We start from the raw sequence: 144,179 nt of genomic DNA, 5'->3' as shown, positions 1-144,179 counted from the left end.
ATTTTATATTAATTAAGCACATACAATGTATTTGAGACTGGGTTAACTGCATATATGGTATTAAACCCTTATATATAGCAGCCTTCTGGGTAAGGAACACTAAAGAGCCCCATTTTAGACCAGGAAACTGAGGCACAGAGAAGTTAACTAACTTGCTCAGTAAAGTGCAGCTTGTCAGTGGGTAGGAAGCCTGACTACAGCGTAACTCCCCAAATGGTGCTTTCACACCAGGCAGGCTGTGGGGTGAGGTTGCTGGATGCTACCAAGCTCTTCTCCATCCCCCACCAGCAAAGGGGCCCAGAACCCTGCCCCATGAGTTCCCTTCCTTAGGATCCCTCTGCTAGGTTAGGACATTATACCTCTGGAAGGCCCTGTGGTAAGCGGCAGACATTACCTACATGAACCCAGTAGCAAGGTTGGCTGGCCCAGGGCTGGCGAGGGGTGGTTTGGGAAAGAAAATGGGGAGAGCAGCCCAGAGCTGCCCTGAGGGAGAAGGTCCTGGTGCAACCGGCAGCCATGCCATTTCCGGGGTCGTGGGCCTCATGGGCTCTGGTGACTGGTGTGGCAACGCTGGGAGGACAGGAGGATTGAAAGGCAGAGTTTGATAAATCCCTCTATAGAGTGTATTTAAGCTGGGTCCTAAGCCATTTCTTTCCACTCCAGCATTTAGAATCGTTTTAGATACAGGATCCCCAGGGCATGTTGGGGATTCGAGGGCACGAGTAAACCCTAAGCTGAGACTGCGGCCCCGTGCCAAGAACCTGGGATTCAGAGCTAGGTGACTTGGGGTTGCGTTTCCAGTGCTGTCTCTTACTTAGTGCTTTTTAGAAACATTTTTTTATTACCAAAGGAATGCAGGCTTGTGGTGAATATGTGAAAACAGGACAAAGAAGAAAATTAGATTGAACCCTAAGAATAAATGTGCTTTTCCAAGAGAAAGAGTGTAATCCAAAAGCAACCCTGGAAGATGCAGGAGAGCTTTATGGGGCCTGGGTGGGGTGGGGAGGAAGCTTTATAACAGAACAGGAGTCCCCCTTCTGAAATGTGCACCTGGGGACACGAAAAGCATCTGGCTACACTGCCAGTCAGTGTCCGACCCACAGCTAGAGGCAGAATCCTTTGGTTCTCTTTTCTTCTCCCAAAACATATATAATTTTCAAAAACCATCAGAGGTATTCTGGTGACCCCAGCACTGTTTCCTTCTAACACCTTCCGCTGTGTTCTTGCCGCCCCTCCCCTCCTTCTCCTCTCCTGAAGTTTCTCCCTCCCCTGCACGTCTACCCAGAGGTCAGACCCCCACGGGCACATACCAGGCCCTTCCCTTGTGTGTGGCCCACTTTCTCAGTCAGGAGAGCCCTACAGGGGACCCCAAGAAGACTTTTACATCTTTTAATACCCAAGACGTATTCTTGGTAGGTTTTAGAGATGGCCAGTGACAACTGCAAAGGTTAATTTACTTTGAGCTTAATAGCTACCAGCTTCAGATAAATAGATATATTGGCCTAGTGTTCTGATTATGTTCTATCTTTGATTTTTTTATTTTTGTAAAGAAACAGAGGTATTTGTTCATCTGTGTTAGCCTCTCTACCCTCGCAATTTAACTTTGTAATTCAGGTATTCAATCTCAGTCAAACAAAGCAAGCAGAGCTAAGTTAACACAGACTCAGCTTTTTAGAAGCCTAGACCAGTATCTGATGGGCACTAAACCTGAATTTTCTTAACTTTTTTGACCATATAATCACTTCTGTTCCCTTTTCTGACTATATAATCCTGGTTTCCCTGCACCTTTCCTCAGCTGCTCCCCCTGAACCCTTCATCAATACCCCTGTTCTACCTGTGTCTCCTAAGGCTGAACCCTTGGCCTTGTTCATTTCTAATGATACACTTTCACTGGGAAGAGACCACCCACTTACAGCACAAGGCCCAAGATTCCCAAGGCTGGGGAATAGCCCAGCCCTCTCCTAAGCAAGAATCCCACCCTTCAAAGGTCTCTGGGCCTCTCTGCCTCACTGTCCAGCAGACACTCCAACTCAGCACCTCCACACCCAGGCCTTTATCTTTCACTCACCTTTTCCCAACTCACCTGGTGGCTTTGACAAGTCATTCAAAGTTAAACACTGTGAAGTCATGAGAACAATTAAATGTCCTACACATGTCATCTTATGGCAAAACCAGGACATAGATATTATTATTCTCAGTTTATAGATGAAGAAACAGACTCAAATTATCCTAAATCATAAAGTAAGTGGTAGATTTTCACTATTTAAAACTGTCCCCCCTCAAAAGGAGGACACAAACAAACTCAAATATCCAACCTAAACAGACAATTTTAACATTCAGTCAAATAGTTATTGAAAAATTAAATACATAATACATTTCCACACAATGGATATTATTCAGCTGTTAAGAAAAATTAATATGAACAACATATAAGGAAGTGTTTAATGTATAAAAAAAGGTCATAATGTATAAAAAAAAGCTTGATACATCTGTGATCCCAGTTTTGCTATATACACGGATATACACACACATTCTCTGTATGTATATTTATTATTACACATGTACATACACATTCTCTGTATGTATATTTATTATTACACATGTACATACACATTCTCTGTATGTATATTTATTATTACACATACAGACACCCCCTACACATACACCCCTTTTTATAGAGAGAAGGGGAGGAAACACCCTCACATTCACACACACAAACATTTAAAACAAATTTTAATGCTGGGACAGAATTAACCACTCTACATGATGAGTTTATAGGTAATTTTAATTTCCTTCTTTGTACTCTGCTCCAGATTTTCCTCAGTAAGTATGTATCACTGTCAGCAGGAAATGTTACTTTGAAAGCAACAACCACGGGAGGCCCAGCGGCCTAGCCCGCTGCTCATCCTTCTGCCTCTGGCAGTTCGGTCCCAGGTCCCTCCATTGTCTTCCTTGAGTCTTGCTCTCCCCTCACTTCGCAGTGACCCTCATCCCCCTCAGACCAGGCCTCTGAGGGCCCCTCTCCTGGCCCCTCCTGAACCCCCTCTTCCTGCTCACCCAGTGCCCTGGCCTTGGCTCTCCCCCCTCTCTGGTGCCTCCACCCCACCACCTTCCCCTCTGAGCCCGCGAGGCCAGGAGGACGAAGTGCAGGCAGTCGGGGTGGGTAATGAGCGGATACATTTGAGGCCTGTGATCAGACCAGCCGGGGGCACCAGAGCCTTCCCAGCCAAACGGACCTGGCGGCCGAGCTTGCTGAGTTCGCCCTTTCGGCTCCTGAACTTGGCCTCGCTGTCGCTTGCTCACCAGCTGTATACGCCACTGGCATCCCGGGCCCTCCCTCCCTCCCTCCCTCCATGACTCTGTCCCTGACCCCTACCTGTTCTTTCAGTTTCCACTTTTTCGTGTGTACATTGATTTTGTGCCTTTATTATTCTTGCAATTAGAAAAAAGGGGAGGGGGCATTTAAAATTCTGTTATTTTAGGATTATTAGCTTTTAGGAGGGATTGGTCTGCCACTACCCACATTGGTCTGCCATTCCAAAAAAATTCATTATTGAGGAGTCATATGATATTTAATATAATGTGTAGCTATTTCTGAAGGAATTAGATATTTAACTGAGGATTTCTTAGGCACCTTGGAGCCGAAAATAAGAGATATCATGGCCCCAGTATTCTTTACTGCCTCCCTATCTGCACTTTATTCTCCTCTAGTCCATCGAGCAGGGGTAGCCCTGTCAAGAAGAAAGTGGGAAAGAGAAGTTCTCACCTTTTAGGTTCACATTGATCAGGGTTTTTAACCTAGTTTTAAATTAGTCCCAACCACCCTTAATGTTGGGTATTCCTTATCAACCAGAATTTTACTTTGTTTTGCTTTACTTTCTTGATTTATATTATGAAAAATGATTATTTTTATCCCTTTTCAGATACAAAAATAGAATATATATTGACTATGCATTTACTCCCTTCTAAAAAGCTTCTCCATTAAAAAAACACTTAAGTGTCAAGTGGAAAGCAGCATCAGTTGCCTTTTAAGCAGCTGTATCTCCTTATTAGTTACAAATGAGTAAACATGACCGCTGTGATCTTTAAAGGAGAGGGCAGAGAATATGAAAGACAGAATGACTGAGATAGGAGAGAAAGCAGACGTTTGGACCACCGGAATGATGGTCGGCACATCCTAAGACCAGCACGTATAGTGAGCACCCAGGCATTATTTCCAGAGAGCTGGTAGCAAACACCCCCTTCCCCGGGCTTTCTCTTCACCTCAGGAGGGAGGTCAGTGATGGGCAGAAGTTTCTGTGCAGGGTGAGGAAGTCTGATTCCAACCATCCTTGGTTGGTTGATTGTTTCATTTGTGTTAAAAAAAACAAACATCTCCACATACAAATAGCTCTGCCAGATTGTCATAATCAACGAGAGGGGCTAAGGTCTGAGCAAAACCTGAAGAGGGTGAAGATTAGTGGTAAACAGGCGCTGAGACTGCCATCCTACCAGCAGGGTGTGGGGCCAGGCCAGGGCTAAGAGCAGCCGGCTAGGCGTGTGGCAGGGAAGCCAAAGGGACAGGGTGCCGCCGGACAGGCGCATTCTCTTGAGAGTCGCTTGCCCTGCAGTGGGTCTGCCAGTCATGGCTGCCCCAGCCTTCTGGGGCCTTTCCATCTGGAGGGCAGCACCTCTTAACTTTAACGTCGACAGAGGCTGGCTCCCGAGTGGGCCTCCTGACCTCTCACTCCCACCCCAAAGCAGGTCCTCCCCCTGACTTCCCTTCCGCCCTGTCTCCCTGGCCCCAGGTCTCTGCCTCATCCATGGTGCTTCCCTTCCCTGCAGCTTCTCCTAGCCAAGGGCTCCTCTCTTTCCTCTGCCTCAAGCCCCCACGTGCCCCAAAAGCCCTCCTGGGCAGCAGAGGGATGAAGGTGGTAGAAACTCTGAGACCTGTGGCTATGACTGGAGACTGGTCATGAAGTGAAGATCATAAAAGCTGCTAGAGAGAAAAACCAGGCCCTTACCAATGTACTGGTTTTCTAAATAGCAACACCGAGAGCTAAACAGTGGCACAATGCCACTGAATTCTTAAGGTGAATGATTTCTGACAGAGTTCTGAACCCAAACTACCAATCAAGTGTGCAGGCAGAATAAAGTCATTGTAAGATGTGTTAGAGCTAAAAACAAGATTACCTTATCATGTTCCCTTCCTTAGGGAGCTGCTAGATGGGGGCCATTCAGCCGAGGCCACCAGGCCATGTCTGGCCTGCCCCCTGTGTTTATATTGCTACCAGCAAAGAACACTTTTACTTCCTTACGGTTACATTTTAAATGGTTATGTGAGTACCTTGACCCATTTGTCTTTTGGCCCGTTATTCTCTGTTCCTTTAAGGTAGTTTGCTGATGTCTGTGCTAGACAAAGTGTTCCATTGAAATGGGGCATAAGTTAAGAAAGAGAGAGCCATGAGATCCAAGGAACAGGAGACGGACACCTGAGAGAGGGGGTGAAGGTTGGGGAGATGACCGGGGTGTCAGCTTGAAACAGGTGTAGAGGGAGATGTGCCCAGATTTGAGCCAGGGTGCAGAGAATGCCCAGAGTCCTCAAGAAATAAAAGTGAAGTGGTGGTTTAATTGATGTGCTTGAGCCTATTGAGAGGAGTTTTATATTCCTCTGGGAACTTTGGGAGGGACTTAGTGCTAGACAGGAAACTAACCAAAAGAAAAAACAAGGCAGTGTTTACCTCCTGGGAAAACAAGATGAATAAGAAAGGAAATGCAGTCATGGAAGTGATAGAACATACCTGACTCAGCTATGAGTGGGTCTAAATCACAGTCACATAATCACTGAAGTTTGATATAACTAAATATTAAAATAGAACCAAATTAGAAAGTGGAAGGATAAATGAATGGAGAAGAGAGCTAAATTCTCACCTTCCTTAATAGGAAATTAAAAGCAAATGAAATCAAGACCTAAACAGTATAAACATGTAATTTAAATATAGAGAGGTAATTATTAGTTGCAACAGCTAAAATATTCAAAGTATTTTGCTTCTAAGGAGCCAGCAATAGAAGTAGGCCGGAGGATGCTGCATTTTGTTAAAAGCCTTTTAGAATGACTTGACTTTTAAAATAATGTAGCTGTATTACTTTGAAAATAGATTTTTAAAGTAACAAAATTAAAAAGAAAAGTGAATGATCATCCCGAGGAGTAACGTCCTGGTGACCATGCCCGGTGGTGGTGGCCTCAGGCCCCTAGGTGGAGGGTCCCAGGGCCACATTAGCTCTGATTGTCATTTATTGTTTCTGACATGAGTGTGAATACATTTCAATAAAATGTCAAGACTGATAGCCATTCGTTCAAGCAATGCACATTCTGTGTTTCATTCCTGGCTGGAGCTGGCCAGATGAATACATCATGATTCCTGCCCTCAAAGACTTCACAGACTGGTGAGATATAAAGTCACTCATTCCAGCTGATAAGAATATACTAGAGGGAAAGGTGATTGCAGAGAAAAGTGCTCAGAGGTCAGAAATCTTTCACTGGAGCCCTGGAGGTTGAATAGGAATTGGGGGAGGTGGGGTAAGGGAGGAGCAGATATCCAAGCACAGGGGAACAGAATATGCAGAGGCACAGAGGGGACCCAGACATGATAAAGCCAGGTACAGGTGACATCTGCATGTGACCTGAAGTGGGAGCTCAAGAGTTTATGTAGAGGATGAAGCTGAAGAGGTGAGCAGAAGACGGAGCACCGCTCAGTGACCCAGCATGCCAGGAGAAAGAGTCTGGACTTTGTCTTCCCTCATGACATCATTTTCTGGGCCAACCAGTCACTATTGAATTTTGAGATCTGTATTTACTATTGAGCTCCTCCCATGTGCCAGGTGTATCATGATGAACACAGTCCAGGTCTCCCCTCTCCTGAAACAAACCAGTGAAGCCAGGTGGAAGGTCCTTGAATAGGCCCCACACGGGGAGTTTGTCCTGGATAAAGGGAGGCTTCAGGGGAGGGGTGGGAGGGAAGGCAGCAGGGGGATTGGATTTGGGGGAAAGATGCACAGAGCAAAATGGGTGAGACTTTCTCTTTGGGCAGAGAGTCGGAATGACAGGGATGGGAGGCCTAGTGGGAAGAACTGGCTCTGGGGCTTTCGACACAACTCCCATACGCAGCTGTGTCAGCACAGGGTGGCCAGCCGGGCTGGCAGTCTGCAGCCTGGTTTGCGGGCACTGAGGCCAGCACCATGAGAGGCCTTAGGTGGAGCCTGCTGACCACCTGCTCTGCAGTGAGCACAGGCTGAGGCTTGAGTCAAGGATCCCAGGATACTGGGGGAGGGGAAGGCATTTTAGAGGGAAGCCAGAGAGCTGGAAGGCTGGAGGCTCCAAGGGCAGTCCCTGGGCTTCTCCGGGGGAGGGAAAAGCAGGCCTTCCACTGCTGAGGCACAGCAGTTGCAGAGCCAGGAGAGGGCTTGGTTTCAGTGTGAAAAGGAAAGCTGATAATCGGTCCCACAGGCATTGGCTCACATCTCATGTACACCCAGTGCTGTTATTGGATTTAAAACCTCATTTCTGATTCTGAAGAAGGTGCTATTAAATTGAGAATGTAAAACAAATGATCACAATCATGGTCCAGGTCCCTCATTTAATAGATGGAGAAGCCAGGAAGGCTTGGGCCCACTGCACACAGCGAGTGCATGGGCGGGGGTGGGGGGGTGTGGACAGCAGGGGCAGGCCGGGGGGCCCTGCTGCAGCTCAGTGGCTATAGGCGGGCCCACAGTCAGCTATCCGATTTTCCATACAGGGTTTTCCCTGTCCTGGGGGAGTGACTCATGGCCATAGCACTAGCATCCTGACCCCACAGGACACCTATTGTCAGCGTCTTGGAGTGACGGAACCCAGTGAGTTGATCTGAAACGGTGAAACCTTCTGGTGGTACTGTCTTATATAACAATGAAGTATAAATAATTTTATTTGGAGGTGCTTATTGCCTTTGAGACAAATTTGAAGAAATTTTAATCTAGAAAGGGAGCCTCAGAGACAGGCACATTTATGAGGGCCTTCCAAGAAGGCACGTGCCCCCTGCTCGCTGGGCTCTCCCTCTTCTGTGGTACGAGTGGGACACCCCCAGCTCAGGGTGGCTCCTGAGAGTCAGGGTCCCAGCAAGCTTAGGAGTCCAACCTCACAGGATCTTGCAAATGAGCGAAAAGCTGCCATCCCACCTCTCATCTGCATACTAAAACACCCAACGCTGTCATTCCCTGGGCCATACAGTGGCCATGGCACCAGTGGATATCCAAAATGTGGTTTGGCTCATGTCTCAGATCTCAAATCCATGAACAAAATAACAATTACTAGAGAATGTACGTAAGGCTGTTTTAAGTATTTATTACATGTGCATCTTTCCTGCTGTTCTACTTTCAAATTGACTGAAATCCAAACACGTTATTATACAAAAGTCATATTTCACAAAAAAAAAAATTAAGTAGAACATTGAGCAAGGCATGGTGCTGTCTGCCAAATCGTCTCCCATCCAGAAGTACCTTCTGGTCTCTTCTCCCTCATGTGTTCCCACCTCTCTAGCTTAGCTAACCCATTATTCTTCTTTTTGTAAAGCTTGCTAAGCTGAGGGTTAACATGTTAGTGTATTAATCCCAGTATAGCACCTTCCAAGAGCTTCAAGCCCTTCAGATTTAAATACCATCTGAGGCCATATTTTGTTTGTTTTTCCCAATACAGACTGCAGTTTGTTCCATTTTATTGCCCGCTTTTTTTTTTTAACGTTTTAGGTTTTACTTCTACACTCCAAAAATTGAAGAATTCCAAAAATTGACATTTATATTACATCAGTCTATTTACTAATCTCACATATTACCAAGTTGGCATCCTCCCACAGCTCTGAGTGCAGTGTCCTACCAGTGCCCTTGTTAGCAGTCTGGTGGCTTGAGCCTGGGTGTTTGAGCACCTGCAGTGGTGAACAGTTTGGGAGCCGCCAGCAGGAAGAGAGGATCACCCAGGGAGGCAGACGTGGCCTGTGCTATTCTGATCTCCAACAGCTCCTGAGTATTAAAATAGCTGGTGAGCGTGAATGGGGAGGCTCTGGGGGTGGCAGGAGGGATGGGTGCTCCTGCATGGAGAGAGGGTTCCTGCTGGAACTGAACGCTGAGGGCGGGGTTGATGCAGCTGGCACCCCTGATGCTGCTTGTAGGGGTGCAAGTAGGCAGCTCTGTGGGAAAGGCAAGGGGTAGACCTTGTGCAGAGTTCAGAAGGCTTTTGAATGCATTTGGTTCAGCCTGCACTTTGTAAATAGGCACTTCATTCCAGTGTGTGTCCTGAACAAGAGCATCTGGGCCTCAAACAATGAGAAATAACACACTAAATCATTCATTCAATCATTCATTTAACTGGCATTTATTGAACAATATCTATATGGTGGGCACTGCCCCTAGTTGTGAGGATACATAGGACCTCTGAACATCAGTCCTGTAAGAACTCAGCACCAACCGCAGTGCAGCATGGGAAAAGGACTGCGCCATAGTTGGGTGTGAGGCCCACCCTTCGTGGAAAGACATGAGGGGTGGCCAGGGGCTTCTGCAGGAGGAGGCCTTCAGCTGGAACAGACAATCTGACACTGTGCCTCTCCCACCTGGGCAAGTCCACTGGATGCAGCTACAGGCACAGAGGGCAAGGGCAGCCGGGGGCAGGGTACCACCTACAGGGAGAGCCAACTTGATTTCTGGTACTTAATTTCTGGTAACCAATTATCCTTCTTTTTTTTAAGCTCGCTAAGCTGAGGGTTAACATGTTAGTGTATTAATCCCAGTACAGCACCTTGCAAGAGCTTCAGCCCTTTAGGCTTAAATACTCACTGTCTCAGACCATATTTTGTTTGTTTTTCTCATCTGCCTCTCTGCAGCCAGCTGGGTGAGGGTGGAGCCATCCTTGTGAAGGGGTGAGCCACCAGTTGGCTTCTGATTTCAGCATGTCCTCTGAATGACAACAGATAAACAGGCCTCTGGGTGGGCAGAGTTGGGGGGCTGTCTGTGGGGCTTCCTCTCATTGTCACCTGCCATCTCCCAGCTTATGAAGAAGCATTAAAAGGCAATCCTGCTATGTACCAATAGGTATCTTTAGACATACTTCCTCCATCATGCAGCCTGGTGCTGGGTTATTGGTTATTTTCTGTAGACCCTTTATAGCAAACACTGGAAACAGTAAAAATCTATCAAGAGAGGACTGTTATAGGAAATGGTGGCACATGCTGTCACCAAAAAATGATTATGTAGTACATTTATTGACATGAAAGATATCCTCAGAGTGTGGATCGAAAATGCATATTAGAAAATAGTGTTCATAGATCCCATGCTTGTCAATATTAAAGTGCATATGTCTGGGAGAATGTTAGGAAGAATGTTAGGAAGATGCACAGTGGGAATGTGGGGGACTCATTTTCTTCCTTTAGCTTATCTGTCTGTTCTGACTTTTCTCAGTGCTCATGTGTCATTTTTTTATTAAAAAATCATTAAAGACAGAACATATTTTGAGAATTAGCTCCTCGGTGTCCCCTCTTACAATAAAACAAGGAGAATAATATTGAAAATTATGCCAGTGGATGGTGTTTATCACTTTATTCCTGAGAGTGATCTACCATTTAGAGTGACTGCCTACTTTGTGGACACTCTAGGAAAAGGAAAGAAAAATCTGGAGAGCTTAAAATAGTTATTAAATAAAAAATTTTAAGTATCTGTTGTTTTAGGGGGTTATTGCTCTTCTACACATGAATAAACATTAAAGAGGTCACTCCTCCCCACACAAGCCACTTTACATGGCTTTACAGGCAAGTTTTGCTAAACATTCAAAAAATAGTTAATCTTTGTCTTATACAGTCTCAGAGAATAGAAAGAAAAAGCTACCCAATCCATTTTATGAGGATAGTTTACTCTGACATTAAAATCAGACAAGAACCTTCCTAGGAAAAAGCTATAGACCAATGTTACCTTTGAGCATATTTGTAAAATGCTAATACAATATTTACTAATAGAATTCTTCAATATATTAAATATGTATGCATTATGAACAGGAAAGGCTTATCCTGGGAAAGCAATAATTTAAATCAAAAAGTCTTAATAATTGGTTAAATTCACATATTAAAAACAGTAAACCATATGATAGTCTCAATACGTACATAGGAAGTGCTTGATAAAATTAGGTACACATAAAATTTCTATCTTCAAACAAACAAAAGCTTAGCAAAATAGTAACAGAAGGAAGATTCCTTAACTTGATTTAAAAAAACCTACAGCAGACAATTTATATGGTAGGGAAATTTTAGAGGCAATTCTGTTAAAGTCTGGAACAAGACAGGGATGCCAAATAACATCCTTATTCTTCAACATTATACTGGAGATTCTCACCAGTGCAATAAGGCAAGAAAAAGAAATAGGAGGTAGAAGAAAACAATCATTTTGTGCAGGCAGTGTAGCTGTCCACATGAAAAAAATCAAAGAGATGTTACATAAAATCTGTTAGAACTAATAACAGAATTCAGCAAAATTTCTCAACTGGAGATGAGTATATAGGAATCAGTTGGGTTCCTATTATCATTAATAATCATTTAGAAACTATGATAGAAAAAGAATTATAGTAGCAACCCAAACTATATGGTACCTAGAAGTAAATCTAATGAAAGATGTAAGAGCTTTATGCAGATGACAATAAAACATTATTGAAGTCACAGAAGAAGATCTGACTAAATGGAGAGATATATCGTGTTAATGGATGGGAAGCCTAATATCATAATAATACCAATTTACCTGAGATTAATATACAGTGTTCATAGCATTTGGCCAAATGATCCTAAAATTCATATGGAAGAGTTAAAGGCAAGAATAGTCAAGACAATTCCTAAGAAGAATAAAATGGGGGGTGGGGGGAACTTCATAACTCATCAATGGGACAGAATAAAAAACTCAGGCCCATGTGCTATGGAAACTTGATAAGAAAAAGGTTGCCTAACAGGTCATTAGCAGAAGGATGAACTATTCAATAAATTGAATAAATTGGGAGGGGAAAAAGATCCTTATACAATATGCACAAATAAATTCCAGATGGATTAAAGATCTAAATGTGAAAAGCAAAACTTTAGAACTTTTGGGAAATATACAAGACTCATTTATCACTTCAAGCAGGAAAGCATTTTTCAACATGAGATACAAAAGCCAATAACCATAAAGGAAAACTTTGATAAATTTGACTATGTTAAAATTTTTAATTGCTGTACAACTAAAGACACCATAATAAAGTTAAAAGTTAATGCTATAGACTGAGAGGAGAAAATTAAAACTTGTTTGATCAGCCGAGGATTAGAATCCATAATATATTAATAGCTCCTACAAATTAGCCAGAAAAAGACATGCAGACCAATGGGACATGGGGGGGTAGATGAGTAAATTATATAAACAAGCAATTCACAGATAAAAAACCTAAATGCTCAATATACACAAAAATATATTGAATCTCACTAGCAATCAGATAAATGTATATTAAAACAAGATGCCATTTTCTACCTATCAGATTGGCAAAAAATTAAAAGGTAGATTATTTAAAGTGGACTATTTGAAGTGTTGATGAGGAAGTGGAACTACAGGAACTCATACACTACTGCTGTGAGTGAAAATTAGTACAATTTCACTGGAAAGCAACTGACAGTCTCTGTAGAGGACTTGGCAATTGAGTTCTAGGTGTAGAACCTGGGAGACTGTTGTGTGTGTGCACAAACAGATACATCTGTGGGCTTTTTTGCTTGCAGAAAGTGGAAAGAATTGTCCTTCAACAGGAAACATAGGTATACAGTATATACATAAAAGCAACTTGAATGACTCAATTAGGTAAATCTTGAAAGCATGATGTTGAATGAAGAGTTGCAGAAGACCGTGTAGTATGGCACCTTTATCTGAAGTTTAAAAAACACTCTAGGCAATACAATGTCTATGCATGCGTACTCATGAGGCAGGAGTATAAAAACAAAGATGAGACAAAAACACATTGACTTCCGAAGTGCGGTTAGAGCTGGAGACATAGAAAGAGGGAGTTGAAAACTTCACCTCACTGTCTCTGAGGACAAAATATTAATATTTGTTCCATCAGCGGGGTGGCCATACAAGTAGAGTTGGTTATATTTTTCTGTGTTGTCTATATACTTGAAATGCATCATGGTTTTTAAAGAATTCTCCTGCTAGCGGGGTGGGGGAAGCCTGTCTAAGCTCCATCCTTAAGTGGGCAGTAATTCAAAAAACATTTGAACTGACACTTGTTACCTCTTGAATGTCAGTTGGGTGTGGCAGATTGAAGCACAGGACTCTGGGGCAGCCTGCGTGGGTCTGAATCCAGCTCTGCCACTTCCTAAATGGTAGCCTCAGACAAGCTGTTTAAGCTCTCTTTGCCGTGGTTTCCTTGAATGTAAAACCTGCTGCTGGTGGTGATGATGATATCAGTGCCTTCTCATAGAGTTATTGCAAGGCGATGATGAGTTACTGCGCACACACCCTACAGAAGTGGATTCTATTATTATTATGCCTGAATGTGATATGCCATTCAGAGAGACGCCAGTTGCTTGTTAGTTGCAAGTGGGGGAGGGGATGAATAAGCTTTGTTGAAATAAATCATGTAAGTAGATGTTTTTAGTGATGGTTGCTCTTCCACTGCAATGAGACAAAAATATCTCTCAGATCTCTAAAATTAACCTGTTGAGTTGGAAATGATTCACCCCCACCCTCCCTGCTGGTTTCACAAGTATCTGCTTCAGTTAGCGCTGGTAAATAAAATTATCTCTCATTCACTTCTCAGAGCTGGCTGTAAAATCACTATGAAAAGCAAAACCAATATATAAAGCTGTTGTAATATATAGCATTTCCTCCAAAAATGAAAGATACATCTACCTTCAAGTTTTGGTGAATGTGTGGTATTTTTATCACTTAATAAGACTGGCTTTTTTTGTATTAAAAAAAATTGATGAAATACAAATCTCTTTGCTGGGTGGGAATTTAAATTGATGTCTATTTAATGTCTCAAATAAATGAAAAATCACAGTCATTAGTGAGCCCAGGACAATTTTCTGAAAGCAGAATGCACAAAGGCAGAGATTGTAGGCCTTGTCTGGAGTTAATCTGAACTTGGGCCCAACTGCAGCTCTGCTATTTACTGGCCTTGGCTTTGAGTGAACTACTTAAATCTGCTGTGTCTCAGTTTCCTCATCTGTAAAATGGTACTGACAGTCCCTCTTTCGCATAACTCTTGTGAGGATCAACTACATGGTATATACTATCTCGGGTACATAATTTGTGCTCAATAATTAACATGATCTCTGACATGGTAATTAACTAATTCCTCAATGCTGATGGGTGGGTGGGGAGGGTCTACAAGATGAGATAACGCACTGGAAGGTCTTACCTGTAGGAGACCCTGCCAATCTCTCTCCACTTCACTTAAAATAACAAGTCATTTCAGGCCCAGGAATTTTTTGGAATGAAAAAAACCTGGTCTTCATTTTAAAGATGTTGAAAGGCTGCTTTTGAAGTGTAATTACTCAATGCAAGGTATTGCAATGATCAGAGTCTGCTTTCCAGTAAGAGGCCTGTTTTGACTATTGCTTGTGTATGACCTTGCACAACACCCTAAAATATCCAATAGAACTAGGAAATTTCGTCATGCTTGGTCCCCCCAAAACACCTGAATCCACATTCCTGACCACTGGAAGAACGAACCTCTAGGACTGAGCACCCACCGAGGGCAAAGCCAAAACTGAGTGCCTACACCCAGGCCTCAGCCAAAGGTACAATCTTGGAGACATCCAAGCACAAGCTGGAGGCAGAACAACTGCCACATGGTAAAGGGGGTGCAGACTACCTAATGCGACACCCCCTCCTCTGCATTTGGTTGTCTCCAGCAACTCAGCCTTTCTTCCTTCTACCCTCTCCCCCAGTCCTACTAGACCCAAGCCTGCCTCTCACTTCCTACCCTCTTTTAATAGGAGGAGCAGTTTGGTGGTGGCCAAAATGGGAGGAAAGAGAATCCCTAGGAGGGATACACTGCGGCTCTGACTGAATTGATTCCCAGCAAGCTGTGAATAGAGACTACACTTTAGCCAGCTAAACAGCTATTTGCATTTTAAAGGAAGAACCTGTTTATCCGAACCAGGATCCCTAAACGACTAATATTTAGGGAAGATGGGACTTTTCACCACCTTTTGCTTGATGGAAAGGGACAGGGTTTGATGGGAAAATGGGAAGCTCAGGGTAGGGCAGGCTGAGTTTGAGATGCCTACTGGACAGGCTCCTGTGGCCTTCTCCACCCAGATGCCCCCAGGGCACCTGGACCTCAGCGAGTCAGGACTGAATCCATCTTCCCCACATGATCCCAGATGCCTGTCAGTTGGTGGTGCGTAATGTCCCCAGCCCCCATCCCTCAAGCTGGGAGAAACCCTCAGCATCTTCTCAACTCATCCTCTCCCCCAGCAGCCATGCAGGTGGTTATTTACTGTCACCCGCAAGACCAGGTAAGATCAAAATCACAGTGCGTTTAACTGTCTTGCTAATTGCCTCAGCTTCCTACTGCCTTGAGGAATATCTCAAGGCATGTAAAAGTGTTTGAAATCCATATTTCAAATTATCTTATTAGAGTTTTTGAAATTTTTATGGCCCATTTCTTGTCAGATCTGATTAGATCATTACTTTGCCATATAATTTGGCTGAGGACAAGTCCTACAACGCGGAGGATAATCGTCTGTCGTGCCGGCATGATTAGTGCATTGCCTTCGGTCCTCGGTGTCATTTCTTGCAGGAATCTTTTGAAAGTGGTCCATTTTGTGAGGGTTAGTTTAGTTAGAACTAAATAATATCATCAGTGAGTCTGTTTAACCAAGCACACATAAACATGTGCTGAAATAAATCAGAACTGCTGAACAGGAAGCAAGTATACACTAAATACCCTTAAACCCCGGGTGAGGGACCTTCTCCTCTTCCCTTAGCATGCCACACACCAGTGGGCCGTGGACTTAACCTGTATGTTAAATATTAGTATTTATCTCATTTAGAAAACAAGGAAACAAATACAGGTTCTAATGTTTTCATTTTGCATGCCCTATAGTGAAGCCTGGCAGAGGCTGCTGTCCTCCAAGTCTTGGTGACCCCACCCACAGGACCCACAAGCTGCTTGCTTTTTATTGCAGGTGGTGGAAATTTGGGGACCTCGGTGCCAGCAGCAGGGGGCTGCCCAGAGGATATATCCTCATGGAGGGTGGCTCTCTTAGAGAGTGGAGGAGAGGCCAGACCCAAGAAGGCCATAGGATGTGCTGGATTAACCTGCAGTCAGAAAAATCCATTTCCTAAGCCTCCCATGTCATCTCAATTTTATTGTGATGCCTTTTAAAGTATCCCAAAATACTTTTCTTAAGTCTCAAAAATGCCATCTCATTAAAGTATGAAAGGAGTTAGACCAACAAAAGGCATTTTTCATGAGCTTCTAAACTTTGATCATTTCTCCCTGTGGGGAGGGATCAAGGTTTCTGTTTGTCCCTAACTCAAAGGCCCACCATCCCTGATGATCTCATTTCACTGGACCTCCTCCAGTGCTGTTTTTTCTTTAATATTACAGCAGTATACAAACCAGTTTTATACAAGGGAAGGAAAATAGTTTCCAGTTTGACTCCCCTGGAGATGCAACAACTCAGTTAGTCTTTCTGGAATCCACAACTAGGTTAGGTTTGCATTTCAAAACACTACTTAAGGTTCCTTAATAGCTTTGTCCCCACAGCTCCACAGGGACAACCAAGAATTGAAGCACAGGCAAAGCCTTCCCTAGGTGTTTTATCATTGTCTTAGATAACCCATCCTGCAGACTACCTCACCCTCTCCAATCAACCCCTTGCTCATCGGTCACCAGGACAGACAAGGAAGAGGGGAGAGGGTGACACCCTCCCCACTGGCTCCTGGCCTTTGTCAGTAGTGAAGGATGGATTGTGAGCGGCAAGACCAGTCCAGTCACATTTTCTGGGTGCTTGTGCAGATGTCAATGATAGGTGCTCATCGAGAAAGTTCAGCGTCTTGCCAATGGGTTTCAGCCCCAGGAAAGTTCACTCTTGATTCGGTAGGACTGAAAAATGACAATGGAACATTCTTGGGGTGAAAAGGTTTATACACAAATCTATTCCCACGATGGGAGGTCAAGTGCTAGAATCCTGTCCACCTCAGAGTGAGTCTGCGTGCAGCAAACCGGTCTCTGCCTCTGGGTTTCTCTGCCCCCACAGCCAACTCAGTCTCTGTCCTCGGCGCTGCCACCACTCCAGCCTCTGCTCTCCTACAGCCATGCAGCTGTGCAACCCAGAGCACTGGGTGGAGCTCTTTATATAGAATAAATAATAACTCGTTGCCCACATGTGTTCAGTGAGCAAGCTGACCAGGGTCGGGTGAGAACCCTGGCCATAGGAACTGTCATTTTCTCTACATTCAAATTCAAAGTAGTTTATGAGACTGCTCCAATCTCAAGGAGGCTTGCTTGAACTTTCTTTCCAACAGTTACGTGTTCAGTGATTGAGTGCGAGAAACCTGGACTGCCACTAATCTCACCCTCTGCCCCTCCCCAGGCCCGGAGAACTCTCCGCCTACCTCCCTTGTGCTCTGGGTCTCTTGCTTTGACAGATGGTGCCTTTTAAGCACCACAGATTGGTTTTCTCTGGGTCCCATCTCCACTTTTAACTTCTGCTGAACACTTTTAGCTAACTCCTCCTTGCCATCATCTTAAGCTAATTACAGAAGTGAAGTGACATTGTGTGTGCACTGGCTATTAAGATAATTTCCAGTTTTGTAATACTGATGCAGCTGTCCATATTCGCATACAAGTTTTCCCGCACTCTCCTAACCAGAAGTGGAGAGATGCAGAGTCCTGCGAGTAAGGAGAGAAGAGCTGGGTCTGTCACTAGTCCCTCTACTGCAGCACATCCTGGGCCGATGCTCAGACCTCCTCTTGGGCTGTAGCTGATGGCTCAGAGCCCATCATTTCTCATAAGCATCATTTATTTTTCCCAAAACTTATTACCTTGTTCTTACCATGCTGGAGCTCATCTGCCTCTTTTCTGCCCACTCACCCAGATTGGTAAGATCTTCCTGCTGTTTATCACCACTAGCTTGGCATTTCACCATCTGGGGGAGCTTAAAGTTTTCTAGAAATATGGAAACATCACTTGTATTATGGCTGAACAATCACTTAGAGAAGCATCAACTCGGACTGACCCCAGCACTGTTCCATGCAGTGAAGGGCCCACTTAAATTGCCTCTTGTTTTCTCTCTCCAAACCAGTTCACAACCACTGTCATGCCATTCTCCCCACATAATTTCAGTACTTTTCCTTTCCCTGTAAATGTCCTAAGAGTGCTTATTCTTAGAGCCCGGACTTCATATTCCTTTCATTTCAGCCCCCCTGTCAATCTTGGTTTAAGGAAGCGATTCTCAGAGGGTAAATTTTGCACCCTCCTCAATCTAGTCTCATTGTGCTGGCCAAGTGTGCTATACAGTAGCAGCGTAATCATGTCCTTGTGTGCACTCTCAGAGATTCTGACTTACTGTGAATGACCCATTACCTTTCATGGCTAGGGAATGGGAACTTCTGTACAAACATGGTTAAGAGAATTACCCCTGGCCGAAAGAGCCTCCCTAAGACTTGTACACAGGAATAAGAGAACAGTTTTTGCCCAGCTCTAACTTACATCTCTTGGTGATTCCCCAAAACAACATGTGCCCACTAGTTGGGCCTGTTTCCCCAAATATCCCAAGTGTGCTCCTGACCTTGGCTCCCAAAGCTCCTCTCTTGCTCTCGGCCTGCAGTGTTCCTCCCTGGCGGGTCACCGTCGTGGCCCTCTACAGAAGGCTGAAGCAGGAGGCTGGATGGGAGGAAGCAAGCCCAAGATTTCCATGTGCAAAAAAGTCTTGAAAAGGACAGCCTCACCGGCTCCCCCTCCGTGCACACACTCCCTTTAATCGTGCATGTGTGTTAGAACAGTGGTGTCTCCCCACCCTCCCCCACTAATCTCGGGAGTTGGAAAAGTTGATCAGAGTGTCTTTATTTCTCTTTGTCCTGTCCCAGCATTTCCCATAATGTATACCACAGAATGTAGTGTTTACACGCACATATATATGCATGTGTTTGTACAAATTATGTAAGGTCCAGGAAGGACCTTTGAGGAGTGGTAGACTAAACAAAACTACACAGGTATCTTTACTGCAGGACTTCTCAATGCCTTTAATAAGCTACCTGGTATGGCAAGTCATCAAGGGCCAGCCATAATAAATAGTCTTCTACAAACGCATTTAAGTGACCACAGAGCCTTCTTTCCTAGAGCATCTGCGGGACCAGTGTTCTACCAGATACACATGGGGGCTGGTCATGATCACTGGGCCCTACATGCAGCATGTCAGAATCACAGAGGGAGCTTGGCTTACTAGCTCAACTCTAGATGATTTTGATGCCAGCTGTCTTGGGAGAGTGTGCAAATCTACTTTGTTGTTCTTTGTTGCTTTTCCCTAAAATTTTCCTGATGATTTTGATGACCCATAGCACTTGGGTTCCTCTGCTCTAGGCTCTTCATCTTCAAGGCTTTAGATATGCTGTATCTGTGATCCTTCTGAGCCCTCACCATAGAAGCTTATACCCCAAATCCCCTTGTAGGTAAACAACATGTTCTTATACAATGGAGATGGCTGAAAACATCAGGAAAACCACCCAAAACCTTGGCGATTTGAGGAAAATTATTGGCCCTTATCTATGACTTTAGAAACCACTTCTGAACATCATAGCCATCCCCATCTATCCACATGCAAGTCCACCCCTGGCTCCCTACAGCTGTTCTCATTCATGCTAATTTGGGCTACTCCAAGTTTCTGTACATTGTTTCATTTGTCTGTATCTCACACCCCTGCAGTGCCATATTCAGAGTGGGACCTAACTGAATACTTTTTGGGAGATTTCCCCTATAGCACTTCATACAGAGCCAAACTAATAGTAAAGGCTCAATAACTGCAAAGAAACCAAGGAACAAAGGGACTTTGGCCTAAAATGGATAAAAAGGGATTAAGGTTGATTCTAGAATTAAAAAGCAAGTCGAGAGGGTTGGCAAACATGGCAAACATGGGTGTACAGCCTACCTGCTGAGATGATAGTGCCTTAAATATTGGGTATATATTATATTCTTCCAGCACCTGAAGTTTTTTGTTATTTCTCTGTGTTCTTCATTTCTTAGGTCAATGATATATGCATTGCTAATGGCTCAGGAAGAGGGTGACCAACTTGTCCCAATTTGCCTGGAACTTTACCAGTTTTAGCAATGAACATCTGCTATATGGGAAACCCCTCAATCCTGGCACACTAGGGTAGCTGGTCACTACTCTGAAGATAAAGAGTTCACTGAACAAATAAATTTGGGAAATGCTACATCACAGTTCTACCCACCTGAATTAGTTTCCTGTTGCTACTGTAACAAATTAAAGGGTTAAAACAGCACAAATTTGTCATCTTACAGCTCTGGAGCTCAGAAATCCTGAATGGGTTTATAGGACTAAAATCAGCATTTCAGTGGGGCTGCATTTTTATCCTGGAGGCTCTCGGGAAGAATCCATTCCCTTGCCTTTTCCAGCTTCTAGAAGTGGCTCACATTTCCTGGCTGGTGGCTCCCTCCTCCATCTTCAAAGCTCACATCATTTGACCATCTGCTTCCCCCCTTGAACCCTCTTCTCTGACTCTCACTCTTGCCTGCTTCCCTCTTTCACTTAAAATGACCCTTGTGATTACACTGTGCTCCCTGAATAAACCAGGATAATCTCTCCATCCAAACTCCTCCATTTAATGACATCCACAAAGTGTTTTTTGCCAGGTAAGGTAACACACAGGTTCCAGGGACTAGTCTATGGACATCTTTGGGTGGCCATTATTCTGCCTACCATCCCTACCCCTCTCTGAGAGTTGATAAAACCCCTTAATATATTAAAGGAGTATTTTTTAAATCTCCCAGGAAAGGAATCTATTTAACATTGCTTAACCCAGCATTTTCTAAGCTTATTTGATCAAGAAAATTTTTATTCTCCCACAAGAAAACACCTCTTGACATCTCATGGAATGCTGCCACTCTTACCAAAGAGGATTCAGACGAGTGTGTACAACACCAAGAGTCCAGGGACTTCCCATGTGTTGTGCAGACAAGGAGAGTTTTGAGGGAATCAATTCATAGATCCAATTCCTCTCACTGCAATACATATACTCTTCTCTAAACTTACCTGCCTGATAAACAACCTGAGGTCAAAGAATGGTTGACCTTCCTTCTTTCCACTGTTTCAGTCATGGAGTTCTCACTAAAGAGGCTTACTGGGACAACCTATTATCCAGGGGTGCAAAACCTCCCTGGTCAAACAAAGGGATGATGTGAAGCTCTGGCAAGGCCTCTTTTAATCAAGGTGATATGACCTTTCATTTAGGGGTGTATTGCCAATAAAACTTTAATTTTTATGTTTACTAAGTATCAAAATTTTAATACTTTACATTGTACTCAAAGTAATTAAAATGTAACTCAGGAAGAAATGGAATCTTCTTGCAATTTAAATCTCAATTTATATGCATCCTTTGGCTGTAGGAAATTACGATGAATTGAGCAAATAAAACATTTTTTAAGCATAAAAACGTACGTTAAAATTCTCTGGGTGTCACAGACTAGAGATACAATTTCAAAGAGAAAAAAGAAAATGTGACGTTTCTAATTTTTAAAGAAGAGCTTGGTCCTGTCATTTTTAAATGAACAATAATGGGTGTTACATCACTGTAGTATTTGTTATATTGGACATATTTAAAAGAATGATTTAATGGGTTAATTCTAAAATATCAATATGTATAATACCTAGAAATTCTACTTACAAATTATAACTAATCTTAAGGTGAAAAATACTTGCTCTCAAAAGAATATGCAAGAAAGTACATAGTTTTTCAAAATGCTTCTGGAAGTATATAAACAAAAGTTTTGATGGTCACTGCTCCAGAGAAAAATGTTTGGGAAAGAGCAGTGTTTAGAACCAGGCCAGCAGGGAAACCCCAGGAAAAATGCCAGCTTCCTTCAGCTATTAGGGTGAAACCATGAAGTACCTGGCACAAAGCCAGCGTGCCCTTCATTCCGCCAACATTGGCCAGGTGCCCCCAGTGCGCTAGGCCCTGGATGTGCAGGAGGGCTTAAACACAAATCCCTGCTCTCACAGAGCTTATGTTCTAGTGGACACATATTTATTGGATCCGTTGCTTCTGTATAAACGCATGTTTGCTGCATTTCTAGAAAGCCTTTTAAAATACCTTATTTTCAGGCAGTTTTTAGGAGCTGTGTCTACAGAGAAATGACTCGTTTTTGTATTCCAAAAGGGACCCATCTAGATTCCCTTGTTCCTGCCAGAAAAAAGTCACCTGAGGAGGCATACACTAATTTCAGTGATAGGGCCACTACTCAAAAGTCTTTAATTCCTCTGGAATTGACTTCAAAGCATACAGCACCATCTTCTGAACATCCTCCATGCTTGTAAATACTTGTGTTTGGAGGACAAACTTTAACGTTTTTGGAACAAATGTTCACACAAAAGTCAAGGGACTACAGTAGGTGGTCAAACTGAGCAAGAATATTATTTGTCACAAACTCTGGAGGGCATTAATCAGGCAGGCAGGCTTTCTCACGGTAGAGTCAAGTCATACCTGCCCGTGTTGGGATCACTTGGCTCTGAAATTGCTTGGAGGTTTGATGGACTCAAACTTTAGGGAGAGAGCTTCCTGGGGTTGGGGAGGCCATAGCGCCCGCTGCTTTAGTACTGCTGATGCTGTCACAGTGACCCCCTTCTAGGGGCCGCAGCTGGGAGAAGTCCAAGAGGAGAAGTAGCTGTCCCGGAAGGACCCAGGGCTGAGGGAACAACACTGGGGCAGTCATGAGGGGGCACGCAGGTGGAGGGAGCACCTGGGCCTGTGTCTAAATTGTGTTAGAGTGTTCACTGAGTCTGTCTGCAAGATTAATCATGCTGTCCACTGAGGATGTGAGTCCAGGATGGACAGAGAGGGTGGGGTACAAGATGGGAAGGGATAGACAAGGATTGCAGAAGCTGGCATGTATGGCCCTCTGCCTATCACCTATCACTTCTGTGTGGCCAGAGCACTGGACAAAAGCTCTCGGGATTCTAGAGGGCCCTCAGTTAACAAAGGAAATTTTTTTTTTTTTTTAGTATAAGTGCACTGTATTTTACTACTTTCTCCTTCTGCAATATTTTTTTGATATTTTACTTTGCAGACACCATTCCACCTGCGTCTAGAACCGAGCTAGGTGCTGTGGGAAACATTGTCTCTGCCCTCAGGCAACTTGAATCTCCTTGGGAAGATTAAAAATAATGTGCATACATACTATAGAGTATTTCACTTCAAATATTAGCAATCAGCTAATTGGTGACTTTATGGAATATTTCATCAACTCTAAGACACCACCAATTGTAAGATGCTGTTTTATGTGCTCTTAAGAAAGAAAGTGCTGCCAATTCAGTTGTGAATGATTGCTTTATTACTTAGAATTTTTTATGTATTGAAAGTTCCTTTTTAGACTTAGACATAATGTTATTTTTTAACATATATTGCTCTCATGCATTCATAAACTGGAAAATAGTAGGGAAATAAACTGACTTTGGTTTTCCTAACTTCTTTACAACTTGGAGTTGTTGATGTCTATGTGTCCAAAGTGCTGTTCTCTAAGCCAATCTAGGGCACTGGTGAGGCAACATATCCTGCAGAGCACTCTTGACTTGCCAAAATCTCTGGCTCCTATTGTGTAAACTGATGCACACACAGGTAATAACAACCACAGCACAACTGTCACCTGGCAACAGTGACTATAAGACATTCCAATTTCCAAGATATCAAGCATGAAAAAAATACGTCTTAGACTCATGAAATATGGAATCTGAGACTCAAAGAGACTACCAGGATCAACTACCCATGTCTGCCCTGGGAATGGGATTGGTATCGGTGCTACATCCTTGTCATTAAGCAATAATTTATTCCTAGATAACTTGCAAAACTGGTTTCCAGTGCAACAGCCATTGTGGGGAGTTCTGTGAACTAATAGAGTCAGGAAGTCTTTATGCATAAGAAAGGTCCAAAAAGGTGAGATTTGGCCGGAACAGAGGAGACCACTTCCAGAGAGGAAAGAGGTCAATAAGGAAAGTTGAAGAGGGCAGACAAGCATGACATGTGGAGAGGACAGTGGAGCAACCCTGGGCTGGGACAGGGTTTAGTTAGGGAGTTGTGGGCTATAAAGGAATGGGTTTTTGCTCTAAGAACAAAAGTTGAAATGAGTGTGTTTCACTTTCAGAAACATAATAAATGGTTCTCATATTTCTCTAACTTTTCTTTCTTTCTTTACCATAGGTCCTGATGTTTTTAGTTCAAAGAGCCTTGCCCTTCAAGCCCAGAAGAAGATTTTGAGCAAAATAGCCAGCAAAACCGTGGCCAACATGTTGATTGATGACACCAGCAGTGAAATCTTTGATGAGCTCTACAAAGTCACCAAAGAGCACACCCACAACAAGAAGGAAGCCCACAAGATCATGAAAGACTTAATCAAGGTGGCGATCAAAATTGGGATCCTGTACCGGAACAACCAGTTCAGCCAGGAGGAGGTTGTCATTGTGGAAAAGTTCAGGAAGAAGCTGAACCAGACCGCCATGACCATCGTCAGTTTCTATGAGGTGGAATACACCTTTGATAGGAACGTGCTCTCCAAGCTCCTACATGAATGCAAGGACCTGGTGCATGAACTGGTGCAGCGACACCTGACGCCCAGGACCCACGGGCGCATCAACCATGTCTTTAACCACTTTGCTGATGTGGAGTTCCTCTCTGCCCTTTATAATCTGGATGGAGACTGTAGGTCCAACCTCAAGAGGATCTGTGAAGGAATCAATAAATTGCTGGATGAGAAAGTCCTCTGAATGCCTTTCCTCCTTCTGGACTTTGCTGCGTTCAAGTTACAGCACCCGAAATGGTCCAGTTGAGAATCAAGAAAACAAAAAGAAACCCTTGTCAAAGACACCCATGTTCTGTCCTAGTCACCTATCTGATGTTGATGCTGAATTAAGTTCAGATGTGTTTATCCCCTGAGTTTGCTGATGAGGCTGTACTTAAAAACACCTTGTTGGCAAGCCCAAAAGACATTTCATCTATTCTAAGCAGCAAGGCTGCCCTGCTCATCAAGGTGGGCTCAGTCCATCTTGTGGAGTGGAAGGTGCTCTGGACCAGGAGTTAGAGGACATGGATTTGGTTCCCAGCTCCAGTAGTTACAACTCCATCTTCTGCATCCAGGAACCATGATGGCTGCCTGCCTGCCTCCTAGGGCTGCTATGAGGATCAGATGAGATGATGTATGTTCATGCTTTTGAAAACTCTAATGTAAGGTCTTACTATTTTCTACTTAGAGTGTGAGAGGGATCAACCTGGATCTAGACTATTAAGCAGCAGAGAAGAACAATAGTATCTAATGGGCTGGGTTTGCAATCTGTCTCTAGGTGTGCTGTTTCATACAAAATAAAAATAAATCCAAAGGTGTGAAAAAGTAGAGCTGCAAATTGGAAAAATGTTTTTGAAAAGCTGTGTTTTTTAGGTCCTCGATGTGCAGGTTTATGATCCTGCAGAGGTAAACTTTCCTGGAGTGGGTGGAAGGAAAGTTCCCCCAAAAACATGGAAACAGAGAACTGTGCTCCCCCTGTAGGACCAGCCTTCCCCCATCTACAGTATCTGTGAGGCATGGGAAGGGTTTACTCTGGCATGCACCGGAGAGTTGGACAGAATGAATCCCTACCTGGCTTTCTTGGCCTTTCATAGTCATTTTGTGGTGTTTTCTCTGGTTCGTTAATAAATTAAACTACCCTTCAAACAACAGGTTTTGGAGTTGTGATTCAAAAATAAAATTCCTTGGAGTTAGATACAGTGTTAAGAATAAAGGGTATGAAAGGAACATAAAATGAAGAGTAAGGGAAAGCTGTACCCCAGGCCCTAAGGGGAAGAAACCCCAGCGGGAGTGCCCACGGGGTGGGGCCTGCATCCCAGGTCACTGGGCAGCCAGCTCCTCGACATGGTGACTGCCTTCTCCGGGTGTCTCTCGGGCTTGCTTTAACACTAGATTCTGACTTCTTTTCATCATAATCTTAACAGACATCAGAACAATATATTTACTGCCTTTCATGTTGTCTAGAGGACACATACCACATTAGACTTGCTCTCCCTACATCACCTCCTGTCCTGCTATGTTTCTCTTGTATTGGGTGACAATGTAAAAATATCACTTTGGTTCATCCCCATGGGTTCATCCCACCCCATGGGATCTCTCTGACAGGGGCATCAAGACATAGATTTGTGGGAGGGTATAAGCAACACGCCCTGAACTGACAGTGGCCATTCAATCTTAACTGGCTCCCATGTCAACCTAAGAGTGAACCAGCTAGTTAAGTTCTTCAGCCACCAGCTCACAAAATTAGTTCATAGGAAGGATGTCCAGTAAGGAATAGGGAATAGTCAGCCTGTTCCCCACATCTGACAAACATGGCCTAGCCCCTCCTCGAAGACCCAAGGACGGGACAGTAATGCCTGTGCACATCTGCACTGGGCAGGTCGTTGGTCATCCAGGCAGTGCTCATGGGAACGGCCTGATAAGCAGCAAGCAGCCCAGCACATTCACATTTTCACATACAGAGTCCTCAGTGCCCACCTTGGTGTACTCCTCTGGTTAAGGACTGCTTTCTAACTTGAGGGATGGTTCTACTAGCAGGTTCTTTTTTCCTTAAGTAGGTGAACCTATCCAGTCAAATCAGACCCAAAAGGAATGGGTGGAACTGTCATCTTTTCATCTGCAACAGGGCAGGGAAGCAGGCAGGATCCCCAGCCAAAAAGGTGGCAGGCTCTCCCCACTCTACAGGCCACAGCACAGCAGTGGCGGCAGAGGCGGGCTAAGCAGGATCTGACAGCTCATGAGTCCCTAAGGAAACTGGGTCCTCCTTGTTCTGACCAGAGAAGACTCAGCACTTCCACCAGCAGGTCTCAGCAAGTGCAACAGCAGAGTGTAGACCAGAACACAGTCTATGGTTTTAAGCTTCCCCCCAAGACAGACAAGGGGCTCGCTGGCTACAGCAGAGCCAGCTGGGTTATCTCAAGCTCATCAGCAGTAGCCAGGGAGAGCTGGGCTACCCACCACACCTCTAAAAATAACCAAACCCAATCCCAGGTGCATACCTTTCAAATATACAGTTGGCAGTAAATTCAAGTTATAACTGCATCTCCTGAACCAGCTGAAAAGCTTGCAAATTTCAAGTGCTTAACATGACAATCTAGAAACCAAAGGAACAATTTCATTCTTGTTTTATCCTGAGGACTCTAACATCATGTAGTGGCCCTGAAAAGCTGTTTAGGGTGAAAAAGATAGGACAGAGGCCAGCAAGTGCTTTCAAAACTAGGACTCCATAGAGTGTGTTTGTGCTCAGAACTACACAAAATTTTCAGTAATGAGAATCCACAAAAGTAAAGTTAGAATATTTTCATTTCCTAGCACCTGAAAGAAAACCGCTTTCAAAAGAAGCAACAGCACTCAACTGATCACGCCCCAGACAACTTCAGAGTAATGCCTGGCTCAGCAAATCAGGGGAAGAGACAGGACTCACACTTTTTAGGAGAGGGGAGCAGAAGCAGCTTGTCTCAGTCATCTGGAAACACCGGTGGATGTTCAGCCACCCCTGAGCACTCAGCCCTGTCCCCACGGGAGGACACGAGGGACTTGTGCTGAAGCTCCTGGCCTCCCCCGGTTCTGAATCCTTCGTGTACCTGAACCCTGCGGAAACACACTGACTGCCGGCTGGTTCTGCCGTGTGTCTGTGTCACTTTTCGTCCCTGTGTTCGCGTCTGTGAGTCTTGACACCCTCAGCAATTACAGGTCTCTGCTCAATGACAAATCAAAATGAAAAGACTTCTCCATCTGTGCTTCTCCTCCAAACTCCCATCTCCCCCATCTGTACATTTTTCAGAAGCAAAAATCAGTACATTCACTGGTTGCTCAATGGACTTCTTGTATCCGTTTATAAAGAAAAGAAAGGATCTCAAATCAGGCTCACATGCCCTCTACCCCATTCGTTTTTTGTTTGTTTTTCAATTCAACGTGGCTCCAGATGTCAAGAGCAAAACCAACCAGTGGAATTCTAGAACAGCCAACTTTGGCTACGAGAGCACTGCATCAGCAGCTGTCTGGTAATGGACTGGGATGCTGACACGAGTCATGAATCATATGGTCTTGAAGAAGAGGCTCCCTCAGGCCCTCCCAATTCAGAATTTTATGACCACTTTCCCTCCTTTAGTCTCAGTGGACTATGGAGCCCACCTCCTGTCCCTCCTAAGAAGGTCTTGCTTATTAGCAGTAAACACTCTTCTACAACCCTCTTCCTCAAAATGGCATCTAGGAATCCCTGAGAGTTTGTGGTGGTGGGAGGGAGAGAAAAGTGGCCATGAGTTCTAAAAGGAGTTTTAGGTTTTTGTTTCATTCTGACTTTAAAAAAAAATTAAAAAGTACCTTCTGAAGCTAGTGACATGACTACAGCCAGGTATATATCTACCTTCAGGGTCTAAGTATCTCTTCGTGTTTACAATGTCATTCATGCTAACTGGTCAACACAAGTGAAAGAATTTAACTGAAAGTATTTCTCCAATTAGGCCTGGCATCCCTTAGGGGTCTGCAGGCATAGCTTAGGGGTCTGTGAATCCTCAATTTTGAGAAAGATTGCTACAACATATGGAAATGTAGGCTTGTATGCAGATAATGTCACTCTGCCCTTGATGGTGACTCATGTGTCAGTCAGGGCTCAAAGATTAATGGGTGAACCAGTGTGTGGGAGACACACAGGCCTGCTGCAGAAAGAGGTGGGCTCCCACATGTCCCGACTGCCCTTTGAAACTGGCCAGCAAAAGTGACTACATATAAATCAAAGAATTGACCAACTGTCTTGGCAATCCTACTAATAAATCTCAAAGGTAGAAGAGAGGCCATTGCTGGACACACCAGCCACTGGTCCTCCCAAGGAAGGGAATAGAGAAGAAATCTTAAAAAGCCTCCTTGCAAAGAAAAGTCACCTGTACCCGCTCACTCTATCCCAGCTCCAGCTTCATCTGCTGTAGTGCGGAGTCCCAGGCATCAAGAGTGTGTGTGGTTCCGGGATCCCAGGCGCTAATTCATTGGCTGAATTTAAGGCATGTGGCACTCAGATCCTGGTGGCATGGAATTCCTCCCAGCTGCGGAAGAGGAATCAGCCAGAGCAAGCACTCTCACCTCCCACCCCCACCCCCACAGTACCATTGCACCAAGTCCTTTCCCTTCCTTTGCTGGGGCTGGGCCAAGGTCTCTGCAGAGGAAGGGTCCTGGCCACCCACCCAGGCAGCCAGGCCCCCCAGGCTGTGACAGAGTTCCTCTTTGCTGACCGCTAAGGCCATTCTGGACCAGTGCCTAGGACAAGGGCGTCTGGTGTTTGGCTCCCAAGGAGGAGCTGGGTCGGAGCCAGAGCTTGGCACAGAGCAAGTGCTGGAGGCTGGTGGGGAAGCAGCAATTCGGTTGTGTTGTAGAGGGGAAGGAGCATTCTTCCAGGTCCTGTCACTTGGGAGGAGGAGCCTGTGGCTGGTCCCCACAGTGACTGGCCTTCTTCCACCTCTCAGAGCAGCAACTTCCCCACCAAAAGGGTCATATTCCCTCAGTAATGGGATGGGCTGCCCCAGCTCTACAAAAAGTTACAACTTGATTTTAGAAATAGATTTTTGGATTTGGTTTTAGGGAGACAAGGGAGATGGATGTACTGCATTTTGTTTTCAGCTTTCATAGGCAGCTCAAAGTGTAGAACATGGAACGAGCCACAAGTCAGAAGGTTTCGTCTTAGTTCCCCTACTACCTGGGAATTTCCTTTCACTTTGCCTCTCCTGGGCCTCAGTTGCCTCGGCTGTAAACAGAGTTGCACCATGTATCTAAGAATCCTTCCAGTTCCATAGGTCTATCTTCTGAACATCTTAGGAGAGAAGCTCTGGGTGTTTCAGTGTCGTAGGTTGCTCAGAAGGGAAGCTATTCATTATTTAAATGAAGCAATAGCTTCCAAATAGACTGAGAAATGACTCCTCAATGATCTCCTTCAGGACTTTGAATCGTGAATCTAAGTTCATGATTTCTGAGAGGAAGAGCTTTAAGCCAGAAAATGCAAGGTAAAACCGGGACTCCATACAGACCAGAGAACTGGACAATGTAGGCCCAAGTAGTCAGTCTCCAGCTTAGCTGGTGCTGGCAGGAATTCAATGTCAGGACCAACCCTCTACTGATACATACATTTCAAATTGAAGTGTGTCAGACTCCATAACGTATCTCTGTAGAGATAAGAGAGTAGTGAGCAAAGTCATTATATAAGTCATTACTGAGTTGTGTCAAATTTCATAAGAAATTATCAAATTGTTTTTAAATATATTAATAAAGCCATCCCACCAACAAACGGGCCATTTTATGGGCTTTTCAGATCTTTTTCTTCTCCCTGTACTGTATGAAACATATTTCATGTTCCTTTACCAAGCGTAAAGGAACCATGCACCCTTATGTGGTGGACACACTGCCACTGCACCACTGAAAGAGCACTATCCTTACCCATATATAAAACGACATTCTTTGGAACATCTTTAACGTGTCTTTAGTGTGTTTCATGCACCCAAGTTATGAAATGACTTTTTAAAAAAACAGCTTTGTTGAGATATAATTCACAAAACACACTATTCACCCATTTAAAGTGTAAAATTTAGTGGATTTTGGTATATTCAGGTATGTGCAACTATAACCACACTCAATTTTAGAACATTTTCAGCACCTCAAAAGAGGCTCAGTACCCTTTAGCTATCACTTCACTCTCCTCAGACCTTATTAGCAAAATAAAAGTTGCTCTTCACCCCCACAAGTATCACAATAGTTTCTCAACATTGGCATTGAGATTCAGAGCAAGCCAATCTCAATGACGTGAATGACTAAGACTCATTGCGATGAACCAGGTTGACCTCATCATGTGTTGTTCCCATGAGAACAGGCCTCATCAGCCTCTTAACAGGGTGGCCTCTGTGGGGAGGTAGATTCAGTGAACGGTGTGGACGACAGGGCTGACCGTGAGATGCCTCAGGTTGGCAACTCCCTCATCAGCCTCCTGCTCTGTCAACGGATGCAGTCAGTGGCTGTGCACTGTAGCAGCTCAGGCATCATGTGAGCAGAGGGCCTCAAAGTATGGACCGTGAACCACCTGTATTGAATTCCAGGATGGTTCCTTTAAAAATATAGACTCCTGGGGTCCACCCCCAGAACTACCTGAGCCAAATCTCTGGAGATGGAGCTTGGGAATATGCAGTTGTGAAAAAGCTCCCTGGTGATTTTTTACATTTGTAAAGTTTGCTGAGCCCAATATAGAGGATATAACTTGAAATCCTTTGCATCTCTATGCTTCTCAAAGGATTAATTCCCTTCTGAATTGTTTGCATTTTCTGCCTGTTCCAGCTTTGAAACTGAGTCCATCTCATTCTCCCTTTGTGTCCATGAGGCACCCCTTGGGTACTTAAGGTTCTTTTCATATATATTCCATTACCCTGGGGCTGTCACAAGCCCTATTCTCCAGTTGCAAGTACCCAAAGGATGGAAATACCAGTGAGAGGCAGGGTTATTACTTTTGGAACCTAGAGGTCAAAGGGGACAGAAAGAATACCTGCCTTTCAGCTAGTGGAGAAATCATCTTAAAGTTGAACCCAGGCTGAGATCAGCCAGCCCGAGGAACCTGGAGCACACACAGGAGAGAGACCCCCAGGCACAGGAAAGCTTGGGTCCACGTGGTTGCAGGTTGATTGAGGCTACCCAAACCCTTCAGGAGTCCCTATCCAAGCTTTCTTTGAGCAAAGGGGAGCTGGTTTTTTGTCAGAATAAAGGGGATTCCACTCAGAAAGGGACCGACCTTACAGCTCATGACGCAGAAAAGGAATGAGGGGGCTCCAGGCCTGCTGTGGGGGATGAGTGCTCACAGGCTTTCCCCAAAAGCCAAGTCCCCCTCTCTGGGACCCCTAGCACAGGGCAGGACTACAGGTGCTGGTGTACCATGCCCTTCCAGTCCCAGGTTGCAGGTCGCATGAGGCCCTACAGAAGTGGGGCTTGCCCCACACCTCCTGCCTCTAATCTGACAATGGCAGCTCTTTTCTGGAGGGACCAACCAGGTGACAGTTCAGGTTATCAGGCCATACCCTGACTATTCACCAAACTCAAGTGTATAGAAATCAATCTCTCCATTCTAAGTAGATGGAGGCCCCTTTTCTCATCACTTATTTGTCAGGGGCAGGGAACTTGGTTTCCCTCTTGCTTCTCCACATGTCAGGTACTTTCACTTTTTCTCCCCCCTATTTTTCTACTGTAGTTTACCTAACATAAAATTTACCATCTTTACTATTTTTAAGTGTACAGTTCAGTGGTATTAAATGCATTCACTTGTGCAAACTTCATGACCATCCATCTTCAGAAATTCTTTTCATGTCATACAACTGAAACTCTGTACCCATTAAACAATAGCTCCCCGTTCCCCTCCCCCTAGCCCTTGGCAACCACCATTCTATTTTCTGTTTCTGATTTTGACTAAGAATCTCATGTATTTATCTTTTTGTGATTTATTTCATTAGCATGATGTCCTCAAGATTCATCCATGTTGTAGCATATATCAGAATTTCCTTCTTTTAAGGCTGTACAATATTCCACTGCACATACATATTTTGTGTATCTATTCATCACGCATTTGGGTTGCTAACACGTTTAGCTATTATGAATGGTACTGCTGTGAACATGGGTGCACAAGTACCTCTTTGAGACCCCGCTTTCAATTGTTTTGGGGATATACCCAGAAGTGGAATTGCTGGATGATATGGTAATTCTATTTTTAATCTTTTGAGAAACCACTATACTGTTTTCCATGGCAGCCGTACCATTTCACATTGTGATCAACAGTGCACAAATGTTCTAATTTCTCCACATCCTCACCAATATTTGTTATTTTCTCTCTTTTTTTTATAGTAGCCATCCTAATGGGTATGAGATAGCATTTCATTGTGGTTTTTGACTTCCATTTCCTTAATAGTGATGTTAAGCATCTTTCATATGTTTATTGGCCATTTGTGTATCTTCTTTGGAGAAACGTCTACTCTTGAATTGCACTGATTTTCTTGTTGAGTTTTAGGAATTCTCTATATATTCTGTATATTCATTCTTATCAGATGTAACATTTGCAAATACTTCCTCCCATTCTATTGGTTGCCTTTTTACTCTGTTGGTAGTGTCTTTTGACACAAAGAATTTTCAGGTTCTCATGAAATCCAACTTCTTCCTGTTGCCTGTGCCTTTGGTGTCATATTGAAGACATCATTTCCAAATCCAATACCATGAAGTTTTTGCCCTGTTTTCTTATAAGAATTTTATAGTTTTAGGTCTTACATTTAGGTCTTCGAGCTAAATCAAAGTTAATTCAAAAGTTCACTTTATTCACACTTTATTGGAGTTCTTATTACACAAGTCTTTCACCTCCTTGGTTAATTCCTATTCTTTTTAATGCTATTGTAAATGGAACTGTTTCCATAATTTCCTTTTCAGATTGTTCATTGTTAGTGTATGGAAATGAAACTGATTTTTGTGTACTGACTTTGTACCATGCTACTTTGCTGAATTCATCTGTTAAGTTGTAACAGGGTTACTGTGTGGAATCTTTAGAGTTTTCTACATGTAAGGTGGTATCATCTGTGAACAGAGATAATTTGACTTCTCCTTTTCCAATCCGGATGCGTTTTCTTTCTTTTTCTTGCCTAACTGCTGTAGTTACAACTTCCAGTACTGTGTTGAATACACGTAGCAAAGGCAGGCATTCTTGCCTTGTTCCTCATCTTAGAGGAAAAGCTTTGACTTTCACCGGGTGTGATGTTACCTGTGTCATATAGGACTTCTGTTATGTTAAGGTAGTTCCCTTCTATTCCTAGCTTGTTGAGTGTTTTTACTTTGAAAGGGTGCAGAATTTTGTCACATGTTTTGTGTCAGCTGAGATAATCATGTGGTTTTCTTCTTCATCCTGTTAATGTTTTATATTACCCTGATTTTCATAGGTTGAACCATGTTTAAATTTCAGGATTTCAGGAATAAATCCCACTTGGTCATGGTATACAATCTCTTTAATAAGCTGATGAATTCTGTTTGCTAGTATTTTGTTGAAGATTTTTACATATTCACAAGGGATATTGATTTTTGTTGTTGTTGTAGTCTTTGGATTTGGTGTCAGGATAATAATGCTGGTCTCATAGAATGAGTTAGAAAGTGTTCCTTTCTCTTCAATTGTTTGGGAGAATTTGAAAAGTATTGGTATTCATTCTTCTTTAAATGTTTGGCAGAATTCACCAGTGGAGCCATGAGGCCTAGAGATTTTCTTTTTCAGATTTTTTTTTTTATGAGGGACTTAATCTCCTTACTATTTATCGGTCTGTTTAGATTTTCTATTTCTTTATTATTAATCTTGGTAGGTTTTGTGTTTCTAAAAAATTGCCCATTTTCATCTGTTATCCAATTTGTTGGTGTACAACTGTTCATAGTACTCTCTTGTATCACACATAGCATGTATCTTACATGTATCATTTTTATTTCTGTAGAATTGGTAGTAATGTCCCCCACTTTCATTTCTGATTTTAGTAATTTGAGTCTTTTTTTCTTAGTACCTCTAACTAGAGACTTGTCAATTCTGTTGATCTTTCAAAGAACCAATTTTTGGTTTCACTTATTTTCTCTATTGTTTGTATATTCTCAATTTTATCTCTGCTCTAATCATCATTTTCATTCTTTCTGCTAGCTTTGGATTTAATTTGTTCTTTCTCTAGTTCTTTACGTTGTAAGCTTAGGTTGTTGATCTGCAATCTTCTTTCTTAATGTAAGCATTTATAGCTATATAGTTTTCTCTTTATCACTGTATCCCCCAAGGTTTGGCTTGTGTTTTTGTTTTCATTCATTTCTAGGTTTGCGAATTTCCCTTACGAGTTCTTTGTGTTCTATTTTTAAAAGCATGTTGTCCATTGTACTATGTTCAAGTTTGTTGATTCTTTATTCTACCTGCTCAAGTCTGTCTCTGAATCCCTATAGTGAATTTTTCATATCAGTTATTGTGTCTTTTTAGCTCTTGGAATTTTTTTTGGGGGGGGTTCACTTTTAGGTTTTCTATATATTGATATTTCTACTTTGCTCCTACATCATTTTCTTGACCTTCTCTGAATCTTCCTTTAGTTCTTTGAGCATCATTAAGACAGTTGTTTCGAACTCATCTAGTAACTCTGCCATCAAGTCTATTTCAGGCACAGTTTTTTTCCTTTGAATGGGACATCCTTTACTATTTCTTTGCATAACTGGTGATTTTTTATTGTTGAAAACCAGACATCTGACAATCTAATAATGTGGTAACTCTGGCAATCAAGATTCTCTCCCTCCCCAGGATTTTCTAGGTTTTTTTTTCTACTGTTCTTATTGTTTTTTTTAATTGTTGTAGATTGTCTCTGTGCCAAGGATCAGCTTGAAGTATAAACATAAGGTCTTCTCATGTTTTTTCTGAGCCTGCACTCTACCCTGGTCATGCACAGTCATTTTCTAATTTTCCCCATATATACAATGGCTTTTTCAATGTCCCACTGTTTAATAGCTGACTCTCAAAAGGGAAAAGAGAGAAATATGAAGAAGGGCATCAGCCCTTTAAATCCCCTACAAGACACTACAGCTGGAGGAGGAGGGGAGAGGCTTGCAACAGTGGTGGAAGGTGCAAAAGCAACGGTCACCTGCCTCTTTGCACCTCTGTGATCAGAAGAGGCAATCATTGATCAGAGCACAGATCCCTGATAGTTGGAGGTCAGGGACTTTCCACCCTGGTTCCTCAAAGCTATGCACAAACTATTACAGGAACATGTGCACAGCTGCCCGCCATGTGGCTAGGGATGAAGGATGGGTAGCTGCTACTCTGCTAAGAGCTGAAGTTCACCAAAATTAACCAGCCAAGCCTCCCTCTAGAAGTTGCAAGCCTTATTGGATAGACTCCAGAGTTCTAAAATAGTTATATCGTATTTTGCCAGTACAATTGTCTAGCTGAGGAGACAGATTTTTGGTGCTTCCTACTCAACCACTGCCCCAGAGTCCTCAATGACATATTCACTCTGGGTTCTCCTGCCTCCTCACCCCATGTGCTATCATGGCTATTTATGTGTGACCTCTAGCTGTCCTGCTCCACCCCATGAATGGGTTAAAAACCTTTGAAAGGCACATTAATTCTGCTCAGCAATGGGCATCAGCCACAGGTCAGGATTCATTAGTCCAGGGGAACAAAGACCAACCTCTATAAATCTAACTCCCCCTCTTCTCCTTTTTGCAATCATATACCCTTTCATATTGTTGCCCAATTTTGCAATAAAAATCCCAAGGAGAGGAATCTTCATGCTATGTGTATATGTACACACATGTGGGGCATAACCACCTTCTTTTCTAATTCCCAAAACTATAGCAAAATTTTTTTCATTTTTTAAAGTCAAATGCAGTTGCCAAGTTTTCCAAAACTCTGAATTAACTAAAACAACAGGACTGCTTGAAAGATTCTTGGCAAACTTAATATATCCAACAACTTTAACAAGGAAAATCAGCTCACAGGCATGCATGCTTGAGGCCTTGGAGCCCGGAGTAGGTCCCCTGACCACCACTGGTGGAGAGCAAAAGTGGTGATGTTTCGATTCCCACCTCTCCCCCTTGCTGCCTGTCACCCTCTGAGTGATGTTGATCTCATTTCTGGACTAATTACTACTGTGCTCATGTGAGAAGAGACTGTAGGCCCCAGCACCCAGGAGAGGGCTGCTGACTGGGCTGCTAAGCCAGGCCTTTGTAGGGAACAGGTTTCCCTGGACTCTCCTCCCCCAACTTGTAAATGCCCAGGAAGAAAAGGCCAACAGGGGAGTGGGTGACCCTCACAGTCCATGGCTGGCCAATTCCTCACTTGCCTGTGAGTTCCCAGAGGAAATGCAAACAAATCAGACCACATTTGGCTGCTGACCAATGAATCTTTGAACTTCTTCAAAAAAAAGTCTTTAAAACTTTGGTTCTGACCCAAATCTTTTGCTCCAGCATAAAAACTGCTGGGCCTCAAGTCCCTCTGTTTAGGGAAACAGTGTGTCTGTGGCATTTGAATAAGAGTGTTAATCTCAGAAATGGTCCCTTGAGTTCCATGAGGTTCTATAGTGAGTTACTGTGCCTCACCTTCAACCTCCAAACCTTCCTGAATAGTGTGTTTCCCTATATGCCTTACAGTGATTATTGGGTATATTTGCTTGTGAATGTTCCTAACTCCACCTTCTTTCTTTGTAAGCCAATTGTTCTTTGTAAGAGAGACCAGAAGTTGCTGAGTTTCCACTGAAACCAGGATGAGGGCAAGAACAAATTCCCCAGCAGGAGGCATTTAAAAGGTATTAACCACTGGTATTCACTAGCCAAAGTGTTCCTTGAGCTACCACCATTACAAAAAAAAAACTTGGAGTTAGCAACACTTGTTAATCCATTTCCGTAACTGCTCCCTTAATTAACACCTTCACAGAGTCAGACCAAACTGTTCATTTTCACCTGAATGATTTCACAATAGATGGGAACCAACTGCATGTCAGAATTGATTTTCTTTTATGGCACACTTTTAGATGTGTCACAGGGCATTGAGTGTAAAAAAATAACATTTTTGTTACTCTTGAAGTGTCAGTATGAATTTATATGTACATAAATGTGCTGGGTCTAGTATTTTAGGACACAACCAAATCATTTATAAAGATGGACATCATAACTTGAGAAAATACAGATGTTCTAAAATGCCTACTCCTTGCATTCCCTATTCAGGTATACTTTCTTTTTAGACTAATGGCAATATACATAAAATCGCCTCCTTCCCACCAAGAAGACTTACTTTAGTCACCCATAAAGCAATTTCATATTCTATTATAATATTTGTGGATTAAATGTGACACTTGACCTCACTTTGTTCTGTTTTTATTTTTTTCTTACCATTCATACATACATTTACATGGAAACTTCTAAAATTGGCCAAAGCTCTGTTGGAACAGACAAATTATGAGAGCAGATGAAGTATTTATGGTGCTGTAACTTTCTAAAGCACTAAGAAGTCAATTCTTCATACAAAGACAATACTGCTGGTGTTCACATTTATAGCAAATCATAAATGAAAGTGTTGAATGCCTATTTTGAGTAATGGCTACTTTTAGGGGAAGAATCCCTCTCCATAAATAACTTTGTTTGACATTACTCCTTCCTCTAAGTAATTTCTGGATGGCTGTTTAAGGGGGGACTGGCCCTGCAGTGAGGCAGCCACGGCTGCATATAAATGAGTGTGCTCATTGTCACCTGCCCAGGTAGAGTGGTTTCTCTTGTTCCTGGGTTGTAAGCATGTCCTATCTCAGGCTGCACTGAACTCTCTTACATTGCTGGTGGGAATGTAATGGTGCAGTCACTGTGGGGAACAGTGTGGCAGTTCCTCAAAAAATTTCACGTAGTTACCATATGACCCAGCAATTCCACTTGTAGGTATATACCCAGGAGAACTGAAAACATACATTTATGTCAAAATGTGTAAATAAATGTTCATATTCTTTGTAATTACTCATAATAGCCAAAAAGTGGAAACAATCCAGACAGCCATCAACTCAAGTGGACAAACAAAATATGGCACATCCATACAATGAAGTACTATCTGGTCATAAAAAGGAATGAAAAATTGTTACATGCTACAACATGGATGAACCTGGAATACAGTAAGCTAAATGAAAGAAGCCAGACTCAAAAGGCTATATATGCTATTATTCCATTTTTACAAAATGTCCAGAATAGGCAAATCCAAAGAGACAGAAAGAATATTAGTGGTTGCCAGAGGCTGTGGGGAGGGGGAAAGTGGGACTGCTAACTGGCACAAGGTTTCTTTTTGGGTTGACGGAAATTAGTGGTGATGATTGTACAACATAGTTAATATACTAAAAACCACAGAACTGTACACTTTAAAATGATAGTTTTTATGTTATGTGAATTATATATCAATTTAAAAAATGCTAAAATTTAGACAGTATGGTCTTCAGAAAATAGTATCAACACTTTCAAACTTATTAACTACAAAATGCAACTTCAAAGAAGACTGCAGACAATTTTAAGAAAAAAAATCAGTAAGATATATCTGCATTCTTTAGAAAAAACACCTGTGATGTGTTGGGAACAGAAATGGCTAAGAAATGGGAATATATTCCAAGAAAATAATTCTGCTTATGTAACCGATTAAATGGTCAGATAGTCAATATAAAGACATTTGCTTTTGCTTTGATGTAAACATATTTGTGTTATGTTTTTTCCAAAACTTTGTTGGAAATAGCTTTTTATTTTGCCTATTTTATTAATCCACCAATATAATAAACCAATTTGTTGATCAATGAAAATTTCAAAAATGTTATAATTTAAATTATATTTAAAGTTCCCATTCACTTAGTTTCCACCATAAATTAGTCACCCTGCTTAGAAAGAAACAGTCCTTTGTACCCCAAAGAACCAAGATACTACACATCCTTCCTGAGGAGGTCTTCTCTGAACTCCCTGTGGGGGTCTTAAAGTTACCTGTTACCCCACTTCCATACACTATGCCATCCAGTAGTTCCTCCAAACCAGGAACTCCCCAAGGGCAAGGACCCAGTATCATTACCCAGGAGCTAGCACTGTGACTGATCCATAAAAGGCTCTCAAATGATGAAGGACGGAAAGGAGGGAGGGAGGAAGGAAGAAATGTTGAAGTGTCGTCAGTTCTGGATGTCCAACAGAGAAAAGATTACCCCCACTTGCCGATGCTATGCTGTGATCCTGCAACCCCAGTCCTCCAAGGGTCTTCCCCTCTGGTCTCTATCACGGGTTCCGAGGAGAACTATGCAAAGCCTGACTTAACAACTGGTGCCAGCTCCACCTCCTCACTAGGCTTCTGGGACTGTCAGTCACGCCATCTCCTCTCCTAACCAGATAGTAAAACCTCCCATCAGACCTCAGTCAGCTGGCACTGCCCCTGAACTCTGGTCCTGCAGCCCTGGAGTTGCTCCTAGCACTGTGGACAGGAGCTGATGGTCTGACAATTCTACACTATGCCCTGTTGGAAGCAGTGAGGGCACACTGGCTGAGAAACTTTATATTCAGAGGGTCTCAAGTTGACATGGCTGAAATAATTCATTAACTTAAAAAAGGTATTTCACATATATAAATAAAGAAGTTAATTTCAAATATGTTTATTTCATTAAATAATAATATATGTACCTATGTGCATGTGTATGTTTGTGTGTATCTGTATATGGTGGATTAATCTGCTTAACATTCATTTTTGTAAACTCATTTTTGGTGATGATTACTTTTCTAATACCAAAAAAAAAAAGTGTACAATCAATCATCAATGATAAAGTTGTTGAAAATAGTTTCTTTCTGGCTTCACAACTGCCTGCTTCAGTTAAATTAAATAATGCTTTATTTCCTGACCCAACTGCCAAATTAATCTAACATACAAATTACTATAGTTTCTTAATTTTCTTTAGACTAGGTGGACTTTCCAGCATTCAGACTGGCTTCAAATCTGGAAGTAACCAAGAAAAGCAAAAGTGAAATGTCTCTCTCTCCAGCAGAAAAAGCAGCTCCTCCCTGTGAACAGGCTTGTCAATCTGCTCACAGAAAGAAGTTATGGCACCTTCCAATTGGCAGAACTCCCAAAGAACCAGCTGCTCCTCAGCAAAGCCACAAGGTATAGAAGGGAAAAAAGGGAAAATGAATAGACAGGGGATGGATATTCAAGGACGATCATAAAATCTCTAAGTCCTAACTCTATGCTAGTTATCTGTACAGTCTTATGCAAGTCACTTAAGTGCTCTGAGCCTGTTTCTTCATCAATAAAATAGGAAAATAAAATCAAGAGTTTCGGGAGATTAGGCACACAACAGTGTTTAGAACAGCTTCTGACCCAGTAGCACTCCGTAAGTGTTTTTTCCTTATTGTGTGAGGACAAATCACTTTCCCTTCGAGATCTTCAGGGAGTGGAGAACCACTGAAAATAGGAGATGAATTATATGGAGAGGTAAGGTTGAAAGGTGTGTGCAGTCTACAAGATGGGAATCCCCTAATGTGGGGGAGGAGGTTATAAATTAATTACACACTACTGTAAGACAGAAAGGACAAATAGGTTTCATTTCAAGTGCAACTCAGATTAATTCGTGGTGGAATCCAGGGTCAGGGGCGATGTGACCAATTGCAACGTCTGCCCTGATCTGAGAAGACGAAGTGATGGCAGGGCCACGCCTGACATTCTATGCACAAAGGACACACTTGCAATGACTTTTGCAGCCAACTTCAACATGATAAATTCAGACAAGTAACAGTACTTAAACCAAGAAATAATCTAATTGAGAATCACTTCATTTAAAATGAAATTCTCTAACAAGGAAAAATTCCAATACTGAAAGACCCAAGATATTACAGGGTAACCTCTTCAGGGATATCCTACTTTACTGATTTATGCCCCTGAAATCTAAGGAACAGGTTGACAATGAGACTGTTGGACAGCCCAGGAGCTGACAACATTTCAACATTAGTAAGTTTGATGTCCACGGAAGGAAACTTTATTTAAAAAACAACAACCCTCTCCTGGCACGGCCCTGCCCCGGCTCCCCTGAAAAAAACCCTATTATACACAACCAAACAAGCAGTTCAAAGTCTACAGTATTCGCCTACAAAGAACATTCCCAAATACCACTCCCAGGGCTGGGGAGCCTTCAGCTGGGGCTGGCCTACCCGGAGTTCTTAGCCTGGGCTGCTCCAGCAAAGGCCTCTGGCTTGCGCCCTCCTGGCCTGTCCAGCAGTGTCTGTTGATGCAATTCTTCAGAGAATGGGAAGATTTAAGGAGTTCTTTTCTACTCCACTCTGCTTTCTGAAACCAAAATTTCAGCTGCCACAATCAGGGGCTGTTCCTTTTGAAACTCACTACATTTCCTAATTATAGGTACATTATCTTTAATAACCTGGCCAAACCTAAAATATACAAAGGAAGGCTCTGTGTCTACACAGAGTGACACATGCCTCTTCCTTCCAAATTCTGTAATAATTTTGATCAAGTGCATCAGGAATTTCCTAAAATAGATTAGAAAAATGTCCTTCATAGATTTAAAACCTAGTTAGGGTACTACCTATTCTGACCAAAAGTAACAAGGACTGGACTTAACCTCCTGCCTTAAACAACATGGAAACTGGAAAATTTATATGAAATCATGATTTTTAGACATGAAAAACAACCAGCACAAGACTTTGATTTCTTTCAAACAAGTCAAGCCCTGTGATTGTCCCAGCTTATACCCTGAAGCAATTTCCAGGGCACAGGATAAGGGAGGAAAAATCCTAAGACTTCAGGGAGGCCAGGGTGGCTAGAATTTACGATGGAAATCTCGTTTCCATCAGCACGAGTGGCCTCATGATACAGAAGTAGAATCCTCAGAAGGGTATGGCCTTGGAAGGGATAAATTAACTCTAAAGACTGCTCTGGCCCCAGCCTAATAAAGCTTAAAGGCAGGTCCTGAAATGATCAAACTGATGCCTAGTAACTTAACTGTGCACTAGAACAAACTCCAGCACTGTGTAAAACCCAGCACGCAGTCAGGTGAAATTCACAGTATCTGGCATCTGGTAAAAAAATTACCAGGCATAGAAAAAGGCAGGAAAATATAACCAATAACCAGGAAAAAATGAAATCAATACAAACGGACACAGAAATTATGGAGATGCCAGAATTATCCAACAAGGACATTACAATACCTGTTAAAAATACATTCCATATATTTAAAAAGCAGGAAAAAACACGAGCATGATAAAGAAATTGAAGATATAGAAAAGATTTAAATGGAATCTCTGGAAATGAAAAATATTATAGAACAGATTAATAGCAGTTTGGACAAGGATAAGTTAGATATAGAAAAGAGACAAAGACAAAAACAAATAGATGCTAATCTATTCTGGAAGAACAAATTCTTCTAGAAGTGGAAGGGAAACTCTTCCTTTTAAGAAGACATAATTCTCTCTGAATTGCTATTAAAGTTTAAGGATAACGGATTTAATGTTGGCATTAGCAGGAAGGAAGGTAGAGAATAAACACATATTGTTTTTTCCATATTTGATCTTTATAGGACCATAAATTGAGATCCTGCTTGAAAATTAGGTTAAAGACAATACTGTCCAATAGAAATATAATGCATTCACATATGTAAATTCTTATTTTCTAGTAGCCATATTAAAAACAAAAATAGGTAAAATTAATTTGGATGTTTTATTTAGTCTAATATAAATAATAATTTCAGTATCATTTAATAGAAAAATTATTTTACTCTTTTTTGCACTAAGTCTTTGAAATCCAATGCTTATTTTATACTTAGAACACATCTCAATTCTTACTAGCCACAAGTCAAAAACAGCCAGATGAAGAGATATTTAGTGCAAAGTCCAAATGGGCACTGAGCACATGAACTCCTGTCCCCAAGGAACTGGGGTGCATCATCAACATGGAAGTTCATCAATCCTGTTTTTCAAAAGACTTTTTAGAGCTTAATTTCCAGTCCCCCAACCACCCTTCCCCTTCCCTGAGGTAGGTGTGTGCAGCTGAAAGTCCCAACTCTAATCACTTGGTATATTTGGTGACCAGCCCACCCTCCTATCTAGGGACCCCACTCTGAGCCACCTCATTAGCATAAACTCAGATGTGCTCAAAGACTCATATGAATAACAAAAGATACAACACTTACAAAGAAGATTATCTACACAATCCAATATTTAGGTTCGAATCATTTCATCTTTCTCACAGCTCAAGTAACTCTTCTATTTAACCCCTTCAACCATTAATCAGTCTACTAAGATGAAAAAATAAATTCTTGTACATTGGTTTATCATCAATGGGAAACAGCTTGTTCCAGTCACAATAAATTCTGTGGTAGCTATTCAAACCAAATGCTCCCCTCTAAAAATACATAAGCTTTGCCTCTGTCACTTTCCACTTGTCACACGACATAAGGAGCAGAGATGTACAATTTAATAGATTAAGTCCTTTTCTCTCACTGATATACAAATAACCTCGGGGCTCTAGTCTCTACCCATCTGACACACGTCCTACCAGACCTCTTCAGGGAAAAACTTCCTGAGGTCAGCCATTGAATGGTGTTGGCAATGTAATGTTTTGGAGAAAGAAAAAGTACTCATTCACTTAGAAAAATAGTTTAAAATAACTAAAAGAAATGGATTTTTCCATAGAAAGAAGCCTACAATCTAGCTGCAACCACTTACAAGGACCCACTATTTTTTCAGCATTACAGGTGTTGCACGAAATTCATGGTATATGACATCATCTGCATTTTCCCCCACATCAAGTCCCATCTTTTCTGCATCCAGGCCAATCTTTAGGTTCTCAGGGTTCTCTGGACTCATCTTTTGGTACCCTCTCACCCTGGATACAAGCACCTACAATAAGGCTTCCTGTGTGATGCATATCAAACCATTTCCTTGTAACTAACTCCTTTCCCTGCTGCTTTATCCCAGAGGGAATAAAGTTCTTTCCCAACTTTCATGCTGCTGTTGACCTTATTAATGTATAGTTGCCCCTCCCATAGTGCTCACCTTTCTAAAGACATAGATGATGCTAACTTAGCTGGTAGATCTTCCTTGTCATATTCATTAGTTCCCTATCTTTAATTTCACTGATCAAATGTCCACTGCTGTCTCAGAACAAGTTCTTATAAGATCAGTATGGCTTTATGGATACCTGCCATAATACAGAGAAGTCCTCCTCCTCCAAGTCGTAACTTCAGTCTGTGACCACACTGTATTTGCACGGAGATCTCTTACACAGCATGGCAAGTTCTCGGAAGACTTAGCCTTTAGGCTGGTAAGAGTCTCACCGAGCAGTCATGTAACCTTTCTCCCACCTCGTACAAACTGCCATAAGCCATTTTTACCAGAACCCCTTTCTGCTGATTTATGTCTATAAACTAGATCAGATCACTTTTCTTTACTTCTGGGAGAGCCACAGGATTACTAAAATCAATCTCTGGATATTACCTGGTTTCAGATTACTTATTTTGAAGGGACAGGTCTCTTTAGACATATATTCAATAAACTGAGAGCCTATAAGTATCTATTATGTACCGGGCAAAAGGAACATGAAAATAGATGTTCCCTAACCATAAAAATCTCATAGTCTCTAATCATTATGCACACACATAAGCAAGTAATTTTTATACAACCATTAACACTGGCCTATTCAGCTGCAAGAGCCCCTTCTTTTCAATTATTGCAATGGGTAGGCTGCATTTAAACCTCCTTTTACCCTCAGAGCCTCAAAAATGGGGCTTCAAATCTCAGAACTTTTTCCTGCTATACAAGATAGCCAACAAGAAGCTAAATCAGTGAGACTTTTATGCCATTTCTAATCTAGCTTTGTGCTTTAGGCTACACAATGCAGAGACGACCAGGAGACTCAGTCTTTGGTCACTGAGCCTCCATCTGACTTACCTTCTTGCATTGTGAGGCAACTGTAAGGAGAGGACATTATAGAAACAGAACACTCCGCTTTGAAAGTTCTGGTCAAGCTAGGATGAAAGCAGGGAATATGCACAGGCATCTGAGGATCAATCCATGCTCTAAGCTGTTTAAAGCCTACAGAGTGCTCTCTGAACATCATACAGCAACAGCAATCCTTACTTTTAACAAATTAGACCAGATTCTTGGGGGCTATAATGAGACTTTTTTCATCCATTCCAATTGCTTTTGCTCTTTTCAGCTAATGCCTACTAAATTACTGAATGTCATTATTTTTCAGCTATTTGAATTAATAAAAAATAAAGAACAGTATAGATCACTTTGTATTTATTACATGTTTAAATGAATTTTTTCAAATTACAGAATTCAACTCCAAAATAAGGTAATTAATGCCTGTTATTCACTTGCATTTTTCCTTCCTAATATTTTAACACAGCAAAACATCTTAAAGACGTGTATAGGTTCAGTACACTTCCAGTGGCTCATAATCATGAAAGACCACATTTATCAATAAGAAATAAGACAAAGAGCTCAATATTTTAAAGTATTACTAACATGAAATAAAGGAAAAAATAAAATACTGCATTTTCACCACAATTGTTTTGGTAGATGACAGTACAGTATTATTTAAAATAATGCTCTTCCTCAGCCTACGCTGTGGTATGCTTGGCACTCAGCACTTGGTAACTGCTCAGCTTATCTACACTTCCCTTAGAAGGACCCTTGCTCAGGGTCCGCTTTCCCGAGCCTGACCTGCCTGCCTCCACACGGACTATGCTGGTGGGAGCCTAATCCTTCTTCCTTCACCTGTTCTTAAGGCTTTTCTGTCTCATCTGCCTTTATTCTACCCAATTCACACCTGCTGCTGCCTGCACTGTCAGGGCAGATGCCCAGGACAGAACTCACACAGTTGGATAGTACCCCCACCACAGCTTTTACTCCAGATGCTGACCTTTCACTTGGCTAAATTATGACTATAAGGTAGAGATGACCCATCCACAAAAATATCTACAATGTAGAAAAAGGTGGTGGTGCCTGATTTAGAACTTAAAACATTGAGTTAGTTTAGGCAGAATATAACTGCTCTGATATTCTTTAAAATCTACTCTGTCTTACTATTTGTTTTTAAAACCATAAAAATATAAAAATTGTAAACATTCCACTGAACATTTCAGTAGAAACCTTGCTACCCAAATTTTTATTTAATGGGTTCAGAAAAAACAAGAGTGACACCACATTCCCTCTAGAAGACCCCCATGCTCCCAGGCCTAACCTGCCATTACCTGTCTCCCACCATTACACAGTTCTGTTAGCCAAGCATGTCTTTCATGACAACCTGCTGCCACTCATGAATACCCTTGCAACACAGTAGCACAGCAGCTCATTGTAATCTCTCCCAAAGAGCTGCCCATCTGCCTGCCGGGCACCTTATTCCCACTGTTCCCCACCTGACCCAGCCTTGGCGATCACCCAAACACACACAAGTAAGGACACAAAAACCTGGAGCACCTTCTTTGCCACACACTGCGTTCCTCCACAAAGTGAGAAGGCACTTCCTATCTCTTTGTCAGATAATAGCAGAATCAGGTGGGCCAGGGGGTTCTGCTAACTAGGAGTAACGCGGAAGCTGATGAGTCTAGCCACCAGGGTCCACACTCCCAGAGACAGCACATTCCCTTCACCATGGCACTGTTGGGAGCTTGAAGATGAATCTGATCTTCTACTGAAAAGATCATTTTTCCTGTATAGGTCTTTTCATACAGGAAATCCCAGTCACTTATCATTGCTCTTGTAGCAAGGTTTTACGGTGTATGTTTTTAAAGGCATGAAATCACTAGGTATTACATTTGTTTTAAATCAGTAACTTAAAGATTAACTTTAAAAAACACTGCTTTTGTTTTTAGGGAGGAATACACTAGACACAAATGACTAATGAAACCTACCAGCTCTAGGGAATCCCTTTAGCATCTTTATCAGCTATGATTAATGATAACTTAAATTAGAATTCCACACCTGGGTGACAAAAAGTACCGATTAACCAGAGTATTAATGGCAATGACTTAAAATTATATTATCCAAATAGTTTCCATTGTGAAGTGTCAGAAAAAGTGAAATAAGAAATATTTTCCACAGCACCATAGGTTTTATAAAATACTATTTCAGTTTTTAACATTAATATACAATCTCAAAATTCCAGTCCATCATTCATATTAGGCTTAACCTCTTCTTTCACTGATAATAGTTCTGACAGAAGCCAAACAGGGACAGCTATAATATGAAAATAATATATTGTACTGAAGACCCTGTATGATCCACTTAGTCACGGCTTCAGCTGTATCCATGGGGAGTATTAGATTTAAAGGCCAGGAAGGATGGTTTTGTCATTTACACTCTAATCACAAATTTTAAGTTGTCAAAGGACCCAAGCGGTAACTGACTAAGATATCTGCCATAACTAGAAAATCCTTTTACATCTGTGTGCTTTACTATTGTGTGCTCTTATGGAGTTTTGTTTCTGTATGATAATATTATGTAAATAACTGAATTTTTAAAATAAGAATGAAGTGATTCACTCTAAATTCTGAATTTTAAAAACAAATGCAAGTGGAAAACAAATTTTGTAGCCAAATTATATGCAATTATTTGTAAAAGCTGTATCAGAGATTGCATCCCCCCAATATCTAGCATGCTCACAGATCTCCTGAACTGTTAGTGTGTGCTGTGCCAACTTAGTTCAACACTGATCTAAGTTAAACATACTTGAAAGTAATGACTTCCTACCAAAAAGCATACACTGCATTATAAAGCCAAATATGAATTAGGTTTGGGATTATCAATTCCATGTCTCGTCTCCAACAATGCAGAGAATGAGTCTTGGCTTTACCACCAATCAGGTAGCATTAGAGTAAATTTGCTATAAAATCACTTATAACAAAATAAATATTTTCAGTCCCTCTACACCAAGTGATATATAAATCAATAGCAGTTTATAACGTTAGCTTAGGTCACTTTTTGGGACCTAAACATACTGTACAATCCTGAGTAAAAGGTTAAGGATACAGTTTTTGGGGGAAGTTTCTTGATCAGGAATAAAGAAAACATATTAAAACCATAGTTTGTAATAATCCCTATTTCATCAGCAGTACCATGAGTACTTTTTACTTTGGTAAATAAATTTATCTATGTAAACCATTTATTTTGATGCAGTAAAATATAAGCACAGCTGCTGCTAGGATCCCTCCATCACCTTTTGACACTGATACAGTAAATAGTCAGGAAGAGTAGAGCAGGAAGATCTGAACCACAGGGCTAATACATCACCACGAACTCGGAAATGTAGCAAGCAGGGGATGGATGGAAGCAGCTGACAAGCCAACAGCCCTTCATTACCTATAACAAAAGGAGAATTAAAAATCCTTTAATACAAAAGGACTTTCATAGACATTTCTCCAAAGATACCAAGTGGCCAATAAGCACATAAAAAGATATTCAACAACACTGGTCATTAAGGAAATGCAAATTAAAACCACAGTGAAATATTACTTCACACCCATTAAGATGGCAAATATAAAATAAATAAATAAAGCCATTGATGAGGATGTGAAGAAATTATCATTTTGCATTGCTACTGGGAATGTAAATGGAACAGTTACTATGGAAAACGATATGGCAATTTCTCCAAAAATTAAAGAGAGTTACTATATGATCCAGCAATTCTAGTTCTGGGTATGTAACCAAAAGAACTGAAAGCTGGGACCTGAACACAGATATCTGTACACCCATACTCACAACAGCATTATTCACAACAGACAAAAGGTGGAAGCAACCCAAATGTCCATTGACAGATGAATGGATAAACAAAACCTGCTGTATGGAATGGTACTGAGTCTTTAAAAGGAAGGAAATTTTGATGCATGTTACAACATGGATCAACCTTGAAGACATTATGCTAAGTGAAATAAGCTGAACAGTGTTTGCCAGGAGCTGGAGAGGGGCGGGGATGGGAAGTTCGTGTTTAACGGGTACAGAGTTTTAGTTAGGAAGAAGGAAAATCTCTGCAGATGATGGTGGCAATGGCTGTACAACAACATGAATACACACTTACCTAATAAAGTCTGAACAACACATTCATCAGGAAGGGGTACTCATAACAGGAAATGTAACTCTAACAAATATGACACTTCTAAAGGTTGATTTGTGTTCTAGCTGTGAGAAAGTCCCTATAAATTCAGGATTGCCTTTTATAACTCTACAAACCTATAATTTCAACAACATGAAGTCTTAGTTCCTGTTGCAGGGTCTTCAGGACAGAAGGCAGAGCAGCTTGAGATTCTGACATTTTTACATTTTGCTTCACATCATTTGCGTAGGACAACCAGAGTTTGCCAAAGTTTTCAGTTGAGATTTTCAATGGTCTGAAAATAATTTTTAAAATTAGATTTATGTCCAAAAGAATGGAAGTATTCTAAACAAATAAACAAATACATTTCAAATAACTCCTGGGAAGAAACATAATTATTGTAAATCTAGGGCCTACAATATTTAGGTTTTTAAACCTAGTAAGTAGAATGTTTACCATCACCCTCCAACGTGATGAAAATACTGAAGGCAGGGGCTATCACTAAAGTACAAATGTCTTTTCAATAAATCACCCAGTTCTCCCTTTTTCTTAGTATTAGTCATTTCAGTAAAATTTTACCAAGTAACGTCAGGAATCACTCAAATATAAAAACTTTTCTTTCACGTATACTTTGGATTTGGGAATGAGACACTCTATCAAACACATATACAAGAGTATGAATACAAAGACCCAGCACCTTAAGTAAATTAAGACCAAGAGACAGAATTTTAACAAATGTACTTTTGAGATGTTCATGAGACTGAAGATCAAGTAGTTAATACTGGGTATCTCTAGGGGTAGAATTATAAGAAACTTTCATCTTATATTTTTCAATAGCATTTGAATTTTTTAAAAACTAAGTGTTGGTTTTATGATTCAGAAAAATATTTTTTAAAAACAGAGGATTTTATTAATAATCACAGAAGAACTGTTTGTATTATATATATATATATATATACATATATATATATAGTGCTTCTTCTATTCCTAATGGTCACCATGGGATATACCTTCATAATCACTGAATTTAAGTCTGCTGGATTCTATCTTATAATGCACCATGGGCATATTTACATACTCTGACTGACTAAGACATGCTTTTACTAAAACATTTTAAAGACTAGCAAAAATTACAGCAGTGTAACAGAAGAGGGTGTGTGGAGGTTAAATAAATGTTTACAGTTTCATTGATATTCTGCATCCTTGATCCAGGCATCTTCATTTTAAAAGATGTTTTAGTACAGTACAATATATCCATAAAACTAAATGACAGTAGAGGAGTTAATAGATTGCTTTCAATTATTTTGGTAACACTGTAGTGCCTGGTATAACACCACTTACTGTATGTCTAATAAATGTTTAATGACTTTGTTGAGTAGTTTTCTTTCAGATCTCTAAAGCTTAATGAACAGATTTTATGAAATAATTAATCAAATAAAAGAAATACAAATGAGAGAAACTTGGAAAAGCTTAAAAAAAAAGCCATGCAGAATCACTGAAGTTACTTCAGTTTAAACAGTAATACTACTTTCAGAAATTTTCCAAGATCACTAACCAACCCCATCCTAAATTGGGTCCCTTATTATAACTACTCATTGTACCATTTACTTCCTCACATAGCACAGTTCAAATTACACACGCATTTACATGATTACTCAATTATCTCCTCCCTAGACTGATGCTCTCTAAGGGTAGGGACTGTACCTAGTTTTGAATTAGTATAGCACTCAGCAGAGCGCTTCTGCCTAGAGAAAAGGCCTAATACATATTTGCTGAAAGAATGAATAACCTGAATTAAAATTCCAGAAAATATTTACCTAATGAAATCTAATAGTGATAAGTTTACTGAAAATTCAAGCTGAACAGAATGAGTGTCCATCATTTGGTAATTTATAAAACCAGAAAGACTGCCTTCTGTAAAAGGTTTTTCCATCTGCACACTATACTGAAAGTTTTTGGTGCTTTCTGCTTCTCTTACAGGCAAGCAGCATCCAGGTTGCTCAGTGATCTGTAAGCAAAAATAATAAAAGTGTTCCAGAAGGGGTCAATACAGACTATTGTATGAATACCAATTTTCTATTAAAGTTAAGTGGTACAAAAGCACACCACTGTGAGACATTAATAACAAACCACATTATGAAAGTGACTGACAACTTCACTTGAGAAAAATCCACTGGCAGAGATAACTAAAAAATAATAGTACGCAGGTCAAAACTATGTAATAAATGGCATTAGAATGAAAACTCTATAAATAAATTTAACAACAAAAAATTATTTAACTCTAATCCTGTGGTTCTCAATCCTTGTTAGGGCACCCAGATTTTCAGGACTAGGAAAGTTAAAAAAAAAAAAATACAGGTGTCTTTCCTTCTTACTCTATATCCTTAATTCAAGCTCTGGCGGTAAAGCTCAGACAATGGGATTGGACTTTTTTAAGTTCCACAGGTGATTCTAATGCACATCTAGGTCAGGAACTTCCCTGGTCAGTGGCCCCATTAGTTCATAGAACGATCTGGTCTGGTTTTGTGGAATACTGATCTACTGGTCAAATCTCTTTACAACTCCACCAAGGACATCCACACAATAACGCAACTAAGCATACATGTAGAAATCACAACGGCAGTCTGCTGGGAGCTGGGAGCAACCCAGCTGATGCCTGAGCACTCAGTACACAATAATGAATCAGTGAGAGAAAAAGGCAATAGACAGCAAACACATTTATCTTTCAATATTCTTACTCCTTGATGTTCTGCTTTGTTAACTTGTGAATTTTGTCTCAGTGTGTATGGCAAGAGTGAATGAGACATTTGAAGAGTTCAGGTTAACAGAAAAGACACAGTGAAAACAATAAACTAACACTTCTCATGTGCCATGTACTGTTGTAAGCATTTTTAGATATTAACTCACAGCAACAGGCACACACTATCAATACCTTCATTTCCTATGAGAGGAAATTCAAAGCCACAGAAGTTACATAACCTGACCACATAACATAGCTAATAAACAGCAGAAGCAAGATTTAAAGCCAAGCAGTCTGAGTCAAAAGTCTACATTTTTAACTGCTATGCTCCATAGAAACTTACTTTTGTATTTATGACCTTTTCCAACACAATCTTTATTAGGTTTCCTTGTCTCTTTTGAATAATTTGTCCCTACTAAATAAAAAAACCTGTCTCATCTTTACTTTTTTTATTGAAGAGGAAAGGATATGGAAGAAATTTATAAACCATCAGAAGAGCCAACAGCAGAAACAGAAAGTAAACATTGTCCATTTAAGGCAGAAATAAGAAACCACTTACTGTCTTACCTGGAAATTTTCTGCAGGAGCAATTACTAAGTTAGCACTTTTCAATTCCGAACCACTCTTATTAGAAACTAACCAGACAATCAATAAACAATCCTCCTTCCAAATTTTGTAAGAAGATACTGATATGGTTTCATTATTACAGACCTCCACAACATCTGAATACATGTGCTCAGTAGTATCTTCCAACAAGGAAGAAGCTAAAGAGATTTCACTGGCAACAGAGGCTGCAGTGGCTTGAGGAGGGTGAAAAACTTCCATGTTATCAGCAAACAAAGAAGGTGTAGGTGTAGAGAGGCTGCAATTTGCAAGTTTCTCAACCAAGGGCAGTTCTGTGAGTGACTCAGAATCCAAAAGTTCTGAATTAAGAGAAAATGTACTTAATTCTTTGTCTCCTCTATCCTGCAAAGTATCCAAACAATAATCTTCGTAAGTCGCACTTGATGAAGAACTAAAGGAAGGACAGCTCATATTATGAGCACTGATTGTTTCTTCACTTTTGGTTTCCTTGACTTTTGATTTCCTTCTGAACTTGTGAGAGACAGTATCTGCTTTTCCCAGCTGCAAAAGTGAAACAATAATATAAAAATAAATCATTCAACTAGTTATGAGTTTTAAACATTTCTCTGTAATTTCAAATGAGCAATCTGCTAACTTGCTACAGTTCTATCTATGAAACACAGATTAACAAAGAATCAGAGATGAATAATATATTAAGCCCTAAAATTCTGACAGCTACATAATTTTAAACCATTAGCTAAATCTTATTTCTCATTAAAAACACATAAAATCAATCAGAAAAAGAAATAAGGTCAAAAAGTCAATCATGAATAATTCTAAAAACTTGTTAGATTTCAGAATACCAAAGTACAGAACTGAACAAACCAAGACCAGGGAGAAACCTAGCCATTTATTGAGTTTCTAGAGTTGTCCTGCAGAAGTTAAGATACCCTCAAATACAGCAAAGGCTCAAACTCTGGTTCTGTAATCTATAATAATCATGATTCTTCGGTCAGTGTGTTAATGAATGGGAAAAAAAACTAGTTTTACCTCGAGTCATCTGGCAGTGGCTGACACACACACAGCGGGAGAGAATTCTTTAAGTGACTAGTGACGTTTGCTGCAGACTCAGGAGACGGGAATGGCAGATATGCCATCCCTGAGCTAACCCTCCTGAGGAATGGTCTCTGAATCTCTGTAAGAAGAGTGATGGCTCAAGTGTCCCCGTGGCTCACAAAGTTCTACCTAGAATCCATGCGGCAGACTGGCATGCTCTATGAGCATGTCTCCATCTTCCTGGGGTCCTTAACAGTGGGTGGCCCCCTTCACATGATTCTAGTTAACCAGAATTCTAGGTCCCCTCTACACCCACTCAAGTCCCTCAAGTTCTAACAAGTCTTCCAACTCTTAGCAGTTGAGTTTATCTTATCTTTCAACTCAGAAGTCATTAAGAAAGAACTAACGTTCTATTAAAACAAAAACAAACACAAGTGAGGAAGGGTGGGTGGAGTGGGTGAAGAACTTCATTTCCAGTAGCTGTGGAACTCCAGGGAGCTGTGCTAGACTGCTTGATACCATTCCTTGGGTCACTGATGCTCTGGCTTTATTCTTGTTGGTTGGTTGTTTGGCCTTTTTTTATGTGCTTTATTTTGGATATTTTCTTTTTTTATCCTCAAGTTTAATGATCTTTTCTTCTGTTCTAATTTGCTGCTAATTAGAAGCTACACAAGCCAGAAGACACTGGAGTGAAATCTTTGTTAAAACACTTATAAAGAAAAGAAACCATCAACCTAGAATTTCATTACCCAGAGAAAATATCTTTTAAAAAATCAAGGTGAAATAAAAGATAAAGGTGGGAGAAAAAGAAACTTGATCCATACAGTGAACAATTTAAAATAAAATTAACTCAAAGTGGACCACAGACCTAAAAATAAAGCTAAAGTGAAATATATCAACATAGCCTTAATCTATATAACTGAAAACCTCGAATACTAGAAAAATTGGAAGAGAATAGGATTGCTAGAGAAAAGCAGCCATCCGAAAGGATGCATGATACAGATGGAGCACAGCCAGTCAGTGCCAATCCTGTCTGCCTTGCCCTAGTGACCAAGGAAAATCTGGGATGGAGGGGTAATTTAGGGTCCTATAAACTTAAAACAGGGAAATACACTCCAGTTTTTCTTGACTATTCCAGTGATAGCCAGGGAGAAAAGCCAGGGAGTATCACAAAAAGGATTTAGCGTAACTTAAATGGAGAAACACACTAGTTACATTTCTGATTTCAAGCCTACTGCAAAATACTCTGGAAATTAACTTGCTTTCCTAAATGTTCTCCTAAAGAAAGACTCTACCTGAAAGCTATGCCCTCTGCCAAGAAGGCAGGAATCCTTCAGCACCAGCAGTGAGGTTCACAGATCAGGGCTCCACAGAGTGGGCGCCCTCTGACATTTGATGCACTGAGAACTTGCCCCATCAGTGCCAGAGCACCCACTGGTACCCTCACCACAGCCTGCTGGAACAATGCAAAGACCCAACATCAGTCACTCTGCTGCAGAACTGTAAATGTTGACTGAGACCGCATTGAGATATGTTCTTATTAACATTTGTAGGCTGAATTTGTTTTTCTTAGAAGTGACTATCAAGTCTGACAGAAATGGGGTCTGGAAAAGAGAGAAACACTGGCAGAGTGCTGCTTAGTGTCTGGCCTAGTGTGGTCAGAAATGGAGGGAAAATTCCACCCAGGGAGAGGAGGGTGAAAGAACTGAGATGATGTAAAACTTAAAAAAAAAATGAAGCTCTAATCACAATTTTGTACTAGGCATGTTCATCAGCCCACCACACGAAAAATTACATGAAATTCTACAGATGCTCAAAAATAGAACCTATCCTTCACTCCAATTTTTCATTCTTTTACTGTAAGAATAATATATCAGCATAGAAGTTTTGAAAATCATCATAATCATAATCCCTGAATAATTTTCATTTTTGTATAATTCCTTTCAGTTTCTTATCTTCTTAATAATTATAAACAGTAATTAACTTTATATTATGCTTTTTTGCTCAATATCTCATTTTTTATTTTACAATGCAGTATTTATTTTTTACTGGTTGGGTAATATTCTGAGCTATGTACCCAATTGACCTACTGTTAGACACTTAAATTGATTCCTCTTTTTTACTATTAAAAATACGATTTTGAGAAGTACTTTTTCCATAGGCATATTAATACTGTTGAGCTATTATTATTGACAATATTTTCATCAAGCCCCTCCCCATTGAGAACTGTCATATCCACCCACAGGGGTAAGAATACCCACGGTCATACTTGTAACTTTATTTGGACCCTGACCCTTGCCCTAAGGTGACTGGACGAAAAAGAGATCTGACTCAAGCTAAGCTGATCAGATTTCTCTTATAGAAATATAAAAAGAGTGTCACTGCTGGCTCAACCTGGGGAACCCATTTCCCAGCATGTATACAGATGACAGCCAAGAGTTTTGGTATGGCTAGTTTTTTGTACAAAACAGGACACACAGATTCTCAGCAGAATATAACTGATTACTTACCAAATTGATGGTACTTTCTGATCCTAGCCCAACAAACAACGATGATGCCAGCAGCTGCTTTTCTTTCTCCTCTTTAGATTGGGCAAGGACATGAGATTGATCCCTGTTTGTTATAGTTTGATCTACATTTTCCATCATTTTACTCTCTTGAGGAATAGATGGAGCTTCAGTTTCATCACCAGTTTTGCCTTCCTTCTTGGGAAGATAGCCCTCTTTCCCCCACAATTTCTTTATTCCTTCCAGTTTCAAGCTATTTGTCCTAAGGAGATTGACAATGAAATCAAGTCAATTTAAATAATTGCTAAGTAGTTACTTTCTTGAGGCATTTTTAAAAATACATCACTGCCATGGCCTTTTAGAAACAGCTTTCATATTAGACTCTATATGCTGGAAGTAAATCTTTATCTCTAGATTTTATTCTAGTTACAGCCAGCCTCCCCAACACCCTCCAGCCGAAGGATTAGGGCAACAGAACTCTAGACTTAGTTAAAATTTTCAGATCATTTAATTTTCATTTAATTGCTTGAATAAATTGTCCAAAAATAGTACTGTAAATCAGTTCCCTTCCCTTTGACTTAAAAAATTTCTTTTTAATTTTGATGGGTTAAAGACCAGAAATTACTCTTAAGTTTCTTAAATCTAATCACTTAATGAAGTTAACCCTACATTAGTTCACTAAATAAAATGCTGTCAAAGCAAAAAACATTCAAATCCTCTTTTAATATAAACTTCCTTTTAATCCAAAATGTTTTCCTAATGTGAACACTAGCTACACTTTCAACTATTATAACTGTACTTTTATTTTAAAAGTAAGATTTTTGGTAAAAGCATGAAGGTTAGGAGTTTTTTATACCTGACCCTTTTATACCTGAGATGAAGAAGAATTAAAGTAGTGATAAAATTTGGACTCACCTACTGTTGTCCCAAAAGTTACAACTGTGAATCTGGAGTGACTATCATAATCATAAGTGCAGAGTGAAACAGCCAAAGACTGCCTCTATTGTTTTCATATAAGAACTATGTATCCTTGCTTATTTAAGCATCCCTGTCAAGGTCCAAAATAGCATTTTAAAAATCTGTATTACAAAATAGGCAGATCATGAAATGAATCTAAAAGAAAGACTCAGAAATATTCATACTCATGAGTATTCCCTTCTGGTTTGTTGGAATAATGATCTATTTGATTTTCTGTGTTATGCCATAAATGAAAACAGGTAGCTATACTTTTTATGAGTGAAGAACTAATGCTATTAAGTACTAAACTAGCTGAAAGAAAATCTGAATGTTAATAAAGAATGCCCAACAAAGAATTAGTCCATTCTTCTTTTCTTCTTCAATGAATTTTACTGCTGAATGTTCCTTTACAAATATCTTCATTTATCCCTCTTTTTTAGATACCAAGAGTTTTCTAACAAGTTTTTTTAAAAATAAAAACTGTTAGCTATCTGTCAAATCTCTTAGAAGAAAACTGGGTGCCTTTGCAAAGGCAGATCCAAAAGTGGTCAAGGGAACCACTACAATGACCCTCAGCATCTATAGCATGCTCAGCGGCAGCAGCCTAAAGGGATTCGTGAATGCCCACAACACAGTTACAGTGTTTCTGTAACGCCATTTACCAGAACATATCTTTTAATTATTAAGGAAAAGAAAAGGCAAATCTCCAAGTTTTACTAGCAAATGATTAAATATTAGTTAAAAAAAAAAAAAGGCAGGTGTACTGAGCACTGAGATGCTCCGTCAGATTCCCTTTCAATAAAGGACTTGTTGCCCCATCTGCTGGGAATGCAGCCCCCTCAGGGATCGTGTTAGTGGCAGAGGGCCACCTCACCAAAGATTGCACCCCTTCCTGGGAGAGCCCACATACAGTGACTGGTGAACAGAAGTACAGAGTCCTGGCCACCCATTTTGGCCCAACTCAGGACAACTCTCAAGGGCCACTTAGCTTCGGGGATCCCAACGGGGTCAGCAGAGGCTGTCGCTGGAACTGCATTGCACTGTGACCTCTTCCTCTGCCCAAACCTGCATTTTCCCCTTCCTCCCATAGGGCACTCCCAAAGGCACTCCTTACGATTCTGCATGCTAAATGCCATCTGGGAATGGACTTCCCAGGGAACCCAACACAACAACATGAAAAATGACAAAGGGGAAGAAAGCCTAAAAGGAGCCACAAGCTATCTTGAAAGATTTTCTGGCTTATTTCATCTGCATACATGCCTATTACCAATGTATTTTCTGTCATGGATTACATAAAGATAGTCTAAAAAGCAGAATAACTAAGAGTAGCAGAGGGCCATTTCATACACAAAATATGCCTCTTTATGATATGACAAATATTGTAAAAGAAGTCTTTTTAAATATAGCCATCTTTGCCTGGATTTTGACAATAATTTTAACAATAATAATTTGTGGTTTTATATGGTATATATACCTTTATATTGTTTTTAATCAGACCCTTCAAAAACAGGTGTAAATTCTGGCCAAGCAACCTTCAAAAGATTAGGGATATACTTTAATTCAGCTCTAGGAATTCCCACTGAGGTATGGGGCTGCCACCTAATAGGGAGTAAGGTAAGAAATTGTAAATTGGGTTTGCTACTACCTTATTCTCAGTTTGCCACAGACTGCAGAACACTATCTCCTCTCTAAAGGTGATTCACCTCACCAACTACCACACAGGCTCCTAATCTCGAATAATGAGTGAGCTGTAGTCCCCTTTGGGAAGAAATTTAAAATTCACACTTCATGTTCCATTTTGTGATAATAGAGCATACATACAATCCCTTAGCAGCTCTGCCAAATGTTATTTCTCTGAGGGTAGTACATGTGTGTGTGTGTGCATGTGCATGTGTGTGTGTATGATTTACAAGGCCCTGTCAAGTCTCCCAGATCCTAGTTCAATACTAAAAAAGCAGATGCTGTCATCTGTTGTGCAGGTAAAAGGGACTAAACCGCCTCGCTGGGTTTGGAGGGTTCCTGTCTCTCCTTCCCTTGCCTCTCTGGTTCCTGTCTGGAGCACTTAATTGCTATCCCCTTCACCATCACATGCTGACACAAACTGTATCTGCTCCCCATGCAAGGAACAGCAAAATTAAATGTCTAGGAAAGCAGAGGGCATCAACAGAGCAGGAAAAAGAAGCTAAGAAAGAGAATTTGAACTTAGGCCATTTTATTCAGCATATCCTTCTACATTCCTCATTCTACATTCCTCATGATCTATGTGTCATTCTTCTGATAAATACTTTGTCATTTTTTCACTGGAAGACTGACAAATGCAAATATGGACATAAAATAAGGTGACTGACTCTTTAATGAACGAACATATGAGAACTCAAAATCCAAATGTCATCTTTCAAAGTTGTCACCTTTGAGATTTTATTGCATTTATTACAATGCTGCCATTACTGTTTTTGAACTCTTTTAGAAGAAGCTCCTTTACAAACAAGAAAGCCATTTTCATTCCTTCATGTCATATCAGTATACTGACCAAGGCTATCCAGACTGATCACTAACTTGGTAAATTCAGCCTTTGGGTAACAATTAAACAATGATATTATTACTAATAGTAGCAGCTGCCATTTATCAATTACTATGTACTAGGCTGTATGAGGCACTTTACATACATTAATTCATTTTACTAACTTGTGTTTCTAAAAGTAACTTATTTATATTTCCAGAATCAAAATCTACCTAAAATGGATTAAGACTTGGCTCCACATAAAGGCATTTAGACAAATGCACCACCAATTTTCAAAGTGGTTGACAAGAAGCTCCGAAAGTATTTAGAGCAAAGTAAATGGCTTCCTCAAGTAGTCAGTCACCTTACTTTAAGTTAATCTCCGTATTTGTCAATTTTCCAATGAGATGGTTATAAGAAGTAGATTACAAAGAATGTAGAATGTTGTGCTGAATACTCACCCGGGTATATAAGTTCTGATGTGCATATATCCTATGCTGTCTTGGAAGCGAGCAAGCTCTTTTCAAGTGTAAGAACAGACTGTACAACACCAACACCTTCAGAGCAATAAACAGAAACAACAGCCCATGCAGAATTTAGCTTTCAGGAACCCTTCTACATTCAAAGACATTTAAACATTCCCATGTTTTCAATTTTAGTAAGAAAGGAACTTACTCTTTCAGCCCTGTCTCTGCACTATTCCCAGATACATCTGAACCAAGAGAAATGCCAGCAGGAGACTGTCGTCCAGTGAAGCCAGATGAAGAAAAGGAGAGTCCATATGGTTCAAAATTGAGGACTAGAATTTCAAAACAATAACAGAGGTTCATACTTAAAACAAAGCAAAAATTATGAAAAAAAGCAAAAATTACCAAAGTTACCATTCACTATAGAAACAGAATAATTGAAGACTAGAAGCCAGTGCATTTTTTAAACTAGAAGGGACTTTGGTAATTATCTAATCAAATATTTAAAGTAATAATAGTAAGACAGCTATGATTTATTATCATAGCTATGTCTACTACAGTCTTCATATTATTAGCTGAACAACAGTCCTTCATTTTTATCTTTTTACCTTTTTCAACTGCCTTTAGAAGTTATACAAAGGATGCAATTAAGGACAACTGACAAACCAGTTCTACTGAAAAGCTCCTCTTATGCAAAATGGTTTAATGGACTATGAATGAAGAGATGACCATGTTTTTGCTTAACAAAATGCTCTCAGGCACATTCCTGTACCAAATGGATTGATGGGAGCCCTTGATGTGAAATCTCTCTACTGACAAAGAACAAGGTTCACTGAGGTTCAGATTCCTTTGACTCTGTATACCTAAATGAATTCAATCAGAGCCATGAAAATTCATATTGTTATTGATAAAACAGATGCTAAAATCCATTCTCCTCCTCTAAGTAATAAACCCTTGGTTCTTAGCTAGGTACATGGCCATCCAGAAAAGAAATGAAACTTTTCCAGATTCCTTTGCCATGTGACTAAGTTTTGCCCAATGAAATTATGCACACATTTTGTGAACAACTTCTGGGAAAAATCCTCCCATTTATCAATTACTATGTACTAGGCTGTATGAGGCACTTTTAAAATCCTGGGAAAAATCCTCCCAGAAGAAAAAACACCTTTTTTCTCTCTCTTTTCTTTCATATTCATGAAGCCATCATCAATCCTAGGCTGCCTACCTCTGGATTTCTTTAATAGGAAATAGCAATAATCTTCTGCCTCATATAAGGCTCTCCTTTGTTTATTTGTTCTCTAATATGTTATTCAAGTAAACCTAATCCTAACTGGCTCATTTATCTTTTCGAACTGTCTGTATTATAATACAAAGGGCCTTCTGCAATCATAAAAAAAATCTCAGAAAATATAAATGTGAACTTCTGTAATTAGCCTTAATTTACAAATGAGGAAACTGGCAGAGTCTGCCACACATTTACCCGAGCTTACAAAGATAGGAAATGACAGAGCCAGGTAAGAAATCAGGTACATTGACCCCAGCCACTGTATTATATTGTCTCCTCCAAGAAATAACACGTAATCCCAAGAGTACTAAATAACTGCCAAGTTTAATGCTTAGGGCCGTTAGCTAAGTGGATGATACAGAAGAATCAATGTGCAGTAGAAAATAATAATGGCCTAACTAATAATTAGGAGAACTGGGTTCTTGATGTAGGCTGGATATTAACTAGATTATATGAACTAGATATTAATTTGTTAAGTGAAGGGTTTGGACTACATCAGCAGTTTCCAAATGCTGATTTGATAACTAGGATTAAACTGACTTCATAGAATCTCCCATGGACTTTTTATACATACAGCCAAGATTTCCCAGAGGTGACTATAAGGGCCAAAGATTTTTAGGAATTAACTAGCTGTACAAGAGCATATATACATGTAGGGAGCAGGAGGAGAAAAATGACATGCAGAAAGAATGAGGAAAAGCAAGATGGCTGAATGCAACTTAATGAATATACACAAGTTAACCAGATGAAAAGAAAGCATGAGCTGGGGGTAGAGAGGGTCCTTATGAGGTACCAAGTTACTGAAAGTAATCCAGGTGAGAGATAAAATACAAACTATCCTGGGCCTAAGTGAGTAATTCAATATTTAACCTGTTTGTATCTTTCATGATTTTAGAGTCTTGATTATATGCACACTCCTTCCCTATCCCACCTTGTACTGCAGTTCCTTTATATTTTGATCATTTGGCTATACATCTCTGACCATCTCCAGCTGTTTTGTTTTGTTTTTTGAAAGACTAATAATCTTAATTTGACATGGTTTTCTAAAAGCCACAGTTCTACAAATAGAAGATTATACTGCTATTTGCCCTTACTACTGGTTTTATCTACTTGGGGCTAAAACATCTTCAAATAATGTTTTAATAGAATAATCCACACTGATTATTTAATGCTTTCCTTGGGTGGCAATTGGTAATTAGTTTGTTCCCCACCATCTCATCTATTTTTGCCAATTCTTAGTATCTTACAATACTCTCCTAAGGTTTATTCTTATACATGTGGCATTTTTCTAGAAAAGAGCTAAGAATCATTTTCATAAAAGTGACATTTAACTACTACTCTCTGCAAATGATTTATAAAAATCTCAAATAAAGTCAGTATCAGAATTGATTGATACTTGAAGGATCCCAGAATTTAGCAACTTTTCAGGCAGAAAATACCTAATTTTCCCCTACCCTTTACTTTCTGTCTGAAAGTCAGTCCAATTCTACGATACATAATTTTATAATGTATTCCTCAAGTATTCATTAAGCACTTGCTATGTCCTGTCTTGTAGCTGATTTCCTTTTCCATGATATGACACAGTCTAAGCTCATGAAATCTCAATTTTATTTTAGAGAACTTTTGAAAAATAGATTTTGGAGGAGAGGGGAAGAGCCTAACTTGAGAGCTTAACTCCATTTCTATTGATGGTTCAATGGATAAAAATGTACTTGGCAAAGGAATGCATTAGCTTGGGGAATTCCAGGCTATCTATTGTATCTGCATCAGCCATTTAACTAATTTTAAGGAAGAAGACAGGCAGTGCCCGGAATGAGGCTCTTTGTCCTACACCTCCCCTTTCCTACGCTACCCCTGAATTATAGTAATAGCAACTGATGGCCCCCAGACATTTGAAAATAAGGCGATATGGCATTTGGATCATATGTCCCACTCTGGAACTCCAGTTTCATTCCATGCCTTGGATGCCACAGGGTCTGTAGACATACACATAATCACAGGTCAAGCAATGGTAATTCAAAACTTTATTTTCTCCCCTACATATATTCTATTAATATATGAGGATTTAATGGAAAGGAAACTGATTACCCTTTGAAAGGAATTTTAATTTTCTAGGCCATTAGGTATCACTGTGCTAAGTAATATGTCAAAAACCTTAAAAGAGCAAATATTTCTACAAAAAGATAACATCAAGCCTATTATTAAGTGTTTATACTTTTTGGTCTCATTTTAGGATCAACCATTTGGTTGTAATCATATGGCTAGCACAGAAAATAATTACTCAACAAAATCATTAAACAATGAATAAAAAAAAGGACATTTCAACATTGAACTTTTTAGTATGAACAATGTGAACTCCTTTATAAATAATATTCAATTGTCTTCCTTTATTCATATACATACTTCCCATAGTTCTCCTTTATAAATAATATTCAATTGTCTTCCTTTATTCATATACATACTTCCCACACTAGTATAGTCAGCCCTCCAGCACAGTGATCAACATCATAATTCTACCTTTAAGTTCTCTTAAAATTCCAGGATGGCTGTCATATTTCAGGCACTACACATACAGAACCTATGACTTTGGGAATACCTCAAGGCTACACTTTTTCTAGCTATCCAAAGGCCTATTAGGATAAACAAGTCACAAGCAGATTTCAAGAGGATAATAAAAGTAAATATTATTAGTTATTTACTTATATGACTATAATATCAATTGCATAAAAAAGTCATCCCCCTACAATCTAGCTTCTTATAAACCCATGAAAAATTACCTTTTTCCTGAGAAAGCTTTTCCTCCTGCCGTTGGTGGTGAGGTTTGTAAGGTGCTGCCCCCTGAGTGAGTTCTTCAGCCACAAAACCATCCAGAAAAGATAAGGAAGCATCTATCTATATTAAAATGAAGCAAAAGTTAGGAATTAAAAACATTTATAGGAAAGAGTAGATTGTACATTCACATAAGTAATTTCAGCCTTATATCCTAAAAACAATTAAGTGAAAATCAGAATTTGCATTCTAAAACTGTTAGTTACCCAACTCTCTAGCTTACTGAATCATCTATAATCGAATCATTCAGCTAAGAATTTAACAATGTAAATTACTTGCAGCATCCAATATGTTAAGGCATCGTTTCAGGGGCTCTGATTAAGAAAAAGAAAGAATTCCTACGATTATGAGACTTGTAACCTATTAAAGGAAAAGATACACACTATGAGCTATGGTGTCTGCATTTGTTGGCTGCTTGGAGCTAAAATCAGGTATTGGCAAGTTCCTTCTGGAGGCTCCAGAGAATAAGTTCTTTGTCTCTTCCAGCTTCTAGAGGCTGCCAGCACTCCATGGCTTGTGGCCACTTGACTCCAATCTCTGCTTCTATGATTAGTTTGCCTTCTCTTCTCTGACCTCTTGCCTTACTAAGGACTCAAGGGTGATTATATCATGACCACTCAGACAATTCAGGATAATCTCCCTATTGCAAAATCCCTAACTTAACAACATCTATAAAGTTCCTTTTACCATATAAGGTAACATATGCACAGGTTCCAGGGATAAGATGTGGACATCTTATGCAGCCTCCAACAGTGACTCTGATTGAACTATCCTATTGCCTTCTATCTAAATGTTTTTCACAAATCTATGGAAAATTAATTAATTTCAGCAAGAATAGAAAGGCACAGAGAGTCATTAAAACAAAGAAATGAGATGAAGAAAGAGTAAAGGGAGAAGAAGTAAAGAAAAAATGTGGGGAAAAGGAAAAGTGAGATATACACAAGAGGATATAGTAGTAATGACCTTAGAAACTATAGATTTGCTTCTCCTGATTTAGCTAAGTGTACGCAAACAGCTCAGATAATTTAGAACAGCAGGTAATTCTCAAACATTTAAGTGCCATGTCACACTCTGCATTTGGAAAGAGTTAGTTTTAATAAGATTCTTAAGAGATAAAGTTTTGTCACCATCATAATCTTCTACTGGGGCAAAGGAGAAGTATAGTTACTTTCTAGTCTAATACTATGTATAGCAAGTTTATTCATCATTTCAATAAACATCTCTAAAATGCCTACCAAATGTTAAAGCAAGGCCTGTGACTCTGAGGTCTTGAAAGAATGAACAAAGTTTCAAAATAAATACAAGCCATGAAAATTTTAGTCAGAATTAGTGGGAAAACTACCCATCCTCCCCTCTTTCTTAACTGTAGGTCTATAACACATACAAATTTGAACAAATCTGGCTTCCTTTTGGAAGTTTTCTGATTTACACCAATCTGAGGAAAAGACTGGTATGAATTTAGAGGGTGAACAGTAGCTGAGAATTTTGGGTTAAAAGGAGTGGTGGGAGAAGGAAAGACAGGTGATCAGATTTCAAATAGTAAAGAATTTAGATAGTAGAGGAACAAAATAAAATGCAGAATTATTTTTTTATATTCTCAAATAGAATAGTAAAATATGACAAAGAAGTTCAAAAGAGACAAAAAAATTAAACATTCTTGAATTATTATATATTAAAAGAGATTGTCACAGAAAATAAATCCGTTCACTGCAGTTCTCCAGAAAAGACAACACTTCTATTCCTGACTATTCAGGATTACTACTGAACAAAAGCTCTCAAATTCTCTCTCATACTACTGTGTGAAAAACTCCAACCTTCATCTTAAGTGCTACAGAAACTCTATTTAGATATATAACAGATATATCACAAATGCAAGAATTATTCTGCTTGAAGATAGTGCAGTTTTTAAAAAGACAGAATGCAAATGTCTTACCACCATGTCTTCACAACTCTTATCAACTGGAAGCAAGCTCCTCATGAGTTCCACATTCTCATGCAAATGTTTTAATTCAAATGCATGCTGTCTTATACAAGTATCCAAAGATACAGTAAATTCCTGGATTAACCTCTCAACTATGTTAGAAGAGTGTGCTTGGGGTGTCAACTTGGTCACAGCAGCAATTAACCAGGCTTTGGTTTCTGAAGAAATGTAGTCATTCATAAGTAACTTGTAGAGCTTAATTATAACTTCCTCTGGTGTTTCCTTATCTAAGAGGTAGGAATACTCCCCTAACACCTATGATTAAAACAAAGATATATTTATATACAAATATCAACTTATACAGCAAACTATACTTGGAAATCTAAACAAAGTGCCTACTGCTAGAGTGCATTTAATCTAGATTAAACATATTCTATGGTTATGAGACAAAGATACAATTGTACATTTTAGGTTCAAAATTATACCAAGAATTGGAACTCAATATAAAAATGTTTTCCACATCTATATCACTAACAATATATAAAGCAGCATACCTTTACAAGTTAGCTCTCTTCTAAACTTACAGGTTTTGTGTTAGTTTTACAAGCACTGTCACATTGTTACTATTTTACAGTAAGCAGTTAAACAAGTGGTTCTCACATGCCAGTATGCGTAACAGTCAAAGGGGGTCTATTACATAAAAATACAGATTCCTGGGCCCTACCCCCAGATATTCTGATTTAGTACGGCTGTGGTGGGATCTACAATACACATTTTGAAAAAGCATCAGCTGATTCTGATGTAGATGACCCACAGAAGAGACTTGGAGGAGCACTGACGTTACACATCCTTTTTCTAACATCTAGCTTATTCAGGTGATATATAATGCTATTGGTCTAAGAATTCTTAATAAACTGATAATTAATGAAGTGTGATATCTTTCCTAAGTGGTATTTAAGGAGTCTTTTCATGTCTTTGGTGTAATATTGGTACCAACAAGAAAAAAAAAAAGGGAGGTGAAGTGATAGGCAGGGGAAGATTAAGAGCTAGCAACAAGAGGAGGAAAAAAAGGAAATAGGACTAAATAGTAAGATAATTTATATAGTAAGATATTAAGATATTTCATAAATAAATTAAAGATTAAGGGTAATAAGATTAAGATATTCTTTAAATAGTAAGATAATTTTTGAATGGTTCAATAAAAGGTGGAAGATAGCTCCAGAAGAGCAGATAACCTAATCCCAAATCAAAAACCCATGGACTTACTGCCTGGGAAAACAGAGTAGATGCTTTTTACCCCTATTCTCCCCACTATGTACACTTAGAAATGTGATGTTATATATAAAACATACATTAAAAAACTCTGAGAAGTGGATAAAAAAAGGAAGGTCACTAAGGACCTGGAGACTGAAGGAATAATACAGTATGTGTCTGTTGCCTCATACACCCGAGACCGGGTACTAGAGAGTCAGCAACTTGGAAACATCAATGAGCACAGACAAAAACGCCCCAAGAAAAGCCCTCCCTCTAGCCAAAGATCCAAGAAGACAGAAAATATTTAGACAATAACCCTTGTAATCCTGTCAAGCTCCATACCAGAAAGAACTGCAGACCCACCCACACGAGCAAAAGGCTAGTAGGGAGCCAAGACTTCCACCACTACCAGGCTTTAAGAGGCACCCCAATAGCCCCAAAAGGGTAGTTGGTGATGGTAAAGTCTGAGTGGGAAGCCAGGACTTTCACCCCCACCAAGCTGAAGAGAGGCTCACTACTCGGGAGTGTCCGTGAAGACCACACAGGAAGTGTGAACTTCACCTCCACCCACGTATTAAAGAGCCGTCCCTGCCCCTCTCTGCTGGACTGGTGTCAGGAGAAACCTAGTGGAGAGTCAGCACCTTCCCCACTGCTCAGCAATAATGAGGCCACCCCTCCACAGTGTCAGTGAAGGCCACATACTTAGAGATTTCAACACCCCTTTCTCAACAATATCACTAAAAGAACTTAATCAACATTTACACAACACACCACCCAGCAATAGCAGTGTACCTATTCTCTTCAAGCACCCATTGAACATATAACAAAACAGACCATACCTTAGGCCATAAAACAAACCTCAACAAATTTAATAGAACTGAAATCATAGGGTATTTTCTCTGAGAACAATGGAATCAAACTAGAATTCAGTAACAGGAAAGATAACAGGAAATTTTCCAAACACTTAAAAACTAAACAACACTCTTCTACACAATTTTTCCAGAAAAAAGGAGGAAAAAATACTCCCAACTCATTTTATGGAGCCAGTATTACCTTGATACGAAAGCCAAACAGACTAGGAAAAAATGAAAACTACAGACCAATATCCCTCATGAATAGAGATGCATAAATGCTTAACAACATCTTAAGAAATCTACAAAAAAAATCATAGTTTAAAAATGAATTCAGCAAGATTGCAGAGTATAAGTCCAAAATACAAAAATCTACTGCATCTGTATATACTTGCAACAAATATGTGGAAACCAAAATTTAAAATATATTTACTACCACTCTACAGAAAAATGAAACATAATTATAAATCTAGAAAACATGTTCATAATTTGTATGCTGTAGAAATAAAAACACTCTAAATATATGCAGTGACATATATTCATATATTCATGTTTATGGAGGGAAAAAAACGAATGGCCACCAAATATAATAACCCACTTAGGCAAGGATTATATCAATGCTAAAACTTACATTGCTTTGATAGTTGAGGAAAAGATGATCACACACCTCACAGAATCACCTGACAGATCAGTTATAAATTACTAAGGAGAAAGGGCACCTTTCTTTAACAATGGAGAGATCTGATGGTCACCATCTTAACCAAGTAAAAACACGTACAATCACCAGTAATCAGAGGAACTGTCATTACATGCATCCTGATGATGAGGTGGGAAGTACACAATATTGCCAACATAGTCTTGCTAAAAATGTTTAACTGACCCAGAAATAATCAAACAAATTCAGAACAGTGGACATTCTATAAGTCAACAGTATTCATCCAAAAAAAAATGAAAGTCATGAAAACAACAAGAAATTTTATAATCATAAAATAAAAGGGGCTAAAAGGACATTAACTAAATGCAATTTGTGAACCCCGACTGGATTTGGGACTGAGAGGAATAGAATAACAGCCAAAAGAGACATTTTTTGGACAACTGGATAAACCTAACTATGGACTGACTGTGTATTAGGTGGTATTAATGAATTAATGTTACATTTCTTAGGTGTAATAACGGTTTTATGGTTATCTAGAACAATGTCACTCTTAGGAGATTCATATTAAACTTTTTATCGGTGAAGTTTCATGTCTGCAACTCAATTTTAAATGGCTCAGGAAAACAAGCTGTATGTACACAGGCAGACCTAGATATAGATAGAGATGTAGATATAGTAAAGCAAAGGTGGTTAAAAATATTAACTGGGAATCTAAATGAGAAGTGTAGAGGTATTTGTTATACTTGTCTTTCAACTCTCCGGTATAGATACGAAAACAAAAATCTTAAATAAAAGTCTAGGTAAAACTTAAGTTAACATGCTACGTGGCAAAACTCTAAAACATTAAAATGTGCATATCCTACAGACCCAGCAGCTGTACTCCATAAAGAAACACTCACTTATATGCACAGAAAGAATACACAAAGGTGATGAAAATATGCGATTACATGTGACCGTATTACATAAAGTTGTGCCCTTCATCTTGCAGAGATGGTCTCCCTTGCTGACTCTGATGAAGCAGGCAGCTACGGTGGGAGGCCCACACGGCAAGAAACTGAGGGCAGCTCTAGGAGCTAAACATGGCCTACAGTTGAGTCTGATCCTCAAACCCTCAGTCCTATAGTTGCAAGAAACTTATTTCTGCCTACAACCACACGTGAGCTTGAATGTGGATCCTTCAGGAGTCCAGCTTCAATGAGACGGCAGCCCAGCCAACACTTTGACTGCAACGCTGAGAAACCCTAAGCAGAGAACCCAGCTAAGTCATGCCTAGACTCCTGACCCACAAAAACTGTGAGGTAATACATTTGTGTTATTTAAAGCACTGAGTTTGTGGTAAATTATTATGCAGCAATAGAAAACTAATATAACACAGATACATGAGCATTCACATTCAAATACAGGTTCACACAGAAAACACAACAAATGTATCGCAGATACAGATATTTAAACAAATACCCACATTTAAAAGACTAGACAAGTGAGATGGCAGGAAGAATGAAGATTTGTAGATAGCTAAGTGACTGAAGGTAGACAGTGGGAAGGAAAACTGACAGCTGAAGGAGCCAGCTGAGCAGAGCAGAATGATTTCAAAGGAAATACATTGTTAGCATTTGATTTTATAAAAAATAATGTTATAAACATACATGATTTAATGTAATTTGCTCACCCAACTCATAACTTGAAGAAATCTCTGTGGGTAGAACACATTTTCCACATCTAGTAAAGTGAGATAAGACTGAACTGCATAAAGCCTTAATTGTTGATCTTCTGTTTCATCATCAAAACCTACAAACAAATTGATACATCGTTTTAATTTTCATTAAATTCTCTAAGGACTCTGTAATAAAAGCATTTAATTTTAAAATCCTTACAGAATGCAATAATTCACTAACCTTCTGCTAGTAGCCTTAGGAAGTTATTGGGAATATCAGGATGCATTACATCTCCTCCCACAGAAAACACAGCATTCATTGTCTGAATAAACCATGCATTATCAGGAGCATATGTGTCCACAGTGTTAAGAAAAATTACAGTTCTAAATACCACTTATTAAAATTATCTTTTTTGTATCAACCTTTTAGAAAATAACAATTCATCCTAGTTCAGCATTTTTACCTTTAACTTCTGCCAAGAAATGTTACATACTCACTTTATATAAAACAGGTACTCAGTAAAAGCTTATTTAATAAACTTAATAAACTGAGTTCATGTTGCTTTATCTAGCATGATGCCTTACATATAACAGTCACCCAAAAAACATGAAATAACTGAAAGAAATGTTCCAGCTAACTATAGACAAATCAGTCATGGAAAAAAATATGTATCTAAGAGGCTAAATGTTGTGGTGTGCCTGCTTGAACAAATTAACCTCTTTTCCACTATTCATTTTCAGATCTAAAATTCTATTATTCTGCTGGTTAGAGCTATAGCACTGGTAGGATACAACTACATTTAAGCAATTTCTAAGATAATTTGATTAACATTATTCACTCATTCTTTCTTAGATTTAAACAACAGACATCTTTAGAAGAATGGGATTCCCTTGTGATCTGTAAAGTCCCTTGACTTGTGAAAAATAAATGTGAAGGAAAGTAACATGTGAATAGAATCTTCACCTACTTTACTGTGACAATTTTCAATATAAACAATAATGCAAAGGATAAATTTTAGCATCCTGATCTCCCTCCACCCCTGGCACAAACCAACAAGAACTTACTCAGAAAAGAAAGTCAAGGACAGCCAAGATCTGAAATGAATCAAGCAGAGGCTCCTATAGCCTCCTGCTTATAATATTAACCAACAGAATGAAAAGAACCAAGAAAAAAGCCATCCGTTAAGAAGTATCTCTACACAGATTTTGGTTTTTCACAATGAGAGCGACTTGAATATCAGGAATGGAAGTTATAGCTGGGTCTCTGGGCTGAACTTGCAGTGACATGTCTATACCAATCATTTTAAAGTTACCATGTAACTAAAGGTATTCTCAGACTCATGGTCCAAACAAAGGATATTTCTCAGCCAGCTCAGCTATTTTGCCAACCAAATTCACGATAATATACTCCTCTTTGCTCTGATGTAAATATTCGAGCATTTTCTGTACAATCACTGTTATATTCTGTGCATTTGTAATTCTGTAAAGAAGTTCCAGAGTCTATTTAAGAAAGAGAAATTGAAATGGTATTATAAAACTATACATGATAACACCAGTAACTACAACAACATATAGGTTTATAACATAGTTGATTCTCCCACATTTACATAGATCCACTGGACAGTCAGTTAATAGGCACTGGAGAAATGCACATTTTAACTGAAATAAAACTTAAGAAAAGCAAAATTATTGTCAAAAAATTAATGATGATCTTTTACTATGCTTATGGACAGTGACTGCAATGGGGTTTGTGTGGGGGACTTGATAATATGGGTGAATGTAGTAACCACAATGTTGCTCATGTGAAACCTTCAAAAGATTATATATCAATGATACCTTAATAAATAATTTAAAAAAAGAATGATGATCAATTCCAAAGTCTAACAGCCTTCGATTAATATAAACAATTATGATCTGACATTCCTACATAACAGGCCATGTAAAGACTAAAAAGTTAAATGGTTTATAATCTATTATCTAAAAATATAACAGCTTCTTAAAGCTACTACTTATGCCTGTGTATACACACATACATCCACATATGACAAACTGTATTTTCCACACTATCCAAACAGAAAACAACACTTAGGTGTGTTTGTCAAATGAGCAAATAGCCCCAAAAGGAAGGACAAAGGTTGGTGGCCCAAGTGCTTCAAAGCCTAGCACAGCCTATGTTCAGAATCTCAGATATAATGAAAGAATCATTTTATATATTTCTCAGTGCTGAGGAATATGATTCTTGCCACCTCAAGTAAGATGAAAACATCAAAGTAAGCTCCCATTTGGCTGGCTTTCTAAGACCCTACATTAAGGTTCTGAAAGTATCATTATTCCCAGAGATCAATATGAGACAAAGGGTAAAACTTAAGAAAGTATCATTTACTGGTGTTTTAGGATCAACAAGATTAGCTGCAAGAGAATTTCCACATATCCTACTTGTCAAACTTGTTCAAACTGTCTTTACAGCTCTTTCTAATTTTTCAATCCTTAGTCATACTTCAAGTAGAAAGAAAACAGATTTTGAGCTGTTTCAGTTCATCCTTAACTCTATTTAAAATCTGTAAATACAAAGGTCCCCCCATCAATAGCTTTCAGTATATGAAGCTGCTTCAGACATGCTCCCTTAGACCCTAAATTGTACATTATATTTTTGTAAATAATCTACACCATATTTATTTCCTACTCTAAGACCATGAACTTAAGCATTTCCAGGACTCAATGGGGTATGGGATTAGGAATTCCATGACTAGAGGTCTTTTCTCTTAGCCGCTTCTTGCCTTCTTTCTCTCTATATGAAAGAAAGGTAATCAAACAGGTAAAAGGGGAGTCCATCCCCAAGAAACAGGTTTCTCCATACCTAAAAACCAAAGTTCTTGTCATATAATTACTGATAGAGGTCAGAAGTGACTGTGGTATTGAGGAGACAGTACTACAGTGCCTTCCTGGGGCACCACCGATACTCAGTACCTTCCCTAAAGAATTCAAACCACTTTTCTCACCACAGGTAATGGACCAAACAGATCTCATTTTTAAATGAAGTCCAATAATTAAATACACCAATAAGAAAACTGTACTTAGTCAACTCTGTTCAATTTAGTAGTCAACCACACAAAGAAAATGCATGTTCTGTATCTGTTCAAAGTGGAAGAGCTGTGTAATTATTGTTATTGTCCCTTGACACCTTCTCACTTTTTCTACTATACTTACACAGAGAAAACTGCAAACTTCCCAGATGATTCAAGGCAAGTGACAATTTTCAGAAGATCAAAATTATGACTACAAATATATATATATGTGTGTGTGTGTATATATATATATATATATATGCAGATGGCAACTTTTCAAAAATGTTTCAAAAAGTACCTTTCAAAATTCAAAATGTATTATCTTTTAAAAATTATAATAGTTTAATACAATACAGTGTTCTCTCAATAAACTGCCTTTAAGTATTTAGATGTTTACTAGATTCTTTTTATCTTTATTACTTTTAAAATCAGAAATAAAATTATCCACTCTTCTTAACTGGGTCCCACATGCCATTTTAAATGATGGTAATAAGAGTGATTTCTCTATATAAGAATGAAAAGAAATAGCTATGTCGACACTGAAGCAATTTAACAGAAGGAAAAAGTTGCAAAAATTAAATGAACTAAACACCTTTACGTCCAAGAAGCTCAAATTATTTTAGGGATATCTTTACTAATTATTTCAACATTTCTACATATTTAATAGTGACTACATTAGCCCATTTTAGAGATGTTAACAAGAACAATGAAAAATACTGATCATCAAAATTCACATTTTAAAATTATACTAATAGGAGGACCTGGGAATAAAATTCAGGTCTCCTATTGGTAGAGTTCTTGGACCAAAAAGATACTGATGAATACATACATATAATTAAACCTAACTCCTCCAACTCATGATTTAAAACCATTCCTATGGATGCTGACACAAGTACTTTTTAGATAAGTTCCTTAAAGCTTAGTAGGAAGAATAAAATGCACTCAAAAGATAAAATACATGTGTGTGTACACACACCCACATACATACTGCCCACCATTTTCTCTCCATGATACCAACAAAATGTTTAAAATTTGTAACACCTCATGTACACTATTAAAAGTACCAGTTTACCTCTCTTTTAATAATGGGATCAGGATGGTCTAAGCATTCAATTATTGTCATCTGGTGTTGAAGAGCCAAAGTGGGATCCTGTTGGATAACATAGGTAAGAGCCTTCAGTCCTAGAAGTAAAGATTATAAAAGTAACTTGAAAGAAATACCCAGCAAATTTCAAAAGGTCTCTTGTTCTAAAGAACCAATCATCTTACCTAAATATTTGAGATTTATTTTAGGTGAGAGAACAAATTTTCCAATGCATTTGGCAGCCTTCTCAAGTAATTCTGATTTAGGATAAATAGAATAGACTGTATGTACACATTCAAACAGAATAGCTAGACAAAGAAAATATAAAATGTCAGGAATCATGTTAAGGCATAATAAAAGAACAAATCTGGGTAGAACTCATAAAAAAACAAACTATTGGAAGGTCAGTTTTAATCAAAATTCTTATTTATGAAAAAATTTCAAAGATATGAACTTTACTGTTTCAGGCTTACATAATTACTAGAATTATGTTATACAATACAATTTAAAGAAAATTATATATGTTAGTAGGTAAGAATGACACATTCATTCACACAACAAGTATTTATTTACTGAACACCTCCTATGTGCCAGGCATTTTCTAGTATAGATACAACAATGAACAAGAGAGACAAAAACTCCTGCCCTCAAGAAGCTCACATTCTAATGGAAATATAAGTAATACACAGTTGACCCTTGAACAACACAGATTTGAACTGTGTGGGTCCACTTACAGGTGGATATATTTTCAATAAATATGTCAGAAAATTTTTTGGAGATTGGTTAAGAATTTGAAAAAAATTCACAGACAAACCATGTAGCCCATAAATATCGAAAAAATTAAGAAAAAGCTAGGTATGTCATGGATGCATAAGACCTATGTTGATACTTGCCTATTTTATCATTTACTACCATAAATATACACATCTATTATAAAAAGTTAGAAGTTATCAAATCTTACACAAACACAGACTGTACACGGCACCATTCTCAGTTAAGAGAAACATAAACAAACCTAAAGATGCAGTATTAAATGATAACTATATAACTATGTACCATAGATTGAGGTCTGCAGCTGTGGTTGCCCACCATTTCAAGATAAGTGAATCCAGCATAAGTACCATTGTAAAAATAGAAAAGGAAATTCATGAAGCTGTTGCTGCAGCTCCACCAGCAGGTGCAACATTACACTTTTTACAAAATACCTTATCTCATATTGAAAATGCAGCTTTTATGTGGATACGGCATTACTGTAAGAAACACAAACCTACAGAATCTAATATGATTTGAGAAAAAAGTAAAGTAATTAAATGACAACTTAAGGCAAAGGAGCTAAACTGGAGACTTCAATACCAGCAAAGGACGGTTTATCATTTTAGACAGAAGTTTAGCTTTCAAAATGTCAAGACAACAGGATAAAGTTCCTGTAACCAAGAGGCACCAGACAAGTTCCCAGATGCCATTAAGAAAATCACTGAGAAGGATAACTGCCTGAACAGGTTGATAATGCAGATGAAAGTACCCTATTCTCGGGGTAAAAAAAATGCCACAAAGGACATTCATTAGTAAGGAAGAGAAGTGAGCTCCAGAATTTAAAGCAGGAAGGGATAGGCTAACTCCACTGTTCTGTGCAAATACAGTCAGGTTTACAATCAGGACTGCCCTTATTTAAAAAAGCTGCTAACCCCCAAGCCTGGAAGGGAAGAGATAAACACCAGATCCGTCTTTTGCTGCACAACAAAAAGGCCTGGATGAGAACCCTTTTCCTGGACTGATTCCATCAATGCACTGTCCTTGAAGTCAGAAGTATCTTACAACTGAGGGACTGCTTTTTAAAGTTCCTTTGATATTGGACAATACCCCAGGGCACCCAAAAATCAATGAGTTCAACACCATAGGTGGTGAAGTAGTTCACTTGCTCCCAACACATCTCTAATTCAGTCTCTAGACCAGGGGGTCATTAGAACCTTTAAGGCTCATTATACACGATACTCTATGGAAAGGACTGTCAATGCTATGGAAGAGAATACCAACAGAGGGAACATCATTGAAGTCTGTAAAGATTACACCATTGAACATGCCATCATTCTATAGAAAAAGCTGTGAAAGTCATCAAGCCCAAAACAATAAATTCCTGCTGGAGAAAATGTGCCCAGATGTTGTACATGACTTCCCAGGATTTATGAGAGAGCCAATCCAGGAAATCATGAAAGAGGTTGTGGATATGGAAAAAAAAAAAAAAAAAAAGGTGGGGAGTGAAGGGTTTCAAGATTTGGATCCTTATGAAATTCAAGAGCAGACACCACAGCAGAGGAATAATTAACAGATGACAACTTGATGGAGATGAGTGCTTCCAAACCAGTGCTAGACAATGGGGAAGATGTTATAGAAGTAGCACCAGAAAACAAACTGACATTAGACAATCTGGCAAAAGGGTCTCAATTATTCAAGACATTTGATTTATTTTTGGACATGGACTCTTCTGTGGTATAGGCACTGAAACTAAAGCAAATGGAGGAAGAAAAATTGGTACCATATAGAAACCTTTTTAGAGAAATGAAAAAGCATTCAAGTCAGAAAATTTACAATTTGGTTCTGTAAAGTTACATCAAATGGCCTGCCTCTCCTGCTACCTCCCCCACCCCTTCTGCCTCTGCCACCAGATAGGAAAACCAACCCCTCTTCTTTCTCCTCCTCAGCCTATTCAACATGACGATGACAAGGACGAAGACCTTTATGATGACTCACTTCCACTTAATGAATAGTAAATAATGATCATGCTATACACTTAATAAATTTGTTATATATGTGTGTGAAATCTAATAAATATATAGCAAGAACTGTATATGAATTTTGTGTCACCACCATCATTGTGGAGAACATCACGTATGAGCCTTGATGGAAGTGGATGGCCTATCCCTACACAGACGTAAATTGAGTGATATTTAATACAACATTAACACTGTGTTCATTTTCTTCCTACTTAGTAACTTTGCTTTCAAAGAATTATATTACCACTCAGTATGCCTCTCTCCTAATTGGAGAAACTGCTTATCAGGTAAGTGTTGTTTTTTTTTAAGTAACTATGTTTCCAATACTGTATTATAAATATGACTTTAATACTGTATGCCATAAAAATTGCATAACAATTCATTAGTGTACAGGCTAGGCTACTGTGAAGCAATTGTATGGATTATTCTAGGCTACCATAAAGCTATCATATTGCTGCCTTTTCATTATCGATGCATAAATCACTATCCATGAATCATACATGTAATTAAAGATGTATTTTTCACATTATCTTTTCACTTTTTGATGTCTAGCACTAGTAATGCGTATACCATCTACAGTGTTTTGTATCATGGAAGAAAATACTGACATTAGGTACTGACAGACGATTCATCCTCTAACAGATTATGTAAATTTATGGTATTGATAAATACAGTACAGTACTATAAAACACATTATTTTCTTTTCTCTTTGGCTTACTGTAAGAATACAGTATGCAATATATATAACATAAAAAATATGTGTTAATCAACTGTTTATATTATCAGTAAAGCTCCACTCAACTAAAAGCTTCCAGGCTATTAGTAAAAGTTTTTGAGGAGTCAAAGTTATATAGATTTTCGAATGCATGAGAGGTTGGCACCTCTAATTTCTGCACTGCTCAAAGGTCAACTGTATTCATTATTCCAATAAATAGATATTTCCAACACCCCTTGAATGCTTTACCATAATTTACTTTCAGGCATTTTCCATCACTTATACACGGAAACCATGTATGTCATTTACTTCAATGTGGTTTATTTCAATATAATCATTTTAGGATACTCTAGCATTTATTTCAAAGTAGAGCCACTACTCAAAAATCTTTAAGTCACTTCTTTAAAATTAACCTCAAAGAATGTAGCATAATCTAGTGTTCAAATTTTACTTTCTAATATTGTCAAAGATTTGATAACTACGATAGATGACCAAAGTGGATACTGAAATATTTTTCAAACTCTTTTAAAGAGCGTGAGCAAGAAGCTGGAGCTTTGCCATGGTAAACAATCATCAAGGTACCATTAAGTCCTGCACATCCTAGGGAATCACAGTATGAGAAAAAATCAGCAGATTTAAAATCAGCAGAAAATCAGATTTAAAAACTGTTCTTCTACAAATTGAAGCATATCAAGTGTCCTTAATAGCGTAACTCCTTTTCTATTTCCAAAAGCTTAAAACATTAAGAGTCAGACACTTCAAGATAGATCTTGAATATTCAACCAGCTATGTTTTACACTGCTTAAGTTGCCTACCAACTGATGCATACATAAATTTTGTACAAAAAGCTTTATATAAACCCTTTCTGTAGAAGGAGAGAGAGAAATCAGAAATAGAAATTTCTCTTTAAGAAGGGAACTGACTTTAAAGGAAAACCTACAAAATAAAGTAATGAACCTACTAAAAAGGTACTCTGTATAGTCATATGCTGTGCTGTAAAAATGTCTTTACTCCATGTTGTGAGAAAGGTTGACTTTATGACTTCATGAACTAAACAAAGAGACCTTTGGTTAATAATCAACTAAAGCAAGAGTAGACAAACCACCAACTAAAAACAGCCCTCGGCCTATTTTTATAAGCCTGTGAACTAAGAAATGGTTTTTAGATTTTTTTAATTGACATATATTAGTTTCAAGTGTACAATTACATTTTTCAAAGGTTTTAAAAAAGCAAAACAAACCAAAAAAGGCTATTTGACAGAAACCTATGTAACTACAAAGCCTAAAACATTTACTATCTGACCCCTTTTTAGAAAGTTTGCCAAACCCTGAACTAATGGGACAGTCCTAAGTAAAATTTAAAATGATGATGTTGCATTTCTACTCTGACATATTTTCCTTTATGGATTCCTGCCATTCAGAACTCTCCTGCTAACAAACTGTTTTACAATGAAATCTCATTATTCATCTAAAACCTACTTTTATATTTACATGCTCATAAGATTTCTGGAAAGCCAGTATAGATAAAATAAATAGCTCAAAAATTATACTTAGAGTAAACTTATACATAAATTAGTGGAAAATGAATTTAATGGGTTTTAAATTTTTCCCACTAGCGCTGTAAGTTCCTTTATTCTCTAACTCCACAAAAACCTGAGTATAAGTCCATAAATGAAAAAGCAGCCACTCTGCTGCCTCCTTGCTCAGTGGCCAAAATAAAGTGCTTCTGAGGATTTCTAAATGTAATAACACAATGTAGAGCTCTGTTTACTCTTCCAGGGCAACCCAGATCCTAACCAAAATATCATCCAGTAGAAAGTACCAAATTAAAAATTAATAATGTTCTAATTGTGAAACTGTGGTTTTACCACAGATATTTTGGGTTGGATCATGTACAAAATTTGAAGAAGTTCTATTGATACTTTATTTTCTGGACTAGACTCTACTTTTTTAAAAAATAAATATGTCTCGGGAGGGGCGGAAGATGGCGGCGTGAGCAGAGCAGCGGAAATCTCCCAAAACCACAGATATCTATGAAAATATAACAAAGACAACCCTTCCTAGAATAAAGACCAGAGGACACAGGACAATATCCAGACCACATCCACACCTGAGAGAACCCAGCGCCTCGCGAAGGGGGTAAGATACAAGCCCCGGCCCCGCGGGAGCCGAGCGCCCCTCCCCCCAGCTCCCGGCGGGAGAAGAGCAGGCAGAGCGGGAGGGAGACGGAGCCCAGGGCTGCCGAGCACCCAGCCCCAGCCATCCGGGCCAGAGTGCAGGGCGCTCGATACTAGGAAAACAGGGCAGCAAGAACAGTGAGCAGGCACTGGAGGCCGGGTGCCGGAGGACATAAGAAGAGCGCGCTACCATTTTTTTTTTTTAATTTAAATTTTTTTTTTTTTTTTTGAGTGGTCGTTGTTTTGTTTTGGCGCGTGCTTTTTGGAAGTCTTAAAGGGGCAGGGCGGGACACTTAATCCAGAGGTAGGGAATCTGGGGATCTCTGGGCACCCTAACCCCTGGGCTGCAGGGAGCAGGGAGGCCCCTTACGGAGATAAATAGCCTCCCAGCAGCTCCTGCTCCAACGCGACTCCACCATTTTGGAGTAGCTGCCCGAGCCAGGCCACGCCCACAGCAACTGCGGAGATAAACTCCATAGCAGCCCGGCAGGAAGCAGAAACCCTGTCTGTGCGCAGCTGTCCAACACAAGCCACTAGAGGTCGCTGTTCTCCCAGGAGAGGAGGGCCACAAACCAACAAGAAGGGAAGTTCTTCCAGTCGTCACTCGTCCCAGTTCTGCAGACTATTCCTATCACCACGAAAAGGCAAAGCTACAGGCAGACAAAGATCACAGAGACAACACCAGAGAAGGAGACAGACCTAACCAGTCTTCCTGACAAAGAATTCAAAATAAGAATCATAAACATGCTGACAGAGATGCAGAGAAATACGCAAGAGAAATGGGATGAAGTCCGGAGGGAGATCACAGATGCCAGAAAGGAGATGGCAGAAATGAAACAAACTCTGGAAGGGTTTATAAGCAGAATGGATAGGATGCAAGAGGCCATTGATGGATGAAACCAGAGAACAGGAACGCATAGAAGCTGACATAGAGAGAGACAAAAGGATCTCCAGGAATGAAACAATGTTAAGAGAACTGTGTGACCAATCCCAAAGGAACAATATCTGTATTACAGGGGTTCCAGAAGAAGAAGAGAGAGGAAAAGAGATGGAAAGTATCTTAGAAGAAATAATTGCTGAAAACTTCCCCAAACTGGGGGAGGAAATAATCAAACAGACCACGGAAATACACAGAACCCCTAACAGAAAGGATCCAAGGAGGACAACACGAAGACACATAATAATTAAAATGGCAAAGATCAAGGACAAAGAAAGAGTTTTAAAGGCAGCTAGAGAGAAAAAGGTCACCTATAAAGGAAAACCCATCAGGCTAACGTCAGATCTCTCAACAGAAACCCTACAGGCCAGAAGAGAATGGCATGATATATTTAATACAATGAAACAGAAGGGCCTTGAACCAAGGATACTATATCCAGCACGACTATCATTCAAATATGATGGTGGGATTAAACAATTCCCAGACAAACAAAAGCTGAGGGAATTTTCTTTCCACAAACCACCTCTACAGAACATCTTACAGGGACTGCTCTAGATGGGAGCACTCCTAGAAAGAGCACAGCACAAAACACCCAACATATGAAGAATCGAGGAGGAGGAACAAGAAGGGAGAGAAGAAAAGAATCTCTAGACAGTGTATATAACAGCTCAATAAGCGAGCTAAGTTAGGCAGTAAGATACTAAAGAGGCTAACCTTGAACCTTTGGTAACCACGAATTTAAAGCCTGCAATGGCAATAAGTACATATCTTTCAATAGTCACCCTAAATGTTAATGGGCTGAATGCACCAATCAAAAGACACAGAGTAATAGAATGGATAAAAAAGCAAGATCCATCTATATGCTGCTTACAAGAAACTCACCTCAAACCCAAAGACATGTACAGACTAAAAGTCAAGGGATGGAAAAACATATTTCAAGCAAACAACAGCGAGAAGAAAGCAGGGGTGGCAGTACTAATATCAGACAAAATAGACTTCAAAACAAAGAAAGTAACAAGAGATAAAGAAGGACACTACATAATGATAAAGGGCTCAGTCCAACAAGAGGATATAACCAATCTAAATATATATGCACCCAACACAGGAGCACCAGCATAGTGAAACAAATACTAGCAGAACTAAAGTGGGAAATAGACTGCAATGCATTCATTCTAGGAGACTTCAACACACCACTCACCCCAAAGGATAGATCCACTGGGCAGAAAATAAGTAAGGACACGGAAGCACTGAACAACACAGTAGAGCAGATGGACCTAATAGACATCTATAGAACTCTACATCCAAAAGCAACAGGATATACATTCTTCTCAAGTGCACATGGAACATTCTCCAGAATAGACCACATACTAGGCCACAAAAAGAGCCTCAGAAAATTCCAAAAGATTGAAATCCTACCAACCAACTTTTCAGACCACAAAGGCATAAAACTAGAAATAAACTGTACAAAGAAAGCAAAGAGGCTCACAAACACATGGAGGCTTAACAACACGCTCCTAAATAATCAATGGATCAATGACCAAATCAAAATGGAGATCCAGCAATATATGGAAACAAATGAAAACAACAACACTAAGCCCCAACTTCTGTGGGACGCAGCAAAAGCAGTCTTAAGAGGAAAGTATATAGCAATCCAAGCATATTTAAAGAAGGAAGAACAATCCCAAATGAATTGTCTAATGCAACAATTATCGAAATTGGAAAAAGAAGAACAAATGAGGCCTAAAGTCAGCAGAAGGAGGGACATAATAAAGATCAGAGAAGAAATAAATAAAACTGAGAAGAATAAAACAATAGCAAAAATCAATGAAACCAAGAGCTGGTTCTTTGAGAAAATAAACAAAATAGATAAGCCTCTAGCCAGACTTATTAAGAGGAAAAGAGAGTCAACACAAATCAACAGAATCAGAAACGAGAAAGGAAAAATCACGACGGACCCCACAGAAATACAAAGAATTATTAGAGAATACTATGAAAACCTATATGCTAACAAGCTGGGAAACCTAGGAGAAATGGACAACTTCCTAGAAAAATACAACCTTCCACGACTGACCCAAAAAGAAACAGAAAATCTAAACAGACCAATTACAAGCAACGAAATTGAAGCGGTAATCAAAAAACTACCAAAGAACAAAACCCCCGGGCAAGATGGATTTACCTCGGAATTTTATCAGACATACAGGGAAGACATAATACCCATTCTCCTTAGAGTTTTCCAAAAAATAGAGGAGGAGGGGATACTCCCAAACTCATTCTATGAAGCTAACATCACACTAATACCAAAACCAGGCAAAGACCCCACCAAAAAAGAAAACTACAGACCAATATCCCTGATGAACGTAGATGCAAAAATACGCAACAAAATATTAGCAAACCGAATTCAAAAATACATCAAAAGGATCATACACCATGACCAAGTGGGATTCATCCCAGGGATGCAAGGATGGTACAACATTCGAAAGTCCATCAACATCATCCACCACATCAACAAAAAGAAAGACAAAAACCACATGATCATCTCCATAGATGCTGAAAAAGCATTTGACAAAGTGCAACATCCATTCATGATAAAAACTCTCAGCAAAATGGGAATAGAGGGCAAGTACCTCAACATAATAAAGGCCATCTATGATAAACCCACAGCCAACATTATATTGAACAGCGAGAAGCTGAAAGCATTTCCTCTGAGATCGGGAACTAGACAGGGATGCCCACTCTCTCCACTGTTATTTAACATAGTACTGGAGGTCCTAGCCATGGCAATCAGACAAAATAAAGAAATACAAGGAATCCAAATTGGTAAAGAAGAAGTTAAACTGTCACTATTTGCAGATGACATGATACTGTACATAAAAAACCCTAAAGACTCCACCCCAAAACTACTAGAACTGATATCGGAATACAGCAAAGTTGCAGGATACAAAATCAACACACAGAAATCTGTGGCTTTCCTATACACTAACAATGAACCAACAGAAAGAGAAATCAGGAGAACAACTCCATTCACAATTGCATCAAAAAAAATAAAATACCTAGGAATAAACCTAACCAAGGAAGTGAAAGACTTATACTAGGAAAACTACAAGTCACTCTTAAGAGAAATTAAAGGGGACACTAACAGATGGAAACTCATCCCATGCTCGTGACTAGGAAGAATTAATATCGTTAAAATGGCCATCCTGCCCAAAGCAATATACAGATTTGATGCAATCCCTATGAAACTACCAGCAACATTCTTCAATGAACTGGAACAAATAATTCAAAAATTCATATGGAAACACCAAAGACCCTGAATAGCCAAAGCAATCCTGAGAAAGAAGAATAAAGTAGGGGGGATCTCACTCCCCAACTTCAAGCTCTACTATAAAGCCATAGTAATCAAGACAATTTGGTACTGGCACAAGAGCAGAGCCACAGACCAATGGAACAGACTAGAGAATACAGACATTAACCCAGACATATATGGTCAATAAATATTTGATAAACGAGCCATGGACATACAATGGCGAAATGATAGTCTCTTCAACAGATGGTGCTGGCAAAACTGGAGAGCTACATGTAGGAGAATGAAACTGGACCATTGTCTAACCCCACATACAAAAGTAAACTCAAAATGGATCAAAGACCTGAATGTAAGTCAAGAAACCATTAAACTCTTGGAAGAAAACATAGGCAAAAACCTCTTAGACATAAACATGAGTGACCTCTTCTTGAACATATCTCCCCGGGCAAGGAAAACAACAGCAAAAATGAATAAGTGGGACTATATTAAGCTGAAAAGCTTCTGTACAGCAAAAGACACCATCAATAGAACAAAAAGGAACCCTACAGTATGGGAGAATATATTTGAAAATGACACATCCGATAAAGGCTTGACGTCCAGAATATATAAAGAGCTCACACGCCTCAACAAACAAAAAACAAATAACCCAATTAAAAAATGGGCAGAGGAACTGAACAGACAGTTCTCCAAAAAAGAAATACAGATGGCCAACAGACACATGAAAAGATGCTCCACATCGCTAATTATCAGAGAAATGCATATTAAAACTACAATGAGGTATCACCTCACACCAGTAAGGATGGCTGCCATCCAAAAGACAAACAACAACAAATGTTGGCGAGGCTGTGGAGAAAGGGGAACCCTCCTACACTGCTGGTGGGAATGTAAGTTAGTTCAACCATTGTGGAAAGCAGTATGGAGGTACATCAAAATGCTCAAAACAGATCTACCAATTGACCCAGGAATTGCACTCCTAGGAATTTACCCTAAGAATGCAGCAATCAAGTATGAGAAAGATCAGTGCACCCCTATGTTTATCGTAGCACTATTTACAATAGCCAAGAATTGGAAGCAACCTAAATGTCCATCAATAGATGAATGGATAAAGAAGATGTGGTACATATACACAATGGAATACTACTCAGCCATAAGAAAAGGGCAAATCCAACCATTTGCAGCAACATGGATGGAGCTGGAGGGTATTATGCTCAGTGAAACAAGCCAAAGGGAGAAAGAGAAATACCAAATGATTTCACTTATCTGTGGAATATAAGAACAAAGGAAAAACTGAAGGAACAAAACAGCAGCAGAACCAGAGAACTCAAGAATGGACTAACAGGTACCAAAGGGAAAGGGACTGGGGAGGATGGGTGGGTAGGGAGGGATAAGGGGGGGGAGAAGTAGGGGGGTATTAAGATTAGCATGCATGGGGTTAGGAGAAAAGGGAGGGCTGTACAACACAGAGAAGGAAGTAGTGAACATTTTGCTATGCAGATGGACAGTGACTGTAAAGGGGTTTATAGGGGGAACCTGGTATAGGGGAGAGCCTAGTAAATATAATATTCGTCATGTAAGTGTAGATTAGTGATACCAAAAAAAAAAAAAAAAAAAAAAAAAGGGGGCAGTTTCTGTGTGGTAACCTCCAATGAGTTCTACACAAGAGTATAAAGGGCATATAAAAGTGTAGGCAAAGGGTCTGTTTGTGTTTATACAGAGGATCAAAGCCTAATTGGGCTACCCCGAAAATGAACTAAGGTACGAAATGAAAAAGAACTTCCAACATCAGCACTCTCTGGAAGACTCATGCCAGAAGATGATCATCAAAAAACCCCAACAAGGATCCACGCACTGCTACAGCTGTAGGTGCACTCATCCCACCGGTTCCTGGACTTGCCATGGGAGTGAGGAAGGAGATGTCTGGGCTGGCCTGTGCATGCAGTGAAGCAACAAATTTGACTGGATCTGTACTGTTGGAACTCAATCAAGAATTAGGAGAAGTGCAAATTGTAGTGCTCCAAAATCTTACAACTACAGACTATTTACTGTTAAAAGAACATAAGGGATGTGAACATTCCCCAGGAATGGGTTGTTTTAATTTGTCTGATTTCTCTCAGACTGTTCAAGTTCAGTTGGACAATATCCACCATATCATAGATAAGTTTTCACAAATGCCTAAGGTGCCTAACTGGTTTTCTTGGTTTCACTGGAGATGGCTGGTAATTACAGGTATGCTTTGGTTATGTAACTATACTCCTATTATGTTAATGTGTGTGCGCAAATTAAGTAGTAGCTTAAAACCTATACATGCTGAAGTTACTCTACAAGAAGATATGTCAAAGAAATAATCAATCTTCCCATGTTTTCTTCTGCCTGCTACTTCTATAGCTTTTCTTCTTCCTTCCTAATTACAACCCTTAAATAGAATTCGTGCCTCATATCAAATTTACCGAGTATCATAATTCTTCCAAGTGGTAAAGATACCTCAAGACAAATGCTGGGAATAGAAGCTACAGGGTATAAATATGCAAAGAAATAAAAAGCTAACCATTTCAAACAATAAGGCTTCTCTCTCACTTACCAACTTTACATTTCCCTGTATGGCCCCGGAAGATGACTGTTTAGCCAGAGACAGGTAAGATTCCTCAAGGGAGGAACAACCTAAGACAGGCACAGTCACAGGGGGGTCATCAGGTGAGAAATTGGGGATCAACAGAGGTGAGGCTTAGAACCTCACCCCCCCGTTCTGAGAGAAATCTTCCGCATGTGTGGATGTTTTATTGCCCTTGTCTAGCTTGGATTAACACATAGTCTACAGGCACACACCTGATCATCTACATTTGCTCTCTTACAACACTAAACTATGTTTTCTACCCTTATCTTGTATCTACCTACCACTTCAGCATTTTATTAAAAATAATAATAAAGAGAGAAATGTGGTATCCACATATAAATCAAATATAAAAATCAAATGAGTATTCATATTTGTACTGACTGTTTATAGTTCATAATGCATGAGCAAAACCGAAGGTTTCTGTGATGGCTGCCCTTGTACTGTTCACCATGTAAGAACTTATTCACTAGGTAAGAATTTGTTCTCCATGTAAGAACTTGTTTGTTATGCCTCAGAAGATTGGAGACTGACGAAAATTAGGCTTGGGGTGGATTAATGATTGTGCATTGAGCATTGACTCCCCTATACAGAATTTTATTTTTGTTAACAACCATTTGATCAATAAATATGAGAGATGCCCTCACAAAAAAAAAAAAAAGGTATACACTTCCAATGGTAAAATAATAAGTAACCGGGATGTAATGAATATAGTCAAGATATTGTAACAGCTTGGTATGGTGATAGCTGGTACCCAGAATTGTCGTGTATGTAAATGTTGAATCACTATGTTGTACACCTGAAACTAATGCAATGTAATACCATGTGTCAACTACCCTTCAATAAAAAAATAATTATCTACAAAAAAATAAGATAAAATAAAATAAATATGTCTCTATTGACACCACTCTGGCAGGGAGATGGCAGTACTACCCAGGGGGGATAGAAGCATAAGTTCTCCACTCTGCCTCCTTTGACACTTGGATGGGGAGACAATCCTGGTTCCTCCTGGGTGGGGGTTGGGAGTATTTGCTGATACCACTTGCCAGAGAGAGGGAGGGGCATCTTGTTACTGCTCCCTGTGCGGCCTCCACTGACACTGCGGAGGTGACCTCAGTGTCCCTGACCAGTGGTGAAAGCCCCAACTCTCCACTAGGCTTCCTCTAACAGCACCCCAGCGAAGAGGGAAGTGATACCCCATTAACTCCCTTCTCATGCATAATGTGAAATCCAGGCTACTCATGTCATCTCCACTGACAATGTAAGTAGGGGTGGGCGGGCCTTAACACCTGGCAGGGACAAAATTCTGATGCCCCCTCTTGGCTTCTCTGCCACCATGCCAGTGAGAGAGTTGGGCACCTTGCTACACCTGCTAAGGGTAGAAATCTTGGCTCTCCACTTAGCTTTTGCTGCCATGGGTGCCATAGTTCGTTTTCTGTGGGGCTTGGCTGGAATAGAGGAGCTATTGTCTAAGAGTTTTCTACCTTGCTAGCTTACCCTTTTCTTCTTGGCCCTTTGGCTAGAGAGCAGATTTTTCTTGGGGTGCTTTTGTCTGTGCCTGTTGGCATTTGCAGGTTGTTGGCTCTCCAGGGCTCAGCCTGGGGAGTATGAGGCAAAAAGAAGCCCAGGGTACTCCCCATGGTGCAGCTACTTGTATCCCAAGACCCCTAACCAGTCTGCCTTTGTTGTTCTACCTTTCAGTTTTATGTTTATTTGACATATAATATCCAGGGTTTTTAGGTGCACTTAGTGGGGGAAAAAAACAGGGAAAAAAGTATTTCTAGCTGCTTCTGATGGTTCTGTCCCTTTCATATAATTCTCCCAATTTACTTAATAGTTCACTTAAAATGCCATTCTCATCTATCAGTACCCTGCCCAAAGATCTTCTTTACCCCTGTATTTATAAAGTCCAAACTCATCTGGCTGCCATGAGAGGGCTCTGCAGTGTGGCTTTTCCACTGCTTCCGCTGAGTCATCTATTCAGCCTGGTCAGTCAGTGTTTACTGAAACTGATTTTAATATCCCCACTTCTGCACCTTGTCTCGCGTTCCCTCTGCCTAGCACCCTTGGACAACCTTTCTGGCTATCTGAAACCTACCTACCTTTCAGGGTTCTATTGTGTGCCCTTACGTGTGCGCTCAGGCCCACAGTGATCTGTACCACCTCTGGACTCCTATAATATTGATTCCCTATACCATCCTTTTGCATTCTGCCTTACTGGTGTTGTTTTCACAAATAAGTTACCTCTTTCATTATATTGTAAATTCCTTGAAGGCAAAGATTACAGTTTACATTTCTTCACATTCTCTGTATCGTTTTATACAATGCCTGGCACAAAGTAGATACTCAATAAATGTCTTTGATGTGATTTGTATCTTGATATGACACTAAGGTAAGTTATAATGATGGAACTTTCATAAAAATGTGGTTAAGTATTAAGACTGAAACCCAATCAGATAACTGATAAAAGTAAAATAACTTCCTCTTTTTAATGCAATTAAAACATATAACTTACTGATTAACCCAGTACCAAATACTGGGATAGACACAGCCCCTGCCCTTAATGAACTTTGTAATTTAAAATTCACATTCTTAAGCAATAAAATATTTATATTGGGTTACCAGAGAACACTCTACCATTGATAAAATCAACATAAGCTATGAATCTATACAAATACAGGGAAAAAAGGATAATAATGCAAAGATGAATAAAGGAAATAAAACAACAGAAAAGAAACTGCAAGGTGTCTGCGGCAGGGTAACACACTGGACTGACAGCCTACAAAGAAACAAATTATTGGTGCTGGTTCCAGCAATCTTAATAAGAGCATCCTAGTGGAAAACATTAAAAAATATTTCCTCAGGTATACAGTATTCTCCACATCAAAAGGAATAGGTAACAGTGGTTATCTCCAAAAAGGGGGACTGGGGTGGTGGGTAATAAGGGTCAAAAGGACACTTATTGTACACTGTCTACATTTTTATACCTTTTGAATTTTGAACCATGAGCATATACTACCTATTCAAAAAAAATGTAAAAATTAAGGCTGAAATGTCAATTTAAAAAAATTCTACAAAAAAAAAAGGAAAAGCAGATTCTTAACTGATCTTAACTAGAATTCTGTAAGAGCCTTTCAAACCTTTATCCTAAACACTGGTTCTACCTCAAGCAAAATTTTTTAACTTACTTTAGCTGTCTGCAAAGACTCTGATACTTCTCTGGATCCTCTGACAGCTCCCAGCCAAACCACCTGCCTCAATAAGGGCCATCCTTATTGCTGGCCCCTTATTCTTTTCTTTACACAGCAGGGTCCTACATAATATCAACTGTTCATTATACTGATAAGAGCAGGGACTGTTGTCTATCTTATTCTTCCTTTAATCCCCCATACTTAGCATAGAGGAATGCATAAGTCAATCAACTTTTTCCTCAATTTGTACCTAGTTTACAAATCAAGTTTTTATTTTGTAGACATTCAGTAAATACTGGATGAACAAATGAATAAACCACTTTTATTGCCTTAATTATCATTTATACATGCAAAATGTAACACCATCCTTCAAAATTTACTATCCCAATTCATTACCATGTGTATTATTTTTCCTGTAGTTCTTTGAATACAATCCTTTCTCCTTATGCCTACTGTGTATCTGTTAAGCACTTTTCTTACTGCTAAACTAGTTTAATTTCTGCCCTCTACCTTCCACTTCTACAATCACTGTTCTTAAAGATCCACAGTTTACCACTGTCTGGAAGCACAAGTGATGCTCTTCATCCCCTACTTTATTCTATTTTACCAGATTAAGAAATTACTTCTCATTTAAGTTATATCTCTCAATACCTCTTCTACTGCTCTTCTCCAAAGCATGAACATGTAAACTGTTTTACTTCTACCTTCTAAATATCTCCAAATATCCCACTTTCTTCACTGAGCTTTCTCAGATTGATCAAAAAAAGAAGAGTTCACAAAGGACACCATCAATAGAACAAAAAGGCATCCTACAGTATGGGAGAATATATTCATAAATGATAGATCCGATAAAGGGTTGACATCCAAAATATATAAAGAGCTCACACACCTCAACAAACAAAAAGCAAATAATCCAATTAAAAAAAGGGCAGAGGAGCTGAACAGACAGTTCTCCAAAGAAGAAATTCAGATGGCCAACAGACACATGAAAAGATGCTCCACATCACTAGTCATCAGAGAAATGCAAATTAAAACCACAATGAGATATCACCTCACACCAGTTATGATGGCCACTATCCAAAAGACAAACAACAACAAATGCTGGCGAGGTTGTGGAGAAACAGGAACCCTCCTACACTGTTGGTGGGAATGTAAATTAGTTCAACCATTGTGGAAAGCAGTACGAGGTTCCTCAAAAAGCTCAAAATAGAAATACCATTTGACCCAGGAATTCCACTTCTAGGAATTTACCCTAAGAATACAGGAGCCCAGTTTGAAAAAGACATATGCACCCCTATGTTTATTGCAGCACTATTTACAATAGCCAAGATATGGAAGCAACCTAAGTGTCCATCAGTAGATGAATGGATAAAGAAGATGTGTACATATACACAATGGAATATTATTCAGCCATAAGAAGAAAACAAATCCTACCATTTGCAACAACATGGATGGAGCTAGAGGGTATTATGCTCAGTGAAATAAGCCAGGCGGAGAAAGACAAGTACCAAATGATTTTACTCATCTGTGGAGTATAAGAACAAAGAAAAAACTGAGGGAACAAAACACCAGAAGACTCACAGAACCCAAGAATGGACTAACAGTTACCAAATGGAAAAGGACTGGGAAGGATGGGTGGGAAGGAGGGAAAAAAAGAGGGGGCATTATGATTAGCATGTATAATATGAGCGGGGAGCACAGGGAGGGCTGTGCAACACAGAGAAGACAAGTAGTGATGCTACAGCATCTTACTATGCTGATGGACAATGACTGCAATGGGGAATGTGGGGGGAACTTGGTGATGGGGGAGCCTAGTAAACATAATGTTCCTCATGTAATTGTAGATTAATGATACCAAAATAAAAAATAAAAAATAAAAAAGAAGAGTTCCTCTCTGAGGCTATTAAAATTGGAAGTTTTTTGGTTACTCTTCTCAGTTCTCCACCTTCTTCCTCCAACTTACTCTTGTCTCCTAACACTGAATTACTTTTTTAAATTATACGTTACATAAATAGCTATTGTCTCTTCACAAAATACATTATTATCTCACATATGTCCTATATATTCTTATCTATATCTTACTCATCCTTTAGTTGTCTTCTTAAATATCAGTTTTTTTCAGAAAAACCTTCTTTGTTCTCTTCAGCCAAGACTAACTGCTACATTCTCCTGCATCACCCAATAATTTTCCTTTCTAACACTGATGACACCTGTCCTTTTCCATCAATCTAATCTGTGAGATCAATGATAATACTGTTTTATTCATAGCTGTACTCCAAGCATCTTGCATGAGGCCTGACAAATAACATAATAATTTAAGGAATATTTGATTACTAACTGACAGACTGACTTAAGGACTATCCTCTTAAAGATGGAATTGATCTACTGGGTTAGCTTCACAGTCAGTTAGATGCTTGATGAACATCTTCAATAAAGAGATAATTTCTCTTAAAAGAGAACATCTTTTAAAACAGAGACAATTAAAATAATGAATGTAGGTCAACATTTAAAACAGTGACATAATTTCAAATTATTTTTATTAGTTATTCAATGCATCCATTGAAAAATAACCAGAGAACCACCTTAAAATTAACAATAAAATTATATCAGAATTTATAGTATTCTAACACAACTTTAGCTGTAATATTAAAAACACCATTAGTCATTAGAGTAGTATTTATGTGTTACCTACCATATGTGACATTGTGATTTAACTCAGCTCTTCGTAAGGATTCATCAAGAACATCATACATTAATTCACTTGTCCTGTTTAAAAGATATTTTATTTGCAGTAGAATTATAGTATTATAACCCAATAAAACAAAGTTTTTCAAACTTCTGTATCTTTAAAACTGAGGATCTATAGAAAAGAAGTGAAAGAAATTCATTTTATGAAGTTATGGGCATTTCACTTCTTAAAGACTGAATTTGCTCTTTTTCATGAGTTTAACTTCCTGCTTTATCAATACTGACTAAACAATGAAGAGATATACATGTCAATCAATTCTTTCCTCAATCTGTACCTACTTTATAAATCAGGTTTTGTTTTGTTGAACATACTACCTTTTTAAATTTTCTAGGTAATAAAATATCTCTACCTGTTTCAAGTTACTACAGTAATGCCTCACACATTCAATTTATTCCAGACAGTATATTATGTGTATTTTAAACACACAGCTTTTAAAATAGTCTAACTCAAATACTAGTTCTTCTTTAAGCAGCACTAAGTTCTTCAGAAAAAAATTTTAACTTTCATTTATGATAAATACAAAGAAGTTACATTTTGTAGAATTAACTGATTTGTGCCATTCCTATATCTTTATGGCCATTGATTACAGTTATAGTAACTAGACTGAGGTAGATACTGTAAGAAAATACAGTACTTTATAGAGCACTAGAACTCTGGCCCCAAGCCTAGAAGTCCTCTCCAAGATGCCAGTGTGAAAACTACAGCTTCTCAGCTGGTATTTCTATGTTTTACAAATTCAAAAAGCATTAATAGAAAAAAAACTACCGTCCAAAAGAGTCTTGCAGAGAAACTACCATAAAACAAACAAAAAGATAAAAATAATCTAGAGCTACCCAGATTACATTATCATGCATATTACATTTTTTTCAGGAAACTTTTTTCCAAAGATACAGCTATAATATTAAGTTTGAAGTGCATGTACTTTTATTCTATCTTGACTGAAGTACAAATATCCAGTGAGAATCCAGAAGCATATTCTGAAATCCCTTATTTTACTGTGCAAGCATTTCTTTCATAGGTAATAATTATACAGTAAAATTACAACCTCCCACCCACCCAAAATTTGGTAATACTCCACCTAGATTACAGTCTGGTTTCTCAATTTTAAAAGCTAATGTCTGACATAAAAGTCATAATTAACCACATTAAATGTGGAAACATTTGCAGACATGATCAAGCTAGATGTTAACCTAAGAAACAATACTATAATACACACAAAAATTTCCAGCAAAAGATGCAAAAAAAACACAAATATAAGAAAATATTTCTAGTAAATTAATTCTTTCAATTAAATATATTAGAATTCTGTTATAAAATAACATTTTTACTTTGTTACATTGAGATAATCATGTCTTAAGAAATATAAGATTAATGTTGATATAAAATCTTATTGCAGTTGGGACAACAAAGGAGAAAACATTGTCTCACATTATTAAAGGAGTTTCTCTCTATTCATTTCACTGAGCTCAATTTCTATTTAACTCTACTCTTTGAAGGTAAGCACTCTCTTACTCATCTTTGTATGTGCTCCCCAAATTCATCCATGAAGTAAAGCAGAAGATGATGAGTTAATGAATTTAGTAAATACACTAAATGTCTCCAAAGTTACTTTGTGACAATGTATTATGTTAGTTCTTTTTAGACCAGTGAGGTCTGGATGCATACTATGAAATCCGTAGTTTTAAAACAGAATTCCAGTGAACTCCAACTATAGTTCCACAACAGGATAGGCTGGGTTATATAAAATAAAATACAATTAGGACAAAGATTTTTAATGTGTGTTACTTCATCACTTCCAGGTTTCACCCTAGCTTTCAATCAACCTAGGGGTTGAGACTGATAGACACAGAAAAAAGTGACACAGCAATACCAAGAATGATACAGACCAATTAGTGCTCATCAGGAGCTCATGGGCAGACCGAGCTGACATGATACTGACGAGGCAATAGGAGGAGCAACAGCCTGCAGGACAATCCCTTTGTAGGTAGGCTAAAGAATCAGAATATAAATGTACCCTACTGCCTAAAAAAACAACTATATCTCATAAAGTCAGAAAACTGATGAGCAAATGTTTTCTTAAGACAGAAATACATCAAGGACTCAAGCCATGGTCCTTGTTCTCAAGGTAACTCAAATCTAGTTGGATTTGCTCTCAAACAGTTCAGAAAAAAATTTTAAAACAAAAACAATAAATGTGAAAACATGGACATAAAGACAGAGAGAGAAAGAATGACAGAGCAAATGCAAATAATTGATGAATCCATATAAAAGGTATAAGGGAGCTCCTTGTACTATTCTTGGAATTTTTCTATAAAACTGAAGAACTACAGCAAAATAAAAAGTTACAAAAAATAAATAAAATTGGACAGACACCTATAAAAAGTTTAATATAAATGACTGGCTCAAAGAGTTAATTCTAGCAAATGAATTAAGAAGGTTAGAGTGCTCACATCCAACAAGAGCAAGAGTCAGCAAATTAGTCCACAGGCCTAATCTGACTGGATGTCTGTTTCTGTATGGCTTCAGATTAAGAATGGTTTTTACATGTTTAAATGGTTGGAAAAGAAATCAAAAGAATATTTCATCACATTCAAAGATTATATGAAATTCAAGTTTTAACATCCATAGAAAATATTTATTAGAACATAGCTGTGCTCATTCATATACATACTGCCTACAGCTGCTTTTGAGCTACACAACAGCAGAGTTGAATGGTTGCAACAGACAACATACAGCTCATAAAGTCTAAAATACTTATTATCTGGCCCATTACAGGAAAAATTTCCAAACCCCTAAACTAGAATCATTAAGAATGGGTCAAAAATATGGAGCTTCAGACCCTTTTACTATGAGCAGAATTTAGATAAACAGCCAGGATTATACCCCAGCAACCTGTATTTATATACTTCTTACAATGATTTATCTATCACTATTAAGCCAATTAAGCATTGGGGCAATCAGGCTTATCATGAAACCTCTAGCTTACTAAAACCTAACACTATCAAATTTACTTAGAATCGTTTACCTTTGGTCATCTTTCCCTAGAAGTCCTAATATTCTCAAGAGCTGAATTTGTAGCCATGGTGCTGGCACACTGTGGTAGTTGAAATCTACTGGGAGCTTTCCTCCAACTACTTGCTTCAAAATTGTAACAAAACTCCCAGTCAACTCTTTATATCCAGAGGAATTTTCCTACATTCAAAAACAAAACAAAACAAAACAAAAACTTAACATTAGTAATAATGTCTTATCAAATACAAAATAGACCTGGTTAAAATGCCATATAAATCCAACTTAATACATGCTAACACAGATGTTTCTTGTAATGTTCATACTCACACATTTAATGAAACAATACTCTAATCTGTTTAATTATCTTCCATGATGAAACTCCTCTGCCTACCCAATCCAAAACTGAATCATCCCTCAAAAAGCTTTCACCACTTCCTACCTGTCCCCCACACAATCTAATCACATTTCAAAAGTTCTTATAATTACATCTAACATAGAACTTTTAATAGCCAATACCAGGAATTAAATCAAAAAATGAAAAGAATTGGCAGAGAGAAAAGGGGCAGTAATATCTCTCCTTGTGATGAAAATCAAGGCCTGTTTGCGATCTCTGAACTTTGTAAGAAAGACTTTATGTAAATGAGCTCCATGTGCTCCACATAGAAGAGCACAGGGCATATAGGCAAGACTACTCAAACATTCAAACCCCCCAGAATCAGTGACTCAGCCTACTAAAAATTAATTCACCCTACAGTATTTAAACATGTTTGTGTTTCTGAATCAGTGTACCTTGATTATCTGACTAATCTCTTGGACTGGGAAAATTAAATACACATTCCTCAAAATGAACATTAGATTCTTCATTATAATTTTTATTATTATCAAGGACAAATTTTTGGAAGGGAAATAATAGCTCTTTCAAAGTTTAGTAAGTGTTAGAGGAAAAACAGATATAATACCAATATTTATTTATACCATGCTATTTTGGAACAAACTTATATAAATGTGAAAACAACCTTTAGTTCTATAATTTTCAACTCAATTCAACAGTATATTCCATTTTGTCAGGAGGTACTCATGAAATCCCTCACAAATAGATTATTTTGGATACAAAGGGTTACAGGCGATACACTAGAGCTGAATTAGTACAAACCCATATCACCATTTAGAAAATTTTACCATACCATTCAAGCCTCCTCCCTCATTTGATACAGTATCAATGTATGGAATTAACACTGTAGTCTATACCTTGCATCACCCTCACCAGCTCCCCTTATTTCTGTAAGCTGAAGTTGTATAAAAGAGAGTCTGCTTGAAAAACCACAAATCTGAAAATTTCATTCACCTTCCATAGCCACCATTTTTCTGTGCTTTTTTAGTAACATGAAAAACCTGAGGCATTTAAAAAAAAGACTAGTTCTGTAATGTGCCTACAATTCATGCTATCAACAACTGGTAAAAATTATGCCAATAATAAACACTTGAACTGTTAATTATTTTACCAAAAAACTCTTAGTTTTCTTTTAATTCCATAATTATATTTTTCTAATGGTAACTGCTCAGTACCGCTGAAATTCCCAACTTACCTTAATCATCCTAAGGTATATGTGCAAAGAAGCAGCCATGACCCCAACATCTCTATCACAAAGTGCTTTCCGAAACTTAATATGGATATGCTGTACTTGATTAGGAGCAATGAGATGGAATTTGTACAATGCCAGAACAGCTTTTCTTCGAATAATCTCCCTAAAGATAAAAAGTGAAATCTAAACAAACCATCTGAATCATCAGGCATTTAGTTTGAAAGATTTTGGACCAGATGATTTCAAAGTATCAGCTATTACTTAAATATAAAAAGAAAGAGAGAATTATTCATTTATTATTAATTTCTTTATTCTAATCCACCAATCTATAAAAAGCAGCTAAAATTTCAAGAGGATTTAACTATGTTATACGTTTCTCTAGTTATGGAATATTTTGGTAACAAGCATACAATACTTTTTTTTTTTTTTGAGGGGGCATCTCTCATATTTATTGATCAAATGGTTGTTTACAACAATAAAATTCTGTATAGGGGACTCAATGCACAATCATTAATCAACACCAAGCCCAGTCTCCAATCTTCTGAAGCATAACAAACAAGTTCTTACATGGTGAATAAGTTCTTACATAGTGAGTAAGTTCTTACATGGTGAACAGTGCAAGGGCAGTCATATCACAGAAACTTTCGGTTTTGATCATGCATCATGAACTATAAACAATCAAGTCAGATATGATTATTCATTTGATTTTTATACTTGATGTATATGTGAATCTCACATTTCTCCCTTATTTTATTTTATTTTTTTAAATAAAATGCTGAAGTGGTAGGTAGATGCAAGATAAAGGTAGAAAACATAGTTTAGTGTTGTAAGAGAGCAAATGTAGATGATCAGGTGTGTGCCTGCAGACTATGTGTTAATCCAAGCTAGACAAGGGCAATAAAACATCCACGAATGCAGAAGATTTCTCTCAAAACAGGGGGGGTGAGGTTCTAAGCCTCACCTCTGTTGGCCCCCAATTTCTCACCTGATGGCCCCCCTGCGACTGTGCCTGTCTTAGGTTGTTCCTCCCTTGAGGAATCTTACCCGTCTCTGGCTAACCAGTCATCTTCCGGGGCCATACAGGGAAATGTAAATTTGGTAAGTGAGAGAGAAGCAATATTCTTTGAAAAGGTTAGCTTTTTACTTCTTTGCAGATTTATGCCCTGTGGCTTCTATGCCCAGCACTTATCTTGAGGTATCTTTACCACTTGGAAGAATTATGATACTCGGTAATTTTAAATATGAGGCACGAATTCTACTAAAGGGCTGTAATTAGGAAGGAAGAAGAAAAGCTATAGAAGTAGCAGACAGAAGAAAACATGAGAAGATTGATTATTTCTTTGACATAACTTCTTGTAGAGTAACATAAGCATGCATAGGTTTTAACAAACTACTAATTAGATTGCATACACACATTAACAGAATAGGAATACAGATACATCATACAATACTTTTGAAACCAGAAAAAACAACGAAGATAAACAGATTCCTTAATTCCCTAATTTTATTTTTGAAAGCCATTTCTGTATAAACTTGGAAAAGAATCAACATTAAGTTTAAATCAGTAAGGGGTAATTTCGGCTATTAATACTGAACAGTCTCTTTATTAAAATTAAAAGTCTCTCTAACATTCCAGATATTCATATTTTTTTATATCATAGGCAAACATACTCCAAATACATTAAAGGGGCAGGAGAGTACAGGAGAAACTCATATTTAAAGATGTTATTCCTCTCCTTGTCCAGCTCATGTTTCAAAAACCTCATTACAATGAAAAGTATGCACTAGTCTTGCTCTAAATTTGTAACAGATAATGTCTAGCACACAAGAAGCAAAAGTAAAGAGTTGCTATCCTATATTCATAATGTGATTTTCAAGAAAGTATACTCCTTGTTACTTTCTTATGCCTATTCCTACATGTTCCATATTTGCAGACTAGGCTGGCAGTGCTCACAACAGCAGCAAATGGCACAAGAGCTAGTATTTCCTTTTATTAGGGTTCTAAATATGTATTTGTTACCTAAAATCATAGAATCTCAGAATTGAGATTATTCAATCAACCCTCTGTGTTCTGCTCAAGAATACCTTTTATAAGATTCCTAACAATGATCATCCAGCTTCTGCTAAATTTTATTAACAAGCAACTCACTACCTTCAGATTAACTAGATTTGTCATTGGTATTAATACTATGATGACTGTACGCTACATCCCAATGTATTGTAATTGAGTGTTAACCAATGTTAGTTCTGGGAGAGAGTTAGGCAAATGACATGAGGAAAAAGAATACAAACTCTGAACAGACTCCAGAATCCCCAGGCCTGGTGTGGTGGTGGTAACTAAGTGGTGGTACTAACTCAAGACATCAAGTGACCTAGATTCAGGCTCTAGGTCTGGCATGCTGAAATACAGCCAGGGATTCAAAAGTCAAAACCAAGCCCTCGCTCACATCTTCTTTGTGACACCTACTGGCCTACCTGTATCTCTTATCCTATATTCTTTAGCTCTTTATAGCATGGAGTTCAGAATGGCCATAACTACAGGGCAGCTTTTCAAAAAATCTAAACTCTAATTAGTAGAAGACAGGAGAGATGAGGATTTGAAATGAAATGGGAAGCAATAAGGAAAAAACTGAAAGGGTAAATGGGAAGCAACAGGAAAAAATTTAATCCGCAGAAGTATTCCATACAAAGGGTCAGTAAGTATGATTACCACAGAACAGTAAATGGTAAGGAAAAATTATATAAAAATATGCTCTGCTATGACCACATCAACCTATGATTATCCAAGAAAAGCTAATCATTTAGTTTCAGTAATTAATCATCTATATTCATCATTTGTTTTAAACACAGATTTGACATAGACAAAACATCATAACAAGTCTGGAAAACTTACTCTATAATTCTTAAAGTTACTCTATAATTCTTAGTCAAAGTTATTATTTTAGCTAGACAACTGGTCCAAGATTTCTTAAAGAATACAAACTGTAGACATTTTATAATCTTAGAACACTAAAAATACTGACTTGAACATATGAAGTATGTTACTCATAAAGTATGAGTAACAAAAAAAATCTTTATCAAGAATGTATGTATAACTAAAATACTGTGATCACAAAGGAAAAATGGAAAATGACTGCAACTTTTTCCTAGCTTTAAAGGTGATGAAATTAGGAGTCTTGGTCAAAAACAAAATAATTCCAAGTGTGGAGAAAAAGTAAGTCAAGCTATTAAGGGAGACAGTTAAGGAATCTTACAAGATAAGATAAGCAGTATACTACAACTTAAGGTTTTATTTGGATATATTATGCTACAAGAATTTGAATGCTGCTATTTTGCTGTAAAAGCAGCCCCAGCACACTGAAGCTCTCTACATTCAGAGCACTTGAACCTTTCCCAAATGCTTTCCATTATTTCACTTGATCTTCAAAACAACTTTGTGAGAACTAAGGTGCTTCAATCAACCCCATACAGGCAAGGGAAAAACTGGGCCACTGCCGTTAGTGGTACTGTTAGTAGTACCAAAGGTCCCTGACACTCAGCCTCATTGCCTCTCAGTTTAACTTTAGAAAGCTGCCTAACATATTTTTAAACCCACACAAAAATAAAGGATGATGCCATCAGGGATTTTTGCATAATATCTGGCAGTCAAAGAATATGCTCTACCCTGGTAGCATTAAGTTAAACTTGGAATAAATTTTTATTTTAAAATATATAGTGTACATACGTATCCACAAAGAATTTACTTACTTAGAATGTTGAAGTTTATCTTCTATTAATGGAAGAACAGCTGGAATCATTTCTTGAGGGAAAATCTGGCTGACGACAGTAAGTGCCATACATACTTCTACCAGGTTAGTGCTCTGTAAGTCCTGACATAATTATTAAGCAAAGAAAACATTCAGTGCAAATTTTGAAAGTAGGGATAGCCAGCTCAACATTGCAATGATCCTACATACTAATGGTTTTCTACCAACTTTATAATTATAATAACTTGGTGCATTCAAACTTATCTCATATTTTATAGGAATATCCCGCTTTCATTTGTCTACATAGAGTCAACAGATAAATACAGCCAAAAGCAACTGATCCAAAAGGAAACTGTATTTCTGCTCTGACACTGGCCAAAGCAGTCTCCTTTTATTACATACAGCATTTGGAAACTTTTCCAAACTAATAACAAAGCAATTCTATGAATTTTTCTTGTTAATCAGTAATACAAGTAGAAGGTTAAAAGGAAGTAATTCTCGTATACAATAAAATCCATGTGTTCAAATATACTTATATATGCACAAATTTATAAATCATTCTAATGGAACCAAAAAAATGTATTTTTGAAAGCTTGGAAAAATTTAAGCTACTAGTAACCTTTAATAGAGTATATTCACAAAGTACTATATACATACACACAAATTTATCTGTCAAAAGAGTGACACAAGATAAACTTGAAAAAGCTCAACAATTCAATTATACTTCATTACCAATTTGATTAACATTTAACAGGAAAAATATCATGTGGATTAAATTGTGGTTTTATTATCTGTAGAGTTCATTTACCCAATTCTATTCTCCTTTAAAATGTTTTTTAGAATTTAAAAGACTTCAATTATTCAGTGTATATCTATATCCTTTCAGAACAGATCCCAGAGAAAAAGACAACAGCATGAAAAGTACATATGCTAAGAGTTTGGAGAGATGAGCCATGGTTCTAACTCTGCTTTTTTAACTGAAACAATAAGAGGTGCAGTCGCAACTACTACCTTAGAAGGGCTTCGTTTAACCCTGAGAACTTGGTTAAATTCTATTACTATCCTCATTTTACAGGTGCAGAAACTGATCTAAAAGATCTTCCTAAGCCCATTCTGTAAGCCTACCTTCTTATAAAAACAGCTAATTCAATATAATTGGGGAGAAATAACAGACGCTTGCAGAAATAATCAAGACTTAATACAAATTCACACAAAATACAGTACCTTTACAACTGTATTCACAAGGAGAAGCAACAGCTCATGACTTTCATGGAGAAATAAGGAAACAGCCAAATAACCTACAAAATTTGAGGGGAAAAGTCTCATTAGCTGCTAAAATTTAACTTTTCCCAAGAAGTTAAACATAACAATAATATATTCCAAAATTTAAGTGTCAAAGATACCAATGACAGGTAAACGTAAAAACAAGCTACAAAATATGTAGTTCAAAAACTTTAGCAAGGAAGATTTCAGGTGTTTTTTATTCCAAAATCTTTCAAAATTATATATTTCACAGGATATGCCTGAAATGGAAAAGAGGCTCCACGTATCAATTTAAAGTTCTATAAATGACATTAGGAATATATGCCTCTATCTTCTGTGCAAATCTCAAAACAATTAATCAAAACATTTCTAACACTTTCTAGAATAATCTATATAGCCTTCTTTCCCTTTGTGTAAGAAAGAGTATGTGAATGTGTACCCACGCATTTGCTTGTTTTGCAAAAAGAAACAATGGGAAGATTAATCAGAAACTAATGAAAATAGTTACCGACAGACATTGTTAAGGAGCAATCTGGGTAGGGGCTAGAGATGAAAGTAAGACTTCTCTGATTATATCTTTTTAAAAGATATCACAATAAAATGACTCTTAAGGTCTCCTTTAATAAGCCTCCGTAACTATGAAATAACACATGCACAAGGCTATTCACTGTTATAAGAACAAAAAATAAAAACCAACCCATATATACCAATAGGGAACTGGCTGAAAACATATAGTTATTCAGAAACTACTAGTTACTACAGTTAATAGTGAGTTCTATTTGTATTTATTGAATGAGCTACCGATTACCAACCCATGCGATGTAAATCATATATTAAGCCATAAACAATCCCTTATTTTCTCCATTTGAAGATACACTATTGAATGAATAATAGTTGTTGAGGAAAGAAACACTGTCTACCACACTAAATGCACTCATTGATTTGAATAAGCATTTATTTTAATATTATTAAAACATTAAAAAGTACATCTTAAGATTGAGGAAATACATTAATATTAAGAAAAATGCCATGTGGCTGGAATCTAAATGCTCCATGTCATTTTCCTATCACCCTTCACACTGATGACATTTATTTTAGCATAGGTCAAGGACATTATAAGCCTCATCTTGTTTAATCCTTGCAACTCTATGAGGTCAGTATTCTTATAATCCCCAATAAAATAATGAGAGACGCAAAAAGGCAACTGCCCAAGGTCCACAGCTATTATATGGTGGAGCCAGGACTCAACCCCAACAGCAGGAGTTAGTTCATGTTTTTAACTCCTATGCTGTCCTGTCTCTCCATACAGTCTATCTAGGGGCCCTAATCCCTGACTCCCATTGTCATTGTTTTTCATTCCTCTCAGTTCACTCAGCCCTTTCACTAGGGATCCTAATGTTAACTATCCTCATCATTATCCAGCATCCACACTGTCTGTATCTGTTGGGGAACATGGGAAAACTATTAGAAACTTCCTATTCTCACAACCAAGAAGTAGCAGTGTGACCCATTGCAGTATGTTCACTGAAGGTCCAAAAGGCAGAACCATTACTCCCACAATCCTGAGAGAAAAAAGCACTACCAAAGCTAAGAAAGAGATGAGTAAAACCCTGGAGAGCATTTAAAGTGGAGCCTAAGTCTTACCAGTTGCTGAAACTTGTCTGGCTAAGGTAACACCCATACCCAAGTCACCAGTATCAAGGTACAAGATGATCAAAAACTTAAGACCATCTCAATGAAACCTTAATTCTATGTTACAAAAGAATATCCTGTTTTGATAATCCAGAAACAGGAAGAAAGATATTCAGTGACTCAAAACTGAAAAAGGTTTCAGGAAAACAAAGAACTACGATTATGAAGTATATTTAATGTGACTAAGGGCAAAATATACGGTAAGAATATAGGCATTGACTCATAGAAATTTGGGTTCACACTCCAGCTCTACCATTTATCAGCTCTATGATTTTAGGCAAGTGACTTAATCCTTCTCAGCCTCAGCTTCCTCCTCTGTAAAATGAAATACTATCTCACAACATAAAGCACCTAACATAATGCCTAACTTAATGGGTACTGAAATTTATTTATTCAAAAATATTCATATAAAAAACAAGAAGGTATTCATCATAAAAAGCACCAAAGCTAACCTTAGAAATCTCAGGACAGTGGATGAGGCAATAGTACTAGAGTGAAGACATATAAATGGTTTACACGCTTTCTTGAAAAAACAACTTCCACTCATAGCACACATAAAGAACATCTGATACTTGCAGATAAATGTCTCTCTAGTTGGCAAAAATATTTTCCCAAGGAAGATCATGAACCTCAATAACAATGATTCTTCAGGTCTCCTTTAAAATAAGCCTCCATAACTATGAAATAATACATGTACAAGGTTATTCATTATTTATAAGAGCAAAAAATAAAAAACCCATATGTTCACCCATAAAGGACCTGACTGAAAAAACTATGGTACATTCATCCACCCAATGAAAATTATGCAACTGTATAAAAGTTATCAAGTGTCAAAACAAGGTATAAAATAATGTATACAGCATGCTGTCTCTTGTTTAAGAAAGAGTATGTGAATGTGTACCCATGCATTTGCTTGTTTTCCAGAAAAAAACAATAGAAAGATTAATCAAAAACTAATTAAAACAGTTATCTACAGGGGTAAGGTACAAATTGCATAGGAGCTACAGATGAAAGTGAAGACTTCTCTGATTACATCTTTTTATAAGATCTAATTTTGAACCATGTTAATGCTTTACATGTTTTTTAAATTAAATTTAATTTAATTTAAAAATTACATGGAAGTCTAAGAAGCAGAATATATCAATAGTTGTACAAAATAACTATACCACCATCCATCTAATATTTACTATCTATTGTTTTCAAAATGTCCTACCTTTAGGAGTCTTAGAATTAGTTTGGGAGCTAAGACTTAATATATGAAAAGATATAATAACAGATGGTAGGAGCCACCTGAGTAATCACAGAAGAGTTAAAACTTGACTTGGAATATGGAAAGGGAAAGACAGAGAACATTCTACTTGGAGGGAAGATTACAACAAATCTAGAAGACAGAGGGTATTTTGGATAGAGTGAGGTTCAACAGGCAGAATATTGTGCACATATAGACTTGGAATCTTTACCAAGGTATCTCCCACCCCAACTCCATCTGACAGTACAGGTTAATATGACTTGTGAAGAATGTTGGTCCTTGTAACATGATACTATCAACTCCTTTGAATAAAGAATATGTTCCACTGCTATGTTAGTCTAAAATGATTGCTTCTTGAGATTCTGATATAAAATTGAACCTATGAACAGAAAATTTAAAGTCCCTGATAAGATTTTTACTAATAGCCCTTAAGGTTGATTACAGAGATGAAAATTTTTAAAAGATACCTCTAATCTTCATAGCTAACATTTGTGAAACTGAAAACAGGATTTAAAATGACTCAGGTCAATTTCAGTTTTTATCCTATAAAAATAATATTTGTTTAATTCATCATTAAACTGATGAAGTTAGACAGGCTTTTTAAAATCAGTTTTACTAAGGTATGATTTACATACAAGAGAATTCACCCACCTTATGAACTTTTAAGCGTATATAGCTCAATGAGTTTGACAAATATATATATATATATAGTCATCTAACCACCATCAAAAGAGGCAATTTTTAATCTTCTCCATAATTCCAAAATGCTATGGATCAGGAAAACAAATTTCATTCATAGTTTTTGAGTTTCTGAAGTGTTACCTTTTAAAGCTTTAGAAATTCCAAGACAATATTCTAAAAACATACTAAATACCTGCACTTCATTTTATATAGTAGCTGGAACTTTAAGGGTATAATTAAGTATTAAAGTCTTAAACACATACGTACCTACTCTTTTTTCTAAAAGGTTTCCTTGTTGTGCCAACTTGATTGCATGTATATAGCCAAAGGAAGCATCATATCCGAGCATTTCACAATATATAAGTCTCACCATACATTCCTTCATCATTTTCTGAAAAGCAAAATATATGTAGAGTAACTATACACATAAATAGAATGTTTTGATTTTTTCTATTATGTTGTACTTTTTAACAGGGGAATTCTTTAATCCTGGCACTGAATAGCATATATTATAAATTAATCACCTGAAGTCAGATTTTATAAGTAAAAGTTGCTCCCAAACTTAACGACCAACAATATTTATTTTAGTAAAATATTTTAAAGAATATTTAATGTTGCATTCATATACATATACACACACACATATGTATAATATACACATGTGTATATTATATACAAGCAAATATGAAGAGTTTAAAAAGAAGTCAGAGGAAAATCTTAGGGGAATAAGATTTAATTCAGGTCACTTGTGTTTAAAGCGATAGAAGAAAATTCATTAGCACATTAATTATGACTACTAAAAACTGAGAAAACAAGCTTAAAAGATACTGGAAGCCTTTCTTCAAAGGTTTCTACGTCAATTAGGAGTCAAAGTGTTCATTGAAGCCAGAAAGTATCAACCCTGGTTTTCTAACAGTTTACCTCAGAGTTTTTCAAAAGTCATTATGAACTTCATTTAAGTAAAATTATGTCATAAACTTTGTTATTCTCTTATTTTTGGAGAAGAAAGTACATTCCCCAATGTAGGAATTCATTTTATAATTTCTTTGTCATCCAACCTCTCTACACCACCACCTAATGGGACAGACCACTCTGCCCAGAGTTGGACAGCCACAATATAAAATCTTCCTTCCAAACTCTGGCTTCCTAACTTCTACTATTTATCTTGGCTATTCCCTACATCAGATTTATGCCTCATAGCAGGACAAATTATATTTACTGATGCCAATTACAGAAAATGGAAGTGAAAGAAAATAAAAACAGAGAAACCATTTCAGCTTAACATTTCTACCAAGTTCGATGATTTTACACATACACACATGTATACATATCTATACACACAAACATATATACATGTAAATACATCAGATTATGTTTTGGGTTTCATTTGTCCACATACTATTATGTTCACAAAAGAAATACATTCTCTCAGACTTTGTAAGTGTTATTCATGTACATGATCATGTATTCATGCAAAATGAGCACCCCAATATTTTTATTAGAAGGAAAACATTCCCACAATGACTTACACACAAAAGGCACTTACTAAATATTTGTTAAGTAAATGTTGCTTGGAAAACTTCATTGTATGTTAACTACATGAGAATTAAAAGAAAAAAAACTAGGTTTTATGTAGTGACATTCCTCCAGCATCCCACATGTAGTGGCTTCTCATTAAATAGTTGCTGAATGAATGCTATTTGAAAAATCAAATTATACATCCTATCCTTTTCCCAGTACACAACATTCAACAGTAAGATCAGCACTGGAGTCCCAGAGGTACTGCCACATTTATGAAATTATCATCATTTGGCACTGAATTGACATCAGTAAAGCAAGTCTTGCTCTAGGGCAACCAGTCAGTAATAAAATAAAATTCATATTTGACTTGCTACCACCCATAACTGATTTGGACTACGATAAGTCAGATTTTAGCAAGTGATCAATTAGATGCCACCATCAAGTCCATAGTGGGCCAAATTTCAAATTCAAAATATGCTGGCACTGCCTATGCAAACTTACCAGTGTTGTCGTAGGAGCAGAAACAGTTGCTTTCAGATTACTCAGCTCCTGCTGGATTAATTTCTCTTCCTCCTGAAAAGGTGAAAATAATTAAATGCATGAGTAACTGTCTTTTTCAACTGTAACTTTTTTAAAGGGAAAAAAAATGTTATCTATAGTACTTTAACAAAAAAGAAACATTATTTTAAAGGGGAGTTATAAAAATGATGTGCTTAAGATTTGCCTAAAGGCATTTCTCCAACTCTCAGAACCATTCCTGGAGAGAATAAATATTTCCAGGCTAACCCATTATTCCCTTTTCTTAGCTCAGTTACTAACCTGTTAAGGACAGGTTAGCAGAAAATGGTTTTTTATGAAAATTAATGGAGAGAGTAGAAAAGATATCCTTCATGTACTGGTCCAGGATGATTCCCACACCTTTCTCTTCAAAGTAAAAAGTCTTCATGGGATAGAGAATTAGGGTAAAAAGGCAGAAACAGAAATCTGTTTTTTTTTCTTAAACTATATTCTTCTTCTCTACCCCATCTTATTCCTCACATCCCTTCCCTCATTTCCTGTCTTTCTCTCACAAAATAAATACGCCAATGTGGTCACTTTTACTGTTTGCATTGTATTTCACTCTAAGCTCTTGAATATTGGCCTCACTTTTGGTTAACCTAATGCTATCTTTAAATTACACATTGAATGAGCGGATGTCCATTCAGTGGCTAATCAAGAAACACTAGTGAAATACTGCCACATTCAGATACTCTATATACAGTTTCAAACTGCAGTTTAAGACCAAAAACACTTATTTTGTTTCATCCAACATCTCATAAAAGTTACCAAAGGACAAAACATTCAGACAAACAATATTAAGTCCACAAATGATTTCTGAATGTGAAGCAGAAATATAGCATCCAGTATAGCATCACCTTAATTCAGTTTAAAAAGAACATTTTATTCCCTCTGAGCACGTTCCTTCTTTCTTTGTCTTCTCTTCTCTCCTGGCACTTACATTTCATTGCATATTGCTTATACTTGTCTTCAGCCCAAGTGAATGACCAATTCCTTGAGAAAAGGAAAGGCGTTTTTACTCTGTTTCTCAGTGTCTACCACATAACCTCTTCCATAAATATCTTTGAACGAATTATAACTTAACACACGATCTTTTTTAAAGATATAAACTAAGCTTTGAATCAGTATCTCACATAATCCGTGTGAGATAACTAACCAAAAGTCTGTAGGAACTAAGTCACTTTCTTTAGTGCTCATTTTCAAAGCTGAGGCAGACTTACTCAGCAATTTGGGGAGAAGTATGCTTTTTCTCTACCTAACTCGTCGGTTCTAACCTAAGAAACTCAAGTTCCCTAAAGATACTCAACAACAGGTTCAGATGGCAGGGTCTGCTCCAGGGTGTGACATGTTGCAGCTGAAAAAACTGGGGAGAGAAAAGAACTGAAGGAGCAGGAAAAGAAACTTTGCAGAAGATGAACAATGCTGACACTTCCACCACACTTGATATTTTCACACGCTTGATACCTCAATTATAAATATAACCTATGAAATATGCATTGGTAATTTTCCACTCCAGCATTCAGAAAACACACGGAGGCTCAAAGATCAAAGAGATTCGCCCCAGATACTAACGAGTCAGTGTCAGGGCCAACTGTGCACACCCGGCCTCCCAGTTGTCAGTCGGGTAGAAAGTGACGCGAGAAGTCGGACCAAGGCCGGACCCACACGCGCGCAGGCCCCGAGCCTCCCTGGAGGGGCTACCCCCTAAGGCTGGCCTCCAGACCCGGGCCTCCCAGCGCGCGGGCCTCCTCGGGGCGCCCCGACCTCCCGGCCCAGCGGGCACCTACGTGCTTGGAGGTGAGCGAGGTGATGCCGCGGACGAGGCCCCCCAGACGCGAGGAAAAGGGCGCTTTGGCGGCCGCGGGTCCCCCAGCCGAATGGTTCTGCAGGAAGAGTCCCGGCAGCGCCGTCAGCGTCTTCTCCACGATGTCGCTCATCGCCGCCGCCGCCCGCCCTGCGGTCTCCACCCGACCTCATGCCCGGGCCCTGCTCCGCAGCCGGCCCGGCCTCCGTAGGCACTTCCTGTTTGTTTGAAGAAGAAATCTTTATTCGCGTCCCTCGTGGACAAGCACAGTGTTGTTCTCGAGAGAGGCCGCGAGAGGGCGCGAGACTCCGCTGGGGGAACCGCTAGTCCAGCTTGCGCGCAGAGGTTGACCGCGTGTGGAGAAATTGGACCTGACGCTCCCGGTTTCGATGGCAACCCCCGGATCCCGCGCATTTCTGGATCCTCCTGAGGGAGCAGCTCAGGCCCGTCCCTCTTGCCCTTCTTCCTCCAAGCTTTCCCTTTCGCCGCCTCTGCGCCGCCCAAGCCGGCCTCGGCAGGTGCACACTCCTGGCCACCGCTCATGGTCTGCGGGACCACGAGCAATCCGCCTGCCTCCGTCCACGGCACCCCGAGGGACGGAGTAGACGTGGGTCCCCGGCGCCACGCGCGGCCCCGGCGGTGCTGGAGACCCTGGTGGTGTGGGGTGATCATCCTGCCGGGTACAGGGCCCGCCAGGTACGGGGCACTGGAGTCCGCCGTGTCTTCCCATCCACCCCTCTCCTCCTGGGATTTGAAGAGGCCGAGGTCGGGCGGCCACCCCGCGGCCCCAGCCCACTCCTACTCGGCAGGTAGAAGGGTCACTGACCTGGAGCGGACTTCACCGGCCTGTCAGAAAAGGCTCGGCCTCCCTGCCCTACCCTCTCACAGCGCTCCAGTCTTTTCCATGTTAGAACTGATCACAGTTGCCACTACACAAACATTTATCTCCTTCCAGCGAGGATCTCTCATTCACTATTACCCCAGCTTCTACCTAGATCAGAATCTAGTACACTGGTTCGCAAAATGGGGTCTCGCGATTTCTGAGGGCTCCTTCAAGGGGGTCCACGAAGTCAAATTATACTCGTAATACTTAAATGCCATTTGCCGTTTTCACTTTCATCCTCTCAGGAATATACAGACATGTTTTCCAAAGGATGGATGACAACATTGCTCTATTGACTGATGAAATACGTGCTTGAGTTTTCTAGGATCTTCTAAGGTATAGGCTATAAATGTGCATTTTTAGAAATTAACTCAGTTTGTCCTCAGTACTTCGAGTGTGCTCTTACAAGCTATCTTCATTTACACCTAATATCTATAACCTCATTAATCATCCTATAAAAGATGTTTTGAAGTCCCTAAATTGTCCTTGCAGCTTTGCAGAAACACAGGAAGAAAGTCTATTTTGTTGAGTTGTTTTGCTAGAATATATTTTAATTTATTGAAAACTTTTCTAAATATTTAAATATTACCTAAAACTGGTATTTTTTAAGAATTTAATATTTTATTCTAAATTAAAATTTTGTTCATAGCTTTTCTTTAATTTTAGGATTTTTCACTGACAAAAGGGAGATTAGAAGAGTTGCTTTATTAACTCTCCCACATCTAAAGATGCTGAAAAAATATGAATTGACATCAATATCAGAGGATTCTCTGACTCAGGTAAAGTGAAGAATCTTGGTGAAACTGTAATTAAGAAAATATGACAAAAGCTTCTTTTCTTTGGCTTTAGAGATATTAATAATTCACCTTATTTGACTTAACAGAACATTTTCAGGCATTACTATGGTACCAGTTAAGTTGAGGCACCAGTTTGAGACCAATCATGGAGTTGAAAGGAAAGGTGTGGATAAAATGAAAGTTCCTGTGGCCAGGATTCTCACCTGGCCCTGGTTAGCTAGCTCACTAGGCATGTGTGGGCAATGCGTCATTATCGACTCTATATAGAGAGCCCTGCCCAGTGCTCTGGGCACCACGGTGGCATGGCTGCAAAACTGCAGGAGAGCAGAGCAGAGGCCCAGAGGACAGCTGTGCAGGCCGAGAGGCCCAGAGGCAAACACCAGCTCGCTAAATGCAGACTTGCTCTGAGTGAACGACGTTTCAGTCACTGACCTGCCATCATTGAAATAAAGTTGGCTATAACCCTTTCACCCCAAGAATGTTCTACTGTCATTTCTTTGGTCACCTTGACTCCATAGTGAACTTGCCCCAGGCTGAAATCCATTGGCAAGACAAAAGAGAATTGAATATTTTAAACATGATAAGCTCTTTAACAGCCAAAGCTTTTTTGTTACCACTTTTCAAACTAGAAATGAAAAACCCACTGAAGCATTTTAAAGGTTAAATTACTGTATTGCTGGTCTGAGAAGGGTGTGTGATGGCTGAGAGACTAATAAAGTCTTTATGTTACTGAGTGAAGAATGCCTGCTAGATGAAAAGTCAAAGAAATCACTCTATTGACTGATGAAATGCATGCTTGAGTTTTTTAGGCTCTTCTAAAAAGTAGTGATACTTACCGCTACAAAAAGCAGTGACTCACCAAATTAGAAATTTAGTTGCAAACATAAAGACTGAGTTAACATCTCATTTACAGAATTACACTGCTTTTAAAATGAACAAGAACTCTAATGATAAATGTAGCTAGACTCATTGCTCTGCTTGTATCTAATGTTAGCATTATCCAGTGTTAGCATTAACTAATTCTTGCAGAAGATATTTTATATGAATACTTGGCAATAAACACAAGTGGTGCAGAAATAAAGCACTGAACAATTTTTTTTAAATCTCATAGTTTATCCTGGAACAACTGTGTGATATTTGCAATGGTATAAAAGCAATACTGGGCAAAACTGCTGGCGGCTTGGCACAAACCAAGGCAGAGGCTGCAAGCTACTCCTCATCACCACACATTCACATTAAAAGAGGGGAGAAAGAGCCAGTTTCCCATAAGGATATCTTTAATGAAGCAGTAAGAAATCTTAATTTTATTAAATCTCGACCACTGAGGACATTTCTTTTACATAGATGGTGTGTGGCAAAATGGGAAGTATACATAAAAATTGTGATACACGACCAAGATATCTCAAGGAAAAGCACTAAAAAAAGATAAACCAGCTGATTTTTCTGCACGGAACACAATTTTCAATTGAAATAATGATCAACAAGCAGTAGTTTTCTTGAGAATGAATAGGGATTCTGTCACTTCAGGAAAATAACCAGTAGTATCTGTTGCCCCTGATAAAATTTGAGCTTTCAAGTGAAAATTAGAATTTTGAAAAATATGTATCTACCACTAGGAATTTGATAATTTCCCATATGCAAGAACTGTTCGATAAGATTGGTGGTGATATTAATTTTGATATTGTCTAAATGTGTCAACATTTGGAAGATCTCAGTGCCTGATGTTATATATAAAATTATGCACAAACTAAAGAGCCATTAAAAGTATAGATGTATGATTTTAATGTAACCACGCAGGAAGAGTACACTGATATTTTCAAATTCCACATTGCAACAGACCTTTAAGCAACTACTTCATGTTGAGTTTTTGTGTTGTTTCAAAGAGGAATGTCCACAATTTTTTGAAAAGGCTGTTAAAATACTCTTTTTCCCAAACTGCCTATCTGTGTGAGACCAGGTTTTCTTCAAAAACTTCTAGCAAAATAACAACCCTGTGGTAGGCTGTTAATGTCTCCCAAGTACATGTCCATGTTCTAATCTTTTGAACTTGTGAATGTTACCTTAGATAGTAAAACTTGTGCAGATGTGATTGTTAAGGATCGTGTGATAAAGAGATTATCCTGGATTTATCCCAGTGGGTCCTAAATGCTATCAAAATGTCCTTATAAGAGAGAGGCAGAAAGCTACTATCTAGCGTACACAAAAGAGAAGAAAATGTGAGATAGAAACAGATGGGAACGATTGAAACCCTCCGAAGCTGAAGAGGCAAGGGACACACTTTCCAAGAGCCTCCAGAGGGAGCGCTTCCCTGCCCACACCTTGATTTCACTCCCATGAAACTGATGTTAACTTCTGGCCTCCAGAACTGTAAGGAAATACATTTCTGTTGTTTTGAGCCACCAACTTTCTGGTAATTTGTCACAGCAGCCCAGAAAACAAGTATAAACCCCAAAGCAACAAATTAAATGCAGAGCCAGGTGTAAGAATCGAGCTATTTTATATTAAGCCTGACAGTAAAAATATTTGCAAAATTGTAAGACAATGTGATTTATGCCACTAATTTATTTGTTTTTCGTTTTTTGAAAATGTCGATAACATGTAATGAGTATATTGTTGCTATTTTAAAATCAAGTAATAGCTTAACATTTTTCTCCATTTTACTTTCTAATACAGTAAATATCTATAGATATAACCCATATAAACAAAAGTTTTGGAGGTCCTTCATAATTTTTTTCTTTTCTTTATTGAAGCATAGTTGATATACAATTTTACATTGGTTTCAAGTATTCAACACAGTGGTTCAACAGTTACCCATATTATTAAATTCTTACCCCGATTAGTGCAATTACTGTCAACACAGGAAGATGTTACAGAATCATTGGCTATATTCTCCATGCTTTGCTACCATGCCTATGGCCAGCTTATATTATGATTGAGAATTTTTGTGCCCTTTTATCCCCTGACCCTCTTCCACTCACCCACCCCAACCCCTCCTCCATGGTAACCACCAGTCACTTCTCAGTGTCTATGAGCCTACTGCTATTTTGTTCATTTTTCTTGCTTTGTTTTTATATTCCACAAATAAGTGAAATTATATGGTACTTGCCTTTCTCCACCTGGCTTATTTCACTTAGCATAGTACCCTCTAGGTCTATCCATACTGTCACAAATGGCAGGATTTCTTTCTTTTTTATGACTGAATACTGGTCCTGGATAAGCATGTAGAGGGATCTAAGGCCAAAAAGTTTGTAAACTGCTTATCTAGTACATTGTAGGTACTCAATTATTTGTTGAAGTAATCATTATATGTATCATTCAGTCACATCAATTGATATATTCGTTTAGGCCAATGAACAACAAAAGAGTTTAGTGGTAAGGTGAATGGTTGCAAGAGAAGACAGGAGAGTTCTTAGAAAAAAAGAAAAATACAGATAAAAACACAAAATTACCTACAACTGACCAGATTATGAAGGAGGCGTCACTAGAACAACTTGCACAGCCTCCCACCCTGTGACCCAGGCACAAAGATCATCAAGTCCCCACCAATTCCAACATTCCTCCTCCAGCTTCTCCCTCACAAAGCTGAAAATTGGAAATAGAGCTAAAAAACAAATGCCAAAAGCCCAGAACTGAAATGTCTGATAGGAAAAGCTATAGAATACTGTAGCCAGACTTGCTAAGATTTAGAATTATAGAATGTGAGAACTGGAAGGAAATTCGGAGGTCATCTACACATCCATTCACCTAATTTTGTAGAAAAGGATTCTGATACTTAGACTGTTGAAGCTACTTGACCAAGGCCACACAATCTTAGGGGAAGAATGGAAATTGCAGTCCTAAATCTAGACTTTGAGCCTGGAACGTTTCTGCTATGCTTTCAGGGTATTGACAGTGAAGAGGTTGCCTGTGGCTTCCTGTTTTGAGACTCAGCTCCAAGGCCTGCCCTGAAATGAAGGGGGTGTGGATGTTCTCTTTTAAGCTTATAATTTTAGGCTGTCCATTTTTTTCTGTAAATATGGGCTCTTCTTTCTTCTTTTCCCGACCCCACCTGTGTCCCAGGTAATTTCACTCAGAATGACACACTGTCACAGGGATTGAACTTGTTAAATTAAACCCTCTGGGACTGGATTTCCTCTGTCTCTTTTTCTAGTGAGGGAGGAAAGTGGCCCTCAGTGAGTTGAAAATGCGTCAGACAAGTAACTGTACATTTTAAGAACATGCAGTGGTCCTAGGACAGCAATAGAGCAAACTAGTTTATTCCCCACAAGAATATAATGTGGAAAAAGGCAAAGGTTTCAAAAGTCCACTTCTTCAGCTTCCATTTTAAAAACTTACTTTGAATAGATGTTAAATTCACTTTATTCAAAATTCAAAATGTACAAAAGTTATACTGAAAATCTTCCTTCCTTCCCATCCCCCAGCCACCCACTTCCCTTCCCTAGAAGCAACCCCTATGATCTATTTCTTCAGAAAGATTTATATATAAACAGCTTTCACTTTGAAGACTAACATTCCACCTCATGCCCACTTCTCTTCAAGGTATATTGCTAGGGACTCATTCCTTCATGTAACATTTTTCTGGAAACTTCCACCCTCAGCTCGATAGAACTATTGAAGACAAGACACTCTCACTTACTCTAAGGTTGCCATGCCGTCTGAAGAACATGCCTGGGAACTACCTGAAAACAGTGTTCCAGGACACACACACCCATGGCCCCATTCTCACCCTCTATCCTCTGCCAGATTCCCTGAGGCTCCAAGTCATACATCTATTTCCCAAGCCCTTCAACTTCTAACTTCATTTAACTTTCTTCATCCCCTTGCTCCTTGGGTTTAACATTTGACAATGTTTTCCCTGCAAAGCCCTTGTCAGCTCTTACCAATAATTCTGATTTTCCACTCTAGCTAAATTGCCTTAATTTACCCTCATAGCTTGCTTAAGACACCATCATTGCTCCATTTCCCTTGCCACCATCTTGCTTTGTACCGCATCGTTGTCCTAGATTGTAAAAATCTTCTAAATAGTGACCCACCACCACCAATTTCTTCTCTTTTTTGGCCAACCCTTGAGAGGAAGCTTTCTGTCTCAGAAATCTGATTATATTATTCTCAGTTCAAAAAAGTGTAATGGATAAAATACAGTTCAAATAAAATTCTTAATTCAAAATAGTGTACTGGATAAAACACAAACGCCTCACCAGGGGACCTAGCCCCTGATGACTTTCCTACTGCCCATCTCCCAAGACTCCTGTACCAGGCTTAGGTTAGCATGTTTGGTTTCTGCGATATTGAGATGCTGACAGGTGCCTGAATGTGCGATGCTTTTAACTCCTAGTATGTTTGCATTCGCTGACTGCCTGGAATATTCTTTCACTATTAAGTGGAAACTTCCACTGCCTGGAATATTCTTTCACTATTAAGTGGAAACTTTCACTATTTTTTAAAGCAGAACTCAAGCATCACTTCCTCTATGAAGCCTTCCCTGCCCCATGTTTGTGTCTTATACAACCTCTTCTAAAATTGAATTGAAATGACCTATTTGTATGTCTTTCTCCCTTATTAGAACTGAGTTTTCATAGATTAGGAGCATGTTTTTTATCCTCAACTCTAGCTCAGGATGTGTATTTAGTGTCAGGGAAAAATATTCATGATATGTTGGTATAATTGAAGGAAACAGGTATAAAACGTGTGTGTATGGTTTGAGTCCATCTTTACCAAAATACGTGTCAATCTCACACTTACCACAATTTGTAAATATGAAATTATTTGCCTGATGTATTTAATTTCTTTCCCCACTAAGCTGAATCTCCTTGAGGACAGGGACCATGTGTTCACCACCATTTGCCCAGTGCCTGACACAATACCTGGCACTCACTAAGCACCCATTTTACATTTTTTAAATGAAGAGTATGGTGGGAAGGAAAGGTGTGCATAGAAAAATATCTGGAAGCATAAATACCCAAGTGTTTAAGGTGGTTGCCTAGGATGTTGGAATTCTGATTACTCTATGTTTTTCTTTATACTTCTTGGTATTTATTGAATTTTTGAAAATGATAACATATTAATTTTATAATCACAAGGAAAATTAAAACTATTTTAGGAAGGAAGGAGGGAAGTAGGAATTCAGAGGCCCACTGAGGCCCCAACCCTACCTACCTTCACTGTCAGGGTAGATGATATGGGTTTGCCTCAGACGTGGGACATGTGGGAGCTGAGAGTGTCAGAGATTAAAACAGAAGCAGAGGACGAATTATGAGAAAAAGGTGCTAGTAGGGCATCTGGTTGTTTGTTCTGCAGTACTGGCAATAATCTTTGGGAATAGATGTACCTAGCTATGGCCCTCTATTTGTCCCAAAGTCTAACCAGTTCATTTCTCCCAGCATTTTTGTTTCTCGTCGTGTTAATATATATTCATTGTAAAAAGTATTCTGTGGCTAAATTAATTGGAAAATGCTGCATACTTGTATTCTATTCACAACCCTGCTTTTAGCAGTGTACAATGCAGCTTGGCCTATTCATGACCCTGTGAAATCCTGTGATAAAGATGTTTATTTAATTTTGTTTAACTCAGTATTTCCCAAACATTTTTAAAGAACGATACAAATGTTCACCAAGCAACAATGTAGTATCTCATAGAAAACTTCAAAGATGGATTTCAAGGCAGGACTTCTCACACGATGAAGAAGGATCAGCAGATCCTCTCTGTGGAAAACATATATAAAACAAACCTATCAAAAACATTCATTTCGGAGCTCTAGAAATCAATCAAAAGCACACAGCAAATTGAGAAGTGTCTATTCACAATGAAGTACTATGCACCAGATAAGAGGAGAGGGAATCTGTGGCATTCTCCCTGGGGCTGCTTCTCTATGCCCCATCCCACTCTGGGCTTGGTAGGTGCTATAACCTACAGCATGGATGGAGCAAGCCATGAAAACCAACAGCTTCACTGCTGGAGGGGGCTCCCCTGATTTGGAGACAAATATGAAAAATCCAATGGCATCTGCTAATCTGAGATTGCAGTCATGATTGGGGTAAGCAATAGATCAAGGATTAGCCAGTAATTTAAAAGAGAAATCAGGAAATAGATAGCCATGGATAGAGGCTCTTCATTTATCCCTGGCTGGCCAGAGGCTGCATACACACACAAAAGAGACACAACAGAGCCTGTTGGAAAGTAAAAGTTAGGCAGACTTGCAAACTGCCTAAAATATGAAAGTTCTCCCCAAGCCACACATGTATCTATTGGCAGAAGATGGAAGTCTTACTGGCACTGGGTGTTAGAGCACAGCCTCTGACCAGCCACTAGCTATGCAAACACAAGGATGACTCCTAGGTCCTAGGAATCCACACACATCAGTGAGGACACAGTAGATTTAGTGATAGACTTAGTGATAGATTTAGAAGCTAGACCCATAGATTTAGTCCAGGCAAGTTACTAAACAAAAACCAGCAACAACTATCTTTGGAGGGAGAAATCAGAAATCAGATTTGTTGCAGGATTTTATCTAAAATGTCCAGCTTTCAACAACAAATTATGAGAGTTTCAAAGAAGCAGGAAAGTATGACCATACTCAGGAAAAAAAGTGGTTAATAGAAATTGTTTCTGAGTGGGCCCACATGTTGAATTTAGCAGACAAAAACTTCAAAGAAGTTATTATAAATATGTTCAAAGAACTAAAGAAAATCATGTTTACAGAATTAAAGAATACATGACAACAACTTAGATAATCTCAATAAAAAACATTTAATCTAGTAAAAGAAAAAGAACCTAAAGGGGCTTCTGAAGCTGAAAAATGTAATAGTTGGAAATTCATGAGAGGATTTCAACAGCAGATTTGAGATGGCAGAAGAAATAATCCATGAACTTGGGGTAGATCAATAGAAATTATTCAATCTTTAAATCAGAGAGAAAAAAGAATAAAAAATAAATAGAGCCTCAAAAATCTGTGGGATGCCATTGAAAATATCAACATACAACTGTTGAACCACTGTGTTGTGTATTTGAAACCAATATAAGATTGTGTATCAACAATACTTCACTTAAAAATATATATATCAGTGCTGGAGCCAAGATGGCGGCGTGAGTAGAGCAGTGGAATCTCCTCCCAAAACCACATATATTTTTGAAAATACAACAAAGATAACTCTTCCTAAAAGAGAGACCAGAAGACACAGGACAACAGCCAGACTACATCCACACTTGCGAGAACCCAGCGCCTCGCGAAGGGGGTAGATAAAAGCCGCGGCCCGGCAGGAACCGAGCACCCCACACCCCAGCTCCTGGCGGGAGGAGAGGAGTCGGAGCTGGATGGGAGAGGGAGCCCAGGACTGCTACTCACCCAGCCCTATCCATCTGCACCAGAGCACAGACACAGTGCGTGCGTGGGGTGCTGGATACTAGGGAAACAGACATTAAGACCTGTGAGAGGGTCCCTGCAGCTGGCGCCCCAGGGACAAAGAAAAGCGAGTGCTTTTTCGAAGTCTTACAGGGACAGGGACCCCACAGCCGGACAGAAGCTTCCCGGGTTATTTAGATCAGCAGCAGGTAATCACGGGGAACTCCAGGCACCCTAAACTCCTGGATAGCAGGGCAGCTCAGAGGCCCCTCACAGAGATAAACAGCCTCCCAGCCGTTTCCCCTCCGATGCAGCTCCGCCAAATCAGAGCAGCAGCCTGAGGCAGGCCACGCCCACAGCAACAGTGGAGATAAACTCCATAGTGGCCGGGCAAGAATCAGAAGCCCTGTCTGCGTGCAGCTGCCCAGCACAAGCCGCTAGAGGTCGCTGTTCTCCCAGGAGAGGAGGGCCACAAACCAACAAGAAGGGACGTTCTCCTAGCCGTCACTCGTGCCGGCTCCACAAACTATCTCTATCGCCATGAAAAGGCAAAATTTGAGGCAGACAAAGATCAAAGAGACAACACCTGAGGAGACAGACCTAACCAGTCTTCCTCAAAAAGAATTCAAAATAAAAATCATAAACATGCTGACAGAGATGCAGAGAAATATACAAAAGCTAAGGGATGACATCAGAGGGAGATTACAGAAGTGAAACAAACTCTGGAAGGATTTATAAGCAGAATAGATAAGATGCAAGAGGCCATTGATGGAATAGAAACCAGAGAACAGGAACACATAGAAGCTGACACAGAGAGAGAGATAAAAGGATCTCCAGGAATGAAATAATATTAAGAGAACTGTGTGACTAATCCAAAAGGAACAATATCCGCATTATAGGGGTACCAGAAGAAGCAGAGAGAGAAAAAGGGATAGAAAGGGTATTTGAAGACATCATTGCTGAAAACTTCCCCAAACTGGGGGAGGAAATAATTGACCAGACCACAGAAACACACAGAACTCCCAACAGAAGGGACCCAAGGAGGACAACACCAAGACACATAATAATTAAAATGGCAAAGATCAAGGACAAGGGCAGAGTTTTAAAGGCAGCTAGAGAGAAGAAAAAGGTCACCTATAAAGGAAAACCCATCAGGCTATTATAAGACTTCTCAGCAGAAACCTTACAGGCCAGAAGAGAATGGCATGATATATTTAATGCAATGAAACAGAAGGGCCTTGAACCAAGAATACTGTATCCAGCCCGATTATCATTTAAATATGAAGGGGGGATTAAACAATTCCCAGACAAGCAAAAGTTGAGGGAATTTGCCTCCCACAAACTACCTCTACAGGGTATTCTAGAGGGACTATTCTAGACAGGAGCACTCCTAAGACTAAACAGACGTCACCAGAGAAAATAAAATCACAGCAAAGAAAGCCAACCAACCAAATACTAACTAAAGGCAAAAAATAAAATCAATTATCCACAAAAATCACTTAAAGGAAACACGAAAGAGCACAGAATAAAACAACCAACATATAAAGAATGGAGGAGGAGGAATAAGAAGGGAGAGAAGAAAAGAATCTCCAAACAGTGTATATAACAGCTCAATAAGCGAGCTAAGTTAGGCAGTAAGATACTAAAGAAGCTAACCTTGAACCTTTGGCAACCACAAATCTAAAGGCTGCAATGGCAATAAGTACATAGCTTTCAATAGTCTCCCTAAATGTAAATGGACTGAATGCACCAATCAAAAGACACAGAGTAATAGAATGGATAAAAAAGCAAGACCCATCTATATGCTGCTTACAAGAAACTCACCTCAAACCCAAACACATGCACAGACTAAAAGTCAAGGGATGGAAAAACATATTTCAGGCAAACAACAGCGAGAAGAAAGCAGGGGTTGCAGTACTAATATCAGACAAAATAGACTTCAAAACAAAGAAAGTAACAAGAGATAAAGAAGGACACTACATAATGATAAAGGGCTCAGTCCATCAAGAGGATATAACCATTCTAAATATATATGCACCCAACACAGGAGCACCAGCATATGTGAAACAAATACTAACAGAACTAAAGGGGGAAATAGAATGCAATGCATTCATTTCAGGAGACTTCAACATGCCACTCACCCCAAAGGATAGATCCACTGGGCAGAAAATAAGAAAGGACACGGAGGCACTGAACAACACACTAGAACACATAGATCTAATAGACATCTATAGAACTCTACATCCAAAAGCAACAGGATATACATTCTTCTCAAGTGCACATGGAACATTCTCCAGAATAGACCACATACGAGCTCACAAAAAGAGCCTCAGTAAATTCCAAAAGATTGAAATCCTACCAACCAACTTTTCAGACCGCAAAGGTATAAAACTAGAAATAAATTGTACAAAGAAAAAAAAAGGCTCACAAACACATGGAGGCTTAACAACATGCTCCTAGATAATCAGTGGATCAATGAACAAATTAAAATAGAGATCAAGGAATATATGGAAACAAATGACGACAACAACACAAAGCTCCAACTTCTGTGGGACGCAGCAAAAGCAGTTTAAGAGGAAAGTATATAGCAATCCAGGCACACTTAAAGAAGGAAGAACAATCCCAAATGAACAGTGTAACATCACAATTATCGAAACTGGAAAAAGAAGAACAAATGAGGCCTAAAGTCAGCAGAAGGAGGGACATAATAAAGATCAGAGAAGAAATAAATAAAATTAAGAAGAATAAAACAATAGAAAAAATCAATGAAACCAAGAGCTGGTTCTTCGAGAAAATAAACAAAATAAATAAGCCTCTAGCCAAACTTATTAAGAGAAAAAGAGACTCAACACACATGAACAGAATCAGAAACGAGAATGGAAAAATCATGCCAGACTCCACAGAAATACAAAGAATTATTAAAGACTATTATGAAAACCTATATGCGAACAAGCTGGAAAACCTAGAAGAAATGGACAACTTCCTAGAAAAATACAACCTTCCAAGACTAACCAATGAAGAAACACAGAAGTTAAACAAACCAATTAAGAGCAAAGAAATTGAAGCGGTAATCAAAAAACTACCCAAGAACAAAACCCCTGGGCCAGACGGATTTACCTCGGAATTTTATCAGACATACAGAGAAGACATAATACCCATTCTCCTTAAAGTTTTCCAAAAAATAGAAGAGGAGGGAATGCTCCCAAACTCATTCTACGAAGCCAACATCACACTAATACCAAAACCAGGCAAAGACCCCACCAAAAAAGAAAACTACAGACCAATATACCTGATGAAAGTAGATGCAAAAATACTCAATAAAATATTGGCAAACCAAATTCAAAAATATATCAAAAGGATCATACACCATGACCAAGTGAGATTCATCCGAGGGATGCAAGGATGGTACAACATTCGAAAATCCATCAACATCATCCACCACATAAACAAAAAGAAGGACAAAAACCGCATGATCATCTCCATAGATGCTGAAAAAGCATTTGACAAAATTCAACATCCATTCATGATAAAAACTCTCAGCAAAATGGGTATAGAGGGCAAGTACCTCAACATAATAGAGGCCATATATGATAAACCCACAGCCAACATCATACTGAACAGTGAGAAGCTGAAAGCTTTTCCTCTGAGATCGGGAACAAGACAGGGATGCCCACTCTCCCCACTGTTATTTAACATAGTACTGGAGGTCCTAGCCATGGAAATTAGACAAAACAAAGAAATACAAGGAATCCAAATTGGTAAAGAAGAAGTTCAACTGTCACTATTTGCAGATGACACGATATTGTACATTAAAAACCCTAAAGACTCCACCCCAAAACTACTAGAACTGATATCGGAATACAGCAAAGTTGCAGGATACAAAATTAACACACAGAAATCTGTAGCTTTCCTATACACTAACAATGAACCAATAGAAAGAGAAGTCAGGAAAATTATTCCATTCACAATTGCATCAAAAAGAATAAAATACCTAGGAATAAACCTAACCAAAGAAGTGAAAGACCTACACCCTGAAAACTACAAGACACTCTCAAGAGAAGTTAAAGAGGATACTAACAAATGGAAACTCATCCCATGCTCTTGGCTAGGAAGAATTAATATCGTCAAAATGGCCATCCTGCCCAAAGCAATATACAGATTTGATGCAATCCCTATCAAATTACCAGCAACATTCTTCAATGAACTGGAACAAATAGTTCAAAAATTCATATGGAAACACCAAAGACCCCGAATAGCCAAAGCAATCCTGAGAAAGAAGAATAAAGTGGGGGGGATCTCACTCCCCAACTTCAAGCTCTACTATAAAGCAACAGTAATCAAGACAATTTGGTACTGGCACAAGAACAGAGCCACAGACCAGTGGAACAGATTAGAGACTCCAGACATTAACCCAGACATATATGGTCAATTAATATTCGATAAAGGAGCCATGGACATACAATGGCAAAATGACAGTCTCTTCAACAGATGGTGCTGGCAAAACTGGACAGCTACATGTAAGAGAATGAAACTGGATCACTGTCTAACCCCATACACAAAAGTAAATTTGAAATGGATCAAAGACCTGAATGCAAGTCATGAAACCATAAAACTCTTAGAAAAAAACATAGGCAAAAATCTCTTGGACATAAACATTAGTGACTTCTTCATGAACATATCTCCCCAGGCAAGGAGAACAAAAGCAAAAATGAACAAGTGGGACTATATCAAGCTGAAAAGCTTCTGTACAGCAAAGGACACCATCAATAGAACAAAAAGGCATCCTACAGTATGGGAGAATATATTTGTAAATGACAGATCCGATAAAGGGTTGACATCCAAAATATATAAAGAGCTCACGCACCTCAACAAACAAAAAGCAAATAATCCAATTAAAAAATGTGCAGAGGAACTGAACAGACAGTTCTCTAAAAAAAGAAATTCAGATGGCCAACAGACACATGAAAAGATGCTCCACATCGCTATCAGAGAAATGCAAATTAAAACCACAGTGAGATATCACCTTACACCAGTAAGGATGGCTACCATCCAAAAGACAAACAACAACAAATGTTGGCGAGGTTGTGGAGAAAAGGGAACCCTCCTACACTGCTGGTGGGAATGTAAATTAGTTCAAGCATTGTGGAAAGCAGTGTGGAGGTTCCTCAAAATGCTCAAAATAGACTTACCATTTGACCCAGGAATTCCACTTCTCAGAATTCACCCTAAGAACGCAGCACTCCAGTTTGAAAAAGACAGATGCACCCCTATGTTTATCACAGCACTATTTACAATAGCCAAGATATAGAAGCAACCTAAGTATCCATCAGTAGATGAATGGATAAAGAAGATGTGGTACATATACACAATGGAATATTATTCAGCCATAAGAAGAAAACAAATCCTACCATTTGCAACAACATGGATGGAGCTAGAGGGTATTATGCTCAGTGAAATAAGCCAAGCAGAGAAAGAGAAATACTAAATGATTTCACTCATATGTGGAGTATAAGAACAAAGGAAAAACTGAAGGAACAAAACAGCAGCAGAATCACAGAACCCAAGAAGGGACTAACAGTTACCACAGGGAAAGAGACTGGGGGGAATGGGAGGGTAGGGAGGGATAAGGGCAGGGAAGATGAAAAGGGGTATTATGATTAGCATGTACAATGTGGGGGGTGGGGAAAAGGGGAGGGCTGTGCAACACAGAGAAGACAAGTAGTGATTCTACTACATTTTGCTCTGCTGATGGACAGTGACTGTAATGGGGTTTGAGGGGGGGACTTGGTGTAGGGGAGAGCCTAGTAAACATAATATTCTTCATGTAATTGTAGATTAATGATAAAAAAAGGGGGGGATTACTCCCTAATGGGATAAAATTAACTGAAAATCAATGATTAATGCATGCTTTACATATCCTTAATTTTGATCTTTGAAAGGGTGTCAGATGATCAGCTATGGAAGTACATTTTTCTGATAATATTTCTTTCTCTTAAAAAAAAAAAGCAGTTCCTGTGTGGTGGTCTCCAATAGGTTCTTCACAATGGTATAAAGGTCATATCAAAGTGTGGGCACAGGGTTTGTTTGTGTTTATACAGAGGATCAAAGCCTAATTTGCCTACCCAGAAAATGAATTAAGATATGATATGAAGAAGAACTTCCAACATCAACATTCTCTGGAAGAGTCATTCCAGAAGATAATCATCAGAAAACTTCAACAAAGACCCTGGCGCTGTTGCAGTTGTAGCTGCATTCATCCCGCCAGTTCCTGGACTGGCCATTGGAATGAAGAAGGAGATATCTAAGCTGGCCTGGCATACAGTAAAACAACAAATTTGACTGAAACTATATTGTCGGAACTCAACCAAGAATTAGGAGAAGTGCAAGTTGCAGTGCTCCAAAATCGTGCGACTATAGACTATCTACTGTTAAAAGAACATATGGGATGTGAACAGTTCCCAGGAATGTGTTGTTTTAATTTGTCTGATTTTTCTCAAACTATTCAAATTCAGTTATACAATATCCATCATATTATTGATAAGTTTTCACAAATGCCTAGGGTACCTAACTGGTTTTCTTGGTTTCACTGGATATGGCTGGTAATTGTAGGTCTGCTTTTGTTATGTATCTGTATTCCTATTCTGTTAATGTGTGTACGCAATTTAACTAGTAGTTTGTTAAAACCTAAACATGCTTATGTTACTCTACAAGAAGTTATGTCAAAGAAATAATCAATCTTCCCATGTTTTCTTCCATCTGCTACTTCTAAAGCCTTTCTTCTTCCTTCCTAATTACAACCCTTTAGTAGAATTCGTGCCTCATATCGAAAATTACCAAGTATCATAATTCTTCCAAGTGGTAAAGATACCTCAAGACAAATGCTGGGCATAGAAGCCACAGGTCATAAATCTGCAAAGAAGAAAAAAGCTAACCTTTTCAAACAATATTGCTTCTCTCTCACTTACCAAATTTACATTTCCCTGTATGGCCCCGGAAGATGGCTGGTTAGCCAGAGATGGGTAAGATTCCTCAAGGGAGGAACAACCTAAGACAGGCACAGTCGCAGGGGGGCCATCAAGTGAGAAATTGGGGATCAACAGAGGTGAGGCTTAGAACCTCACCCCCCCTGTTTTGAGAGAAATCTTCTGCATCCGTGGATGTTTTGTTGCCCTTGTCTAGCTTGGATTAATACTTAGGCTATAGGCACAGACTTGATCATCTACATTTGCCCTCTTACAGCACTAAATTATGTTTTCTACCTTTATCTTGCATCTACCTACCACTTCAGCATTTTATTTTTATAAAAAAGGGAGAAATGTGGGATTCACATATAAATCAAGTATAAAAATCAAATGAATAATCATATCTGACTTGATTGTTTATAGTTCATGTTGTGTGATCAAAACCGAAAGTTTCTGTGATATGACTCCCCTTCCACTGTTCATCATGTAAGAACTTGTTCACCATGTAAGAACTTGTTCGATATGTTTCAGAAGATTGGTGACTGTTGAGAATTAAGCTTGGGGTTGATTAATGATTGTGCATTGAGTCCCCTATACAGAATTTTATTGTTGTTAACAACCATTTGATCAATAAATATGAGATGCCCTCTCAAAAAAAAAAATATATATATATATATATATATATATATATATATATATATATATATATATCAGCATACATCTAACAGGAGTCCCAGAAGAAAAGGAGAAAAGGGGGTAGTAAGAATACTTAAAGAAATAAAAGCTGAAAATTTCTCACACTGATAAAAAATATGAAGAGAAAATATTCAAAAAACAAGAGAAGCACAATTTATCATTTAAAAGGAAAAATCAGTTCAATTAATGGCTGACTTCTCATTGAAAATAGTGGGGGCCAAAAGGCAGCAGAGTAATATAATCAAAAGAGCTGAAAAACAAAAGATTATATATCCAGGAAAACTGAACTTAAAATGAAAGTGAAGGTCTTCATTTCTTTATGAAAGCTCCCATGTCATGTAAAACTTTCAGTGAATAAATGTGTATTTTTTCTCCTGTTTTTAAAAAAAAGGAAAGTGAACTAAAAACATTTCAAGATAATCAAAAAATTTGTTACTAGCAAACTGGCTTTAGGATAAATATTAAAGAAATTTCTTCAGCCTCATAGGAAGTGACAGGAGACAATAATTCAAACTGTACAAAGAAATGAAGAGCACAGGAGATGATAAATACATGGGTAAATATCAAAGATTAAAATATATTTTTTCTTTTTTCTAAGAACTCCTTTAAAAGACAAAAGTTTGTGTAAAGTAAATCATAACAGTGTATTTTGGGGGTTAAAGAGATATAATATGTATGACAATAATAACACACTGAAAGGAGCAGTAAATGGAACTATTTTGCAGCAAGATTTCTATAGTTTACTGGAATGTTATTTTTCCAGTTACTATTAATCTGAAATAGATTGTGGCAAATTAAGATGCATATATATGCACTTATATTTTAACTCCTAGAGCAACTACTTAGACAACTCCAAAAACATAGTAAAAAATTAACACAGAAATTAAAATGGGATACAAAAGTCTTTATTAAACATAAGAAAAGACAGTAGAAGAGGAACAGAGGAGCAAAAATAAATGTGGCTTATAGAAAACAAATAGCAAAATGACAGACATAAGTCCACCCATATTTATAATTATATTAAATCTGAATGAGCTATTTCCTTCTTTTTTTTTAACGTGGTATATTGCATTGATTGATTTTTATATGTTGAGTTATCCTTACATTCCAGAAATAAATCCCACTTGGGATATGAATGTGGTCTCTCCCACCCTCTCTCTCAAAATATCTGATTGTACCATATTTACCCTTCTTCTTGTGATGGTACAAGACGATAAAATGTCTGTATGATGAGATGAAGTGAGGTGATTGATGTGGACATTGTGACGGAGGGCTGCTATTGACCTGCTAATGATAGATCAGAAGGAATCATCTGCTTCCAGACCCTAGGTGACCACAGGTAACTAAAACTGCAGAAAGCAAAACTACAGATAAATCGGGACTGCTCTAATCCTTTTCATTCCTATGGCATCATCTGTAATGTCCCCTCTTCCATTTCTGGTTTTTTGTTATTTGGGTCTTCTCTTTTTTTTTTTTTAGTCGATCTAACTAAAGGTTTATCAACTTTGTTGATCTTTTTGAAGAATAAATTTTGGTTTCAGTGATTTTACTATTTTTCAACTCTCCATTGCATTTATCTCTGCTCAAATCTTTATTAGGTCCTTTTTTTCTGTCAGCTTTGGGTTTCATTTTCTCTTCTTTTTCTAGTCCCTTAATGTGTACAGTTAGGCTATTGATTTGATATACTTTTTGTTTTTTAATGTATTTGTTTATAGTTACAAACTTCCCTCTTAGCAAGATTTGCTGTATCTCCTAAGTTGTGGTATATTGTGTTTTCATTTTCATTCATCCCAAGGTATTTTCTAATCTCCTTGTGATTTCTTCTTTGACCTGTTAGTTGTTTAAGAGTGTGTTGTTTAATTTACACATATTTCCAGTTTTCCTTCTGTTATTGCTTTCTAGTTTCGTTCCATTGTGGTCAGAAAAAATATTTTGCAATTGTTTATGATTTCAATCTTTTTTAAATGTCTTAAAGTTTGTGTTGTGGCCTAACATATACTCTAACCTCGAGACTATTCCATCTGCACTTGAGAAGAACATGTATTCTGCTGTTGGGTAGAGTGTTCCATATATGTCTGTCAGGTCTATTTGGTGTATAGTGTTGTTCAAGGCCTCTATTTCATTACTAATCTTCTGTCTGGTTTTCTATCCATTATTGAAAGTGGATACTGAAGTCTCCAATTATTATTGTAGCATTGTATATCTCCTTTCAGTTTTGTCAATTTTTGCTTCCGTTGATAGGTAGATCTAAGTGAATGAATAGATATTCCATGTTCATAGATTGGAAAAAGTCAATATTGTTAAGATGGCAATTTTCCCTAAATTGATCTATAGATTTTATGCAAAACTGCAGCAGCCTTTTAGGCACAAGTAGATAAGCATATCCTAAATTTTATATACAATATCCAAAGCAATTTTGAAAAAGAAGAGCAAAGCTTTTTAGCACATTTGGCAAGATAACCCTCAATTTTATGTAGACTACTCACAACAATTTTGAAAAAGAATAACAAAACTAGATGTCTTACAAGTTGGATTAATTAGAATAGTAATTTTGAAACTTCTTATAAACCTATAGTAATCAAGAGCATGGTATCAGTATAAAGATAGGCTTATATATTAATGGAACAGAATTGAAAATCAGGAATAAATTCTTACATTTATGGTCAATTGATTTTAAATGACATAGCCAAGTCAGTTCAATGGACAAAGAACAGTCTTTTCAACAATCTGATGATGGACTTGTATCAAAAAAAAATACAGAGAACTCCTATAACATAGTAACAAGACTAATAATCCAATTTTAAAATGAGGGAGACACTTGAAGGCACACTTCATCAAAGAATATATATGAATGGCTACAAAGCACTTAAAAAGATGGTCAACATTATTAGTCATTGGGGAAGTACAACCACAGTAAGACAGCATTATGCAACCACTAGGGCTGTAATTAAAAAGATATAGACAATACCAAGTATTGGAGACGATGTGGGAAAATCTTCATATATTGCTGATAGGAATGTAAAATGGAACAGCCACATTGTAAACCAGCTTGGTAGTTTTTGTAAAAACTAAACAAATTTTCCATATGAGACAGAAATTTCACTAATAGGTGAAATAGGTCTACCCAAGAGAAATGGAAATATATATTCATACAAAGACTTGCACATAAATGTTCGTAGCAACATAACCATAATAGCCAAAAGCTGGAAACAACCCAGATGTCCATCAACTGATGGATAAGCAAAATGTAACGTATCCGTCCATACAAGGGACTATTTTCAGCTGCCAAAAGGAATGAAGCACTGATGCATGCTACAGCATGGACGAACTTTGAAAACATTATGCTAAGTGAAAGAAGCTATTTACAAAACACTACATATTATATAATTAAGTTTATATGATATGACTAGAAAAGGCAAATCTGTAGAGATAGAAATTAAATCAGTAGTTTCCTGAAATTGGAAGTGAAATTAAGGATTGACTACAGATACTCATAGGGGAACTCTATGGGGTTTCAGAAATGTTCTATCTAAATCTAGATTTTGACAGAGGTTGCACAGTGCTATAAATTTATGAAACATCATTGACTGTACATTTTAAATGGATGAATTTTATAGTATGAAAACTATATTTCAATAAAACTAGATTGTTTAAATGAATTTTAGATATGTTCCTCCATTATTGATTATTTGTTATAGTTCTCTCTGTGGGTTTAGTGACCAGAGATGCATGCAGAAATAGAAAGAATTTGTTTAGAAAAATTCATACATTGAGGAGATGATCAGAGAAAAACTTCAAGGGAGAAGCCTTAGGACTGGCCAGAAGTTGATCAGGAAACTCTCCAGGTTGAAAGGCCAGGCCTTGAAAAAGAGACACACCGGGCAGAATTGTAGGGACTGCAGCGTTTGGGCTTTAGGCAACTTTGAAAAACACAGTTCCACCCTCATGCCCGAGGGGGCGCCAGAGGAGAAAGCCCAAGCTGTGACTGCAAACGTTCCCAGCCCCAATCAGCAGGGCACTATCCTGGGTTCATTCAAAACTTGACCCAGGTTCTTCAGAGACCAGGACTCTCAATTTCCTTTTATTTTCTTTCTTGGGAGGGAGATGGAATTTGCCTGAAGGTGGCTCCCTTTTAAGTCTGAAAATGTGGCAGGAAGAGCCAAGTGAGGCCCCGTGACTCTCTCTAGGGGAGAGACAGTGATTACAGCCAAAGGAAACTGCCTTAAGAGGAGCTTTTTCGGAATGACACATGCTATTTTCTTCTTCTCCCTCCGTGACTCAGATTCACATTTCACACAGACCTTTGACTATGTTTTCTTTCCTCAGCCTTGACTGCTAGCCAGCAGACTATGTCCACAGTGTTTTCCCACTCCTGCTCCACAGTCTGAATCAACCTGGTGAAATCATTTGCTGGAAAAGATCTATGTTTACCAGGTAAATTACTCTACAACAAATACCTTTGTAATGAAAATCTGTATTTAACCAAATGTCCCCCACAGCCCAGCTTATGTCTAACCTAATTCAAGCCATCATCAATGAAACAAAATTCTAATCCATACCATATATTTGAACAGTCCAGTGAAGCTTACTTGTAAAAAAATAATACTTTCTTTTCCCCATGGAGCTTGAGAAATAAGTAGAGGCAAAAACAGAATCCCCTCCATACTTAGAGTATTTTCCCACAGACCCTTCTTTTAGAAATACAGTTCCCAGGAAATGTTTGTAAGGACTTTTCCCAATAGTCTACCCAATCCTGGACAAGAAAGAGAAACAGGCTCTAGGTTCAATAAGCAGGGATCTTCTCAGAAGGAAATCATGAGAACTTTCTCAATATTCAAGCAGGCCCTGATCCAGAGAATGGTAGAAAGTGATCAAGGGATCAGAAATGAATCAAGCTAAAGAAAACAGACGTAGCATTCCAAAGAGGTGATAGTACTGTCAAGACCTGAGGCCATACTAATGTACTAATGAGAGTCAAGTCTTTAAAAATACAGTACCTAGATCATATGACAGAATTAATTACATCAATCATTCTTACAGACGGCTAAGAGCAAGATGTTCCTCAAAGGGCATTATAGCTGGGGGAAACCATCTCCTCCCTTTCCCAGCTCCATAAAATAGAAACTTCCACTTCTTCAAAACTGTGAAGAGCATTTGCCTTCCTGCTGATCCCCCCTCAGCAGTTCCCAAGTAGCAGCGACTCTGACTGAGCACTGGGGAGGAATTGAGCCTGCTCGGCTCCTTCTACGCCTTCTCCGGGAACTAACTGCCCACCAGACGGGTGCATCAGCCCTGAGCCCCACACACACGTGTGTACCCACCCCTGCCTCCCCAGGTCTGAGATGGGAGTATCTGGATGTCTGGTTATAAGCTGTGACCTGTGGCTCCTCCACCTTGGCTTTACCCCCATCAAAGCTACCACTTCTCTTTCCATGAGTATGATTCATGTGTCTGTTTCTCAGAAGATTCTGAATACAGAAGCGGTAAGACCTGTGGTTTATTGACCTCTGCATGGCCCCCAAACCAAGACTTTAAGTAGCCATGCCACTGAACAGTTTGAAAACTAGTGAGTAGCCCAAAGAAATGACTCCAGCAGGAGACTGAATTCACCATCTGCCCTTGAGCAAGGGCTGAGCTCCTCAGTCGGCAAGGGGGCCATCTCTTCAGAAGAGAATGCAGCTTGAGGGACTTGCACATGGAGCAGTGAGGCATGAAGAGACAACTTCCCAGGAGCCCGGAGCAGGGTGACCAGCCTCACTGCCAGGTTCCCTCATGTCTGAAGTGTGAAGTGGTGGCAAGGGCCCCAGATTGGGACCCACAAGATTTGTGTTGAATCCCAGCTCATTTCAGATGTGCAGCCTTCACCATTTTGAGCCTCAGTTTCCTTATTTATGAAAGAACATAAATATCATTTCTACCTACTCTGTAGGGTTACTGTCAGGATCACATTATATCACGTATTTGGTGTTCTCATATACTGGAAAGCATGATAGAAATACAAGGTAGTATGAAAAAAAATGGTAAGGAGAAGGTACTTAAAGATATTTCAGGGTGGAAGTGCTGGGTGTTTGTTCCTCCAGATCCACTCCACTCTGATCTGTGTCCGGGAGGCTGAACTTTTTGAACTGCATCCATGGGCTCCTTCACCTTTCAGCTGCTGGTCGTGTTTAATCAATGAGGAGCAACAGAGGGGCTTGCAGAGGTTGCTGTTGGGCTGATTGGATTAGGTTCCCCAGTATCCTCACTGCTTCTCCTCAGGCTGGCTGCCCCTCTCTAAGGAGGGCACAGCTCAAGTCCAACTGCCTTCTCCACAGTATTCTCCCCACACCTAAAGCATTGCCATCACCAGGGAATTTATGAAAAACACAAATACTCCAGTCCTACCCCAAACCTACAGACACGTAGCAGAAACTCTGGGGTGAGGCCCAGCAATTTCTGTTTCACCAAGCCCTGCAGGTGATTCTGATGCATACAAAGTTTGAGAACCGCTGCTGTAACTAATTAGTCCCTTTGCTTGCTACTAACCCTGGGACACTGCGCAATCCCGTGTTGGTCCCCCCACAAACCCTGCTTATCTTCATAAATAATCCTTTTATTATACTTACCTTAAATTACTAATTTTGAGTGTGCCATCATTTCCTGCAGGACCCTCACATTGTCTACTAGAGGCTTCTTGGGATCTCAAAAATAAGACAACTACCTGCTTTGTGTTCTGCCTGTGAAAAGGACAGGCCCACTAGCCAACGTGAAAGAAAAAACCTGCCACTGGAATAGCCAAGGAAGGAGATCTAGTTTCAGATCATCCCCAAATCCTTTAGAGTAACATTTGCAGTGGGTCTGTGTTTCAGGAAATGTCTCCATTTGGTGAGCTAAGAAATGATGTAACATCCTCGTGAGACACAGGACTGAAATCTGAGGTTTTTGCGTGGGCTTGGGCTGTAATGTTTGGTTTCTACCAAGGGCTTTAGTGTGAAGAGGGAAAATGCTAAAATAAGTTGCTACTTGCAAAAGGACACTTCTGGAATTTCTTTCCTTTGGCTAAGGCCAAACTATAAGGAACTATACCCGTATCATTTATTTTTTATTCAATAGAAATTGTATGTGCCAAGATAGAACATTCTAGCAGCTGTAAAGAACAAACAAGTTCAAAGGGTCAGTCTGACTAGAGTGAACAGTGCCTCAGACAAAGACATACTGTTTGTAAGCGTTCGTTTCCTCGGGTCTCTTGTCATAGGGGCTCTCCTTGTTTCCAGGACATAAATCTGAGACAGAAATATTCAACAGAGCTCAGGAAGGGAGCCTAGAGTAAAATTAAGAAGACTCACTCCAGGAGGTCATTTCCTTTGAAAATGTAAAGGTTAAGAAGGCTGGAGTCAGGGTAAGAAAGATACTTTAGGAGAACTTAACCCAAACTGCTAAGCTAACCCAGATTTTTCTTGCCTTTGTGGATTGTATCTATCGCTTTTGCCTTGAAATGAAGAAACAAGTGTTCAAAATAGCATCTCTTATTTTACGCCTTATGATTCATTAATTTAACCAGTAAGAGCTGAATTCTGAAAAATGGTGGATGAGGCAGGCTAAGCCCATCTTCAAATTCTTTCCTTAATCCACTTTTTAAAAACAATTTCCCTCTCTGCCCACCGGCCCACCTCCAGTCCCCCACCGCACACACACACACAGACCCATGGTATCCTCAAGCTGTAAGCTGTCCATTCACAGCCCACTACTTGAACAACCTTCCCAGGTTTCCCCATCTTTGAACTTTTCCAGAGCACCCTCAGAATTTAAAGGAACAGGGCCCTTATTCTTCAGGGTAGCCTTTTGCTAATGGACACTGGCTTACCCTAGAAACCCTTCTGCCTAAAGCAGCCCAATAGTGTGGGCTGATGTCCAGGACAGAAGGCCTTGCCGCTTAGTGGCTGGGTGATCTTGGGAAAGTCACAGGAAAGATACAAGGAACCATAGACTCTTGGGGTTGGGATCAATGAAAGGCACCAGTGCTTGAATATATAGTTTAATACTTTACTGAGCTGGTATCCATCTTCTATTTAGTTGTCGACTGAAAATCATTTCTGCCCCTTATTGAGCACCAGCTGTGGAGTCAAGACCTGTGCTAGGCGTGTGCTGTACATTGTCACTAATTCAGAAAGCAACCCAGCGAAGTAGTTAACAGTAGCCCCATTTTACAGATGTGGAACTGAGACTAGATAGAGTGACGTAGTCCAAGTAAGGGTTTGACTAACAAAAACAATAACACTGATTTTTAGAAGTACATTTATGTGTTCCAGTTTATGTAATTTCAGCTTATCCCCTTGGTAACCCTGTTAGGTAATGTGAGAATTTAAGGCTCTGTTAGAGATGCTTCTTGACAAGGAGACAGACTTCCAAAGAGGGTTGTTAAGGCGCTCTCTGTCGGGGAGAAGTTGGACAGCCTGATACGCTTGTTCCACATCCGAACGGACAAACTTTGATGGGGCGAAGCTTAGGGAAGCTACAGTTGCCAACCTAACAACTAGGTGGCCACTTAACTGCACCCAGAGGGGACAGATGAGAAAAACAACTCTGGCCCCAGAGACAGGATGGTCCCAAAGTGGCAGTAAAACAAATAAGGTTTTTTTCTAGGAACCTTTCCAGATATACAATGGTTAGGAGGCTCTGAGTATTCTGAAATACACTATGATTGGCATTAGACTTAAAATAAAATATTTTATCCTCCATCTTGCAACTTCTGGATATTATTTTCTCCTTTCTTTCTTCTCCCTCATCCCTTTGAATTTAGGAGAGAGGCACAAAGCCAGATTCTGATGGGCCCGTGATTGAAACACACTGACTTCAAGTGTCCCAAGGGACAGTGAGTTTATAGGCAGATTAGTAGCTCTCCAGCTGGAATTTTTAAAAGAGACTGAGCTTACTGTCTTATGAAACAGAACACTCTCACACATATTTCAAGAAAATTTGGAAACTTCTGTGTCAGATCAGATCAAGATTCATGCAAATAAATATCCTCTCCTTGACAATTGCTGCTAATAAAGTTGTGTACGTGCCTCCAGACATTTTTTCCTAACTACACTCTAGCATATGTTTCTTTATAAAAAGAAAAACTAACATTTCCAAATAATCCTTAAAACTTTACTGTAAAAAGGACTACTGATTAAACCATGACACCTGTTAACCTCACTCCACATTCTTTTCTCTTTCTTTGAACACTTACAGTTTTGGTAAAATTGTGTTCAATTATTTCTTATTTTATCTTTTAAAAATAATTAGTCTTAGTTTATTTTGGCCTCCTGAATCTTTAAGTGTTACTGGCATTTCTGCTACAAAGGTATGTTTGCCAATTCCTACCAACTTTCTTTTACCCTTTCAAATTACCAATCTGATCACTCAATCTAGGTTGTACTTTTTAGATTAATTTGTAACTTTTGAAACATATGTTGCTCTATTTTATTACTGTTGCTTCCTTGGCCTCAAGCACTACTAACTTTAGGTGGAATTAGCACACTTTGCTGTTGTTCATTCTATTACTTTCATGGAAGTTCTGTGACCTTCCTACTGGACTCATTCTTTAACATTTGTACATCCTGACGGGTTAAAATCAGAGATGAAAAAATAAATAGCTGTTTTGGAGACCACAGAGAACAACTTCAGCCTACACACTAGCATTATGTAAGTATAAAAACAAAATAATGAATGTGAAAGCCTTTTGAAAAATACAAAAATATACCATGCAAGTGTAATATTTGGCTTGACTTCAAGTGGAAACCAAGAACTTCTGAAATAATGGCTTTTTAGGATTTACCAAATGCCTTGGGTCAATTATCTGAGGAAAGAGCTTAGAGACATATAACTTGCATGGATTCTTAAACTAGTTAAATACGCTACTTTGTTTACTTACAAGTGTCCTGGCTACTATTGTGAGTTAACACATTTAGTAACAGAACAATAGAAAAATGCTTTTTTTTTTACATTAAAAAGTACATAAATGAGCACAAAGTCTTCAAAGTGGATGGCCTCACTTAAGACCGAGTCAGTGTAATGTGGCTTTTCTATTAGCTTGCCTATAAAGTTGGCTATTAACTTAGCACTTAATTGGATCCTCCTACAGTGGAGTCATAAGAGCATTCAGTCCTGCAGGCTAGAGAACATGTTATACCTGTTGAATAGTATTTAAGGTACTTGAAAAGTCTGGCTATAATTGAGTAATGACTAAACACTACTTTATTATATCAGACTTTTAGAGGTATAGGCATGGCTTCTGCCTACACAGAATTGTGTCTGAAGGGCTTTGTCTGAATCGTAGCTCTACCATTTACAACCCACATGGCTTTGGTTATATATTTTTGCCTTTATGGGTCTCAGTTTCTTCATCTGTATAATGAGGGTAACAGTGTCTGTCTTTCTTATTTCACAAAATTATAAGAATTCAGTTAGACACAACACAGAAAAGAGCTTTAGAGGCTTAAGCACTATACAAACATTAGTTACAATTACCCAGTGTTTACCAGTGAGGAAGCTGAGGCCCAGAGAAACCTGACCGATTCGGCTAAGGACTTAGGGTGGCGGAGTTAGATTTAGAATGTAGATTTCCAAGGCCTCTTTTCTTTGCAGTATATCAATCAGTACTGTTGTTTGGTTTGAGGTGCTTCTCTTTTTTTCTTTTTTTTGTACATTTTATATAAACTAACATCTCCATCCATGACTCATGTGCATATAATTTATTAGCCAGCTATAAAAAGCCATTAAAATTTAACTTTAAGTTTGTTAGAAGCTAGATTTAATTACTGTGTATGTGGAGATGCATTACTGAACTTCCAGCTAAAGCTATAGCTAGGCTAGTCTCTGAAGGAAAAAGGTTTTTGTTCATGTCAGTACTTGGCTCGAACTGCTGTTTTTATGGGAGTCACCTGATGATAATCTAAACCCTAAATGTAATTACAAGGAAGAATCTACAGAACAAACTCAGACCTTGTATGAAAGCCAAAACTTTCATTGTAGTTTCATGGTCTTTATAAAATAACTGTTTCACCTTCACACTAATATATGTTCCAAATCTATAATTTTGCCATTAACATTAAAAGGACCAGTTGTGGCCTCAAAGATTTCTTATTCTAATAATTTTATCTCAGAGACAAAATCTGAGACAAATAAATGATAAAAAATAATCATTTATTAATACTGTATCTCTGAAAATAGCAAAGGCATTTTTTGTTTTAAATAAAGCTATTCTGAGTTATCCTTTATACTTAAAATTTATGATGAATTTGAACTATTAATGTCTAAAATTGGCTTATAACTAAACTCCTGTGTTCTAGAATTCAGAATTATAGGAAAAGACTAGATCAATATTTATATTTCCAGCTACAGTCACATGAAGATTTGGAGCTAGTTTCTTTTCCACAGAAAAAAACACATAAAGACATATTCATATTGGGGTCTTATTAAGGAATGTCTCTCAAAGTCTTTGTGAGTTTATAGTAGTTTAATTTTACAGTGTTCTGCTATGTATATATAGATATAAATGCATAGAACTTACATCTAAAGATCTGGGCTCATGCCCTGCTGATCTTGAGCAAGATAGTAGGCCTCTCTAAATCTCAATTTTCTATCTTTTAAGTGGGTTGTTACAGGATTCCCAGATTATAAGATTTTTAAGGGGGCGAGGGGTTGGTGGGTAACTGAATCTAGAAAAGCTATTGTTTCAAAGCTAGAAGGCTTTTTAATCTAGAAAGAGGTAAACACTTGACTACAAATTGTTATCACCCTTTATTCTGGTGAGATGACCCAACTGGGTCATTTACAAAAATTAAAACCCATAGCCTCCCTGGGTCACAGAGAGCACTCTGAGGAAACCTAAGTGCAGATGCTGTCAGTGGAGGACTTGGGCTAAGGATTCTTATTGGTAACGCAATTGTGGTTAGCTTCTGAGCCTGTGCCTGCTTTGCTGCTTTTGAGGGGGAGGCAACATTCTTCTTTCCATACAAACCTAACTGACTTAGGGCACCCCTGTTGCTTGTTCCTGGGGAAATCTGTATTTTTGCTGGAGAAGGTGCTATCCAAAAAGCTGAAGCTGAGGCCCTGGAGTCAGCAGGGTGTTCATATCTAGAAAGTGAGGACAATAAAACTTACCTTGGAACATGGGTTTGGGAATTAAGTAAGCCAGTGCATGTAAGACTCCTGGCACATAACAGATACTCAGTAAATGGTACCCATTATGAATATGTTCAGTATTGTTTTTCTAAGTCTTACCATGCCCTCTTCCTCTGGCAGATATCCGAGGAGGTGGCAGAAAGCTGGAAAACACACAGTGGGCAGCCCTACACAGGTGCCGGCTGTAGGGTTCCACCCTTCCCCTTGGACGTGCACCTGCAAACCTTGGCCAGGGCTCTGGGTGGCAGCTGGACAGGGCTGACGGCAGTGAGATCCGAAAGCAGTCTGTACACCTGGCATCTTCCCAGGATCAGCCCCAGGAGACATGTGACCTGCAGTTCAGCCGAAATGTGGGCAGAGGACATGCATTTGGTCCCTAGTTTACATTGGCTTCCATTCCCCTATTGAAGCTTCAGACAGAAGAGATGCAGCAACACAAGCCAAGGGACAGTACTGCCGGGGAGCATGCCAGGGACAGTGCTCTTTTGATGCTATCTGATTGTTTTAACCTCCAGTAATATTCTGCCCTTTGAGTAAATGACAACTGGAGTAGGATCATGAGGGTGATGCTGAGCACCATCTTCCGGGAGTTTAGCGGATGTGAGTCGTGGGGGGCTTGGGGTAATGGGAGCACATGGAAGTTTCCTCTGATTATTCATATCAGGAAATAGTAAGCAAGGTGAGCCACAGAGTAAAAAGGGGCAGCAGGTATGAACTAGCCTTCTAGAGGAGTGGGTGATGGGATGGAGTAGCCAGGCGACATGGAGAGCCGCGGTATGTCTATGATCACGGATTTAAATGGAGTCCAGTCAGCATGGCTGTGTATTTTTCCCAAGACCTTCAAGTGTGAATTAGGCAGAGCTGAATCGAATTAGAGAGGACTTGCTGGACAAATACTCTGAAAGAAGAGAGGGACAAAGAAACTGGGGGTGCATACAAGGATCATGAATAGAAGTTGGGTAAGGAGGAAAGTAAGGATACTTCCTTAAGGATTTCTTAAGCAAAACTTGGCATTATAATTACAAATCTTTTTTTTTTCTGGTGTTCAACAGCAGGACATTTCCTTGCCATTTTCCCACTTTACCTTCTTTATTCCCACTTTTTTTTCCTTCTCTTTTCACAGTTTAAAAGGTAAGTTTAATAAGGTGTTATTACTTCTTTGTCCAGAGAGAGAGAGAGAGAGAGAGAGAGAGAGAGAGAGAGAGAGAGAGAGAGAGAGAGAGAGAGAGAGAGAGATATTTCTCTCAGGGCAGATTCGTGTATTTCTGTCAAAGAAAGAGTTAAATGGTGTTCTTTGGAAGTCCTTTAACATTATTCAGATTTGGCTTAGAGATAGGATTATGCTGATGTCCTTTATTTTTCTCCTTAATTTACAAAGAGCTCTCTTATCTCAGACATTCTGGTGCTTTTTGGAATTTTCTAAGTAATGCAGCCTATTACCGAGCAATTTTTTGGAAGAGCTGCAATCTGACCCTTAAACTGGGGCAGGATTCTAACACAATAGAAGCCTCCTGCCAGAGCTTCTGCTCAGGTTCCTAACAGGAACACCCTTCTCATCAGAATGGCTGCAGGAGATTGGATGACAGAGGCCATTCTATCAGTTTATTGTGCTGGTCTTTACCTACCTGAAAACTATCTTAAAATGATTGCTTTACAAATGCAATGACACAGCAGTCTGTTTTCAACAAAATGTTCAATAAGCTCCTTGCTCAGAATATTTGCCCTGGCAGTTCCAGAGGGGCTCTAGATGGTACAGGCAGTTGACAAAGGCACAGAAAGGACAGAGAATAATAGAATCTGCCAGATTTTGAAATTCAGAAAAGTGAAAATGACCCACTAAAATATCCAGCATCCTGCCTTGCTGGAAGAGACCTCAAATGGTCTCCCTGTTCATTTTTCTGCCTCTACACAGACAGTTTAGAGAAAGAGCTTTCTGCCCTCTTGGAAATTAGGTCTAATGTTCTGTCAATGCCTCAGGAATTGTTTTAAGTTGATCTTATGTTTATCAAAGGGGACCCTCTCCTTCCCACCTCTCTTTCTTTGCCCAACTTCCCCTCATTTCCCTAGTGCCCAGATGTCCTCCATGGAATGTTGCTGGAGCGACATTGTAGAGAGATTACACAGAATCTCAAAGACTACATAAGGGCTAAAAAATATAGCCACAGGAGAAATTAATACCAGTACAGAGATGTTCTTCCTGCTAAACATATTGCATAGAGGGTTCTGTAAGACTGAGCAGAGGAGAGAGGAAAGAGCAGATTGGAGATGCTGGTGACACTAGAACAGGAGAGGGGAGAAAGAAGAACAAAGGAGGCAGAAAGAATCCACTAGGTAGGGGGAACACAGAGCTCACACCACCCTCAAGCCTCTGAACTCAGAAGAGCAGGTGGAAGGACAGTATAATTCCAGCAGACTGAAAGTATATGAAAGGAAGTTTGTAAAATAAAGATCAAAGTTAGCATAAGAGAATAAAGTTATTTTCAGAGAGGGGAGTATCAGGTAGTACTGCAAGTAGTCACTGTGGTAAACTGAAGTTATAATGCAGTGTAAACTGCTGAGAACAGTTTCATGAGAGTATGTGATTCCTATAGCCAATTACTAAAAGGAAAGTAATCATAAATCACTGTATATTTATACTTCAGGTAAAATTACACTATGGCCAAAAAAATATAGAAAAGAGATTTGCTTAAAATGTGACTTGGACTCGTGCTCTTACACCTATCCATGTCATAGAATGTGGGCAGTGAACTTGGGGCAACACTCATTCCCATCTGCATGCATCCCACCCATAAGGAATCTGCTGGCGTTCTGCAATAACTTGGAGGTAGGAAGACAGTTTATTAACGGACACCAGGTGTGGGAATTGGAAGGACGAAGGAACTGGAGGAAGAAGCACCACGAAGGCATGGGTTGGACATACAGAGAGCAGAGTGGCCTAGATGGAACAGCAATCTTGTTAGGGCCTAGACTCTTTCTAGTAGAATTTCTTGAGCATAGAAACTGGTAATACCTAGCCTACCTTGTGATTAAAAGGAGCTTACACAACCCCATTTGCAGTCCTAGGTTTCTGGGGAAACATTACCACCCAATCCTCATTCTCTTCTGACAAGCATACAGGATGTCTTTCTCTGAGTCAGGATAAAGACAGTAGCAGACCCTATTATGCCCTTGTCTCCCACCCCCATAAGACTATTTCAGAAAGTATCATTAAGGGTAGCAATCAGGATAGTGAACCAAGGTTGGGAGAATTATATTCTGCATCTTCAGACTACCAGGGGAAGAAAACCACCAGGGTAAACTACTTCTGTTTCATATTCCAAAATTGTTCCATGACTCGATTCAACCTTTTTTCTTAATTGGGCCTTCCCTTTCTGATCATATCCAGCTCCTTCACTGAAACCTCACCTTTGTCACCCACAGTGAACACGATGATGGGTTTCCCATATAGTGTTCTTTTGAGATTTACCAAGTTAATTTCACTCCTGCTTTGGATGCTTATCTTTGGCTGCTTTGCCT

The 144,179-nt window shown here is 38.9% G+C and overlaps 2 protein-coding genes across 6 annotated transcripts in view; one reads left to right on the top strand and one right to left on the bottom strand.

Moving 5' to 3' along the window:
* Positions 1-30,749, top strand: part of TNFAIP8L3 (TNF alpha induced protein 8 like 3) — a 38,568-nt gene extending 7,819 nt beyond the window's left edge. For both annotated transcript variants that reach the window (XM_036917786.2, XM_036917787.2), the window contains one exon: positions 24,446-30,749. In XM_036917786.2, coding sequence (XP_036773681.1) covers positions 24,446-25,008 — 563 coding nt within the window. In that variant the 3' untranslated portion in view covers positions 25,009-30,749. The remainder of the gene's footprint in view (positions 1-24,445) is intronic.
* A 15,334-nt stretch (positions 30,750-46,083) lies between these two features.
* AP4E1 (adaptor related protein complex 4 subunit epsilon 1) lies at positions 46,084-111,060 on the bottom strand. 4 transcript variants are annotated; one of them, XM_036917788.2, is made up of 21 exons: positions 110,823-111,060; positions 108,979-109,050; positions 107,224-107,347; positions 103,296-103,369; positions 102,073-102,194; positions 98,329-98,488; positions 96,756-96,922; positions 93,674-93,747; positions 75,468-75,590; positions 75,271-75,380; positions 72,494-72,633; positions 71,375-71,487; positions 71,149-71,267; positions 66,732-67,034; positions 64,747-64,861; positions 60,893-61,016; positions 56,764-57,022; positions 53,201-53,758; positions 51,711-51,901; positions 50,031-50,188; positions 46,084-49,163 (listed from the first exon to the last, which is right to left on the bottom strand). In XM_036917788.2, exons 1-21 carry the CDS (start codon positions 110,970-110,972, stop codon positions 49,003-49,005), a joined length of 3,417 nt encoding a protein of 1,138 aa, XP_036773683.2. In that variant the 5' UTR covers positions 110,973-111,060; the 3' UTR covers positions 46,084-49,002. The 4 variants fall into 4 exon arrangements, with proteins under 4 accessions (XP_036773683.2, XP_036773686.2, XP_036773684.2 ...); XM_036917791.2 differs by having other exon boundaries at positions 53,345-53,758; XM_036917789.2 differs by lacking the exon at positions 75,468-75,590.
* Positions 111,061-144,179: the final 33,119 nt, after the last annotated feature.

This window comes from Manis pentadactyla, chromosome 11, assembly GCF_030020395.1.
Source record: "Manis pentadactyla isolate mManPen7 chromosome 11, mManPen7.hap1, whole genome shotgun sequence".
NCBI lineage: Eukaryota > Metazoa > Chordata > Mammalia > Pholidota > Manidae > Manis > Manis pentadactyla.
This window is presented reverse-complemented; position numbering and strand designations above follow the sequence as displayed.

Bases quoted from the DNA above. Each gene is read 5' to 3' on its own strand.
- AP4E1 (XM_036917788.2), bottom strand. From the start codon at position 110,972: ATGAGCGACATCGTGGAGAAGACGCTGACGGCGCTGCCGGGACTCTTC. The intron at 102,195-103,295 runs GTACTGTATTTT...TAATTATGTCAG, and splicing joins TTGTGAATACAGTTGTAAAG to GACTTACAGAGCACTAACCT. The intron at 75,591-93,673 runs GTAGGTAACACA...TTCTTTGTCTAG, and splicing joins AAATCACAATGTCACATATG to CTATTCTGTTTGAATGTGTA.